The sequence below is a fragment of the Onychomys torridus genome, chromosome 4, assembly GCF_903995425.1.
Source record: "Onychomys torridus chromosome 4, mOncTor1.1, whole genome shotgun sequence".
Taxonomy (NCBI): domain Eukaryota; kingdom Metazoa; phylum Chordata; class Mammalia; order Rodentia; family Cricetidae; genus Onychomys; species Onychomys torridus.
Genome location: NC_050446.1, coordinates 128816765 through 128960943, shown reverse-complemented (window position 1 = coordinate 128960943; position 144179 = coordinate 128816765). Strand labels below are relative to the sequence as shown.

General features: G+C 45.1%; 1 protein-coding gene and 1 pseudogene across 1 annotated transcript; one reads left to right on the top strand and one right to left on the bottom strand.

Moving 5' to 3' along the window:
* Window positions 1-39124: 39124 nt before the first annotated feature.
* Window positions 39125-55288, bottom strand: LOC118581940 (annotated as a pseudogene).
* Window positions 55289-59431: 4143 nt separating this feature from the next.
* Window positions 59432-126835, top strand: Bcas1 (brain enriched myelin associated protein 1). The gene is made up of 12 exons (XM_036184332.1): window positions 59432-59517; window positions 61339-61352; window positions 63033-63607; window positions 79994-80149; window positions 80789-80833; window positions 83547-83681; window positions 89209-89418; window positions 98232-98273; window positions 103063-103230; window positions 115056-115121; window positions 119337-119618; window positions 125831-126835. Exons 1-12 carry the CDS (start codon window positions 59432-59434, stop codon window positions 125903-125905), a joined length of 1854 nt encoding a protein of 617 aa, XP_036040225.1. The 3' UTR covers window positions 125906-126835.
* Window positions 126836-144179: the final 17344 nt, after the last annotated feature.

Below are 144179 nucleotides of genomic sequence, written 5' to 3'. Positions count from 1 at the left end.
GCCGTGCAAAAGTATGCTTCAGTTAGGAAGAGGAGAGGATGAGCCCGCTGCCTCACTGAACAGCTAGAAGCAAAATATCTAGAGTGCTGAAGAGGTGGCTCAGTGGTAAAGTGTGCACTGTTATTCCAGAGGACCCAAATGCAGTTCCCAGCACCCAGGTGGGGCATCTCACAACTGCCTACAACTCCAGCTCCAGTGATGCCTCTGCCCCCCCAACCCCAAGCAGCCACACTCAGGTGTCCATACCTAAAAACAAGAAAACAACCTTTAAAAGTATACAAAGACATTAGAAGTGCAAGGTCAGTACAGTGGATCAGCTAGTAACAGCACTAGGCACACAAGTGTGAAGCCCCAAGTTCAAGCACTAGGACTCCCATAAAACAGCTGGGTGCACTGGGGCAGACTTGGAATCCCAGCACTCCTAGGGTGAGGTGGGAGGCAGAGACCAGAGACTAGGCTGGAAGCTCATAGCCTCAGCTAGCTTGGAGTGCAGCTGGGCACTGGCAGCCCTGACTCCACAAGGTGGAAGCCAAGAGCTGACTCCGATCTCAACACACTTGCCTATGTAAGCCTATGTTTTCTATCTCACACATAGAGAACAGCAGAGAACATAATAAAAATTTGAAACAGAATAGCATCGGCAGTACTCAATTATGGACCTAAATTTCATATGTGAGATGATGTGTCACTCCTGTCTCCACCTAGAGTGCTAGAGGGACAGGTATGCACCATCACACCTAGTTTCTGCCGTGTTGGGGATGAAACCAGAGTCCCATGCATGCCAGGCAAGCATTTGACAACAGAGCTCCAGCCCCAGCCCATTCATTTTAATACAATGAATTTCCCCATTCTCAACAGTTTGGTAAGTTTCAAATGCCTTGTTCTATGTAAACAAAATATACATGCCTTGTAAATGTGCCTTAATTTGCAGCATGTGTTCACTAAATGGGGTGTGTGGGTTGTCATCTAGGGAAACAACTTTATGTTAAATGGATTATCAGCCCTTGAAACTGGGAGTTGACAAGTCCACAGACTTGGAGTCAGACTGGGCATCATGCTCTGTTTTAAAGATGCTAAAATAAACAAACAAACAAACAAACGAATGAATGAATGAATAAACAAATAAACAAACAAATAAATAAATATCAAGACATAAAGTAAACTAGACATGAAAAGCGGAATGGACACCCCCCCACACACACACACACACACAGTCTGCATTGTATTCCCGGTACAGAGGGAGACTACAGTGGTCTCAGCACTCAAGAGCTGGAAGAGTGCTGCAGGATTAAAGATTTAACAGGCTGTACTTTTTCAAATCTATTTTCAGGTTCTGCTGAGCCACAAACCTCTGCACCCTCTGAACCTGGACTCTGAACATCCTCCATCTAGTTTACTATAAAAAGAAAGTGCTTTAATAAAAAAAAAATAGTGCTGAATGAAAGTTTAAAATGTTCTCTGGTTCTTCACAGCTCCTGCACTCCTGGCTCAAGCAGCACATGCTGGTGAACAGCCAGCAGGAAACAGAAGTGAAGCATTATCTTTATTCTAGGCCTGAATGGCGGTGAAGGAAGTGTGCACAGGCTGAGAAAGCACCTGACAAGGAGGGGAGGGGAGGGGGAGGGAGGGGAGAGGGAGAAGGGGGAGGAAGGGAAGAAGAAGGGAGAGGAGGGAAGGGGAGGAGAGGGGAGGAAGGGAAGTGTGTGGGCCTGTTTTGGAACTGAGCAAGGTACTAGAAGGTTCTTCAGCAGGCGTCACTAACAGAGGTTCCCAGCCACATGTGGACCTCAGAAGTCCTTGGCTTGGTTCACATGATATGTATTACATTTCCAAATTCATCAACAAGTCTTAAAAACTCAGGAATTTCATCTTTGAATTTGAGTTTTACATTTGTGTTGGGAGCTTTATCTTCCTTTGTAGGCGTGAGCCCACTTCCTGCTCTCTACTGGGTAACAAAAGCTTCCTTCGGCAAGTCATGCCCAGTTTCAGGGGGTCCATGTCCTCCCCTGGCCCATATTCTCCAACTTCTTTACCTGACCCTTTGTACACTGGGGATGCCAGCAAATGCTACAGGCCACGAGAAGCCTGAGTTTTTGTTTTGTTTTGTTCCTTTGTACTGTCCTCACCATCTTATTTACCTCAGAAATGAAGAAAAAAATCAAAAAAGAAGTTGAGAATAATCTCTGCTCCTCTGTGGAGCTCTGAAACTCTAGAAGAAAGCCCCTCACAGTCTCAGAAGACATCACTGTATGACACGGTAAGACAGTTCAGAAGTTCCTCCATCTTGTATTCTTGATGAGGCCATTTTAGGTTTAACTAGAATTTGATCTCCTTGATGGAGAATTCTGTAGAAAATTACATAGCTCTAATCTAGGAAGCCAAGGTCAAGATGTCTCAGCTAATTTATCTTAGCTGCTATTAAATTGCTTGCTTGAACAAAATCTCCTCTTGTAGCTGCCTAGTGACATACCAGGCCGTGGATTTTGCCTTTAAAAACTCCTTACCCTAAACATTGGGTGCTACACTTGGGTCCCAAATACCTATATGTAGTCCCTAGTCCCACCCAGTTGAAGTAAAGACTTTCAATTGGCTATTAACTATGCCTGATAGGCTAGAGAAGGTAGAGATCAGAGTGCCGATCTGGAGTTTAGTGTGTTTAAGCGGTTCTCTGGGGTACTAGAATTTGCAAGTCTCAACTCTGTCTCTAAATATATAATCCCACTACTAGGAAGACTTAAGCCAGTGTGGAGGTAGATTACAAACTCAAGTTTTGCCTGAGCTCCAGAGTTCAAGGTCAGCCTAAGCAACTTGGTGGGATCGAGTCTCACAGCAGAAGGAAAGGCAGGACTGAGGATACCGTCCCATGGTAGAGCACTGCCAAGTGCGTGTGAAATGCTACATTCAATTTCCAGTGTCAATTAATTCATTATATTCTCCAGCGCGCTGTGGAAGTCAGTATAGAACACTTGCCTTGCATGTACAAGGACCGGATGAAAGAATGGGGGAGGCAGGACCGTAGCTCCCATGGGGCAGGTCCAAGCTCCATGAGCTGCCCCAGGTCCCTCCCTATGGCTTATCTGTGCGTGGGTCCCACTCTTCTCAGCTTAGAAACACTGGCATCTGACCTGCAAGTTTCTGCTTGACTCTGAAAATCCATTCATTTTTTTTTTCCTCACTCATCCAAGATAATTAGGATTTGTTATATCTGGCTTCAAACTAGGACTGAACTTTAGTCTCAGGACGGTAGCTAAAGGCAGCAGCTTCCAAGCAGAGCCCTCCAGAGTGTGGGGGAAGTGGCGAGGGGGGGGCTCTGCCAATGATTGCCTGCTGAACCACATCACCTTCTTGGTTCATCCGGGAGTCACTGGGTTCACGTATTGCAAAACCAGACCTGAGATGCTGCCTTGCATCCTTCTTGGGCAAGCAAAGAACATAAACAGCTTTGTGAGACCCAGGGGTGCAGGGGGTGGGGTGGGAGGGAGGGAGGGTGAAAGAGAGAGAGAGAGAGAGAGAGAGAGAGACCCACCCACTAGAACATTCTTGGTGACTACTGGGTTTCATTGGTACCAGGACAGCCAAGAGGTTGAGAGTTATCTTTCCTTACTATTTTAGGATTTTTCTAAAAACTTCAGAATAGAAAAACACAAGAGACTACAGGATTAATAAGTACATAAATTCGGTTTCTATGCTCAAGGTATGTTCGGAAGCAGAACAGGAGAGGACACTTGGGGTAGGGGGACACTGTTAAATTATGAGATAACACACGTTCTTTTTGTTTGTTTTTTGTTTTGTTTTGTTTGTTTGTTTGTTTTAAAACAGGGTTTCTCTGTGTAGCTTTGGTGCCTGTCCTGAATCTCTGTAGCCCAGGTTGGCCTCAAACTCACAGAGATCTGCCAGGCTCTACCTCCCAAGTGCTGGGCTTAAAGGTGGCGCCACCACCGCCTAGGGAGACATATGTTCTCAGAGCTGGTTCCTGAGGTCAGCAGGATGTGCAGCAGAGAAGATGGACATGAAGCAGGAGAGATGGAGAGTAACCCTAAACTTCCGAGATGCACCAAAGCTCTGTCTCCTCCCCATCTCTCAGCGACGCCCATGCATGTGACCTACATGAGAGATGTGCTTCTCTCCATGAAGTTTAAACAGCTACCAGCACAGGACAGGATTCGAATGAGAAAATGCACTGATGCACATGGACAGCAGGAGCTGGACCAGAGTTGCTGCCCCATACCACGGAAAGAAGCCTGCAGGAGCTGGGAAAGTCTAGCCAGTGCTGGCCTCCAGAGGGCTTCACACCTGCTCTTTCTCGTCCCTGTCTGGGTTGTGCAGACTTCCTCTGTGGACTACTCCAGTCAGGAAATAGAGAAGAGAGTTAATTTGGAGGAACACAGTGCCATTGTAGCCAAATTAGCCCAGGGCAAATTTCCCATCAATGAGAGGGATTTCTGCTCTTGAACATGAAGACATCTGAAGGGATGCATTATTGCATTCTCCCATCCAACCAGACATTTATTCATTCACTCCACAAACACAGAGTGACCCTGGTTGAGCACTTGGGAAACACTGGGAACCAAAACAGACTCACAAGGCCCAGGAACTTCCTGGATCTTGATCTCCCTGCTTCTTTCCCACCTACCTCATTGATTTCTCTACAAAGTGTGGTGATACTTTAAAATGTGGATTATGCCAAGCATGGTGGTACACACCTTTCAGTAGTCCAGGACTTGGGAAGCACATGCAGGCAGATGTTTGGAAGTTTGAAACATTGTGTGAGCGTGGACACACACACACACACACACACACACACACACACACACACACACACACACCTAATTGTCTTAAAACGTAACTTACGGTCCCTAGCATAAATGCACATGAGGTACACCTCTGAGGTATAGGGCCGGGCTTCTGCATCTGAGTGGACTTGCCAGAGAGAGGGATTGTTGGGCACACTGAAGCTTAATGACCTTTGCCCTCTGTGCACTGTGCCTATAGGCAATGATGGAACTCACTTAAAGAGCTGTTGTGAGTGGGATGGGTGGTACATGTCCAAAATCTCAGCACTCAGAAGGCTACACTAGAGGAAGAAAGAGCTCCAGGCCAGCCTGGGCTACACAAGGGAGACCCTGTCTTGAGGCAAATAAGCAAATCTATCAAGAGCATAGATCCTTCCTTCCATAAGCATTCTCATTACAGTAAAATAAATATTTGAAATTAAAATAACAAATAGAATGAATTATTCACAACAAATTCATCAGAGGGAATAATAGCTTTGAGGCACTCTTGGCTTTCTTGCAGTGGTAAGGGACACCCCAAACGCCCATCTACAATGAGTCTTTGCCTGCTTTGTACCATGTGTAAACACTTCACAAACCACTGAGCCTGAAGTTTATGCAATCCTCTACCCAAAGCTATCTATCTGTCTTAGGATGATTCATGCACATGTCGAGTCATCACATGGGATTTGCTCCTGTTGATACCACTCCATGAACTCAATGCCCTGTGTCCTCCTCTGCTGAAGTCACACTTTAACTGGGAAGTCACAGGCCTCCCTGGCCTCTCTGACCCCTCTCAGTAGGTCAGTGATCTCTGCACACACTTCACTTCCTCCAAACCAGAACCAGCTGTTGACTCATTCGTTGAAGAAGGCTGCAGAATGCCGTTGAGTGGCCAGTGATGGGCAGTGGGGAATGCTGTGCGCATGGTCCCTGAGCTCTGCTCCCAGATGCTCCTGTGGGCTCTGCATGTGTGAGCTGTTTAGCAAAAGTGCTCCCAAACACACAGGGCCACATGGGAGCTGATGTGGTAACTCATGCTGCCCACTCCATGCCCTCACTCTCAACCCAGAAAGTAAGTCTTGCTGCCCCAAACTGGAATCTGAAAAATCAAAACATTTTGTGAAAGGCTTAGAACTGTGCCCAGAATGCTCCACAAGGTACAAAATGGTGTGAAGCAGTAAAGAAAGACGAGTAGGTGTAGTGTGTAGTGGACATCTAGATAGGTGTAGGATAGTAAAGTAGATTACACTAAATTAATTTAGCAAAATATCAGCCTTAGATAATTTGCAGTGATATGGATTCTTATATATTGATACAAATGAAAACTGTTTTTATATTCCTATTTAAGATAATTTATATATTGATACAAATTCAAAACTATAATCATCATATTGTACACATGTTCCTACTCCTATTTGAAATATCCCGAATATTGACACAAATGTAAAATTATATTCACCATACTCTATATATGCTCTACCTCTGTTTAGGATATTTTGTATATTGATATACATTAAGGATACTGTTATTATATTGCACTATACATTTCTACCTCCATTTAAGATATTTTGTGTATTGTCAAAATTTTGAGTTCATTGTCTTCATACTGTAAATCTGTTTACAGACTGTTTACCTTGTTAATGTGAAACCTTAGTCCTTAGGTATATTTATTTAGGTATATAAGACTTACAGATTAATAGTCATCCATGCTTGTCATTCTACAGTTATGTTAGCTATATTTTCTAGATTTACAGGAACATATGTCAGATGGATAGGTAATCTTCAAACACTTCATAGACCTAGAGATTATGACATTTAAATCTTTTGATAACTTAGAATTCTGTTGACATGAGACATGATTGCTCCTGGCAGCACCAATTTACTCCTGAAAGAATGTTGGGCTCCTAAGACACTGTTTGGATGTTTGTCTTCTTGGCACAAAATGGCCTGCTGGGCAAAGAACTGTCCTTGCCTTGACTACTGACATATGATGTTGTCCTTTCCAGATGAGCAGGACACAAGAAAAAGCGACTACTGAACCTTGCCAAGACAGGGTAAGATGATCTTCCAAAATTCTCGCTTCTGAAGATGGTCTGTCAAATATTCTAGGCCTGTAGCCAAAATGGATGCCCCAACAGCGCTGAGAACTTTAGATGAATGTCCAAGTTGCCAGCTGTCTCTGTCTAGTCTCACAATTTTTCAGAAATTGCTTGCTTGTATCACCTGTTTTCTCAGGTATTATTATGTTCCTTCTCAGGCCTTCGATGGGGTTGAAAACTAGATAGTTACAGTTATCCTCTCATATCTTAGCTAAGAACATTTCAGATGCTAAAGTTAGATTTTTTTAGACTAGGGCAGCTACTGAAGTAATCTCTGTAACACGCCATTTATCTGTGTTCTGGACATCTCTGGATTTTAGCATGTGTCTCTTGTTTGACGTTCTTGCTGGTTGTAATTCTATCTTTGTTTAGGTTATTACTTTTCTCCTCCCCTGAACAATACTTGATTGTATATAGTTCCTATCATATACAGTTTTATACTAGGTTAGAACCTTCTTATTTAGACAAAAGGGGGAGATGTAGTGGATGACCCTGAAGTACAGCCCTAGAGACATAGCAGGTAACTGCCCTACCTGCTATGAACTTGAAGTACATGCCCCTGGGGTGTGGCCTCTCGACTACCCTTTCGACCTGAGAGGCAAGTACTCTGTTCTCTTCTTTCCCTCATGGGCTTCGTTGTGGGAATGACAGATGGCTGGAACTGTGTGAGACTGTGCCCCAGCGTTCCAGAACCTACAACAATTCTGTTCTGTACAGTGAGTTTTTCTCCCCTAATAAATTCCTTGGCCCTTTAAGCAGACTCTGTGGATTTCTTGCTTTAGCATGCCTTTACTTCCCGCAGCAAACAGACCTAAGCAGGAGGATTCCTGCATGTCCAAGGCCTGTCTGAGACGTACAGAGAGACCCTGTCTCAAAAAATCCAAACAAAACAAGGGTCTGGAGACATGACACATAGGTTTAGAGAATTTGTAGGCAATCATGAAGACCAGAGTTCAGATCTCGGCATTCACTGACAAGCCTGGTGTCGCCTGCACATCTGAAACTTCAGGTCTGAGGGGGACAGAGGCAGGAGGATCACTCAGACTCTGTCCCAGACACTCAGTGGAGGGTGACAGAACTGGACCTCCTCTTCTGGTGCCTATTTGCACATGCACATATAAATCTGTTTTTCTAATTATTTATTTTATGTGCATTGGTGTTTTGCCTGTGTATGTGTCTATGTGAGGGTGTTGGATCCCCTGGAACTGGAGTTACAGACAGTTGTGAGCTGCCATGTGGATGGTGGGAATTGAACCTGGGATCTCTGGAAGAACAGCCAATGCTCTTAACTGTTGAGCCATCTCTCTAACTACAAAATAAATCTTCTTTGAGCACACCCTGATCCCAGACTGTGGTATTCAGCCTTCAGAACCTTTTTCACACTACCTAATCAAGTCAGCGAGCTCAGGACAGGAGCAGTACCTGGCATTGCCGGTGGGCTTCAGTCAGCATATCTTCCTTTGGTTTTTAATCCGTCATCTTGCTTTGACAATGTTACCTTGCTGTTAGGTCCCTGAGATTCACTTGATTTTAATTGGAACACAATATCGACTGCATGATGATCTACACTTACTTAACCATTATCTTGTTGCTGGATGTTCTGCTGGTTCCTGAGGTTTCTATCTCATATTGTCTTGTCAAAATATTCCTGACCATACCCCTCATGTACGCCTGTGAGTACCCTGTCAGGTCATTAGAGAACTGCAGGTTGTAGGCACACAGGGCATTTGTAAGAGCTCACCAGATAGCTCTCCATCTGTGTCACAGCATTTGATGTCCCCAACACTATTCTCGGAGAGTTTGCATCTCAGTATCTACAGTGTGGCTCAGTTGCTACAGTGCTTTCTTAGCATGCTTAAAGGCCTGGGTTCCCTCCCCTGTACCACATAAACTGGGCATGGCTTGGACATACCTGGAATCCCAGCACAAGGAAGATAAAAGCAGAAAGATCAGCAGTTCAAAGGCATCTTATGTTAACAGGGAAGTTTGAGGTCAGCATGTGCTACATGAGACACTGTCTCAATAAATAGAAAGAGTTCTGGTCTTACATCTGGGTGTTTCTCTATCATGATGGTGTGTCCTGGGGTGTGCTGCAGAAATCCACTTGACAAAAACATCTCTGACACCATATCTGGCCTGCATGCTCGATCCTTGATAAGCAGATTTGCTTCTCATCTTGTGTGCTTGCTCGCCCTCCCTGCCTGTACCCTCCACCTGACTTTGCACTCAGTGCCCTGACACCTGGCATTTCCCCCACAGCACACAGGCACTGACAAGGGAACTTTCTAGCACTGTCAATCTATACTAGTCACAGGCTGGGACACTCTCTACACTCAGTGACCACAATGACCTGGAGAAAGCAATTGCCCCAAAACCTCAGTGACCCTGCCTCCTGGGGATGCTCGCTCTCCCCACTGAGGCACACCCATGACTGATAAACCCTAGCTGAGTCTTGGCAGTGTGCCTGCCCAGGGAACACACACTTGCTGCAGGTCAAAGGTCAAGTGCTACTTCTTCAGAGTCACCTACCAGAATATACAATGACATCTGCTGACCCTGGTCTGTTGATTACACCCAAGAGATGAAGACCATCCTGTATTTCTGGCCCCATCTGTCCTCAATTCAGCTGAAGTTCTTTATGGATGTGACACCTTTGGCTGTTCATCTCATCGTTTGTACAGTCCCTAAGCTCTGTGGTGGGGCTTTGCTTCTTCTTCAGTGAGAAGGAAATCGCTGACACCAAGGGGATGGGGATGATATTTAGTGAGTGGGCCTGAGATCAAATATGCAGTGAATTAAACACAAGAGAAATGAAGAGGCTGCAGCCAAGTCTCAGTCCGTGTGTCTCTTGAGGATGAAGATGCTCCTTTACAGTTAGGTATCTGTAGGAGACCAGCTCTAACCTATTGGAGGGTTCTTGAGGGGAGGAGTGAGGAATGAAGAAGTATTAGATGGAAATATAGACGGAGATGATGAGAAAGACAGAGAGACACAGGACAGTTTCGGGAGGCCTTGGGTCAATAACCAGTAACGTGGAGATTTATTCTAATGGGCTTTTTATACACTACCAAGGGGACAGACAAAGACTTCCCCCTTTTAAGATCAAAGCACAACATACAGCCAAGTGTAGACCCTTCAAAAACCTGGCAACCATGCCACTGGCCAAATTATGCAGCCCTGCTGGGTAAAGCAAGCTCAGACTTTCTGATCTTGAGTAAGGCCTTTCTAGGGAGCCTCTGTGAGCCCTCACAGGTATCCCTGAAGCTGCAGCTGTGGACCACATGATATTAAGAGAAAGATGGAAGGCACTTTTCCCAATTGCCCCAATTGCCATGGTGCACTATCTATGAGTATGTTTTCCCTTGTGATAATATATACCTTGTGGTTTCCCACAACAGTGCTGTATACCTTTCAATGAATCATGGAGAGAACTACCCAAGAAGTGCTATTTGATCCATCATGATTTGGGAGCCAGAAAGTCTCACTTTAGCCCCCATCCCATTATGTGTCACCCACCTCATAATTATTCATTGAAATTCCTTAAAATCCAGATTGAAAATACCCAGTATTCTTCCCCTTGTCTCTTCTCTCTCTCTCTCTCTCTCTCTCTCTCTCTCTCTCTCTCTCTCTCTCTCTCTCCCACTCTCTGTCTCCCTCTTTCTCTCCTCACACTCTCTGTAGTTGGCTGTTCTTTACTCTCACTCTATGCTCCTTGGGCGCATGCCACCCAAATAAGCACATGGAGTTTTATTATTACTTATGAATGCCAACCCTTAGCTTGGCTTGTTTCTAGCCATCTTTTCTTAACTTAAATATTCCCATCTACCTTTTGCCTCTGGGCATTCACCTTTCTCTATTCTGTATTCCTTTCTTTACTTCTTACTCCATAAGTGGCTAGATGGCTGGCCCCTGGGGTTCTCTCTTCTTCTCCTTTCCTTTCTCCTCCCTCTCTTCTCTTCTTTGTATTTATTCTCTCTGCCTTATAGGCCCAACTATGCATCCCCTATCTAGCTATTGGTCATCCAGCTCTTTATTAGGCTATCCAGGGGTTTAGGCAGGCAAAGTAACACAGCTTCACAGAGTTGAACAAATGCAACATAAAAGAATGCAACACGTCTTTGCATTATAAAAAATATTTCACAGGATAAACAATTGCAACACATCTTAAAATAATATTCCACAGTCTCTCACTGTGTGTGTCTGTCAGTCTGTCTGTCTTTCTCTATCCCTTTGTTTTGCCAAGTAAACTTCTTGTTAAACTGTCCATGTCTCTAGGCAAATCCTTTCCTTCCATAAGACAAGGACGGAGGTGAGAAAACCTTCACTAGATAAAATTTCACATGGATAAGGGAATTTTCTGCTCTTGCAATGGACAAGGTTTGTTTCCCAGCACCACAAGGCATCTCACAACTGTCTGAAACTCAAGTTCCAGGGGATCTAATGCCATCTTGTGGCTTCCACAGACACCAGAAACACAGTGCACAGACATTATCCAAGCAAAACACACATATCCGTAAAGTGATAAATGAACTGTGTATATTCGTATGTTTCTACATGCAGGTTTTTCCACAGGTTCTCCCCTCACTCTAGTCACAGGGCTTACTTTTCAGCTCCACTCTTTCTCCTTCGGAATTCTGCTCCCTTGTTTCTCTACCTTTAAGGGAAACTCCCCAAACCTTCAGCCTCCACCCTCTCTTGTTATGACTCCAGCCTCCTCTGTCATTTCCCTGTGTGCTCTCTCTTCCTGAGTCATTGGTTTGGTCTTTTGCATGGTCTTTCCTTGTCTGTTTCTCTGAGCTCTAAGTTCAGCTCCACTTGGTCTCTCCCTGACATCACAGCATAAGAGCCTAAGAGTGGCTGTCAATCCCATTCACACGCTCGCTCACTCGGCAGCGCAGGTTTGGACTAGGGATGGAGCTCTGCTTGTAAACTACTTGGCTACCATGCATGAAAGCCTGGGTTTGGTCTCAGGTACTGCATGAAACCAGGCTTGGTGGCTATATTTTGTAATTTCAGGACTTGGAAGGTAGAGACAGGGGGATCAGAAAATCATTCCACATGAGACAGGCTGAAGTCAGCATGGTCTACATGAGACCCTGTCTCAATAAATAGAAAGAGTTCTGGTCTTACATCTGGGTGTTTCTCCATCATGATGGTATGTCCTGGGGTATGCTGCAGAAACCCATGACTCAATTTCCTCAACTGACAAAGACATCTCTGACACCATGTCTGGCCTGCGTGCTCGATCCTTGATAAGCAGATTTGCTTCTCATCTTGTATACTTGCTCGCCCTCCCTGCCTGTACCCTCCACCTGACTTTGCACTCAGTGCCCTGACACCTGGCATTTCCCCCACAGCACACAGGCACTGACAAGGGAACTTTCTAGCACTATCAATCTATACTAGTCACAGGCTGGGACACTCTCCACACTCAGTGACCACAATGACCTGGAGAAAGCAATTGCCCCAAAACCTCAGTGACCCTGCCTCGTGGGGATGCTCGCTCTCCCCACTGAGGCACACCCATGACTGATAAACCCTAGCTGAGTCTTGGCAGTGCTCCTGCTCAGGGAACAAACACTGTTGCTGCAGGTCAAAGGTCAAGTGCTACTTCTTCAGAGTCACCTACCAGAATACACAATGACATCTCCTCACCTTGGTCTGTTGATGGCACCCAAGAGATAAAGACCACCCTGTATGACTGGTCCCATCTGTCCTATATTCACTCAGTTGAAGGTCTGCATGGATGTGACACCTTTGGCTGTTCATCGTTTGTACAGTCCCTAAGCTCTGTGGTGGGGCTTTGCTTCTTCTTCAGTGAGAAGGACATGGGTGGGGTAACATCAGGGAGGATGATATTTAGTGAGTGGGCCTGAGACTATGCAATGAGTTAAACATAAGAGAAACAAAAAAGAGGCTGCAGCCAAGTCTCAGGCCATGTGTCTCCTGAGGATGAGGACGCTCCTTTACAGTTAAGTATCCCTGAAGCTGCAGTTCTGTGGACCCCAACTATACAGAAAGTTGCAGCTGGGCAGTAGCAGAACATGCCTTTAATCCCAGCAACTAGGAGGCAGAGAAAGGCAGGTCTCTGTGAGTCTGAGGGCCACCTGGGAGTTCTAGTATATACACAGAGAAACCCTGTATCAAAAAAACAATAAAACAAAATAAGATAAAGAATTAAATGGGGGGCATTTTCCTAATTTCTATGACCCACAAGCTATGACTTTCTTTCTCAGCATTATTCATCATTCACCTTATAGTTCCCACTCACCCTACATATAGGCTTGGAAAGGAATCATGGAAAGAAATACCCTACAGGTATGTGGTGGTGCAGAGGCGGGGGGGGGGGGGGTTGCACCGTCATGGTTTAGGAAGGAAAAGGGGTTACCTCATGCCCATGAATATAGCACCTGCCTTATAAATAGCCATTAGAACTTCTTTTTAAATCTGCAATGAAGTACCCAGTCCCAGTGGGCTGCCATACCTTTTAGGGGGGTAGTCTCTCTCTCTCTCTCTCTCTCTCTCTCTCTCTCTCTCTCTCTCTCTCTCTCTCTTCCTCCCTCTCTGTTTTGCTAAATAAACTTCATGTTAAACTGTGTCCCTTGGCTGAATGCCTTCCTTCCAAAAGGTAAGAACTGAGGTGTAAAATCCTTCGCTGGTAACAATTACCAGTGGGTCTTTGTTCTAAGATGTATTACACATGGTTGATCCTCATATGGTCTCAGACAGCTCAAGTACCATATTCATTTTGCTCAGAGAACTCAGGAAATGGATCCAAGAGGACCTAGCTAATAAATGATGATGCGGAGATGTCAGGAGAGCCAGCTGTGGGTCGAAGTCTTACTAATGACCACTGTAAAGGGACCACCACAGTGCAAGCCATGGACTCATGACCCATGTGTGTTTGTACATGTTATGTGTGCAGGTTGTTGTATAGCAGCTCCCTCCAAACTGAAACACGTCATCCCTGCCTGAAGAAGATAGTTGAAGACTCAGGAATTGAGCAAGTCCTGAGAGCTTTGGTCCTAGGAAGGCCCTTAGCATAGTACAAAATCTGTCATTTCAAAATATCTTGAACTTGAACATTTTCCCACAGGCTCACCACCCCCACCTCCCCACACACACAGTAACATACTGTGTGGTCACAATTCTTCCTTTGAAACTTGTCTTAGTTACTTTTCAATTACTGAGAAAAAAATATCATGGTCCAGGCAACTTATAGAAGAAAGTTTATTAGGGGTATACAGTTTCAGAGGGTGAGTCCATAATCATCACAATAGGGAGCATGGCTGTAGGCAGACAGGCATGGAACTGGAGTAATAGCTGAGAGCCATCTTGAGACAACAACCATGAGGCAGAGATAGAGAAAGCTAACTGGGAATGGCATGGGCTTTTGAAAGCTCAATGCCAACCCCCAGTGACACACCCTTCTAGCAAGACCACACACCTCCTAATCCTTCCCAAACAGTTCCACCAACTGGAACTAAATATTCAAACATAAGAACCTATAGGGGCCATTCTCATTCAAATAACCCCAGATAGTTTCTTAAGCACCTCCCATTCCTGGGAGAAAGAAAGTTAAAGATCTGTGATACAAGGTGATAGAAGAGAGGAGAGAGGAGGGCAGGGGAGGGGAGGAAATGTTCAGTGACTTGAGGATAGGCCAGGTATGCAGAGGTCATTTTGGCTCAGTAAGGTTCACTTCCCCATACAGAGCAGGTGGACTCAGTGGCAGAAGCAAGTTGAAAGTCCTGACAGACCACTGACAGTGGATGATGGTAGGAGACCTTCTCGCTGACCCCCATCACCTTCACCTTGGATCTTCTTTTCCTCAACAAGCTCCATGGACTGCTTTGCTCTTCCTGATTCCTGGCCACACAAACTCATTCCAGTTCCTTGTGGTCCATGCTACCTTTGCCTGGAAGCTGCCTTCTGTGTATGGTTCACTTGAACTTCTAGGTAGATGTCATAAATCAAAATGGTTTTTCCAGACCAGGCCATCAAGCTCCACAGCTATCTCTTCTTTTGCTGAAAGGCCTGAGGCTCAGTTTCTCAGTCCTTGTCCTTCCTGCTAGCAAGGGCTGACAGTTTGAGAAGTCTGTGAGATGAAGTGTGACATACATAGTCCTCCCAATAGATCTCACTGCTTTCACCTGCACTAGACTATACCCCTTCTCAAGATAAATGGCAGAAGATGAGGGGAGTCTAGTGTCACATCAAACCCTCCTCTCTTTTTCATTCCTACCAAGTTCAAGGTTGAGATGGCCTCTCAGAGAGAACTTGAACAGACAGGGAGGCCAGAAATAGCTTTGTAGGCAGAATTTGTCATTGGGACCACCAGCTCCCCAATAATCACACAGAGACTTAATATTAATTGTAAATGATCAGCTGATAGCTTAGGCTTGTTACTAACTAACCCATATTTGTTATCCATACTCTCCCATATGGTAGTACCTTTTTTCAGCAGGGCATGATCATCTTGCTTCTTTTCATGCATCTCTTGGCAACTCTCACTCCACCCTCCTTCTTACCTATGCTCTCTTTTTGTCTGCAAGTCCTGCTTAACCTCTACCTGCCCAGCTATTGGCCAGTTAGCTCCTTATTAACCAATTAGAGTAATAAATATTCACAATGTACAAAAAGATTACTCCACAGCATGGCTTTGATTTGGGGAGTCTGTCTTGGGGTCAGCACTGTGCAGCTCTGTGCAGATGCACACCTCAGTTCTAATTAGTAATTATGAGTGTTAGAGAGAGGTGTCACTGGAGACCCAGAGAGAAGAAGGGAAGCCAAGGATCTCAGTGCTTCCAATCAGGGAAGAGAGAAGCTGAGTTTTACCTCACACCTGACACCTCTCTGGAGAAGAGGATGCTGGCACAGGGGGAGGGGCTGAGAGCTGATCTGAGAGCAAGTGGGTGGGTAGATAGATGGTGACAAGCCATATGCTGGGCAAGGGTCTAGGTCTAGAACATACACACATCTACACCTCGTGGGCTGATCCACTTCTCCTTTATCTCAGGTGAAGTTAAACTAAAGCCCGTTGAGCCCAGCAATCTGCCCAGGGCTTGGGATGAGGTCCTCTTTTTATATTATTACTATCATTATTATGATAACATATATTAATATAATGATAAGGGCCTCCAGCAGCCCCTTATCAGCCTTTCCTATCTTGAAGCGCTGGGATTGATTACAGTCACTCACTGTCACAGGCAGCCTTCTGCGTGGGTTCTGGGGACCGGAAGTTCAGTGTTCACACTGACAGTGAGAGCACTTTGTGGACTGAGACGTGTCTTCACCGCTATGAGCTTTGGTTTGTCAGAAGCCCCCACAAACTTGGGAGGCACAAGACGTTCTGATCAGCTCGCAACTCACTACAGGACATGGCTAACCCTCACTACCTACCTTCTATCCACCCCAGAAGCACCCCCATCCCTATACTCACATCCCTATACCCACAGCATCCATGCCTGTAAGCTGCCCAAAGTCCACATCCTTGTGCAGACAGAATGGAAACTTGTTAATACATCTGAGCATCAAGAAAGTAGACTTCTCCTTTGAGTTCAGACCAGGAGTTAGCTATTATCCTGCTTTTCATAACAATGATAACAAGACACAGGCTTGCTCATCATGGACACTAGCAACCATTTAACAGAACATTCAACTCCCAGAAACTAAAACTATTGGGATGTTTATTGTTATCTTAAGTGTGAAGTTAGGGTTTGTACCTCCAAGCAGGGGAGGCTAAAGATGCTGGACACTGACGTCTTAGAACCAGAGCAGTAATCAAGATGTTTCCTTCGACTCTTTATGTCACATTAACTGACAAGTACAGCATCTGTTTATTACAGAGGCTCACAGTTGAGAAGGATTTGTTATTCATTAACCCCAGGGCAGGACTCCCCAGCCCCGACCATCTAAAATTGTTATCTAACTGCACCACCTGCTGGCAATGTCAGAAAGTACATGTGGCATCTGGTTCCTGTTTGAGAACGGCTGAGGCAAGGTCGGGGAACCTGCTCTAAACCTTCATGCTCTTCAACCTTAGGGGGAAAAAGCAAAAGTAGCTGTTGAAAGTACCTACTAAATCATTTCTGTATGTAATTAGCTCTAAAAGATGTTTTAATCTGCAAACATTTTCTGTCCCATTTCTTTGCAAAGCTCCAAACTATAACGTTGCACCAAACCTAAAAATCAGGCAGCAACATTCACTCTGATTTTTCACCTGAATGAGGAGTCAATTCTGGGAAATGATTATTTTCTTCCATGTCAAGGGACAAACTGACCGTGACCTCACCATGCTGCTCCTTAAAGAGTGGACACTCCTCCTGAGGATGATTGATCCATCATTCATGAAGGGTAGTCATCTGCTCCAAGAATATATTGTTCATGTAGAGAAACTATTTAGAATTCATAATTTCTTCCATCTATTCAAGGGAGGGATTCCAATTTGGAATTCAAGGGAAGGATTCCAATATGAATATATTCTTTGGGCTTTTAATGCCATGGATATGAAGAGGCAAGCCTTAGTTTCAAGGCAGACCCCAGGCTGCTTAAATAATTATACACAAACAGAAAGCAGGGGTTATTAAGGCCAGCTCAAGTTCAAGCCACAAACCTCCTCAATGGGGCATTGTTCCCTCCTCCTGGGAAGGTGAAATAAACACATAAGGAGTCCAGATCATATCTAGAAATGGCACTTCCTGTGTTTCTCTCTGGCTGGTTACAGCATGGGCTTTTGTACTCATGGACTGCCTGAGGAAGGGAGACCCTGTCCTGCAACTGAAGGCACATGATGGTTGCTTTCGTAACACACCCAGTGTCCTGTTTGTGCATGTCATCTACCCTTGGCTAACACCAGCCCCCAGCAGATTAACTCGCCTGCTTTGCAATCTCATCCCGGAACTAAAACAAAGAAGGAAGAACTGATAAGGCCCTTCTTCCGGAGAGCCTCAGCCTTGGACACACAGAGAAAGCTCCAGCAGACTTTAAGTAACATGAAGTATGGCTGCCCAGACTTAGATACAGACTCTTGATACCTGGGAAGATGGCTACACACAGCAAGCATTGTGAACCACTGACTCAAAGGCACCTCTATCTCCCACGAAAAGCATCATGTTGTCTTTGGGATATTCAGAAACCTCTCTTTGGGGCCTTGAGATGTGAAACCTTATCCAGGGAAGGGTAAACTCTGGACACAGAGAACCTGGATGCTTTGGTGAGAGAATGTTCTTAATTTAGAATTCTTACATTAAAACCAACACATGCCGTCACTGAGGTAAAGATCTTGTGGCAGCAGACACTTGATTCTCAGGCAGAACCCTCCTTGTTTCCCCAGGCAGCGATGTGTCTGCTGTAGGAGATGATGGAGTTTGCTTCAAGTCAGCTCTAGCATGTAGTGGCATGGTGAGGTATTCCAACTGCCAGGGAGCTGTCTGCAGGTAAACAATTAATTCCATTGGCTCAGACAAGACCTGAGCAAGAAAGAAATGTGGTTAGAGTTTCTAAGAATAGTTCCCGGCTCACATCCAGATGGGCCACCGGGGGGACCCTTCTTTGGCATCCTTCCTCTTCCAGTGTTGGTGTGACCACTGGGTCAGTGGCCACCACAGGGTGGAGCAAAAGCCTGTGCTCAGAACATGAGTCCATGGAGAGACGGGGAGATATTCTTCCTTTGATGATGTGAACAAGCCACTGCATCACCCTGGGCTGCTAATCTGTGGACTTCTTAAGGAATAAATAAATGGGTTTACAGTTTGAACTACTGTTCTGGCATTCTGCTACTTGAAGCCAAAGGATTCCCTAAAAATGTGTAGATTTGCTGAAGAAGAGAAATAAGTGATTAAGAAAGAAATGAACAAAACTCAAGGTGCCATCTATATTGATTTACAAATATATTTTTGTGAAGATTTATTTTTCATTTTTTATTTATGTGCGCCTGTGTATGTGAGTGCAGTTGCACATGGTGGCCAGCAGAGGACATCAGATCCACTGGAGTTGCAGGCCTTTGTGAGCCACCAATGTTGGTATGGGGCCACTGAACTGGGGTCCTCTGGAAGAGCAGCAAATTCTCCTAACCACTGAACTACCTCTCCAGCCCCCCCCTAAAAACATCTTATACTTTCTGTCTCTGATGGTTTGCTTATTCAATCATGGCCCTAAACAAGCTTAGCCCCCAAACCAACTCTTTCTAATTTGAAGGGTTTGGATAGTGCTCAAAGGGGTGTGACTGAGGAATGTGTCAAAATTTCCAAAGAATGCACAGGCTTTGAATGCAGCAAAGGCTTCTGGGGAATGTGGGAACTAAGATGCATGTGATGTGTTCCAAGTGTTCCCAGTGCTGTCTAGGAGAGAGACCCGCCTCAAATACAGATGAGCAAATGAGGAAATTGCCAAGAGACTAGAGAGGAGGGACACTGGATCAATGTTCTCCCAGTTGCCTCTGGGAAACTGGGCACAGAGCAGACTAAGAAGCCAAGGGTGTGTCCCACCATTGGAAATACTAAAGAGCCAATGGGCAAATTGTCCCACCTGCCCCTGAGGCACAAATGAGGAAGAGGAATACATCTTAGGATGAAAGGGAAGGGATGTGGAAGTTCCAGAAGACTGTAGCAAAAGTGGGCCTTCTCTACCTGGTTTTCACAATCACCCTCAAAATGGAGCTTCTCCTGTCCGCGAAAACCCCAGATAAGGATGTTCAAGGCCTGGCTACATGTACCAATAACTCCAACAGGGATGCAGGGCATTATGTATGATTGACAGCTGTAGAGCATAGACAGAATCTCTAGAACTTTACAGTTTTCCACATCTTTTAGTGTCGCAGTGAATCTGACAGCATCTTTTATGGTTTAGTTTGATTTTAGATAGGGTCTCAATACGTAGCTCAGGCTGGCCTTGAATCCACAGTCCTTTTTCCTCTGTCTCCCAAGTGTTGGTGTTACAGACAAACATTTTCATACTTAACTTAGGAGTGAGTGTGTGTGTGTGTGTACATGTGTGTGTGTGTGTACATGTGTGTGTGGGCACATGCATGCCACAGCACATCTGTAGAGGTCAGAGGACAGTCAAGGATGCTGGTCCTCATTTCCACCTTTTTTGAGACAGAGTTTCTTCTTTTCTGCTGTGCCCATGAGCTTCCAGGGATTCTCATGCCTCTATTTCCCATCTTGCTGGCATCACAGACGGGTGCTACCAAGCCAGCCTTACAGGAGTTCTAGGAAACTGAACCCAGGTCCTCATGCTCAGGTGGCAAGGAAGATAGCTCCCCAGCCCTCTGCAATTACATTTTAATAGTTGGCCACTGTTGGCTGGACAAGACTGTTGATTGACCATGGATGGGTAGCAGGACTGGCATCTTCGGGGCCATCCTACCCAGGCAGCTCATTGGTCTCAGTCCTCTGGCTCTAGTTAATTTGTCTATCTGGATTCTTTCTACCTTCTCCCAGCTCCCACCTTCTGTGGCCAGCCCAGGTGAGCTGTGTCCACACCTAATGAAGAGCTTCTGCACCCTTGAGCTCCTAGCTGCTCTGGCTGAGGTAGATACCGAGCAGAAGCTAGAGACAGGGTGTGAGAGCAGAGACCTCAGGTTGATATAGCCTTCAACACAAAAGTTACTGCTCTTGTGCTGGGCAGAGTAGCTCACTCTATGGTTCCAGAACTCAGGAGGCTGAAGAACTGAGATTTCAAGTCAAACTCAGGCTACATGGTGAGATGCAGTCCAGCTGGTGCTACAGTGTAAAACCAGGTTTCAAAAACAAAGTCACTGTTTTTAAAGTAACCAGCTGTTACTACCTCTCTCCTTCTCAGGACATCACTGCTCTCCATGGACTCGCATGCTGTCCTGTCCTGCTATCCACACACCTTGTAATGAATCTCTCTGCAGATAGCCCTTGCTTGGATCATCTGCATATTAGCACATGTAACCCATTTCCTTTTGACCCTTACCATGGATGGTCCCAAGGATCTCTTGGCTAACTTGCAGTTATGAATCATAGGACGAACAGAGTGGGCAGGGCGAACCTGCTGCTGAAATGCATTCCTTTTGGTGGTAGGTGTCAGGAATCCAAAGCCACCCCCTTCAGGAAACAAACTATTGCTATTGTTTGCAAAACTCCTTACCACACATGTACCCAAACAGCTGTTTCCACGGGCCAGGCGGTCTAGAAAGTTTGCACAGTGTAGCTCAGACAAGACAAACACATGTTTCCCAAGAAGTAGGCAGCCAAAATGGGTTACTGTGGAGGGCTGGCAGAGCCAAGAATGGTCAGATTCTGCTCATTAAAAATCCTTGTTTGGATGCTAGGGGATGGGAGGGGATGTTGAAAATGTGCCATGCCGGATCCTATGAGTGGTCAAAAGTGAAGTGAGAAAAGACTTGCAGACACTGATAAAGTCCCTACTATGGATCATGTCCTGCTCCCCTTGGCCTTGCTTTAGGAAGCCCTTCAGACTGACTATTGAAGTACCCATTCTATAGATAAGAAATCTGTAGTCAGTGGGGTTAAAATGACTCACAGTCCATTACCTAGCCAGCAAGTGAGAGAACTAGCATCCAGCCTCAGATCAGAGGCTCCAAGCCTGCTTGGGGATGGGAAAAGGGAGGACCCAGAGAAATCAAGGCCAAACCAACCAGGAGACTCCCTTGATGCTAGCTAGTTGTCCTAGCACAAGAAGGGGTTATGCAGATTGCTGGGGGAGATAGTCCACTCACGATCTTAGTCAGAGCTAGACCACACATGCTGTAATGCTGACCTGACAGATGAGATGTGACCCCTGGTGAGAGCCGTGAGAGCCGTGGGGCAACTGACCACTTGCTGACTGGATTTGATGTCTACTCCACAGGAGGGATTATCATGCCTAATACTGACCAAAAGCCTATGGCTCAGGAAGTCATAAGCCTAGAACAGAACCTGCTAATGTTGCCTTGCTAAAGATCATGCTGCCAAATTGCCCTCTAAATATTTATGCTTATACCCATAGCCCTGGGATATTCTCAACCTTGGTCAGAGAGAGGACAACAGTCAGGGTAGAGATTCCTAACTGTCAAAGTGCTGAGCAAGAAACTGAGTGTTCAGCTCCACAGGGGATGTGTTGATCGACTCCAGCATCACCCAAGGCTCAGGAAACTTCTGGGGGGTGGGTAAAAGCTAGAAGATGGGGAGGGGTGCTGTGCAATCAGTTGTCCCGACACAACAAGGCTACTACACTTGTGTGCTTCCAACAGCTGCACACCATCAAGCCAGCCAGAATCCTGGCATGGCATGGGTAGATAATCAGGACCCACTCCTTACCAGGGAGCCACTGAAAAATGATCAGTGCTGAGCTGGTAGAGGATCATTATAGCTTTAAAGATGTGGCTGCTGGTTGGATTCGCATGCACAAATGGGAAGATATATATATACACATGTATGTATGTATATATATATAATGCCATGAAGTGAAGAACATGTTGTAGAAGATGTGGGGTAAGTTAGGGAGATGAGAGGTAAAAATGATCATATTCTGTTGTATACAAGTAGGAAAGTCTCAAAAATAATAAGAGGAATCTAAACCACTGTCTTCGTCCCTTTACATCTGTGTCACCATGGGCAGGTCCTGAGGCAGCATCCCACACTGGTCAGATGAAGCAGATACCACCTTTACCTTGGGTGCATCACCAGCATTAACTGAATGCCCTTTCCCATCACTTAATGGACATTCAAAATTTTTCAGCAATCAAGGAATTGCTGGATGCATGGGCTCCCTTTTCTCTTTCATATTTGATTACATAATTCTTTTTTTAAGATTTATTTTTATTTCATGGGTATGAGTGTTTGCCTACATGTATGTATTTTCACCATGTGGGTATAGTGCCCATGGTAGTCAGAAGAGGGCATTGGATCCCCTAAAACTGGAATTACCAATGGCTGTGAGCCCCCATGTGGTTGCTGGGAGCCAAATCCAGGCCCTCTGCAAGAGCAATAAGTGCTCTTAACTGCTGAGACATCTCTCCAGCCCCTGGTTATATAACTTTATATTTTTTGCCCCCTCAACTGGAGCAGAAGTTGAAGAACTGTGAACAAAACAGTGTCCAGGAGCAGGGCACAGGTTACATCTCCACTTCAAACAACTCTGGAAGGGGTGAGCCATGGTGATCCCTTATTCTTTATTTAGTGTGTGGTATATGTGCGTAAGTGTGCTCATGTGGCTTTGGATTCATGTGGTTCTCTCTCTCTCTCTCTCTCTCTCTCTCTCTCTCTCTCTCTCTCTCTCTGTGTGTGTGTGTGTGTGTGTGTGTGTGTGTGTGTGTGTGTGTGAATGTCTACCTTATTTTTTGAGGCACTGTCTCTCATTGAACATGGAGCCCACAGACTTGACTAGACTGACTGGCAGTGAGTTTCAAGAATCCACCTGTCATTGCATCCTTCCCTCATTGTCAAGAGTTACAGGCATGCAGCATCACATGCTGGCTTTTTATTTGGATGCCGGGGATTCAAACCCAGGTCCTCATGTTTATGCAGCAAACACTTTATAGACTGAACCATCTTCTCAGTCCTGTGCCCCTGCCCCTTAGCAGAGAGCAAATGGAGTGTCACAGATGTTATTAACACTCCCAAGGATACACAAGCAGGAGGAAGCAGAAAGGATGTCCCATGTCTGTCTCGTTCCCACAGTCACTCCTAACCACTGCCCTGTGCTTAGTTCCTGTTCTGTTGTTGTTGTTTGGTGTGTGTGTGTGTGTGTGTGTGTGTGTGTGTGTGTGTGTGTGTGTGTGTTTTACAAACATTTCTATCCTTTTTGCTTTATGAAAAAATCCCCACTGTTCTGGACACTTCAAATATTAATTCCAAACACTTCATAAAAATTCCCAATGTTGTGACAGCTAGCATTGCCCAAATATACAAATGGAATATCCAGGGCCAGAGATGTTAAGTAATATCCCAGAGTTGCACAGCCTTTCCAATCCAAGCCCAGCTTTACTTGGATTGACATCAGGGTCACAGCATTTTAAGACAGACAGGACTGAACTGCCTGCTGGGAACCATGTGACTTCTTCAGGAGACAAGATCTGAGAATGGCATGAGCAAGCTCTCCTGTGGCAAGGCCTGGGAGAATTTAACCGATTTTTGGCAACTGCCGACACCATTGCTGATAGGAACAAAGTCTGTCACCACGCTGTTACACTGTGAGTTTACAAAAACCGAATAACTAGGTACTGGCTCTCAGCCATCAGCCACACTGTAAATATATATATATATATGAGGGTCAATAATGACCTTCTTGGCGACATCAAGAAGATTCGTAAAGAAAACCCTGCCCTGGTCTAACCTCAGACTTATGCTAAAACCTCCACTCCCTTGTGGACAAAATAACTGCAACTCTGAACTGGAGAAGTGAGCTAGAGGAGAGCCTGGCCCCTTGTTCTAGCCTCTGTGGGCTGAACACTAAAGGTTAATTACTCTAAGGGAGATTCTGGCATTTGATACTAGTGCCAGACCAACTTGGCCAATATTGACGCAGACCCAGCCAACATTGGAATGCAAACACAAATGAAAATCCAGCTTCTTGGGCAGGAAGAGGCCAAAAGAGCCTGAACACCCAGGAGGACTGGTCAAGGATTGAGGCAGCCTCTCAGGACCCAATGACGAGGCCTCTGTCTAACACTGGACCACTAGAATAATTTGTGCGCACGCTCAGTGTGTTAGACATGGACTCTCTGTCCTTCCCTCTGTTTGTTTCACCTCACCAATGCCAGCCAGTGTTTTTGAAATTTGACTCTCAGTTTATAAAGTGTTTGCTTCAACCCTAGGCTGGGGTAGAACATCTCTTCTCAGATTCAGACTCCCCCTTGTTAGTCTTTGAACATTCATAGTTTCTACACATGCCTCTCTAGACAGTGTTTCTTTGTGAGCCAGACAGAAACTAATCTTCATCTCTTTCTCTCCTTTGAAAGCTTAGCCCTCAGTGTTTGTCACATAGTAAGTGCTAAATAAATGCTGGAGGAGATGGGTGCATGTATGGGCGCATGTATGGGCGCATGTATGGGTGCATGGGTGGATGGGTTGCTGAGTAGTAGAATGAGGAGATGAATAGATGATATCTGAATATTATGGGTAGGTGAGTAGATAATGATTGGTTGAATGCATGGTCTAATGCAGTAGTTTTCAACTTTCCTAATGCTGTGACCCCCAACCATAAAAATTTTTTTGTTACTTCATAACTGTTATTTGTTATTGTTACAAATCATAATGTAAATATCTGATATATGACCCCCAAAGGGGCCATGACTCACAGGTTGAGAACCACTGCTATAATGTTTTGATGGATGCTTCTATGAGACAATTGATGAACTGACAAGAGCTTCCTTATTCTAGAATTTGAAGAACCCCATGCTCCTCCAACTGTAATTGGTCCATATAATTCTAAAAATCCATCACTGGAGAAAAAGCTTATCCTCAATTCAGAACGCGTGTTTGTTAGGAAACTTTTCTGTCCTGCCATTCAGCTCTGCTCCCAAATAACTGCACAGAGACGTATTATTAATTATAAATGCTCAACCAACAGCTTAGGCTTGTTGCTAGCTAGCCCCTACATCTTAAATTAACCCATATTTCTTATCTATACCATGTGGAGCATGTCACATTCATCTCCTGCTTCCTCTGCATCTGGCTGGTGACTCCCATGACTCTGCCCTTCTTCTTCTCAGCATTGTCTCAGTTTGGCTCTCCTGGCTAACCTCTTCCTGCCTAGCTATTGGCCATTTAGCCCTTTATTAAGCCAACAGAAGGTACCTTGTCAAAGATAGATCTTCAGTGTGCAAAGAGATTGTTCCACAGCACAAGTTGTCTTGTTTCAGGAGTCTTGCTGAAGTTCAATATGGTCTTGTTTCCCATTAACCAGATTTCTCCTCGATAAAAATACAGTCAAGTGCAGAACCCACCTGTGATTCAATCTAAGCATGTCAACCCACACCTCTTTTGAAGGAGTGTTCTATACTAAATCCTGAGAGGGGACTTACAGAAGTCCCATCTGTTTCTTATATTATGGAAGTTCAGGTCTACAGACAAGATCAGAGTGACTGTGGTAATTGGTCTGAAGTAGTGTCACATCTTAGTTTGAATTTTAGCTCTGGCAGGTACTAGCTGAGGAAACATAGTTTCTTCATTTCTCTGAGCCATGACTTTTTATTTAAAATGGGAAAATATTTTAAAATAGTAATATAGAGGCTAGACAGATTCTTCAGCGGTCAAGAGCTCTGGCTACTCTTCCAGAGGACCTGAGTTCCAGAACCCATATGGTGGTCCATAATCATCTGTAACTCCAGGTCCAAGGAATCTGACACCCAAATCTGGTCTCCTAGGGAACTGCATATATATATAAAGGTAAAAACTCATATACTCAAAAACTCACATAAAATAAAATGAATAAATCTTAATTTTTTAAATAGTATAATTACTGCAAAGAATTGTATTTAGGGGCAAAAAAATAAAGTGGTGTAATAACTGATCAAGCAGTAAAACCTGGATATGGTAGCTGGTAGGTATAATAATCAAATAGTCACTAAAATGTTTTCAATCCAGTTAACAATGATGACTAGCAACAAGCCAGCATTCCACAAACCCTGAGGTACAGGCCAATAGCAGTGAAGAGGGTTATATCGAAAGTTCATTTTAAATGACACTGAGGCACCCAGGAGAAAGACAGGAAGCTATTCTCCTTGCTCTTTCCTTTCAGTTACCAACTGATGCTTCTAGTTGCACCAAAGTCAAAGCCTTGGTCTGATGCCAGGACTTCTTCAGGCTCTCTCCAGGGAGCTCCTCCTAGGTGTGGATCACAGGCAGGTGTCTTAGCCAGACTTGTCCTGGTGATAAAGACCTTGGAGGAAAGGGAGGATGGATCTGTGTTGACTCACTGTGTCAGCAGGCTTTATTTCATCATGGTGGACAGAACACGGAGGTTAACAAAATCATGGCAGCCAGGAAGGAGAAAGAGTCTGTGTTCCCCCTTTCTTTACCCTTTATGCCATCTGGAGATCCTCAGCATATAGATGGCACTGCTCAAATGATTGGGGCAAGCCATCCCCCTATGATGGTTAACTTTCACTGTCAACTAGACTTAGAATCACCATGGAGGCACACTTCCAAGTGTGTCTTTGTGGGTGTTTCTAGAAAGGCTTAGCAGAAGATGAAAGAGCAACCCTGCCTCAGTTAGACTTTCTATTGCTGTGAAGAGACACAAGATCACGGCAACCATGTTATAAAGAAAACATTTAATTGGGGGAGGGGGACTCACAGTTTCAGAGGTTCAGTCCATTATCATCATGTCAAGAAGCATGCATGTGGACAGACGTGGTGCTGTAGGAGTAGCTGAGAGTCCTACATCTTACAGGTAACAGGAAATCAACTGAGACACTGGGAGGTATCCTGAGTCCTCAAAGCCCACCCCTACAGTGATGCACTTCCTCCAACAAGGCCATACCCATCCCAACAAAGCCATACTTCCTAATAGTGCCATGCCCTATGAGATTATGGGGGCCAATTACATTGAAACTACCACACAAACCTTGCATGTGCACAACATCACCCCATGGGCTAGGATCAGATCAGAAAAAAAGGAGAAGGCAAGCTGAGAACCCATTGTCATCCCCTCTGCTTCTATGCTCTTCCTAAGCTCCTGGCTGCCTCATGCTCCTGCCAGCGGAACCTCCCACCACGGCAGGCGGACTGCACCCTCAAACCGTGCACCAAATGAACTCTTTCTTCCTTCAGTTGCTTTTTGTCGGGTGTTTGGTCAGGGAAAGGAATAAATTAACTAGCACATCTCTCAGTGAATCCTGGCTGGAGATGTCCTCAGATGCATGCAGAGCCACACTTCCTCAGCTCCTGGCTGGATCTCAGTCCAGTCAGACTGACAGTCATATGAATCATCAATGTAGGCAACAAAATATAACTAGAATACAAGACCTTTTCAAACCTCTGTTGTATCTTTAGCTTTTAGAATTATTTTTTATTTATGAAAGACAATATTCACTTTCTACTTGTGGCAGTCACCAATTTCTAGGGTGTGCACATGCCGTGGTACATGTGTGGAGGTCAGAGAACAACTTGCAGGAGTCGGTTCTCTTTCCACTATGTGTGTCCTGGTGCTTGAACTCAGGTTATCAGTCTTGGAGGCAAAGAACCTTTACCTCCTGAGCCATCTCACTGGCCCTGATTTCTTCTTTAAATTCACTAGATAAATTATGAGTAACTTTACAGGAAATGTGTAATGACAAAGGAGGCGAGGGACAGAACAGAGACCGTGTGTGGCTAATTCAAGTGTGGAGGACAACAGTAAGAGGAAAGAAGCATAAATGCAGTTGCATCGTCAACATTTGCACACACCTGTGACAGCCCTACATTTCCTTAGTTTCTGCTTCGATGGCATGAGTAGTCTTTTATTGCTCCTCAAAATGACATCTCATGTTCTCAGCTATAGCTCTGGAGAGACAAAGATGACCCTGAGATAGCAGAGAAGTGAACTCATTTTCTCAAGGGAAAGATCCATGACACAAAAAGTTCAGCTTGAAACTCTGTCCAAAGCGCTCTAGGGAGGTGGATGGATATATTGCCTGCTCAAATGAGCATAGGAGTCAGAAAGGTAAGTGCCCAGGAGATGTTCCATCAGTAAAATGCTTGTACAAATCTGAGGCCCTAAGAGCCCAACAACTCAGGGAGACAAAGCAAATAAACACCCGGGTGTGGAGACAAAGTACTTCCAATACCAGCTGTGGGAGGCAGAGAAAGTTAAGTCCCTGGGGCTCACTCACCGCCTAAGCTCACCTAGTCAGCAAGCTGCAGCCCAGTGAGAGACTGTCTCAAAGACCAAGTGGACAGCATCCTGAGGGTGACCTCTGGCCTCCACGCACATGTGCACATATGTGCACAGCACCCACACATATAGACATGCACATATTCAGACAGAGCAATCAGGAAGGTGACATGGGGCCTGTGATCAATACCTCCACACAGATTCTCTGGCTCAAAAGACCTGGTTACCTCAGCTCATCCTAAAGTTCATGTGGTAATATATTGTGTTCCCCAATATATTGTGCACCTCAATAAAGCTTATCTGAGGATCAGAGGAAAATGTCAGCCACTATATTAAACATAGAAGTCAGGCAATGGTAGCACACACCTTTAATCCCAGCATTAGGGAGGCAGAGATACATCTGGATCTCTGTGAGTTCAAGGCCACACTGGCAAACAGAGCCAGGCGTGGTGACACACACCTTTAATCCCAGCATTAACCATAACTGTCTGGAGGTCTGTACAGACAGACAGGAAGTGACAGAGCTGGGTAGGAAGAGGAAGTGATGTAGCTGGGCGGAGAGGGGACATGAGATTGCAGGGAAAGAAAGGCATATAGGCATGGGTATACAGGAAGTAGTCTCTTTGGAGACTGAGGTGTCTGTAAGGTGAGGTTGGCTGTGGCTTTTCCCATTCCTCTGATCTCTCAGGTTTTTATCCCAATATCTGGCTCTGGGCTTTTTATTAATAAGACAATTTAGCAATTTGTGTTATAAGTTCATTTTAAAATAATCAGACTATCTAAGCATTGGATGGAAAAAAAATCATGCTTGCTGTTCTAAACACTAATAGTCTTTGTATCTTTACTTCATGTACTATAAATATTCTAACTGTGCAGTTATTGTGTTAGATTGAATATGAAATATTTATGTGAAATACACAAAGCTTCTCCTTTACAAACACTCTTTTGCATTTTCATGGAGATGTGGGGTTTTCTGATGGCTTTTCAAACTTTCGAAAGAAACATGACATAAGAAATAGCTTTATTGCTTGTGAATTTACCTCAAGAGAAGTGATAGTATGAAAATGAAGCTAAGTAGCAGCAGCTGCTGGGAACAAGCCAGAACGGGGGGGGGGGGGGACCCAGAAATACTACAAAGTGGTGTTCCTTAAAAAGGCCGCCGGTTCTCGGTTCTGCTCACACAGTTTGTGAGGATATGACCAGCCCCTCCTGTTTTGTAACGAGAAGTTGGGATTCTAAGTTTTCCTGTAAGTTCCTCTCTTCACTGAATGAGGACAACTGATCCTCACTTTGCACAACGGCTCTTCACTCAGGACACATCAGGAAAGCAACAAGCACTAGAGGTGAGGAAAACTGGCTGTCACGAGTCAGCTGCTTTGGACAAAGGACAAAGACAATGTCCATTCAAAACGTTTTCAAGTTCACAGCCACCAAGGAAATAAGAGTTTCAGCAGGAATCCTAATGATCCACATGTACCCATTGATCTGCTTCCAGGTTCTTGGTTTTACAAGCAGCTCTGTATGGGCCCGGAGTCCATGAAAGAACAGGGAGGCCGTGAAGTGTGCCTGGCATGCCTTGCTTGCCTCGGCACTGATCCTTCTAGTTTCCGAGGGTCCTGTGGCCAAACAGGATGACAACAGAGAACCGAGTTTTTAAAAAAACAATTGATCATGCCAGCCAGTGGTGGTGCACGCCTTTAATCCCAGCACTCGGGAGGCAGAGCCAGGCCGATTTCTGTGGGTTAGAGGCCAGCCTGGTCTACAGAGAGAAATCCAGGACAGGCACCAAAACTATACAGAGAAACCCCTGTCTCAAAAAAATAAAAAAATTAAAATAAATAAATAAATAAATAAATAAATAAATAAATAGATCTTATCCTAGAGGTTAGCTTCAGAACACGAACAGGACAGTCAAGGGCATTCTTAGGAAGGAAGATGGCATGGTGCCCACTGGGAAGGGGATCCTCATCAGGTCAGTCAAGTAGGTACAAACAAGGCTTAGAGAGATCGAACAAATGTTTTGCTGGCTCAGTTTCCCCTTTGGAAATGGATGGGCTAAAAGATCACAGCTGAGACAGGGACAATGTGTTTAGATACAAACCCAGTGGGGACCCTCAACTCAGCACTGGGAATCTTGTCATAGGAAGCAGAGGTCCTGGAGAATGGAAGGGTGTGGTGATATATTGTGTACCCTAATAAAGCTTGCCTGAGGATCAGAGGACAGCCAGCCACTAGATTAGATATAGAGGCCAGACAGTGGTACCACACACCATTAATCCTAGCACTTTCTGGATCTGTCTAGATCTCTGTGAGTTCAAGACCACACTGGAAACAGAGCCAGGCAGTGATGGCACACACCTTTAATCCCAGTAAGTAATGGTGGGACAGAGAAAGGTATATAAGGCGTGAGGAACCAGGAACTAAGGCAGTTCAGCTGAGGACTTTTCGGGTGAGGACTCAGAGGCTTTCAGTCTGAGGATTCATGGAAACAGGATTGGCTGAGGAGTTGGTGAGGTGAGGTTGGCTGTGGCTTGCTCTGCTTCTCTGATCTTTCAGCTTTCATCCCAATATCTGGCTCTAGGGTTTTTTTTTTATCATTATTATTAAAAGACCATCTAAGATTCAAACAACAGAAGAGGGAACAGAAATCCCAGTTAGGCTAGGAGCCCAGAAAGGAAGGAGTAGAGCAAAGAGCCAAGAAAAGAGGAGGGGGCATGAAAACCCCAGCATTAAGACAGACCAAGTCTGGGGGGCCATGTGTTGTGGAATGTTACTTTAACTAGGCAAAGGTGTATTACATTTGTTTATGCTGCATTTGTTTAATAATGTAAAGATGTGTTGCTTTGCCTGCCTAAGGCACCAGATTGGTCTAATAAAAAGCTAAATGGCCACTAGCTAGACAGTAGAGAGATAGGCAGGGCTGGTGGGCAGAGAGAGTAAGTAGGAGGAGGAATCTAGGCTAGAGAGGAGAGAAGAGAGAAGGGCCAGGCAGCCAGGCAGCCACCAGCCAGCCAGACACAGAGTAGGACATACAGAATGAAAGAAAAGTAAAAAGCCCCAAGGCAAAACATAGATGAAGAGAAACAGGCTAAATTAAGTTATCAGAGCTAGTGGGACAAGCACAGGATAAGGCTGAGCATTCATAAGTGATAAGTCTCCCTGTCATGATTCGGGAGCTGGTTGCTGGCCTCAAAGAAAGCCGGGTACAGCAGCCATGAGAACCCCGACAGGATATAAGGTGGGTGAGAGAGAAAGGAAGCAGGGATGACAGGTGGAGGTGGGTGTGACCCTCACGGCTCTGACTGGGTAGCCTGTAAATAGCAGAGTTAAAGACAGAACAGCTGGCAGAGGAGGGCGTGCCCCACGAGCTGAGGTTTTATTTTAGGTATATCTGTAACTCCTTTGTGTCCTTTTCAACTTAATGGCTTTTTATACCTACTTGTGTTTGTAGAATCTTCAAATCAATTATATCTTAAAACTTAATGATATTTTACACACATAAAACATGTGTACTGTAGACCCATTATCTGACATGTATAAACATAGATGGAGCAGAGCAGTCACCTTCAAATATATCCAAAAGAGAACTATGTCTTTAAGCCAGTTATGTAGTTTAAAATTCTATCATCCTACACATGTTTATATTTATGTACATACACACACCACACCACACCCAAAAGAGATCAGAATATCCTGTGCACTCACTTTACATCAAGGCCCTAAGTCTTATTTAGTTGTTGTTGTTGTTGTTGTTTTTAACATAAGATTGTTCCAGCTTGCTTCCTGTTACTGTGATAAGCACCAAGACTAAAAGCAACTTGAGGAAGAGAGGATTTATTTCATGGTACAACTTGTAGTCCCTCATTGAGAGAAGCCAGGGCAGGAACTCAAGGCAGTAATAGAAAGCAGAAACCACGAAGGAATGCTGCTTACTGGATTGCTCCTCCTAACTTGTTCGCCCTGCTTTCTTATATAGCCTAGCACTACCTGCTTAAGGGATGGCACCACCCACAGTGGGCTGTGCCCTCTGATATCAGTTAGCAATGAAGAAAAGGTCTCATAGACATGGCCCCAGGCCAGTCTGGTGGAGGCAATTCTTCACCTGAGGTTCCCTTTACCCAGGTGACTCCAGGCATGTATCAAGTTGACAGCTAAAGCTAAACTAGGACAAAAACATGGAGATCACAGGCGACAGATTAAATAAAACCCTTAGGGAACATACTAGCCAGAACATGACAACACACTGAATCACATGTAACTATTATATTTAACCATTGAGATGAGAGGGGTCAAGGACTGAATAAATGTTTCTGAATTTCCTTTATGAAGTTTTAAAATAAGTTTGTTCTGTTTTGGTTTAGCAGGGCAGAGGAATTCTGCTGCCTAAGCCCCTTCACATCCCCCTCACCCTGCTCCACCTTTTAGAAGAACACCTTATCATTTGTCCACTGCTGAGCGAGGGTAGGGCTGGGGTGAGGGGGTTGAGTCTCAGTTACTTGGTTCCCCAGGATGGGGAGGGGAAGAGAAAAGGGTGGGACAGGGGGAATTTTTGCAGACTAGAGAAGCAGTTTGCAAGCTTGTGAACTAAACATAGACTAATTTCTTAAAAACTTGTAGTTCAAGTTATGATTCAGGTGGGGTTAGGACCTAAGGAACTGGGACTTTGTGTTTTCTCTTATGGGGAGTGAGACCTAGTTTTATGTTAGCTACAAGTCAGCAATGGGGGTGGGGTGGAAGGGTAGAGATAGATTTACCATCCTAGAGGGGCTGAGTTAGTGTAGATGGAGGCAGGCATTGTGGGAGAAATCACAGCTAGCTATGTCCAGGGCCCTGGAGGCAGATCTGGACAGCACACTCACATGAAGGGGACCAGCCTCTTGGCAAATGTCAACCTCTGGTCCAGGGGAGTGAGAAGCAGACAGATGTGGGGAGATATGACAGAGAGGATCTTGCAGGGGATCATGTGGGGGTCTGAACTTGCTGGACAGAACTACCTGATTGGAGCAGGGACCTTGTCCTGCAGGGCTGTGGTCAGGAAGGAAATAGCCTGAGGCAGTTGTTAACAAGCCAGCAAAAGGAAAGACATTTTTCTGGAGTAGAATTTTAGCAACAAGATTTGGAAAGTGGCACAAAATTGGCAGAGAAGGGGGCAGTTTTATAGTGAGAGAAAGGGAACATGGCAAGTTAGGAGGAGGGGCCAACTGGGGAGTGAAGACCAGGAACCTGGAAGATGGTGCAGGGAGAGCAGAAAGAAGGGTGATGGGGGTGGAGAGAGACAGACAGACAGAAAGAGAGCAGGGGGAGGCTTTGAAAGCATGGAACCCCTGCCTGTCTTCCACTGCATTGGAGAGAGTCCTTGGAGACTTAATGAATTTGGAAGTTAGATGGACCACCCTCTGGAATTACTGAGGGGGTACTTTGGGCATGCCCAGACAGTAGAACAGGAGAAGTTGTGGCTTGAAAGTGTCCCTTTTACAAGATTGGTGGCCCATGGCTACTCAGCAGAGTAAGGAGGAGGATTCAGCAGAAATCAGGTCACTGAATCCTCCTCCTCACTCTGCTGAGACTTTGTCCCAAAACAAACCCAAAGCAGTGTTTCGGAATAAGGACTATGTGTGATGTTGATATGGAACGGGACAATTGTCAAAAAGAATCTTCTCAAGACGGACTCTTTTGTTTTTGTTTCACATGCCTTTGCATAATTCTCTTCCCGTTTGTTTTTCTGAGTCATAATGGGGTTTGAATCCAGGGCTTGCCAGATTCTCTCTGAGCTACACCCTGGGCCACTGCTCCATGTATGCTTTATAATGAAAATTTATTTCTTCTAGAATCATGGGAAAAATCAATTTAAAAACTTCGTTCTCTGGAGTTGCATTGGTCGCCTTCCTCATTGAGACAGAAAACCCAACAGAGACGATGTAATAGATGTAGGAGGTTTGAGACCTGGTGTTGTTTTGGAAGTGTTAACGCATCCCACTGGGGAAGACTTGAGCGAGGTTAGGGGAGGGACGAGCATTTGCTGAGCTTCCCACATCATGATGGTACACAGGAACCTGAGGACACCTGACCGAACCAGGAGTGTCTATTACCTTCAAGGGCCAACCTCTAGTGACTCACCTCCTTCAGCAGGACCCTACTTTCCAAACATTCTATGCCTCCACCTCCAAAGTATCACTGCTGGAGACAGCGTTCAGAACATGACCTGTGGGAACAGCTCCAATCCATTCCCTGACACCGTCATATACAATCGAGGACAGACAGGACTTTTTGTTTCTATTTTTTAATTTATTAATTGTATTTATGTATGAGTGTTCTGCATGTATACCTGCATGCCTAAGGAGGGCATTAGATCCTATAATAGGTGGTTGGGAGCCACCAAGTGGGAATTGAACTCAGGTCCTCTGGAAGAGCAGCCAGTGCTATTAACCATTGAGCCATCTCTCCAGCCCCAGGACTTTTTGTTTCATTCGGATGAGATCTAGCAATGTTTGTCATGTTGGAAATCAGAACTAACAAGTTTTAAATATTCATAAGTTCATTAAAAGTATAATAAGCCCATTAGATGCTAATGGAAATATTTGTATAAAATACAACTTTTTTTCCAATAATCTTCCAGCAAAATTACTTGTTTTGCACCAAAATTTTAAAAAAGTGGAAAACAGCAGTATGATTTCAGATTTTTTAAAGTTCTTGGGAATCTGCCCTGCTGGAAGACACAGGCGTCTCCTCCCACCTCAGCCTGTGCCACTTTGGTTAAGATGAAAAACACACACGTTGGTTCCACAAGTGTGCAGCTGAGAGACAGACTCTAACAATTGTTTCCAGACAACTATGAGCACTACTCCAAACCTGAAGAGTGAGCATGTCCATTTATTCTGTTTTAGTTTAGAAAACAAGGGGCTGGTTAAACAGCCTGCAGTTGCGAGTGTGTCCTGCTGTCAGAGGACCACAGTTCAGTTCCCAGCACCCATGCCAGGCAGCTCACCATGGCCACTAAGTCCAGCTCCAGGGATCCCATGCCCTCATCCAGCCACTGTGGCCACTTTCACATATGTGGCATACAATAACACAGGCACTCACACACAACTATAAAATATTTTTTTACTTTCTTTTTTTCTCTACTCATTCATTCCAGTAGTCATTGTTTCCTGGATGGAGGTACTTCTTTTTTTAGTATAATATTTTTATTGATTCTTTGAGAATTCCAAAAATAAAATAAACCTTTTTAAAAAGAAAAAAACTATTTATGGAAAAATGGAAACTTATAAATTGCTCTTAAAAACACCTGGTGCTATAAAAAGGTAAAACATTTCCAAATATAACAAAATTTTATTTTATTTTGACTACAATCTTTTGGGGAGTTCCTTTTTATTTTTGCATGTGTGTATATGCCTATGTGTGTGTGGTGCATGTGTAGTATATGCATGTACGTGTCGGGTGGTTCATACCGGTGTATGCACATATGGAAGCTGGAAGATGATGTCAGGAATCCCGCTCTATCACTAGTGGGTGCCTGGGGCTCGCTGGCAGCCTAGCCTACTTGGTAAGCTCAGGCTAATCAAAGGCCCTGTCTCAAAAACAAACAACAACAAAACACAACAAAATAATGCTGAGTAACACCTGAGGAGCTGCATCAAGGTTGTCCTTTGGCCTACACACACACACACACACACACACACACACACACACACAGGGGGGGATGCTGACATTGGCTCAGTGAGCACAGGCAAAGGTCTGTATGGAAGAGGACAGCATGTATGCAGGGTTGTCACAGACTGGCTTGAAGAATGGTGTCAGGATAAGCTGGATTTCCAGTGAGCCTTCTGCAACCAGCTCCATCCAGATTCTGGAGACAGGAGCTGACAACTATGTGGGTCAGTCAATATTTGAAGAGGTGGAGATCCTAGGGAGAGAAGATTAGGAGGTGAATCATGTCAGGGGTGTGTTATGAGTATCTCCAGTCTGTATGCAGAGCAGCTCTGCTCAGTGTCCGGCTTGTCCTGCAGGGAGGCAGAGTCTTCACCAGGAAGTCTTCGTGCAGGAGGCTCACTGCTGTCTCCACCCAGGGCGTTCTGCTCTGCTTCAGGTCCTGTGGTCACCATCTGGAAATCCCTTTTTCCCATATGTATGTGTAGGTAGTGAATATGCATGTATATTTGAGTATTCACATGTAGATGGATATGCATACATAGGTGAGTGTACACATGTGTGTGTGCATGCATGTGGAGGTCTGTGCTGGCTAGTTTTATGTCAACTTGTCACAAGCTAGAGTTATCTGAGAGGAGGGAGCCTCAATTGAGAAATGTCTCCATAAGATTAGGTGGTAGACAAGCCTGCAGGGCATTTTCTTAATCCGTGATTGATGGGGAGGGCCCAACCCATTCTGGTGGTCTCTGGGCTGGTGGTCCTGGGTTCTATAAGAAAGCAGGCTGAGCAAGCCATGGGGTGCAAACCAGTAAGCAGCTCCCCTCCATGGCCTCTGCATCAGCTCCTGCCTCCAGGTTCTGCCCTGTTTGCGTTCCTGCCCTGACTTCCCTCAGTAATGGACTATGGTGTGGAAGTGTAAGCCAAATAAACCCTTTTCTTCCTGACTTTCTTTGGTCATGGTGTTTCATCACAGCAGCAATGACCCTTGAGAAAAGATCCAAGGCTGAACTGGGCATTTTTCTTGGTCACTCTCCACTTTATACATTGAGGCATGGTTTCTCATTTGAACCTAGAATTCACTGTTTCAGGCTGATCTGACTCCCAGCTTGCTCTAGGGACTCCTTGCCTCTGCCTCCTACACACTCAGATTGCAGGTGAGCCACCATACCCACCTGGCTTTTACATCCTCACCTTTGCATAGCTGAACCCCCTTCCTAACCCCCTTGAAATTCTTCTTACTTTTAAACCATTTATTTTATTTTTAATTATGTATATGTGTTTTTGTCTGTGTAGTATGTGCACCTGAGGATGAAGAGGGGATCAGATCCCCTGGAGCTGGAATTATGGGCAATATTGAGCCTCCTAACATGGGTGATGGAAACTGAACTTGGATCCTTTGTAAGAGTCCCACATGCTCTTAACCACTGAGCTATCTCATCAGACACCCCCTTGATATTCTTAATAGTGTAATCTGTGAGCTGAGGTTGTGTAAGCAAAGGTGATGGTGTGTAAAGGATGTACACAAGGTGTATGCACAGTGGCTGCTCTTACCACCCTTTCACACCTACCACTCAGGGTGCCACCATCCACATGGGGGCGGGGGTGCTGAGCAAGCCTGGCAGTAAAAGGGCATCTACAACCAGCGTGTGTAATCTGAGTGTTATTAGCCTGCTTGCTATGCAAGTCTGTATGATGCCACACACAGAAGGGGGTGGGGGCACACGTTCTAAGAACCACAAATATGGGCTGGAGAGATAATTCAATTGGTAAAGCAAATTCCCCAGAGTCCGTGCGAAAAATCCAGGCACGGTGCTCCCCCAATTAGAAATTGAGAGTGTACTTCAGTCCTGTATGACGTTTCTGCTGCTTTCTGACTCTGACTCCATGCTCTCAACTGCTGCAGCTATTCTTGGCCAGCAAGACTCATGTTCTGTGAGTCCAGCATTTACATTGTTAGGACTCTGTGTCCAGTAACAATAAGCCCAGGAGGGTGGGGAAGCCCCACCCACCAGGCCTAAATTTATAGCCTGATGCTCTGCAAATAGTCACAATGAGGACCTGGATGAGTGCGTTATTGACAGAAGCCGCAGTAATTACTGGTTTGCATTTCTCTGGAATGTTTTCCCTGGAGTGTCCTTAGCACATTTTCCTTTTGCATCGGCTGTCAGGAAGCTCAGTTATGACTGTGAAGACTTCTCAGCAAGTCTATAAAGAACATGCACATACTGTTTCATCCCTCCCCATCCTTTTGTGTCTTCATTGGCTTGATTTCATGCTCACTCTCATGTATGTTCCATACATCCTCACGAGACTCTTTAACTTGTTACATGCTGTAGCATCTTGGCTTAAGAACGTACCTCCATTGGTAGAGCAGCTTGCCTGGTGTGCACGAAGCCCTGAATTCCATCTCCTGAGTCACATAGCTTGGATGTGGAGGTGCATGTGCACACCTGGAATCCCAGCACTGAGGAGGCGGAGGCAGGAGGATCAAATGATGTCCTTAAACTGCATAGTAAGATCAAGGCCAGCTTAGGCGACATGAGACCCTGTCTCAAACAAGCAAACAAATTCCTGTCCTGAACTTCTGACCAGCAATGTCACATGCTTTTGTCACAATAAACCACTCTAAGTGTTTTGTTTTGTTTTTTTCCTCTGAGACAGGGTTTCTCTGTTTAGCTTTGTGCCTTTCCTGGATCTTGCGCTGTAGATCAGGGTTAGGTTAGGCTCTGCCTCCCAAGTGCTGGGATTAAAGGCATGTGCCTTCACCGCCTGGTGCTTTTTTTTTTTTTTTTCTTTTAATGACAGTAAGATCCAAGGTTAGTTTTTGTAGCCACTAGCCCTTCTGCCTCTGGCACATTCGAACTTCTGGCCCTTGGAGTGAACATAGGGTTTGGTATTGCTGTGTGGAGTTCCTGGGGCCTTGCCAAAATGCCGGTACACCTCTCGGCCCTTCTGAGGTCCAGACAGGAGCATAGTGCCTGCCTCAGCCCTTGGAAGACTCCAGGGCCAACTGGTCGAAGGTGAGGATCTTACCCCCAGCCTTGAGGATGCGACTTTGGGCGAGGCTGCGGTGCACACTTCTTCAGTTTGGGCACTTCGAGAATCCACACATCATCTGTGACTGTCCCTACAACCACAGCTGTCTTGTTCTCTTGGCCAGGAAGCTTCATCTTTCCCATCATCTGGGATAGGGACAGAGGTGGCCAGTTAATGCAACTCATAAATAATCTTTCTAGCACAACCTGATTGAAGGTCGAGTTGGTTCGTCTGGCCAGAAACCTGCACAGCTTGACTAGCAGCTGCAGGGAGATGTCTTGGCTCTCGGACTCCTTGTGCTGAGCCTTTTGGTCCTCGTTATGTTGAATGTCAACACCCAGGATGGCACCTCCTGCTCGGCCAGGTCCAGAAAGCAGTCTAAGTGGTTTTTGATGCTCAGAACTTTTACAGGACTAGGCACTGGGGGCGGGTTGAGGGGGAGGTGCATCATCTTCTAGCTAGGTGGTCAGGTTATGGTGGAGATGGCATCCTGGAACCAACACAGATAAAAGACAACATAGAGCTGCAGACCCTCCCAGAACATCTTCTCCTGGCTTTGACTGTGATGCACAATTGTCACAGAAAGTTGTTGCCTCCCAGGTCCACCTGCACAGCCCCACATGGTAAAGGACACTGCATGAGATGCTCACAACGCCCAGGAGGCATGAATGTAAGAGAATTCAGGCGCTCTGTTTTTTACTGGGAGGAAAGGCAGGGAAATGCAGGAAGAGACGCTTCCACGGGGCAGGCAGGCAGGGGAGGGAGGACTCCTCCCAGCGTGTTTGCCCTGCTCTGTGTATTCAGCCAGCAGACCAGGACAAGGAAGCAAAGGGCCAGGGCCAGGCTCTGCACTTGTCTGGTACGGGGCAGCAACAGCTGGAGACGCAGGACCCTGAGCAGAAACAACTGCTACAAACAGCAGGGACCCAAGATACTCCCACCAGCGGCAGCTCCTCAGGTAACCACCTCCAGCCTTGAAGCTTTGCTGGGGTGTCCATTGCTTGTGGTGGGGGTGAGATGAGATAGAGGCTGGGGACCCAAGGGTTGAATCTGCTCCCTGCTCCTATCTCCCACTCATTTGCTCTGTGGTCTTGGTTTGTGAGAGCTTTGGTTTTATGGCCTGTGAAATGGACTTAGAGACTGTGCTTCCTAAAAGCTTCAGTAGCCATGTGGCCTGTTTCAGTATGGAGCAACATAAGTCACTCAGGTCTGTGTGGACCCTGCAGGGTCATCGAAGATTGGGGACCAGTGTCAAGGCAAGAATCTCACAGCCAAGCAGACTTCAAATCTGAGGCTAGGAACATTCTCTAAGGACCTGTGAAGACAGGCAAAAGGGACTTGTTAAATGTTGTCTGGGAATCTGGCTCTACCTATGATCATGGTGACATTCGTAGTGATATCCAGTGAGGCAGATGCTGAATTCAAATCCCTGGGAATTTATATCACCCTCTGAACCACTCTCCTGCCTGCCTGGAAGAGCCATGATGTTCAGAGGGTGGTCTCAACCCAACCATAGACTAGCCAGGTACCCTGGGAGCAAGTTCCTTCAATCTTGTGGGACTCAGTTTCCTCATCTATAAAATGGGCATCACCACACCTCTCAACTCAGGACAAATACACACAAATGCCCATACACTGAGCTAACGTCAGCCACTGGTCTACTCTTGGTGTCAGCATCAGGTCCAATTCCCAGTGGAGAGAAGAAGACTGTGGAGAGAGGTGGGAACGGGTCTGAAGCCAAGGAGGTGGATCCAAGTGGCAGCCAGAAGGAGGGAAACTGCATTACAAAGGACATCAGAAGATGTCACTCAGCCGCCAAGAGCAGCTAAAGCCAGGGGCAGTGGTGCTCAGGAGGGAGGCAGAGGCAGGAGGATCACCACAAGTTTTGGACCAGCCTGATCTACATGGCTAGTTCTAGACCAACCAGTAGAATATAGTGAAAGCATCTTATAAGTAAGTAAGTAAGTAAGTAAACAAATAAATAAATAAGTAAATAAGTAAATAAATAAATAAGGGCTGGAGATGTGGCTCAGCAGTTCAGAGTACTTGTTGCTCTTGCAGAGAACCTGGGTTCCGTTGGCAGTACTCATCTGACACCTCACAATCATCTCTATGATATGACACCCTCTTCTGGCCTCTGTGAGCACACACACACACACACACACACACACACAGACACACAGACACACACACACACACACACACACACACACACACACACATACATACATGCACATACAGGCCAACACTCATGCCCAAAAAAGTCCAAATAGATCAATTACACTTGAAGACAAAATTCACAAAGTGAAAATTTATGTGAAGGCATCCTTGACTCACAGAAATCTCAACTCAGTAAAAATATGATCTGTGACAGCATTAATGATTTCTTCAAAATTGTGCTAAAGGTGTTAGGGATGTAGCTCAGTGGTAGGAAACTTGTCTAGCAAACACGAGGCCCTGTGTTCCATCCTTAACACTACAGAAAAAACAAACAGGAAGAAGGCTCATACCTGTGGCCTAACACTTGGGAGGCTGAGGCAGGCAGAGTGCAGTGAGCTGAGTCACATAGTGTATTCCAGCCCGCACTGTAGCCTGAGACTCTTTCTCAGAAAGGAAAAGAAAATTGTTAACCCTGGTTCTTCCTGATGCCACCTCACTGGCTTACCCTGGTTCCAACCCCGCTGTGATCTAAGCAGGCCGCCCTCGGCCCTAGGGCGCGTATTTGCTTCCCTAACCAGAGGAGGTGTGTATACTGCAGTGGCTGCAATGGAGTGGAGTGGAAGGAAGAACCACGCTCTGAACCACAGAAAATTCTTTTTTACTTTATTTTTATGAAAGAATTTGAAACCTCCAGAAGCATATCTGGTTTGGTTTGAGTGTTTTGACAGTCTCATGAAGCCCAGGCTGGTTCCAAACTCAGAATCCTCCAGCCATTGAGTTTACAGGCATGCACCACGGAGCCAGGCTTCCTGGTTGTGTGTTCTCTTTAAGGAGGAGGGTGTGTATTCTAGGAAGCAGTGGGTGTGCCAAGGCCGATCCTGGCAGGATTGTGTCTAGAGAGATGTACAGGGGAGAGGGACAGACAGCTCTTAAGAGGGCCACCTCCCTCCCTCTCACTCCGCTCCTGCTGGTGTCCTGCACAGTGCCTGGCAGGGGCTTCTATACTTCAACCCAACCCTGTGCAGTCAAGTGGCTGAACTCTGCTGAGTTCTCACAGACCTGGGTTCGAAACCCGTCTATGCCTCTCTGTAGCTTTCTTCTTCCTTCTCCATTTACCCAACAAGCAGGAAGTGAGGTCCAGAAGAATGCAGGAAGAACAGACCAAGGGCCACCTTCTTGGTGATCACATGCTTATGCGGAGGGACTGCAGAACCAAGCCTTGGTCTTTTCTACAGAACAGGGAATGAGAGTTTTCGGAAGGAGAACACACACCTGGAATGGGGGGCCAGGCTGTGTGAGGCGAGCAGACACCTGCAGTAAACTGCAGGGAGGTACTCCCCTCTTCACCCACGTTGTGGCCGCCTGGGCTCTAAGAAGGACATCTGCATGCATGGGCACCCACAGAAGCTAGTGCTAGCCCTGCGCAGTACACCAAATGCTTCCCATGGCACCATCCCATTCTTCATTTAAGGACGTTCAGTTTAGTCCTGAGAACAAGAAGAATCAAATCTGGGCCTGGTGTACAGGCCTGTTCTCTCAGCTGCTCTGGGATATTTAATGCAGCGGGGTTGTCTGTCTGGGTTACAGAATAATCCCAAGGGTAACCTAGGCAATCTAGTGAGATTCTCTCTCTAAAAATAAACTAGGAGCTAGGATGTAGCTCAGTGGTAGAGAGCTTGGCTAACATGCTTGAGGCCTTGGGTTCAAATTCCCAGTAATGAGAGGAGAGAGAGATGGGGAGGGGAGAGAGAGAGAGAGAGAGAGAGAGAGAGAGCCAGTAAGCTGCTGACCTTCTAGAACCAGTCACTCCATATGCAAAGCAACGGTGTGTCACAGAAGTGGTACTAGTGTCACCAAACGTTCCTAGACACCCAGCAACAATGCAGGGCTGGGGGGAGGAGCTCAGAGAGGGAGGATTTCCATACAGCCCCCATACAGGAAGCAACCTGCACCACTTTGCATGGTCCCCTAAGGGTGGCCACCGAACCCCAGCACTGTGGCAGGCACCTGAGAAGGTATATCTAGATGGTGGGGCTGAACACAGTGGGTCTACTCTCATGATTCACCAGCAATACTGACCTTGCTTTGGGGGCTGGGAGAGAGCCTGGCATTTGCTGCCCAATGTGCCAGCCTGGCCATGTTGGTAGCACTCGGTGGAGTGGCGGTGGCTTGGGGTTGTCTGCGTTCCACTGCACTGATCAAAGGTGATTTCTTGTTTGCTGGGTGACTAATTCTGTCACCATTCCACCCTCCCAGGCCCTCTCCTTGCACCCGAGAGTCATTTAGCTGCCCGCTGGGAGGAAGTTCTCAGAAATATTCTTTTGCTATGGCAGACTTGAATGGTGTGTACATTTATCCCCATCCCAGGAGCAGGGATCACTGCTAACCCACAGCTGAAATGAGGGGGAAAGCCCTGGCTGTCAAATGAGAGGTGTTCCTTAGCAGCACTCAGAGTGGCCGTTCGCATGAATCAGAACCCACAGCGGCTGAGCTCAAGGCATCATGACGAGAAATAGATATTCATGACAATTAGCATGCACCAAAAATGTCTGTGACATGGGTAATAACTGACATTTTTTTATTTATGTACCTGAGTCCTGTGGAAGTCAAGTCCTGCATTGAGCCTTTATGATCGTGTGTGTTTGTGTGTGTGTGTGTGTGTGTGTGTGTGTGTGTGTGTGTGTGTGTAGACCAGAGGCCAATCTCAAGGGTCACTTTTTAGATCCTCTGCATCTTATTTTGTTTTCCTGTATACCATGTGTGCCTGGTGCCCACAGAGGCTAGAAAAGGGTGTCTTATCCCTTGGGACTGGAATTACAGACAGCTGTGAGCCACCATGTGGGTGCTAGGAATTGAACCAAGGTCCTCTGGGAGAGTTTTTTGAGACAGGGTCTCTCACTGGTCTTGAGCTCACAAAGCTGGCTAGACAGGCTGATTGGTGAGCACAGGTATATGGCTTTCTCTCCTTCCTCAGTGCTGGGATATATGTCCAGGTATATGCCTTTCTCTCCATCCTCAGTGCTGGGATATATGTCCAGGCATATGCCTTTCTCTCCATTCTCAGTGCTGGGATATATGTCCAGGTATATGCCTTTCTCTCCTTCCTCAGTGCTGGGATATATGTCCAGGTATAAGCCTTTCTCTCCACACTCAGTGCTGGGATATATGTCCAGGTATATGCCTTTCTCTCCATCCTCAGTGCTGGGATATATGTCCAGGTATATGCCTTTCTCTCCATTCTCAGTGCTGGGATATATGTCCAGGTATAAGCCTTTCTCTCCACACTCAGTGCTGGGATATATGTCCAGGTATATGCCTTTCTCTCCATCCTCAGTGCTGGGATATATGTCCAGGTATATGCCTTTCTCTCCATTCTCAGTGCTGGGATTAGGGGTGCATACCACTGCAGCTGGCTACTTGTGGAAACACTGGAGGTTGATCTCAGGCCTCATGCCTGTGTGGCGAGCATTTTACCTCCAGAGCTAGCTATCCCCCAAACCCTTTAGTCTGCTCAGGCTGCAAAAACAAAAATACCCCAGACAAGAGTAAGGAGCCTTAATGAGAGATACTTATCTTTTCACGGGTCACATGGTTGGGAGCCAAACAGATTCCTCGGTGGAGTCTCATCACTAGGCAACTCTGAGGGACACTGACCCAAACTAGCAAGGACAGTAACAAAGGTGATCAGGTTTGCAGCTACCTTTTGGGTGGCACCATCATGTGCCAGGCCCTGTGTGTAGCACCTTGAATATATTCACTTAATTCTCACAGTTATTGCTTGCGATGGAGCCTAATGTCCTTAATTAATTCCATTTTAAATTTGCATAAATGTATTGGTTTCAGTATGACATCATCAAACAATTGGGTTTTTTGTTGTTAATTCTCCTGCCTTCTCTTCTCCCCGCCCCCCAGTCCTGTTACCCCTCAAATGCTTCTACTCCAGTAGTTCCCTGTCTACTTCTATGCTATAGGCAAGAACTTCCTGAACTAGGCTCCAGGAGCACAGGAAACAGCCCCAGGAATGACCAAATAAGACTACATGAAGTTTAAAAGTCACTACTAACCAAGGCAGCCATCATCAGAGCACACAGACAGCCTGTACGGAATAGAACAAAAAACCTTTACCAGCTCTACCCAGACAGATGGTTAAGATCCACAATATATAAAAATCTGCACCAGGTGGTGGTGGCTCACACCTTTAATCCCAGCACTCAGGAGGCAGACACAGGCAGATCTCTATGAGTTTGAGGCCAGCCTGGGCTACAGAGTGAGTTCCAGGAAAGGCTCTAAGGCTACACAGTGAAACCCTGTCTTGAAAAAAAAAAAAATGCATAAATTAAACACCAAAAAAAAAAAAAAGACTCACACATAAAAATACTGACAATCTATAAATGAGCTAGTAAGACAAATAGAATGTTTTCAAGAGAAGAAATATGAATATGCATTTTAAAAAGTGTTTAGAGATGGAGAAGTTACTCAGCAGTTAAGAGAACCTGCTGCTTCTTATAGAAGACCTGGGTTTGGTTCCCAGTTCCCACATGGCAACTCACAACTGTCTATAACTTCAGTCCCAGGGGATTCAACAACCTCTTCTGCTCTCCTTGGACACCAGGCATACACAGGATGCACATGTGAACAAAACACTCACACACATAGAAAAGAGAGGAAGAAAAGAAAGCATTTCATAGCCTGAGCCATCCAGGCATATCCCAATTAAAAGCATTTCATTATTCTCAACATGTGGATGAGGATACTGGGGCTCAGGGAGGCTTAGGAACTGGTCCAGAGTCAAGATTTTCAGTGTGTGGTGAGCAGGAGCAGAGTGTAAACTCTAGAACCCACTTCGCAATCCCATGTTCCGCTGCATTCACCTAGAGCTATCTGCAGCTTCAGTGTGACCTCTCCGGACCCGCCAGGCACACCTGTCATTCTTGCTTTGTTAGTCACATCATTTTTGGGCCCTGGAAGCCTTGCCACCCTCCTGCCAACTGTTAGTAGATGTTTGTTTCCAACCATCGAAATGATGTCTTCAACCTACGGTTCCTTTGACTCCAGCCCCTAAGGCTCAAGGAATTTGTTTCTGATATGCTTATATCTGCCAGTAGGTGGCAGTAAACCTTTTGCTTTGGTTTGATTTCAATGCTGCCATTTAAAACAGTTGATGGACAGGTTAGAACAGCTTTAGATGGGGACATTGATTGCTGGAGAAAGCAGTGTTGTCTGATTCCAGGTGATCTCAGCAAAACACAGGTCCTGCATTTCCCACTGTTGACTCCCCGTGGTCCTGAAGTTGCAGAAGACTATTCAGAGGATGCAATGAAAGGGTCAGGGAACCTCGGCTCTATGAGATGAAAAAGGCATGTCACATGACTGTGGGTATCACACATCTCCCAGCCCAAGATATTTCATGACCTTAAATGTGTATTGAAAGTAGTTGCCAAAGGGCTGGGGAGATGGCTCAGTAGGCCAGGGGTTGCACACAGCATGAGGACTTGAGTTCAGATTCCCGCACCCAAGCCAAAAGCCCTGTTGGAGAGCACATGCCTACCATCTTGGTACTGGGCAGTAGCCACAGGAAGACTGTTGGCCGGTCCAGCTGGTCTGGGAAGTTCCAAGTTCAGTGAAAGACTCTGTCTCAAAAATAAAGTGAAGACAATTGAGAAAGTTACCCAGATGTGGACCTCTGACCTACACACATGCACACACACAAACAGGTATACATTCACGAGCCCCAAAAAGCAGCCACTAAACAAGATCTAACTTGGATTGAACAATCAGAGCTTGTAAGTTTTCAGACCCCATTGTTGAGATGTCAAAGATCAGTGTTGACACTTGTAAAAAGCTAAATTTGGAGTGTGGGTGGAGCCATTACCTGTGTCCTGTGTATAAATGTATTCTTGTGTGTGCATATGTATATTTATGTATGACCTTTCCCAAGACATTCAGTCTACATGCCTCAGTTTCCTCATCTGCACATTCAGGACAATACTCTCCAGGTCCTGCTGATATGTTACAAGGAGTCAGTGAGTGTTCCTCGGAGCAAAGCTCCTAGACAGTGTCTCCACCAGGAAAGCCTCCAGCAATGCTGCTCTTGCTAGCCTTTCCTCATGACTGTGCTTGTCTCAGCTCTAACCTGCCCTGTCAGCGATGACAATGCTCTGGAGACTCTAGCTTCCTCTCTTGGCTCTTCCAAGGCACCTGGATTCGATTCCCAGCACCCACATGGTGGCTCATTGTAACTGAAAGTTTTCCTGTGCCCACCCATCTCCTACGTCCTTACAGTCCCGCAGCTGCTCAGACCCAAATGACCACACATTTATATTACTTAAAACTGCTCAGCCATTAGCTCAGGCCTACCACTGACTAGCTCTTACATTTAAACTCAGCCCATTTCTGTTCATCTATGTGGTGCCATGTGTTCTGTGACTTTACCTGTGTGCCATAACATGCTGTCCCATGGATGGTGGGCTGGCGTCTCCTGACTCAGCCTTCCTCTTCCCAGAATTCTCCTTGTCTGTTTATCCCGCCTATACTTCCTGCCTGGCTACTGGCCAATCAGCTTTTTATTTATCCACCAAACAGAGCAACACATTCACAGCATACCGAACATCCCACAGCAGCTCACAACTCTGTGACTCCCATTCCAGAGGATCCTAAGCCCTCTTCTGTCCCCAGAGGGCACTGCATGCACATGGCACACAGACACTGTGCAGGCAAAACATCCATACACATAAAATAAAAATTAGTACATCTTTTTCATATATATGTTAATGATACCCAAGAAATTGGGGGTTTTTTTTCTCCAAGAATTTCATTGTGGAGAAAAGGGCTGAAGCCTGGTTTCAGATATCAGCCAGCTCAGGGAACCTGTCTCTATCTTAGCTTCACACGCAGGTGCTAAAACTTAGGTTTGTGTTTTGATTTCTTTCTCCTTTTTCTCTATTGCAGTAACAATGGGCAACCAAATGAGTGTCCCACTAAGAACGGAAGTCCAGGAGAAGGAACCGGAAGCAAACTCTTACAAGGTAACATACGCTTAATCACTGGCACACTGACACCAGAAAGTAGAGTCTAGAGGGCTCTGCTCTGCCTACGAGGGCTCACGGAAGAAATGGAGTTTGGGGGCCACTGCTCTCACTGTTGGTCACTAGTAGCTGAAGTCTTAAAGTCTACCAAGGAGCTGGTGAAAAATGCAGGTTCTATTTGTATGTATATTGGGGGCGGGGATGCTCAGTACACCCAAATTCTGATCCAGCACCCACAGAAAAGGTTGGGTATGGCAGCACACAGACACAAGTATCCTGATGTGACCACTGACCTCCACATGCACACACATGGGCATATTATGAGTACACCTCCATCACAAAATGCAGACCCTGAGACTCCATGTAAGACGAGCAATTGGAAGAAATGGTGATCTATGCAGCCTGTGTCTTCAACGACTTCCACGGGTGATGGCCAGGGAGCTGATTTAGTAGCTAGCTACTCCAGGTTGGTTTCCAAATGCAGACTTGTTTTTCAGTGTTCCCGCTGGGGACACCAGACAGTATCTAGAGATATTTTAGATAGTCAACTAAGAAAGGGGACGTTTCTGACATCTAGTGCATAGAGGCCACAATTGCCACCCACTGTCCTACAGTTCACAGGACAAACACACACACACACACACACACACACACACACACACACACACACACACACACACAGCCAAGAATTCCCTAGCCCAAATACCCATAGTGCTGAGGTTGGCAACCCTGGGGGTATTTCAGTGGTTCAAGACTGATCTCTGGGAACCATCTGAAATTACAGTGTCTGACTTTCTCCATAGAATAGTTTAACCTGAAATTATGTGGAAATCAGAGTGGACGGCAGTGCTTTCAAAGATCGTTGATAAAGGTGCATACAGCACTGGTGGAGAGTTAACAGTTAGGGCTCTCTCCTAAAAGTGCCTGGCAAGCGCTGAGGCCAAGGGGCTAGGGAGTTAGATCTGTGGGTAACGTGTTTGCAAGGCAAACACAAGGACTTGAGTTCCATTCCTTAAGCCCACATTAGAAAGAAAGGAAGGAAGGAAGGAAGGAAGGAAGGAAGGAAGGAAGGAAGGAAGGAAGGAAGGAAGGAAGGAAGGAAAAGCCAGAGTTGTATATAGCAATTCTGAAGAGGTGGAAACAGGCAGATCCCTGGGACTTGTACATTACTTGGTGAGCTCCAAGCCACCATCTCAAAACAGGAGGATGTGATTAGAGGAACATCCTCTGAAGTTGTCCTATCCACAAGCATGCACATACATACACACATAAACACACACACAGGGAACTTCCTATATTTGACAGGTGTGTTCACTAAAGGCATGGCTAATGGTTGCATCTGTGTGGCCAAACGGGTGAATTTAGCCTGGCAGGCCACTGAATCGCCATGATAAGACTCTTGCTTGGTTCCTAGTTAGTGCACCTTTGTGCCTCGGCATCCCATGTGTGTTGTGGGACTTGCCTTCCTGTGTGAGGCTGGTGACAGGGAGCATAAACCCAGGAGTGTTCTTATGATGACAGGAATCCGGCCAGAGTGAGTCATGTTGCTACTCCAAGGCTGGATGGAGAGCTGGCAGTTTCTACAAACACAGCTTTTAAGAATGATGTTGGAAAATGCTCCTGCAGCCTTGAGGCTCTCCCATGAGTGTTCCCCCAAGACCTGACCACCAAAACCATCTGTTCTGTTGCAGGTGATATCAGACAATGGGTGTGTTCAGAATGGGAGCCCAGTGATGGTGTCCACTCACGTGGTTCAGCACTATGATGAAGGTCAGTGCTGTGGGTGAAGACTGCTCTGCCAGAGTGTGATGTCATCTCTGTTCCTATTTACAGTGAACAGAACAGGGGTGGACCACAAATTTTCCTTGAAAGCTCATATATTTATTCCCCAGGGTGGCAGAAACCCTGGGCCCATGCTGGTGCTAACACGTGGGAAGCTGCCTGCCCTATGCTGGTAGAGCCAGAACCTAGTGGTCATCAGTTTGTTCTCCTCTGAGTTCTGGAGAGGACCTAATTCAGGCCATTCTGACTCAATGATGGCTTGTTTCTCCCTGGCTTCACAGCATCTCTAAATACACATGGCAGGCTGAGCATGGCTTTATAGCAGATAAGAACAAGCAATAGGGTGGGAATCCCAAAGGTCTGGCTTTGGAGGTCAACATACCTGACTTAGACCCCTACTTGGCAGCCCATTGGCTATGGTACATGGCACAGCAAGGTGTGACTCTATTGCAGTTAGTGGCCATGTCATGACTGATCCAGCCTCACCTCCCTGCTGCATGCAGGGGTTCCTTCCCTGTGTGATTTTGAAGAACTGGAAGAAATGAAACCTCAGACATCCCAGAGATCATAGAGTTGCAAGAGATGAAACTACAGCCCTTCCACATACTTCCAGGCTGACCTAATCAATAATCATTATAGGAAGATGAGTTATTCTTGGGCTAGAGAGATGGTTAAGTGGTTAAGACACCTGCTATTCTTCCATAGGATATGGGTTCCGTGTCTAGCATTCACATGGTGATTCATAACCATCTATAATGCTAGTTCTAAGAATCTGATGCCTTCTTCTGGCCTCCATGGGCTCCTGTATGTCTGTAGTATACATACCCACACAGGCACACACATTTTTTTGTTGTTGTTGTTGTTGTTGTTTTTGTTTTTTTGAGACAGGGTTTCTCTGTGTAGTGTTGGTGCCTGTCCTGGATCTCACTCTGTAGCCCAGGCTGGCCTCGAACTCATAGAGATCCACCTGCCTCTGCCTCCTGAGTGCTGGGATTAAAGGTATGTGCTACCACCACCCGGCCAGCACACACACATTAAAGAAAATAAAAGGTATTGTACTTTTCACTTCCTAAATTGTTGGCTACAGAAATGCCACAGCCCCACTGATTTTCAACAGTCCTTCTCATCTGGTAAGGCAGGAGGGAGTTGGCCCCCCACTTTACCTTTCCACTAAGCAGGAAGGAAGAGATGGCACTAAACCCAGAGATCCCAGGAAGAAATGTCAAAAGGGCTTTTAGCCTTGGTGGAAGATAATTGTTCTCTGGGTTTTCTTTTGTTTTCTTTTGTTTTTGCAAAAGCCACTGCACACATCCCCTCTGGGACTGTAAGGCAAGGATTCCCATAAAGCCACACTGTCTGAGCAGAGATAACGCTGCTGCTGTTTAATTAACATTTTGTTCCTTAATCACAAAAATGTGCTTTAAAAAGACACATCTGTTCTCCAGGGAGGCGCCTGAGTCACCTTCACACTGAAACAGACTTGAAGTTTGAGGCAGAAGCCAAAGGAGGCAGGGAGTGAGCACTGAGGACAGTGAAGGAGTTGGGTGGGTGGGGAGGATGCTCTGGACTCACAGGACCCCATAGTCCATGTTGTCATATTGTAGAGACATTGACTCATATGCGTATGCGGCTTGTGTCTGGGTTCATGGGGAAAGAGTAAGGGCTTTTATCCCCTCACCTAGGACCAGTTTTGGGAACTTTGAGGTCCACAGCATCCTCATTGAGAGTGAATGCATTGGGATGCAGTGTATATCTGCAAGGTGTGTAATTATGGAGCCACAGCGCATTGCAAGTGAGAGCCAGTGATGTGCAAATCAGTGTTCATCCTCTCCCAGATGGAGTCACTCTGGAACCTGTGAGTGACCAAAAGAAGGCTTTTTGAGTGGGTGAGACAGAGAGGTGGTCCTGATCTATTTGTGGAGGTCTAATGTCATCCAAAGGGTCATAAAGAAAGAAGCAAGGGGGACAGAACCGGAAAAGAGGTGACATTGGGAGCAGATGTTAAAGGGGGGAGGGAAGAGGGAAGGAAGGAGAGAGACACAGAGAGAGAAGGAGAGAGAGAGGCTGAAAGATGGGTGCTGATAGACTTGACTGTGGACCATATGCTAAGTAGCACACAGCCTCAGAACAGGTGTGGGCGTTTCTAGAAGCTGACCCACTTTTAACATGTGACCTTCTGAGCTATAAGATGCCTGTGTTGTATTAAGGACAAACTCTGTAGTCATTTGGTGCACAATGCATGCAAGCATTGTAGTCTAACTAACTTGACTTGGGGGGTGGTGTCAGCTCTGCCGCTTACGAGCATATAATTGGAACTGTCCAAGATTCACCTGGAAGATGGGAGTATGCCATTCTCTCTGGCCATGACGAGCGTGTAAGGATGGCAGCTGTGAAGGATGAACTGGAGGAAGTGGAGGAGGAAGGGCCAACTACAGGCAAAATAGGCTGCAGTGCCATCCTGTGTCACTGGCTATCCCGATGAGTCAATCTTTTTAAAAAACTTTATTTAATTTTATTTTATGTGCATTGGTATGAGGGTGTCAGATCCCCTAGAAATGGAGTTAGAGACCATTGTGAGCTGCCATGTGGGTGCTGGGAATTGAACCCAGGTCCTCTGGAAGGGCAGCCAGTGCTCTTTAGCCACTGAGCCATCCTCCAGCCCAGATGAATCAATCTTACCTGACCAGATTCTCCCTCTTGGGCATTTATTACTAAAACTTCTCAGCTCTTTGGGGAAAATAAAAGTGCACCATTTCTCTCTTTCCTTGATTCTGTTCTAGTGAATTTATCTTCTTTAAAAGAAAAAAGTGTCTACCCTCACAGCTGACGGATAGCAGAACCTGACATGTGACTGATCTACCAGAGCATATCATTTCTCAGGAGCTGATACCTGCCTCTGTCACACACAGATAAGACATTTCTTAGAATTAATATCTTCCTTTTCATCCCTCGTTAATTGTTCTAAAAGAAGGAACTGCCTAATTTTGCATCTTTAAAATACATGTGTGTATCTATGTGCATGCACATATATGGAATCAGTTTAGTGAAGGGAAAATTTCCTACTCAAGTGAAAAAGGTTTCGGCTGATAAGACAATGAGTGAGAATTTGCCTGTTTTGATCTTGAGGAATTCTCCCAGACAATGCCCCAAATCATAGCTGCCTGACAGCAGAAGAAATTATGGGGCCTGGGCAGAAGCTAATACGTGTATTCTCCAAGCAGCTGCTGTTTCCAACTGCTCGGTTGGCATTGCTTGTGGTGGTTTTATTATTGTTGCTCATTCTGACCTTGAAGTCATAATCCCCCATGTTGTCCTACAGTAGCTGGGGTGACAGGTCTCAACACAGTGCCAGGCTGTTACTATACTTTTTAAAACGCTTGTATGAGTTGAATAAAAGTCTAATAGGGGATTGGGGCTCAGTCAGTAAAGTACTGGGGTCCTGAGTTTTGATTCCCAGAATCCAAGTTTATTTATTTTATTTTTTTGGTTTTTCAAAACAAGGTTTCTCTGTGTAGCTTTGAGCCTTTCCTGGATCTTGCTCTGTAGACCAGGCTGGCCTCAAACTCACAAAGATCCACCTGCCTCTGCCTCCTGAGTGCTGGGATTAAAAGCGTGCACCACCACCACCTGGCCCAAGTTCATTTTTATTTTTTGTTTATTTGTTTATTTTTTAAGGCTGGCCTGGTGTCATATGCTTATAATCCCAGTACTGAGGAGGTGGAGAGACATAGATCCCTGGGACTCACTGGCCAGCTAGTCTGGCCTGCTTGACAAGGGAGAGCCTGTCTCAAAACTGCAAGATAGGTAATGTCAGAGAAATGATCCCCAAGGCTGTCCTGTAGTTTGCATGCACGTGCACACCTGTAGTTGTGCACCACCTTGCATACACCTGGATATACACAAGCATACACATACACATAAGATTAATCAATTAATTTAAACTTTAGAAGCCCCTGAAAGCAAAGGGCTCTTTGCCATCTATTATAACATGCAATGTACTCAAGGTCTAGACCAGCACAGTTTTCTCCAGCCTTCTGGGAGATTCTGATGCCATGGAATGTAAGGATGGCTAAGGGTCAGTTTGAGGCTGTGTGAGGTATGGAAGTTGCAAAGAGCTAGAAATGCCTGTCTCCACAGCTCTATGTGTGGCTCCTGGTAGGAAGCCAGTAAGAGATTTGAGGTACTCCAGCCATAGCCTGAAGTTGGAGTTTTCTACTAGACTCCCCTAACGCAAGACACCTGCAATAGTGTTCTAACCAAACACTCTGCACAGCAGACCCCAGGGTTGGCCAACCTCTGTTATTATGTCTGCCTCACTACTTCATACTTCTCAAAAGGTAGCTTTTGAAAAATTCATAACCATCATCCTAATCATGACCATTATCATCACTATGGTCATCAACCAGCATCACCATTACTAGCAGCTGTCAGCATCATCATCAACCATCATTATCATAATCATCACCATCTTTACCAGACAACATCACCACCATTATCACCGTCATCACAATAGTCATCGCCATTATCAAATATTTCTTTCATCTGCTTTGAATCCTGTATCTCTTCCCAATTTCCCTCTTTTTCTTTCATTTTCTCTTTCTTATATTACTTGTACATTTACTTTGTTTTTACTTTTTCTTCTTTTCATGTGTATGCAACATACATGTTTGCATGTACGTTGGTATGTGTGCGCGTGTGCATGCACATGGAGGCTCAGGGTTGATGTCAGTAATCATCCTCCATTTCCCTTGCACATTATTCTTCACAGCAGGCTCTCAGTCCAGCCCTGACCTCACCAGTATGGCTGGTGTTGTTAACCAGCTTGCTCTGGAACCGCCTAGTCTCTACCATCCAAGGCTGGGATTGAATGACAGGCAGGCCGCCCTGCTCACGCAGCCTTTATGTGGGTTCTTGGGGTCCGCATCAAGCCCTCTTGCTTGCAGTTGAGCACTTTGAATTCTGAGCCCTCTCGGTACATTTTAGTAGTATAAGGCAAGTGCATCTAGTTTACAGACACAGTAAACATTTTGAACAATGTGCGGAGCAAGATCAAGGTTGTGAGGGAAGATAATGTCTCCAATATAATTTCATGGATTCTTGGACCCCATCTCAAATACCCTCCTTCAAAGTGTCTGGATATTTCCAAGTCACAGACTGTTTTCAGAGTTCACCTAGGTTGTAGCGTGCATCTGTATTGCCTCCTTCTCCTTGAAAGCAAACACCATTCCATTGCACCAAGACCACATTTTCTTGGCTCACTCCTAAGTGAACAGACATTTTGGTTGCGGCTGTTTAAACTCCAATGCTTATAAATAACATGTCCCTGAGCATTTGTGAGCTCATTTTTTATTAGATCTGTATTTTGGTTCTCTTGGCCATGTCTATCTCGGAACAGAACTGTGGGTCATATGCTGGCTCAATGTCCACCTCTCTGAAAACTTCCTTAACTGTTTTCTAAAGCAACTGCCCATTTCGCATCCCCACCAGTGATGCAGGGAGGTTTCAGTTATTCAGCGTCGTCACCAACACTGGCTACTGTCTACCTTTTTTGTTACAGCCATCCCAGTGGGTGTGGAGTAGAGCTGTGCTGTGATCATGACTGCATTCCCACAGTGACAATAAAACTAAGCATCTTCCCATGTGCCCAATGACCATTTGCATATCTATATTTGGAACGTGATGCCATCCTAACCTGACACCTTTTCTGCCTCCTGCCCCCCTGGGTCCCTTGCCTATTACCATCTCTTCTATAATTTACACAGAATCCCAAACTAGCAATAGTTAGCCTTTGGCAGTCTCCTGTGTATGGAGAGCTTGATTTCTTATTCCACCTCCATCTCCAGAGCCCACCCTAATAGCTGTACACACAAGGAAAGCAAGGTGCCACTTTCTTTGGCAAGCTACTGAACATTTTAAATTTTAAACATTTTAAAACCTGCTTACCATAGTACCTGATCAGCTTCTCTCAATGGTGAGAGGGACATTCCCAGATCACATGCTGCTCTGAATCTCCAGATGGTTTTTGGAAAACAATCTTTTACCATCTTTTTTTTTTAATTGCTTATTCATTGAATTGGGGGCAGCAACTCCACATTTGCTCTCCAGTCTACAGAAGAAAGAAAAACCGCTGGTTTAGGATGGTTAAACATAGACGTTGACCCTGGAATTGTTTGCAGGAGAGATGAAAGAAACAATATGGAATCTACCAGAATGTTCATGGATTAGGCAATGGTCATGATTAGAATGATGGCTTACATATCTTTTGCAGTATCTATATTAAGAAATATTATACAATGTCCAGAAAAGAGAGAGAAGGCAGATTTGAATATTTTGGCTATGAGGGACAACATTTTTATATAAAAATCAAAAATATTTCTAATATGGAACTGGAGAGATAACTCAGTTGTAAAGTGTTTGCCTTGCAAGCAAGAGGACCCAGGTTTGATAACCAAAAGTCTTTATTTAAAAAAAAAATGGGTATGGCAGTATATTACTTTAATCCTAGCACTCAAGAGACAGAGGCAGGTATATATCTCTGTGAGTTCAAGGCCAGCCTGGTCTACACAGCCAGTTCCAGGCTAGCCAGGGCTAAACAGTGAGACCCTGCCTTAAAGAACAAACTCAAACATGGTGGAGACAGAAACAGCAGGTCCCTAGGGTTCACTGCCCAGCCAACCTTACTTAGAAAATTCAGGCCAGTTAGAGACTCTGTCAAAACAAAAAACAACAACAACAACCCAAAACAACAAAAAAGAAGGTGGATGTCACTTGGGTAGCAGTACCTGAAACTGTCTTCTGACCTTCCTACCCATTCACAGTGGCAAACGCAACCACCATATACAAACACGCAGAATTCCTAAGGAGCCCCATCAGGTGCAGATGTTGGTTGCAAAAGGGTGGGAGGCAGAGAAGAGGGAAAAAGACTAAGAGAGTCGTCAATTTTGGTAGTACAGACATGTCAGATGCATATTATCACCTGAGTTAAGAAGAAAAAAACAAAACCCCATAAGACCAGTTCAAACATCTGCTCTGTTTGCTCCTGTTGGAACAGCTGGCTTTGCATTTGAAGTAGCCCTGCATATTCTACATTTTTGCAAAGCATATGAACAGTAGGAAGATGGTGAGGAAAGACAAGAGTGGAAAGGGTCACACCATTGCCTCAGTTTTGCCCTTGGGAACTGATCATCAGTCACTCTTGAAAATGTGCTCTGGGCAGCACAGGGTTAATAGTGCATTCAGATCCATGACATCACTCAATGTCCAGGCAAATCAAGCTGATAATCAAGACACCATTCCCAGTCCAAAAGCCCCCTCTGTTATTTGTGCTAGGATTTCCTGCCAAGGACTGATTTTCCTGGCTCTTCAGAACTGAGATGAAAAGCCTGAAATGTGATCGTTCAGTGAAATTTCCAAATCTACAGTCTTCCTCCATGCCATAAGCATCTGTCCCACGAAGCCTGACTCCGGCACTTCAGAACCACAAATGCATCTGCCCAGGACTGCAAGCCACAGCTGTTTGAAGTGTCATTTGACCCTTGCAACATGACCTCAGAGGGTCATTTTTGCATAATCTCTGAGGTCTTCATCGGTTTCTGTCCCCAAGGGCTTCCCATAGCCCTTTGATATTTAAATAGAGTTTTCTTTTGAAGAACTCAATGAGTCCTTCCCTCCCTCTGCAATGAACTGCTTTGCCCCGGTGTCTGAATCTGGATCCTGACACAATAGCTGTGTGTCTCACCCACGTATTTTACCCATGTTAACTCCCATAATTCTGCAAACTCCCACAGATCTGCAGGATTTGTAACAGCCCCCTTCGTGATTACTGAGCCTTCTATATCCTCTTTGTGACTTACTCTATTAGATCAGGATATCAATGTGTAAGGCAGAGTTGTGTAGAAAGTCGTGTTGGAGGAGCTGGAGAGATGGTAGAGTGCTTGCCATGTGAACATGAGGATCTGTTTGAATCCCCAGCACCTACATTATAAAAAACAAACAACAACAAAAAGCCCAGCAGCAGCACACCTGTAATTCCAGTGTTGAGAAAGGAGGACCTCTGGGACTTAGGGAGCAAACAGTCCAGCCAAATCAGTGTGCTCCAGGTTCAGTGAGAGACCCCATCTCAAAAAGTAAGGAAAAGAGGGAGAGTGACTGAAGAAGTCAGCTGAAGTTGACCTCTGATCTCCATAAGCATGAGTACACACATATGCATGTACCCCCATACACATGTGCGCTTGTACACACACACCCCACACACACATAGACAAAAATGAGGGTTTATGTGGAGAACAAGCATTGTGAACCAATAGAACAGGCATTCCGAAATGGATGCTTTATTGGGATAGCAAACATGAGCAGTCTCGGCTTTCCCTTTGACAAGTTCTGTGAGAACTGGGACAAGAAATCTCAGAAAAAGAGGAGCCTGTTGGCCCAGCAGCTGTTACAGCGTGGTTATTCTGCTGTAACCATCAACATCTTCCCCTGAGTGTGTGCAAGGCTTCACCCAGGGGCTCTGCTCTTAGACTTACCCATGTCATGTGACTTAGCCCTACTGCCAGGCTCTTAAAGACAGCTGTAATTAGACATCCGAAGACTCTGTTCACTAGGGGCTGATGTAAAGTGGAGAGAAAACAAGGAGACAAGGAGTTCCAGTAGTTCTCTCTTTTCATGGGGGACACACTCCAGGACCCCCGACCAGGGGTTCCCTAAAACACTTGATAGTACTGAACTTGGGACACACGCCATTGTTTTTCATCCATGTATGCCTGTGATGATGTTTTCAGCCCGGCAAGACAGCATAGCAGGTCAAAGTGCTTGCCACCAAGCTGATGACCTGAGTTCCATGCCTGGAACCCACACAGCGGAAGGAGAGTCCTCTGATCTCCACACATGTGTCATGGCACTTGCCCCCCACCTGGGCATCCATAATAAATAAGTAGGAGAGTCAATAAAAAGTATTCCCCCCAAACCAACAGGTATGTACAGACACACAGAAATGCAAAACACTGTTTAAAAAGAAAAGAAAAGCAGCAAGACTTCTACAAAAGCCAGAACTCCTGACGCCCATGCTCAAGATACTGACTCAGGTAAAATGCCAGGAAGATTTCAAAAGCTTCCTTTGAGCATGACTGATGACCTGAAAGAGCATGCGAAGAAGCTGCTGACTTCAATTCAGGACCAGGAGAGGGAAGTCAACTACACAGAGGGACGGTTAGCAAAATGGATGAGAAAATCAGCAATATGAGTGGAAAATCAGCAACATAGGAAAACATCAACAAAGTAATTGAGATTTTAAAATATTAAATAGAAATGTTGAGAGCAAAAATTTGATGGATCATATTTAAAAAAAATAATCCTCACACGCAGTGGAAATAATCCTCAATAGATTCCACCAAGCAGAAGAAAGAAATGCAGAGAAGGAGAATAAGGTTAGTGATCACCTTAAGTGTAAATAGCCCCTATCCACAAAGAGACGGGCTGGATTCCAAAGCTAGAACCAACTGTGTGTTGTCTCCAAGTAAGACACTGCGCAGTCGGACAGTGGTGGTGCACGCCTTTAACCCCAGCACTCGGGAGCAGAGGCAGGTGGATCTCTGTAAATTCCAGGACAGCCTGGTCTACAGAGAGAGTTCCAGGACAGCCAGGGCTATAAAGAGAAACCCTGTCTCAAAACCAAACCAAAACAAAACAAAACAACCCCCCCCCCAAAAAAAAAACAAGAGAGAAAATAAAAGAGAAAGGAAGACATGCTGGTAAAGACCCCCACAGACTGAGAGGGTGAAAACCTGTACAGCAAATGGGAACCAGACAATCTAGATAATCTGGTGTCTGCTAAAGTTGACTCTGAACCAAACAGAAGAGGTTTTAAAAGACCACTACATATTAATAAAGAAACGAATCAGTTCACCAAAAAGATATAAATATACATGCACCAATTTTATAAAACAAATACTACTGATCATAAGAGGTTGGACACCTACGCTGGACTTGGGGAGGGTGGGGTCACTGGACCCTGAAGATGGACTTGGGGAGGGTGGGGTCACTGGACCTCTTCATTTGTTCTTTCCAGTGTGACTATGTCGACTACATCTCCTCTCTCTGCTCTTGATATTTGTTATCTTCCAGTCAGCCTACTGGGGATGAGTGGCCAAGTCCAGCTTCTCAGGACTTCCAGAGCCCAGGCTCTGCCCTAACACTCTGCTAACAGTATGAACTACCCAGCTGATGAGGGATGTCTTTCTTTGTGCTCTGAATATGTTTTATTACCATTGATTAATAAAGAAGTTGCTTTGGTCTATAACAAGATAGAGCGAGGCGGTTAATCCAAACTGAATACGGGGACAAAGAAGAAAGAATCGGGAAGAGATGCCAGCCAGCTGTCAGAGGAACGAGATGCATTAGAACACAAGTAAAGGCACGAGACACTTGGCAAAACATAGATTGGGTTAAGTTGCAAGAGCTAGTTAGTAATAAGCCTGAGCAATAGGCCAAACAGTTTGTAGTTATATTAAGCCTCTGAATGCTGATTTTGTAAGTGACTGCGGTACCGTGGGACCACAGGACTGGAAAGACAGAGAAAAGCCTCTATCTATACCCAGTCGGGCTTCAGCTGTCATGAAGCGAACCTACTCAGAACTCTCTGAGTTCTGACAAGTCACCTAGTGGCTTTACCTGATCCTGTTTCTTCCTGCTGTTGGCTCATACATGGGTTGCATGGTATTTGGTATTGAGACTTTTCAAAGCAAAATACTAGCACATTTTCCCCCATGGAGAGTGTTGTCTTGTGCCCCTCCCCCCTCTGTTTATAACTCCTTTGGTTCCCAGGCAGAAGGAGAAGCAGGGAAATCAGTCCATGCTCTCAGGGGTTTGCAAAAGCCTCATCTTGCTTTCAGTCCCAGTCTCTCCCTTTTTGTCACGTTTCCTCTCCCTCTGGTATGGACCAGACCCACAATCCATGACAGGTTACAAGCCTCCCACACTCACGTGGTCCCTGCTCTGCTTGCTCTCCCACTCTTTCCCTCTCTCCTGCAGTGCATCTGCCCCCAGTATGAGTTCTGGGGCACAGGAGAGCATTGAAGGAGAGCCAGCCTGCTTAGCTAATGCACTGACTGCGGACTTCTGATGAAGCCTCCCTGGTTCCGTCGCTGGCCTCATCTTATGTCACCTCTCTGTCTTCTGTGTTACTAAGAGGTCACTGAGGCACACAGGCCTCTCCTGGGTTTCTGACTCTAAATACTGTGAGACACTAGAGTTTGCTGGAGTGACTGTGAGTGAATGCAGGCACATGTGGACGTGTGTTTATCAGCCATGTTAACATGGAATGGAAATACCACAAAGACTCTCCGGTCCTCTCCCACCTTTATCCCTGCTCCTTGACTCCTAGCAAACAGATACTGAGACGTATCTGTCTAAGTATATACTAAACACAACACAGTGTTGGCAAGGATGGAGAGAAGTCTTCGACATTATCATAGTATCTGTCAGTCATTAAGTACAGCAGCCCAGACCCTGGGTGAGCTTCCCCCAAGCATCACATACTAGGGAGCTCACTCCCAAACACACATATACACACATGAAATATAATCAAATAAAACAAATGAGCGTGTGTATAGCTCCCTAGTTTGGTTGGGAAGCTGCCACCTACACACACGGAATGCATGAGCTGGCCGCATCTCTAGTGCCTGCCATCCAGCCTTGCTGAACACACCTGCTCTTCAAGGCTGCAGTGTCAGCTTCCTGAGTATTATTGTTTTAGCCTAGGTATTGCCAGAGGCAATGCTAATAGTCATCTTACATTAAGACAGAAAGAACATGAACTCAGGAGTGGGACTGGAGGGAGGGTGGCTTCAGCTCTGGTGCCAGTGGTCTCCCTCACCAGTGGTGACAATAGCTAAGTTTCCTGACGTGTATTGAGCAGTTGGTGTATCTCAGCTACTTTTCTGTGTACTTTAAACATATTAACTAGTGTTATTTCCTAAGAAAATGGTGAGGGCAGGTCTACTGTTTCTTCATTTTTACCAAAGAGTAAAGCCAGAGAAAAATTAAATGACTTGGATTCAAAAAAATGTTTTGTTTATTTGTTTGTTTTTGAGACAGAGCCTCACTGTATGCTCTGACTGGCCTGGAACTCACAGAAATCTGCCTGCGTCTGCCTCCATAATGCTGGGATTAAAAGTGTGCACCACCACTCCCTGCCAGAGGTGGTCCTTGAATACCCTGGGGGACATTAATAAAATATGTTTGATTACCACAGCTTTGGGGTATAAGGGCATTCAAGAGGCTGGGGCCGATGGAGCTGCTGTACATAATAGTCAGGACAGGATCCCATAATAAAGAAAGGCTCAAACTCAGATGTCTAGAGTGTGGAGGGGTTGAAGGACCTCCCAGCTTGGAGCCCAAGCTCTAACCTATTGTGATTTCCTATTGGAAAATCTTAACTTCATGCTTCTCTGGGTTTCAGTGAGATAAAAGATGACATTAGACATTGAGCCTCACATACATGGTGCTCCGCAGGTAGTGACTTCCCAGTCTTCCCTTTTCTGCCTCATCAGCCTCAGGGGTCTCCCAGGAAGAACAGGGTCAGGGGATGTCTACTGGGCTAACCCAGTAGGGAACAAGGCCGCCTGTCTGCAGAGGAGACTTTGTGTATCAGAACTTGGAGTCCATTATTCACCCTTGAATTTCCTGGCGTGTTGAATGACCACTGTTTATGTTTGTGTTTACAGTCGATTTGGGAATAAGCATCTCCAAGGATAATGTGGCTACTTCTTCCCCCAAGACAATGGAGGCCCAAGCTGTGGCCGATGCCAGCGGAAAGAATCTTGGGAAAGACGCCAAGCCCGAGGCACCAGCTGCTAGATCGCGTTTTTTCTTGACACTCTCTCGGCCTGTACCAGGACGTCCTGGGGACCAAGGCTCGGATTCATGGGCTGCATCAGGCAGGCTTGATGTCAGCCCAGGCATAGCGCCTGCGAACAAAGACCCAAGTGAGCACGGGGCACTTCCGGTGGCAGCTGCACCCGGGCCGGCTGCAGATAAAACGCCAGAGTGCATTGAGGCCAAGCAGCAGGCTCTCCCTGCCACCTGTCCGCCTGCACCTTCACCACCTGAGTCCCAGGCAGAAGGCCCCTCCAAGCCGAAAGACTTCAGCTTTTTCGACAGATTATTTAAACTAGACAGGGCAAGAGAAAGCACACCAGTTGACAGCCAGCCTGAAGAAGCCCAAGGGTTGAGAGACCAAGACCAGGTCACCGAGGCTCCTGCTTTGCCAGGGAATCCTCATGGTGTCCCTGCTGTGGAGGTAAGTGTATTCCTCTCCAATGGGTGCTTCTGTTGGGGACACTGACCACTACACATGTCACCCTGCAGTCACCCAAAGTCCTAGACAAGGCAGCCTCTTTATGTTTGTGCAGAAACATCCACCGAGCAAACTTTCTGCAACTCTGTTTTACGTAAAGAGAGGTGGTAGGTGATGTAGAGGTGAAGCTAGCCTCCTTATCCATGGCTGGGGTACAGGGCCCATGTTTATGAGCCCAAATGGAAAGGCAGGAGGGGAAGGAAAATGACCTCTAACAAGCTTAAGTACCAGGCCAGGGACATAGTCTGTGAGTACTTACCTAGCATACTTGAATTCCTGGATTTGATCCCCATGGCCGAATACAACAGGCATGGAGGCTCAGGCTTTCAATCCCAGCACTTGGGAGGTGGAAGCAGGAAAATCTGAAATTCAAGGTCATCCTTGGCTACTTAAAGCCAGCCTGAGACACATAAGACCATGTCTCAAAAGAAAAAAGGAAAAAAAAAAAAAAAACCAAAGAATTAATTATATCATAACTGTTAGACTCCAGACAAAATTTCTGGATAGTTGAAATTGGGAAAAGACAATAAGACTAATGTATTGAAGCCTCCTGGTATCAATATTTTCACTACACCCATAAATTTGGACTCAGGGTTGATTGAAATGTTCTTTCACGTGTCTACTTCCAAACTGTACTAGTTTGGCAAACAGCCCAATGAGCAGGGGGTAGGTGCGGGGGGGTCAGCGAAGAGCCCTAAGCTGCTCCTCTGAGGGCTATGACCTGGTCACCGCTATTCATGATGATTGTGGGCAACTGTTTACACACATCGCCTGGGTAGAGAAACTCTGGCTGGGTTTGCATCATTGCCCATGGACTCCAAGAGCCGATCAGAGGTGGTGACTTTTAAACAGTCATAGGTCTTTAAGATGCAGCGATCCAAAGCCTGAGTCCATCTCCTGAGTCATTGAAGAGGCTCTGCCCATCTTTGCACGGTTGCCTAGTGACTCAGCCAAATGCTCCTTAATTAAGCAAATCAAGCCAGCATCCGCCAGCCACAAACCCCAGGGCACACTCTGTCCACTCTTCCTCTCAAAGAACTCAGTGGCAAACAGTTTTGAAGTGGTGCTTTGCAAACTCTATTGGACTGGGATGAGGACACCCTCAGAGAAGGCAGCTGGATTTCATTGCAGTGGGTTCCCAGGTGAGGCTGGCTTCAAGATGCCATCTGTGTTAGAAAGACAGCAAGTATGAATGCAGTCCAGTCCAGGGTGATGTCTGGAGTTGAGATCATCTTTCAGAGTAACCCCATCCCCAATTATAAAAAAAATATATATATTTTTTATTTTATAATTTAATTTAATTTTACATATCAGCCATGGGTTCCCCTGTCCTCCCCCCTCCCGTCTCTGCCTCCCCCGCCCAGCCCACTCCCCATTCCCATCTCCTCCAGGGCAAACACTCCCCTGGGGTTTCAGCTCAACCTGGTAGATTCAGTCTAGGCAGGTCCAGTACCCTCCTCCCAGGCTGAGCAAAGTGTCCCACATAAGCCCCAGGTTCCAAACAGCCAGCTCATGCACTAAGGACAGGGCTGGGTCCTACAGCCTGGGTGCCTCCCAAACAGTTCAAGCTGATCAACTGCCTTACTTATCCAGAGGGCCTGATCCAGTTGGGGGCTCCTCAGCTTTTGGTTCATAGATTATGTGTTTCCATTAGTTTGGCTATTTGTCCCTGTGCTTTTTCCAATCTTGGTCTCAACAATTCTTGCTCATAAAATCCCTCCTCTTTCTTGCCAATTGGACTCCTGGAGCTCCACCTGGGACTGGCTGTGGATCTCTGCATCCACTTCCCTCAGTCACTGGATGAGAGTTCTTGCATGACAGTTAGGGTGTTCGGCTATAAATATGTTTTATTTCCTGGATAAAAGACCTCTCTCACTTACATTTGCCAAGGAAATGTATGTGCTTAATTGTGTTATACTTCAAATTTCCATATTTTTTTGGTTGGTACTATCATTGAAATTTGAAATATTAAGTGTCCATCAAGCACATGTAAAACAGTTTATTTATTTATTTATTTATTTATTTATTTATTTATTTAATGTAGTATGAGATAACCATTTCTCCCTCAGCCTGGATATTTGAATGTGTTTATGTGCAAGGTTTTTTAAAAAATTGAACAGCGAAAAACCGTAGCCTTCTGATTTGTACAGGTTTCTCATTTGGCCCCTGGGGCCTACTTCTGTGTTTAGGGGAAAACCAATTGTTTTTTAAGTATAGTGAGAAAATACAGCTCTCAGAAAATAACATGAATAAAACGTCCCAATCAATAGACTTCTTGGAGCTAGAACCACCACAGTGCAAAGTTGAGCACTGGATGTATCGATTCGGAATTCTTAGGGTAAATTATGCATTGGGTTCTGCCACGTCAGCTACCCCTCCCTGTCTCCCATCCCCCACAGTTCTGTGCCTCCACCCCCCACTGTCACTTCATGCTGGCTTTGGAATTCCAGCCATAGACCTGCCGAGCTGTGAATTAGGACAGAGATAACTGGCCCCCATCTCATCCTGGGGGTGGGGTGGGGGGTGTAAACACACAAATCTGTGTTTTCAGAATGACAATCTTATTTGTGCGCCTCATAAAACTACATTCAGACCATAGCATAGTTAAAAACAAGGCAAGAATTCATGGACAAATGGAGCATTTACCACAGAGGCCAAAGAAAAGATAAATTATAGACCTGAAAGTCTGACTGAGCTGTGATTCACACAGACCAACTGGTTGGCAGGGATGCGACTTTTTCCCCCTCTCTCTCCCCAACTGAACTGGGGTTCTAAGATAAACATTTAATAGATTTCATCGCACGTGCACAAAATGATCCTATAATGGAAATCTGGCCTTACTGGTTATAAAAGAAAACACTGCGTTTCTGTTACCCCATGGTCCTTCCAGGGGCATCTTTGTGGTAGGGGGTGGGTGCCAGGATGAGTGATGGGTGCCAGGGACGGTTCCTTAAGATTTAAAAATGCTTCTTTTTGCTTATAAATGTATTCAGGTTTTGCACTGACTGTTTAAACACAAATCTTGTACAAGAGAAGGACGGTTGGCTCTCAGTCCTAGCTTCTCATCTAATAAGTTTCTTTGCTGCCCCCCCCCAACTAAGCTTTTTATGACATTTATTTGCTTATTCTGTGAATGCACATGCACATAGGTCAGAAGACAAACTGTGGCAATTGATTTTTCTCTTTCTATCATGTGGGTCCCTGAGTTCAATCCCTGGTCTTCAGGTCTGGCAGCAAGCTCCTTTACTTGCTGAGCCATCTCGCCAACCCTCGCAGATTTTCTTAAGGGATGCCAAAACTGAAGCCTCGGGTCACTCAGGCCACACATCTGAAGAGCCAGCTTGCTGTTTTTGCTTCCTGCTCTCCTGTCTCCTGGCAGTTCACTCAGAGATGCTCACCGGGTGAAAAGATTAACTGTAAAAAACGAGAAAATGAACCGGATGTGATGCTACATGTCTGTAATCCCAGTGCTTGAGAGGCAGAGGCAGGAGAATCAGATGTTCAAGCTTATCCTCTGCTACATCATGAGCAGGAAGCCAGCCTTGACTGCACGAGATCTGTCTCAAACAAAACAAAACGAAACAAACAGCAACAAACAAAACAACAAATGAACAATCAGTTCCAGAGTGTCAAAACTATGGATACATTGGGATAGGAAATCGAGAGGAGAGTGAGATTTAAATGGATGGGAGGACAATTTGGAAAGCATTATTTAAGAAGACAAGGAAAAGTGAGTGTGTGTGTGTGTGTGTGTGTGTGTGTGTGTGTGTGTGTTTTCTTTCTTTGCACAACACCAAGCAGTACTTAGAAATCTACTGCCATATTTCAGCAGCACTAAAAGCACTTCTCTCTAATAATTGTGAATGCAATTATCAGTCTAGAGAAATGCATGTGACAGAGACACCTCCAGTGATCCCTCATCGCCTACTCCCCTGTCAGCATGGACGTCCACTCCTTGCCAGCAGCAAATTCATATCCCATTTCAGGCCCTGGGTAAGAGTGAGCTCATGCCTGTGTTCCTATGCGCAACCCACAGTAACAGTAATTACTGATGCTAAAAACGAAAGTCGGAAGCTGGGGATGTAGCTCAGCTGGTGAAGTGTTTACCTACTGTGTCTGAGAGCCTGGGTTCCAGTCCCAGCACGGCACAAACTAGGCATGGTGGCACAAGCCTTCAACCCCAGCATCAGGAAGATGGAAGGCAGGAGGATTAGGAATTCATAGTCATCCTCAGCTGTATAGTGAGTTTGAGTCCAGCCTGGGCTACACCAGACTTTGTCTCTAAACAAAAACACAAGCAAGAACATCCCATGGAGCTAAAAATCTCTGTTCACCTTCTTGAGATGATGGGAATCAAGCTGATAAACTCCTAGTCTTCTGGTCAAGGAGAAGAGACAGAGAGCCAGAGGAGGGAAGGAAGGAAGGAAGGCAAGAAGGGAGGGAGGGAGGAAGTGAGGAAGAAGGAAGGAAGGAAGGAAGGAAGGAAGGAAAGGAGACTCTTGCCTACAGGAAGCAAGGGGGAACCAATGGCCTTTTAAAATATTCTTTCTACCCTCTGTCCCAGTCACAAACAACCAGCATAGTTAATGTAAGAATCGCATTCCCTGGTGAGCCTATGGCTTCTTTGAGTGATGTAAATCCAGTGTCTGGAGCCCTTGAGAGACTTCTCTGGGGAGACACAGACAAGCTTATGCACACTAAGGTTTTCCTGCAGAGGAGCAAAGGCAGGTGGCCATTTTCAGTGTGGAACCTCTACAATGCTTCAGTTACTCGGTTCAGTTAGAAAAAGCAAATAAAATTGACAGAATTGCTTCTTTCTTCCCCCAAAGAGGATGAAAGTGGGTAAGTAAGAATTCTTAGCTCTCTCTCAAAGAACATGGCAGAGGACAGTAGAAACATATATATGTTTATCTTTCTATTTTACATGAATGGGTATTTTGCCTGCTTCCATGTTTGTGTATCATATGCATGCAGTGTCCTCAGAGGCCAGACGAGGGCGTCAAAACCCCTGGAGCTGGAGCTACTGATGAGACATTTGTGAGCTACTATGTGGGTGTTACACCCTCCCTAAGAGCAGTCAGTGCTCCTAAAGGCTGAGCCATCTCTCAGCCCTTCGATTCTTATATTTTCGGGTTTATTTTATTTCCATTCAAAGACTGATCATTTCCCAATTAACTCCATGGATCTCTATGTGGCTTGTATCACCATTCAATCCTGGATGGTGATAAGGCAAATTTAAAATATTTTTTCAAGCGCACTCACCTTTCAAATGACCCACTTTACAGTTAAATATTTGTTGAGACATTTAGCAACATTTTATCCACAAGATTATTTATTTGCTTTTTATCTGTTGCAGTGTGGGATGGGACCCAGGGCTTTGTGCATGCTAGAAAAACACTCTACCAATTAAGTGCTCAATCCCCAGCACAAGGATTTTTTTTTTTTAATTCTAGGGTCCTTTGCAAGAGAAAAGTTCAGATTTGGGAAAGACCCACTATATCCTAACTCTTCCCCAGCCTTCTCATGCACCAGCTCTTCCACAGAGAAAAAGAGAATGAAAAATCTTGAAATTATTAATAGTGATTTCTTGTCCATAATGGCTCAATGAATATAGTTTTCCAACTTGTTCATTTCTCTATATTTTCTATTATTTTTAGGTTGTTTGTTTTTAATTTGGGGAGGAGGATTAAGACAGGGATTTGTAATACAGCATAAATTGGCCCCAAGCTCAAAGCAATCCTCCTTCATCAGCCTCTCAAGTGCTGGGATTACAGGCATGGGTTGCCAAACCTGGTTTGTCTGTTTCACAAAATGAACCATGCAGTGAATCCCCAAAGAAAAAACACAAAACGAAACCAACACATCCATTGTTTCCTCAGTTCATCCAGTAAGTGGCGCTATGGGGCTGGAACATCCCAATCACTTTGGCCATCTGGATTCCTCCCTCCCTGGTCACATTGGTGCCCAGAGATGATTTTTCTCTCTCTTCAGTTCCCAAACTCAGCGATCCAGATCTTCTGTGGCAATTCCTCTCTCTGAAACAACGCTGGCTTTTCAAAGAGACCCGTCTCCAGCGCTGTCTGACAGTGGCAGCATTTGGTGCCCTTTCCTGATGGGCATTTCCTAGGTTGCTTTGATTGCATTCTTTCCCAGGCTCGCCCTGGGCTTAAAACATGAGAATGCATTTTTATTAGGCAGTGTGAATCGGAGTAGGAATCGTGAGGGAAATAAAAGCAACTTTTCTCTACATTGATAATACATTTTTTATTTTCCTCAGTAACTGTGAACTTTGTGGTTTAAAAAAAAAGCATATATTGTGCTTGGAATAATCACAATTTGCTAATGAAGCCACACGAAATGCTTTTAGTATCTTCTTCCCAGTTACTAACTTACTTCCTTTTTAGGCAAATTAGCGTCTAGTTGAACCTCTGAGAATGAACCAACCATCTTTCTCCTCCTGAATCTAATGACTCCATGTAGGTACCTCTGTTCTAAGAAGAAGGAAAGTGAGTGAGAGACACGGTTGCCTGACAGATAACACCCTCAGTGCTGTGCTGTCATGGCATCCCAGGGGAGAGGAAAACCGGATCCTTCGCTTTCCTTTGATCCCAGGAAGCACCCGGCTCCAATTCCTAAGGGATGGAAACCATGGACAGGAGCCAAGGACCCTCCTGCACTTCCCTCTTCCTTCCTCCAGAGCTCTGTGCTTTCAGCCCTGGTTCTTGGGGTAAAGGTTTACAATGAAGTCAACTCTAGCCAAGCTTTGAGCCGCTGTGGTCCTGTTCCCAAGACCCGGCTGTGGAGGAAGCGAGGTGGGGCATCACATCCCTGCTTCGTCCCTGAAACCCTAGTTGACAGTTAAAACCACCCAACACAGTAATGCGCTCTCCTGGCTTAAAACAAGAAATTACAATCCATACATGTGTCTATCATGTCACTGACTAAATAACATTTGTATTTTAATGTATCTTTCTATCATTTCTTTGGACAGAAATAAAATCTGTATTCTTAGTTTCTTCCCTCTTCCAGAAATGGTAATATGGTGTACCCACTATCTGTTCCATGCTTTTTAATCAGTTAATATTTTTCTGTACATCAAGGGCTTCCTCATGCTGAAGAAGCATCTACTGAACAGACATACCAGGATGTACTTAGCCATGTCCCATTCACGGTCTTGGCCTGTCTCCCAGCTTCTCTGTCAGTCTTCTGATAGCAAACACCTTTTCCCTCTGTCATTTATTTAGCCTGTGTGCTGTTAGGTTTAGAACAAACTCTTAGAAATGAAATTGTGGGCTGGGAGGTGGTGGCGCACGCCTTTAATCCCTGCACTCCAGAGGCAGAGGCAGGCAGATCTTTGTGAGTTCAAGGCCAGCCTGGTCTACCAAGCAAGATCCAGGAAAGTCACAAAGCTACACAGAGAAACCCTGTCTTGAAAAACCAAAAAAAGAAAAAAGTAAAAGAAATTGCTAAGCATTTTTTTTTTTTAATATTTGGTAAGAACTTAACAAAAATTGCCAGGTATTTACCAAAAATCTCCCATGCTTGCCCTCTATCCAGACTGAATTAGTTTATAGTCTATCGGCAAAGTCTGGGCACCTGTTAGCTTTTACAAACATTTGGATTCTTTACTTTCCGCTCATTCTCTTCATGACTTCTAGGTTTCACGTCACAGACACAAAAAACTTTAAGTCTAGAATTGCAGGATTTCCCTCGTGTGTTCTTCTAGTGACTTTACCCATTTGGATTATTCCCCTGAGCTGGGGTGGGGCCATGACACCAAATCAAATGGCACCCCGCCACCTCACCCCCCCCCCCGCCACCCCCCCTACCCCCGCCACCTCACCCCCACCCCCACCCCCACCCCCACCCCGTTGCCTGTTGTTTGTCCCTACACTTCTCATCAAGATGTCTTCTTCACCTCATGGGTTTGCAGTGTCATCCGTGTCTGGACTAGAGTCCAGACATCTTTAGGTAAAATAGCTTGCATGGCGTTTTGAAACATGGGACCACATCAGCAGTGAAGAATGACAGGGCGCCGTAGATTTAGGACCAAATCTATTGCTGAGAAGATATTTGAGCAAACCTGGAGTCCCCACTCCAGATGAACGATCCAATTTAAGGCAGTATGGTCCTACAAGCCTTTCACTCTGGAATTACATAGGACAGGGTTCAATCCCACCTCTGCTCTTTGATCATAGGCAAGTATTTATTCTTTTCATACAGCAATTTCTTCATCTGCAAAACTGGAATTGTAAGTAGAGCATCCTTCTATCCTCACGAGAACTAGTGTGGCATGGTTACTACTAGAATGAGAGGGGCCATTGCTCCTCCCCTTTACACATTCCTCAGTAAAATCTGTGGCTGCAGAATATCCATCATATGGCTGTAGTCTAATTTCACATGTTAATACCACATGCTAATTCATTTGATTTTCCAGTACTCATCAACACCACATACTAATTCATTTGCTTTTCCTGGACTCATCAGATTCTGCAGGGGTTCTTAGTCATGCCGCTCACACAATCCCACAAGCTTCTTTCTCTTCTGACTCTTGAAGCAATTTCCAAGGCAGTGGAAGGATTATACAGGGAAATTCTCTAACCTAGTACCAGCCACAGTGGCATCTTATAAGTTGACAGTGGAGTGTCACAGTCAGGTGTTGGCATTGATGTAGACACAGAGGATATTTCCATCTCCACAAATCTACATCCATACCACCTCTTCCTTCAACTCCCAAGACAACAGGCTAGACTGGAGCTATTATGTAGCTCAGGTTGACTTCAAATTGCAAACCTCTTGCCTCTGTTGGGTTGGGATTGCTGGCCTGGGCCTCAGGTCCCTCCATTCCTCACTCCTAGCAATCACTAATTAATGTGTCCTCCATTTTTGTTGATTCCCATCTCAAGGCTGTTATATAAGCAGAGTCACATGCTTTGAGTATTTTTTTGACAAACATTTTCCCTCAATGGACTTTACTATGGATTGATCCAGACCATTGCCTGTGTCAATAGATACTGCCTTTTCCTTCCTGTTCCATTGCTGAGGAATACTCCATGCTGTGGATCTATCAGCTTGTTTAACTATTTTTAAAAATTGTTTAATCATTGAATCTTCTCCCAGTTTGGAGTGGTTGTTAATAAAGAGATGATGGACATAAACATATGGGGGTTTGTGGACGAAGGATTTGTTTCTCTAGAAGAAATGATCAGGAGTATAGCTGGCACCACGCTCAAGCTTGGTCAGAGAAGCAGAGATTCACAACTGACCAAGGAGCTGAGAGTGACAGTCTTAACCCTGATGCGTCATTAATATCCCTACCACCCCAGGCCACGGAGGACACCGAAGAAGGGGAACAGAGAATGTAAGAGCTGGGGATGGGAGGGGAGCTGTGGAATGCTGTGTTCTGGACATGGCATAACTGCCACCCTCACAAACTTACTGAAGCTGTGGTTGCCTGCAGCAGACCCTCAGGACATCAAGCCGACTCGATCAGTGAACATCCCAGCAGGCACTACACGGATTACAAAAAGAAAGAGAGGGCGTGAAGATGGAAGGGACAAGTACTGGGGGGTCTGGGTGAGCGAGGGCCTTGGGCTGGATCTATTCCAACTACATTGTCTGGATGTATGAAATTGTCAAAGAATAAATAAAAGATAATATTTTAAAATTACACTCACTTATGTGCATGTGTGTGCTTACACATGTATGTGGAGGTCAGAGGACAACTTGTGGGATCGTTTCTCTCCTACCATGTGGATCTCAGGGATTGAATTTAAGTCTTTGGGCTTAGCAGCAGATGCTTTTACCTGCTGAAGCATCTCTGTTTGTTTGATTCATATTTTTATTCTACGTGTATGAGTGTTTTGCTTTACAGACCAGAAGAGGATATCAAATCACCTGGAACTGGAGTTAAAGATGGTTGCGACCCATCATGTGGGTGCTGGGAATTAAATCCAGGTCTTCTGGAAAAGCAGCCAGAGCTCTTAAGTACATTGAGTTCCTCACATATTCTAGGTATTTCATAGGACAAAATTGTGATAGTGTTTGTGGCAGTTTGAATAAGAATGCTCCCCATATATGCATGTATTTGAAACAGGGAATGGAACTGTTTGAAAGGATTATAAAGATTAGGAGATGTGACCTTGTTGGAGGAAGTGTGTCATGGGGGCAGGTGCTATGGAATATTACTTTAACTATGTAAAGATGTGTTACATTTGTTTATGCTGCATTTGTTTAACTATGTAAAAATGTGTTACATTTGTTTTACTTTGCCTAAGGCACCTGATTGGACTAATAAAAAACTGAATGGCCAATAACTAGGCAGTAGAAGATAAGCAGGGTTGTGGGCAGAGAGAGTAAGTAGGTGGAGAAGTAATCTAGGCTGGAGAAGAGAGAAGAGAGAGAGAACCAGGGAGAAAAAGAGCGAGATGCCTGGGGCCAGACAGACAGACAGACCCAAAGGAAGCAGTGGAAGTAGGATGGAAGGAAGGAAGGAAGGAAGGAAGGAAGGAAGGAAGGAAGGAAGGAGAGAGAAAAAGTCCCAAGGCAAAATGTAGATGAAGAGAAACAGGTTAATTTGAGTTATAAGAGCTAGTGGGACAATCCTAAGCTAAGGCCGAGCATTCGTAATTGATAAGTCTCCATGTCATGATTTGGGAGCCAGTTAGTGGCCCCCCAAAAATGCTGGCTACAGGTGGGCTTTGAGGTTTCAAAAGCCCAGGCTAGGCCCAGTCAGCCTCTCTCCTGCTGCCTATGGATCAGGATATAGAACTCTCAGCTACTTCTCCAGCACTGGTTTATCTGCATGCTGTCATGCTTCCCACCATGATGATAATGGACTGACCTCAGAAATGGTAAGCAAGCCCCAGTGAAATGCTTTCTTTTGTAAGAGTTGACTTGGTCATGTGTCTCTGCACAGCAATAGAACCCCTAGCTAAGGCAGTGTTGTTAACGTAACCAAAGTCAGAACCCCTTGGGAGATAAGCCTCTGGGCATGCCTGTTTGGAATTGCCTTCATTATGTTAGGTGAGGTGGGAAGACCTGCCCAGTGTGGGTGACACCATCCCCTAGGCAGGTGAGCCAGGCGAGCCCCAGTGTGTACGCATTCATTACTTTCTTCTTCTGACTTCATATCTAATGGAAGCAGCTGCTTCAGACTCCTAGTACCTTGACTGTCCTGCCATGGTAGACTGTGACCAGGAACTGTCTGCTGAAAGAAGCCCTGTCTGTCTCCCTTAAGTTGCTCTAGTTAGAGTGTTTTTATCACAGCTACAGGAAAAGATACTAAAGTGAGCTCCTTTAATTTTTAGTGAAGCGTAAGGTATAGGCTGTGATTTTGGAAACTAGCCAGCACACTCGTTAATACAATGAATGATGCCGGTCTTACTTGGATCAAATTTGTTCATTCATCCATTCTTTTTGAGCATCTGCGATGGGCACAAGTCCAGGTGTAAGTGATGGACACTGGAGAAAAAGAACAAAGCCTCCCATTCTAGGGGGAAAAGAGACACAAAGAAGTGAGTGGGTGATACTTTTAATACAATGAGGGATTTCTCCTTCTCCTTGCTCTTGCTTGATGCCTAGGCTAGAAATTTCTCTGTCCTGTGTATCGCAGGGTATGCTTGGCAGTATTCCCGGTGTCTGCCTACCAGATGTCAGTTGGACCCTCATGAAAATCAAAACGATCTCAGAAATCATGACTCCAAGTCCCCGGTAGGAGGAGGGAGGCCTGGTGTTAGAGGGAAATGCCCTAGAAAAATAAGGCAATTGGAACAGGGTGTGCTGGATGAGTTGTGGCAGTTGAAAGCAGGGTGGTAGGGAAAGAGTTACCTGAAAATGTAACAGTTGGTGAAGACTTGAAGGAAGGAAGATGAAATATCCCTGGCTCATGTGCAACAACCTGGGACGGGGACCTGCCTGACATGTTCCAGGAATTTCAAAAAGACTGCTAAGGCTGCAATCGAGAAACTTAAGGGAAAAATATCAAAACACAAAAGGACAGAAGAGAACTGAGAACAGAACGCAAGAGGGGTGTTTTGTGTCAGCACAAGGAGACACAAAACAGTGCTATTGATAACACTTGGTCCCTGTGTGGCCTCAATCATGAAGAGGCCTCTTGGGCCTCAGTTTCCTCCCCTGTAAAATGGTTTTGACCATTTCTGTGAGACTGAGGTGTTGGGTTTGTGAAAGTCCTGATAACTGGGAGACTGTCTACAGAATAAAGTAGTTAAGCTACAGGAGGTTGTTGGAGGGTTTCAGAATTGAGTTTATGTTTATGGACATGCTTTGTGAAGCTATTGGTTACTCAGCCTGGGTTTTGTTTACATGATGTTGAATTTTACTGCTCATACAACATCAGTTGAGCTAAGTTGATAGTGGTGATCATTATGTCCGTAAGGTCAAAGATGGTTGAGTCTTGACATCTGTGTGACTTTGGGCCAGTGACCTCATCTCCCGTGTCATTGTCTGAACAATTACAAATTGTAACATCTGTTGCAGAAGATTATCAGAGAGACTAAACAGCAATGTATTTGTTTGTATACAGTGGTTTGTATATTGTAAACCCAGAATGTTTGACAACATGTGTTGTCTTGGTTTTATTTCCTGTTGGTGTGATAAAACACCCTGAACAAAGCAACTTAAAGGAGAAAGGGTTTGTTTTGCTCACAAAGCCAGGTTACAGCCCATCACTGTAGAGATGTGAAGTCAGCAGCAACTCAAAGTATCTGGTCTATTATAGCCATGGTTAAGGGAAAGAAGTAGTGAAGTAAATTAGCATTAATTAAACACCCATGCACACTAGTGCCCAGCTTGCACTCTCCCCTTTAAAACAATCAAGGATTCCATGCCTAGGGACTGGTGCCACCCACAGTGGGTAGGCCTTCCACTAACAAGATAACCCACACAGATGTGACCACAGGCCAAGCTAATCTAGACAATTCTCATTTGACACTTCCTTCCCATGTGACTCTAGATTATGTCCAGTTGGCAATTAAAACTAACCTTGAGGGGCTGGAGAAACAGCTCAGTGTTTAAGAGCACTTGTTTTTTTCCAGAAAATAAGGGTTCAGTTCCCATCTCCCACATGATTGCTCACAGCTGTTTACAACTCCAGCCACAGGGGATCTGAAATGCTCTTCTGACTTCCCTGGACATCAGGCATGTAGTAAACATGTATACATGGAGGTGGAACACTCATACACATAAACAGATCTTTTTAAAAACAATTTTAAAAACCATCATATTATTTCTATAATGAATAATGATGTATTATGACTAGTATTTTTTTCTGAGTTATAATAGCTCATAACAATCAGAAATCACTCCATTCTTCTAACTAAAATGCTTTTCTGGTTTAAGACATTCAGACCACATCAGTTTGTCCTGGGTTTCCAGGAACTACCAAAATAAGAGGGCCAAAGTCTGCTCTAGGAGCAAGGTTATTGTATTTCCCCTCCACTATTAGAGGAAGTGATCAAAATAGGTAGAAACACAGAGTCTCCTGTGGGCTCCTGGAAGCTTGCACCCTGGGCAGTGTGAGCAGAAGGGCTCCTTCCATCCCTCTTGTCCTTCCATCCGGTATCAACAGCAGTGGGGGAGGGGAGAACAGCTGGGGTGTTCACAATGACCTCCAGTCCTTAGGATGAAGGAAAAGGCTATACACGGTGTGTGTGTGTGTGTGTGTGTGTGTGTGTGTGTGTGTGTGTGTGTGTAAGGAATGGTGACGAAGGAAGATGATGCCTAGGCCAGGAAAGTGTGGTGTCAGACTGACTAATCCTATCCTGCTGCTGCGTATGATGCTTCCGGCTGTCGGTCCCTGTCCACACCCTCTTCCCCTGCCCATCCTGGGCACGTTAGAGGCATTGCCTGCTTTACCGACATACTAGGCAGATACACAGAGCTGCCTGCATCATCAGAACTGCAAGGAGCCTAGTGTAACCTCCACTGTCTGGCAGGAATATCAGTTTATAAAATTTGCTTAACTCTTGACCTATAAATCTCACTCTGACAATTTGCCAAGGGAAATGGAGCAACATGTGAGGGCTTAAAAATACAAGTGTGGGCTGAGGAGACGGCTCAGAGGCTGGCAGTGCTTTCCATGGGAGCCTAACGACAGCTCCATGTAAAAGCTGAATTTTATAATCTCACATTCTATAAGAAGTAAGAGAAGTGCTCAGGATTCCTGGGCCAGCTAGCCTCATGTATGCAGCCACAGTAACAAGAAAGGCTCTGCCTCAAAGGCAAGGTGGGATGTGAGGACCAACTCCTGAGAGTTGTCCTCTGACCTCCACATGCACACCAAGGCACATGCACAAACACACTCACGCCTAAAACCGCACCCCACACACACTCAGAAGTAAAACTGTGAGTTGCTTATAATATACAAAATATAAAACCACAAACATGATAATTACCCATAACTAAGGATACTGGATGATAAATAAGTACATTGGAAAAACAGAATAAATATTATGGGAGGTACACCAAATGGCAGGGTCTAGCTGCTTGGTGATGGGGAGCCAGCTCTGTCCTCTACTTATGCAAGAAAAGCAAGTTAAGACAGATATCCTCATCTCACTTATATAAAGTTTTCAGAAAAGATTTATTTATTTATATGTGTATATATGATGTTGTGTGAGTTTATGTATATTACATGCATACAGAACATGGCACTATTAGGAGGTGTAGCCTTATAATAGGTGTGGTCTTGTTGGAGGAAGTATGTCACTGTGGAGGTGGGCTTTAAGGTCTCATATATGTTCAAGATACCACCTAGTGTCTCAGACCACTTCCTGTTGCCTGCACAAGATGTAGAACTCTCAGCTACGTCTCCAGCACCCTATCTACCTGCATGCTACCATGTCCCACCATGATGATAATGGACTGAACCTCTGAACTGTAAGCCAGGCTCCACAACCAAGTGTTTTCCTTTGTTAGAGTTGCTGTGGTCATGGTGTCTCTTCACAGCCATAGAAACCCTAACTAAGACACTTCCCTTGATATATAAGAAACAGTATGGGGCAAAAAAAAAAAAAAAAAATACAGCCTCTGTCATTGTGGAGATGCTGGTCTGTGGGACTGTACGGACAAGGGCTGAGATGGAGGAAGTTAATGAAGATATTGGGTCATTAAAGGTAGAAAGGGCAGAAATGTGGGAGGAGAGCTTGAGCTGGAGTTTTAGGGATGGGCCCTTGGAAAAGGCAACACTTAAGACTGGGAGGGTGAGGGCTGGAGAGATGGCTAAGACCTTAACAGCTCATACTGCTCTTGGAGCAGACCCCAGTTAGGTTGCTAGCAGTCCATATCAGGAAGTTCACAGCCACCTGTAACTCCAGCTCCAGATGATCTGACACCCTCCTCTGACTTCCATGGGCGTCTGCACTCACACACACACACACACACACACACACACACACACACACACACATACACACATACCTAATTTTTAAAACACCCTAAAAGAAGATGTGGAGGGTGAACGAAAATTACCTGCTGGCACCCAGAGGGGCAAAAGATTCTAGAGCCACCGCGGAATAGGACAGCATTTGTAGTGTGGTATGTTTGAGAAACTCAAAGAAATCAAGTCAGAAAGAACGGAGAGGAATCAGAGAGAGCCACACCAAGAATGACACTGACATGTCAGAGTTTGGGCCTGACTCCAAAGCCAGCAGAGGCCCAGGAGGCTGGTAAGACGTGACGCATAGGTCTGTGGAGTGAGTGGGGCTGCCAGGACTCAAGGAAACAGGACAAGAGTTGTGTCTGTCATGGAGTGGAGTAATAACAGTGTCCTGTCTCGGGGTCAGGGTGAAAACGGAACAAGGAAAGAAATCAGTTCCCAAGTCCCATCCCAGGTACCAGCAAACTCCCAGACCCCAAAGCAGAGTAGTTATTGGAAAATGACTCGTTGTTGTTATTGTTGTTGATATGATTTGGCTCTGGGGATTGTGGGAAATCCCACAGGGCCACTCTAGCCTAACATACAGATTATCAGACCGAGAGACCATAAGGATGGAGAACCTTGGCTTCTCTGACACCCTCCTTGCAGATTAGAGAAAGGGGGTTTTGTTTAAGATGTAATGTGCACTGCTCAGTTTGTTACCCTCTGGCCCCAAACAATATCCCTCCTACCAAGTGCGATGAATGTGTTAGCGAGAGGGGGAAGGGAAGAGAGAGGACTCTCATAAACTCCCGATTGTCCTGCCTGGCCGTGGGCAGAAGAGCTATGGCTGGAATTAGGGGATAAGGAAGAGAGGGGTGTGGAATATGAGGGAGATTCTGAGAGTCCACATCCAAGGGGCTGCAACTGTGAAAACTCTATTCTGTTCCCAGGACATAGTCAACAGTGAGGGGCGAGGACAAGAAGTTGACACTCTGAGTTATTCTGTCCCTGGGGATCCAGAGGTGCTGGGGACCAAGAAGGAGGACCCCCAGGAGGTAGATACCACAGAGAGTAGTAACTCCATCATGAGCTTCTTCAAGACCCTCGTAAGTAGTGTTCTCTGTTTTTCTTCCTTAATGTCATTGTCCCAGCGTCTAATTCTAAGAATCAAGGATACTTGAATGTCATGGTATCAGTATTATCATCAAGGCCATGTAAATGTTCCTTCTAAAGAAACTGTGTTCCTATGTCCTTTGGTGACAAAGCTTTAAAGCCAGAAGGCATAATAACAGTACTGGGGGGGGGGGGGCTGTGGGTTTTGAGCTGTGGTGTGATGGAATCCATTAGTACCTGGTCCCAAGTGTGTTTGGGCTGTACACCAATATCAGTCTAACTTCAACAGGTAAAATGAAAAAAAAAAAAAAACAAAAAACCAACAACAACAACAAGATGTGCCACAGATATTGTTTTGACTAGTGACATAGAATTGAGGGGACACCTAATGGAGGTGGTTTTTTTTTAATGTGATCCAACTCTTGGTGGATGTGTAAGATCTAGTACATTTCAGAATAAAATATTGATTTTGTAAACTGTTTATTACCTAGAGGTGCTCTTGTGTCTCTTTGGTGCTTTGTATGTCTCAGTTTTTGGTGTGATGAACTAGAATGCCCTGAAGACGGTCTTTCTGAAACACAAGCCGCCCTCTAGAGCTGATGTTTAACCCTTGCATTTTTCTCGCTTTTCAGGTTTCCCCTAGCAAAGCTGAAACAAAAAAGGATCCAGAAGACACGGTAAGTATCCTGAAGTACATATATGTCTGGGTTTATGCAAAGAATCGGGTTCGATTTGTGTATGTGTCTTGGATGATAATACATATCATGAATATTATATGTCACATATGCAATATATGAACCTATTTAGAAATTTAATAGTGCTATTAGATTGTCCTTAAAGTATTTGGTTTAGGTTAAGATTGTGGTTTTGTTTGGTTGGATTATGCAGTGCTTGGCATTAGATCCAGGGTCTCTTGCCTGGTTGACAAACCCTCTACCCACTTAGCTATAATCCCCTGGCCTGGTTAATGGTACTTTAATAAACATTTTAGTAGGACACTTGACAGGTAATATACTTGCTCTGGCTAAAAAATGTCACAATGCCCAGTTGCCAAATATACCATTGATACAAATTACTAATAACTACATCACCATCATCTTTTTTCAATGGGCTCAGAAAAGAAAATGAGAGAATTCAGGTTTTCTGTTTGTTTGGTTTGTTGTTGTTGTTGTTGTTGTTGTTGTTGTTGTTGTTTAAGACTCTCTGAAGTGAGAGGCAGAAGCTGTAGCTCTGGGGGTGTTAATGTGTTTTCCATTTTCATGTAATTTGAAAAGTAGCTCTCCACTGCAAAGCAGTGTTGAACTAAAATAGTTGCCATGGTACACCTGCCCAGTGAAAGACTAGGTAGAGTGTGGGCGCTGATAAGCCTGGAGGTTTACAGGCTAGAAGTGTAGACCATCCCTTCAGACTTGGCCTGAAATAACCACCTTCTTTCTTATGGATGCTTTTCCTTCCATGTGATTGGACTGATGGCCTGTAATGGAACACATGGTTTAAATTTCATGGAGACTATGAAACAGTTTAAGCTGGAGAGAGATAAGTGTCCACTGGAAGTGCTTTGGTGGGGATGGGGAATTAATAGATGCCTTAGCCAGCCCATTCATCTGCTGTTTAGGTTTGAAGGAATTAAGTTGTAGCAGAGGTAGGGAGGGGTACCCTTTATCTCGTCCCAGAGAGCTTGTGTTTGAGCTCCAGGTCATTGATTTGGTGGCCATATGATCCTAACTTAAAGTCTCCACATCTATAAAGCTGGCCCAGAGTTGAGGGAAGGGGCTACAATGCCTTGCAAACTGTGGAGCCCTGTTTGAATGTCATCAACCCTATTCCATAATCACACAGTGGACTGATCAATTCCTCTAGACTTTTCTTCTCCCATTGAAAAACAGATTCCTGAACAATACTCATTTGCTGCAAGGCAACTAAGGTCAAATTCAGTGAATGGTTGGGTCAAGATGTTTGTTTCTGTGTTTTTCAATTCTTGGAGCCCCATACTCAGCACACTAGGCTGTCAACAGTAGAGGATGTGGGTGGTGTTGGGTTGCTTCCCAAGTGGCCGGATTCACTGTTTCTATTTAGCTGGTCCATGTACCAAGACCCATCCACAATGCAGACAGTTATGGTTCCCCACTGGGCATACCTTGTTGATAAAATCTCATTGTCCCATCCAGCAGGCTGATAAGTCCCTACTGGGAACCAGTATTTTAGATGAGGGATTATGAATACACACTGTCTGGGATGCCCAGGAAATGGCCTCTCTTGTTCTATATTTGTCTTTGGGGCATCTTTTTCTTCTGAAGTTCCCAAAGTGCTTCCAAAAAGACTCCATCTCTGTCACACTTGAACCTGAGTTTAATATATATATATATATATATATATATATATATATATATATATAGCCTTTATTTTTATATATTTATTTTATGTATATGGGTGTTTTGTCAACATGTATTTAAATGCACCACATGCAGGCAGTACCACATGCACGCAGTACTCATGGAGGTCAGAAGAGGCCATCTGATCCCCTGGAACAGGAGTTATAGGAGGTCATCTGCTGCCTAGTGGGTGCTGGGAACTGAACCTGGGTCCTCTAGAAGAGTGGCCAGTGCTCTTACTGTTGAGCCATCTCTCCAGCCCTCTGGGTGATTGCTAATGCACTACATACTCCATGAAAAAACCTCACAGCATTTGTAACTTGAGTCAACAGTTTGTAGTGATTATAGCTGAGTTATTTTGATTCCTATCTCCTCCCATTTTGGCTCAGTGAATTGGTTCACACTAGAAACTTCCTTTGCCTGGGAAACCTGCTCGTGTAGAAGTCACTCAAATGTTGTGGGTGATATTATTTCCATGAAGGGTCAAAGGAAATTGGTTTGAGGATAGGAGTCATGTGGTGGTAACATTCAGCCAAGAAAACAAAATCAAGACACAAACATCTCTTGTCAATGGGTGGTTTATTGGTTTCCTTTCCCAGGTGACAGCGGCAGTTACATATTTAAAGCTGTTAGTCAAGACTAGTGTTATCTCTTAGGATTTGGTTATGTTTCATTTGATGTTTTAAGTCACAGTTTAAATGGCCTGTCACTGTCTTAAGCAAATAGGGATGAGGAGAGCTATTTTGGTTGGATTGGGGATGGGGTTCTGAGATGTGTTGATTCAGGTCATTTGCATGAGTGACCCTGTTAAAAGCCAATGTATGCCTGAAACTGTGAATATACTGTCTAGTGCCTCATTTTTGAGAACTTTTAAAAGTATTCCCATGGTGCTTTGTGGTTGGGAGATGTAAGTGACAGACTAGTAATTAATTGTCATAGTGTCTGAATATACTTTGAAACAGAAAAGTAAGTGGGTTTGTTTAAAAGCAAATTTCTAAGCTGTGCCTGCTGTTGTCAGAAGGCAACCAAGGCAGACAATGTCTGCGATGGACATGCTGGCCAGAAGATGTTGGAGACTCAGGCTAAGAGCAAGAAGAAACGCCTGGACAGCCCCAGGATAGGACTCACCTTTAGAAAGTTCTTTAGGCATAAGGTCTGTATCTCCTCATGCTAGGAGGAAAAAGGACCCTGCTCTTCACCTAATGCCTAGGATCCAGTGCCTAACAACTCTGAGCCAGGGAATCCCAAGTCTTGGGTGGCTATGATCACTGAGAGAGAATTTGAAGATGCTGAGGCCTGAACTTCATGCATTTAAGTCCCCAAAGCTATAAACATCTCAGATTGATTCCTTCCAAGTGTGGACCAGGGTTCTGAAATTCTTACCTAGTGTTTCCCAAACGTCAGTTGTTGGCATACACCTTCACCACTTTACTTGAATATGCTATTGTTTGATTTTTTATACTAAAATTGGGACTATTCCTATTTAAATGTGCCTTTCAAAAATGCTTTCATATTCCATCACATGTGGAAACCAGAATCACTTTTCTTAACAGAAAAATGATCATTAATGTGGCTAATTAAATGTTCTTGCTCATTTCTGTAGAGCTTAGAATTCAGTTTCCTCCAGGTTTTTCTTAGGAAGAAATTGGCTGGTAAAGCAGACTGCTAAAGGCATCCTGGCAGCAGACCCAGCTTTTCCACAGAACATTATTAAATGACTCAAGAGTTAGAAAAGAAAAAGTATGCTGTTTGAGTTTTGCTTCTTATCCTGAATGTAAAGTTGTGGTATGCCACCCACTCCTTGGGAAATTCTCTTCTAACCTCAAGATAACAACAGTATTAACTTGCTGTCATCTGCCTCCCCTGTCCCCTCTGGTGACTGAGTTTACACTGAGCCCACCTAGATGCCAACAGGAGAAAACAGTGGATGAGGGCAGAGCTGATCACAGTGGTGGACATGAGCTCGGCTTTGGAGACAGACTCTTCGTGCATGAAGGAAGGCACAGCACACATCTGAAACCACCAGTTCCAAGGACCTCGGAGTTGGGCCCAATGCTTGGAGGGTCTTTTTGAACTATTAACCGTTGTCCACCAAATTTAGTGGGCCTGTTTTAAACACGAAAATCTTCCCAGCTCCATTTTATAGTCCTAGGATTGTATAGGCAAATGACAGTTTTCATAGCACACTCACATAGCAGAATCTGTATTTGCACATGCAAATAATGTGAGGTCACCTCCAATTTCTAAGAAGGCTTATTTTGTTCTGTAAAGAGAGAACTATAGATATTGCAGGAAGAAAGAAAGGAACACTACAAAGTGGTCTTGCGGTCTGCAAAGGCTCAGTGGTAAGAGCACTTGCAGCTCTCTCAGAGGATCTGAGTTCAGTTCCCAGCACTCACATGGGATAGCTCACAGCTGCCTGTAGCTCCAGCTCCAGGGGATCCAACACTGTCTTCTGGTCTTTGTGGGCACTGCACTCACCTGTGCATGTACACTTGCACACACACACATACATTTTTTTAAATAATTTTTTTTGAAAAGTGGTATAGGCAGGTGGATATAGTGCATGCTTATAATCCCAGAACCTAGGAAACTGAGGCAGGAGGATCACCCTAAGTTTGAAAACAGCCTGGGCTGTTTATCAAGTTCCAGGATAGGCAAGGGTACACAACAAGACCTTGTCTCAAAAAAGACCAATAAATACATAAATAGTAAGTGTATGGCCACTTGGGTACATGGGACACAGTTTAGTAATAGCTAATGAGACATATCATAGACCTTTACACAGAGGAATCAGGTTTAACTTCCACTTTGGGAATTACGTGAGGAGGGGGTCACTGTAAAAATGGGTGACTCCCTCCACACCACATCTACCCTTAATTATGGTATCCATTTTATATTATGTCACAAAATTTCACATCTGTAGTATCTCATCCCACCATGAATGGCCACCCAAGGTCCACGACATTTCTAGGGCTTTCATATACCAGTGGCTCTTATCCTAGCAGTGAGGCACATTTGGGAGAAGGATGGGATCTGAACTCTTAAAATATTACAGGAAGTCCCTCTTCTGGACTTCTGTCACTCAGACACAGGAACTTCAAGGTTGTGCCTTGATTGACATCAGTGTGCTTTTCATGCAAATGTCAATTAAAATAGGAGGACAATCCCAAATGTTTCCAATTCTCATTTATACACTTTGCTACGTATAGGTCATCCGCTTTTACCTCTATGTTGAGAACTTTCTTTCTATCTTAGTTAGGGTTTTTATTGCTGTGAAGAGACACCATGGCCATCAAAATTCTTATAAAGGAAAGACATTTAATTGGGGTGGCTTACATTTCCAAAAGTTTAGTCCATTATTGTGGTGGGGAGCCTGGTAGCATGCAGGCAGATATGGTGCTGGCTATATCTTGATCAGAAAACAACAGGAAGTGGACTGAGACACTGAGTGTGGCTTGAGCATATATGAGACCTCAAGGCCCACCCCCCCAGTGACACACTTCCTCCAACAAGGCCACACCCCCTCCAACAAAGCCACACCTCCTAATAGTGCCACTCCCTGTGAGCTTATGGGAGTCAATCACATTCAAACCACAACACTGTCTTCTCTTCTTTTGATTATTCTGTTGTCCTTAGAGGGGGAAAAATCAAGGTCATTAAAACAATAAACCAGATCTTGTCTGTGTCTTGTGTCTCAGCTGTAGAAGACATCCATCTTCTCAGCTTCACCAAGAGGCTGTCCTCTAGGTCAGAAAGGGAAATCCTAACAGATTCAAAGTGAAGCCAAGTCTGGAAGTGCATATTGATCATCCCCAACATTTGCTTAAACATACCCGAGGCCAGGCATTGCTTGAAAAGGTTTGGCCAGTGCCTGTCCTCTCAGTGGGGAAGCTGCAGTTTTAATTAGAGGCCAGCCCATGGGACTCTTGTGCTTTCCATACACCCATTGTTTGGTGTTCTTGTTCTGATGTTTGTACCTTATTGAGACCTCCTGTGTCCCACATCCAGAAATAAAATCAAGGGGATGACTTATTTATTAAGAAGACAGTCCCCAGAGCCGTTAGACCCCCACAGGTAGGGTCATCAGGTGGAATATAGCATGTGCAGTGAAATTCAGGCTTCAGATACACGAGAAATAATTTTATGTTGTCTTCCAATCCATTCTTTATATAGTAATTTAAAATTATTAAGAAAAGGAAGTAATTTTAGTATAAATTTAAATATATTGCATGCAATATTTGGAACATACTTATGCTAGAAAAATTATTATTTTCTGATTTGAAATTCAGACTTACTGGGACATTCCTTTTTCTCAAGTCACATATATGTGTGCGTGTCTGTGTGGGTGTGTGCACATATGAGTGCTGGTACCTGAGGAGAACAGCAAGAGGGTACCAGGTCCCCTGGAGCTGGAGTTCCAGGTGGCTTTCAGCTTCCTCGTGTGGACACTAGGAACCAAACTCAGAGCCTTTGCAAGAGCTGGATGCTCCCTAACCACTGAACCAACCTTCCTACATTGTCATCTTCGGTTGCAATCTGGTGACCCTCGAGAGCACACGCCTCTGCATCGGGCTGGAATCTTAACTGTCTCCTACAGACTCTAGAGAAAGGATAGCACATTAGCCAATGGTGGCAGGGTACCATGTGGGGCCCTCTTTGGAGTAAGAGGGTGAGGTGGCAGGGAAGGAAAGTGTAAATGAAACTTTTCTGGGGTCCTGTCCCAGGAATCAACTGAGTGGGTGGAAAGCAGAGATGGCAGGATCTGGTCCTCCCTCCTCTCTCCCTCTTTCTCCACCCCCTCTCAGTTTAGGGGTTGACAGATCACAAGCCCAGCTTCCTTATCTGAAATGTGAACATTGGAAAGATGGCTTTCAAGACTCTGGTCACCTACAGTGTCGTGTGCACACCTATAATCCCAGGACTCTAGAAGCTGGGGCAGAGGAAGAACCAGGCAGAGCTACTCCCAAAGACCTTTTAAAACAAATCAACAAACAAAAACATTTTGAAATTCTCAGTATACTTTTTAAAAATATTTTGGTCTAAATCGCATTTTTTATTGTCAGGTATTTTTTTCCCTTTTGATTAGAAATCATCGTCTGGGAATTTAAAGGGATTGTGTTGTTAGGTCCAGGGAACAAAAGTTATAAAATGAAGATGCTTAAGAGAATGAAGTCAGGTTAGAAGAGCCTGATGTTAAAACCTGAATGTCAGTGTTCACTCATGGCTGGATGTATTTGGGCTTCATGAGTCTTCATCCAGCGACTCAGGAAAGCAGAGCCTAGGAATGAGCAGCAATTCACTGGAGAAGAAAAGGGTGTGTGGAAGCAGGTGGCCTGGGGCACAGCTGTGTTCCCAGCACTTGGGCGAGGGGGAAGGGGGCGGTAGAATCAGGATGGTCAGAAATTCAAGGTCATCCTTGGCTGCATAGGGAGCTGAGGCCAGCCTGGGCTACATGAGGCCCTTTGGGGGTGAGGAAAGAGAAGAAAAAGTAGAGAGGAAAGAAAAGAGAAAAGAAAGGACTGTGAGGGCAGAGAGGGAGTAAGAAACATCAGATACCTTGGAAGTGGACTTCAGCCCAGCCTGTAGGGGAGTGCGAAGGGTTAGGACAGAGGTACAGGAAGGAGGAGAGCAGAGGAGCAGGAACCTTCTGAAGAGCTTGTGTGTGGACTATGGAGGCTCATAAAGTGTAGGAGCGGGGTCTGTGGTCCTTCGTCAGCTGACAGCCTCCTCTGCCTTCTCCGTGGACTGGATCTCCAAAGTGGGATGTGGGAGAAGAATTTCAGAGTTCTTATGACCATCAAATTTATCTCCACCTTTCCTTAATTTCCAATTTGGCTTGGTAAAGTAGTAGTGTTTATAAAATAAACACAAACCATCATGCATGATTGTGTGCATATTTAGAATATTTCCCATGGATGGGAGCCCGGTCAAAACTATTTGGAGACAAAAAAAAAAAAAAAAAAAGAAAAGAAAAACAAACAAAAAAAAACCTTTCTTTACTTCCTTTCTTCCTTTTTACATTGATTGATTGGTTGTGTGTGCGTGCGTGCGTGCGTGTGTGCGTGTGTGTGTGTGTGGGTGGGTGTGTGTGTGTATGTACACATGCGCATGTACATACATATGTATAGAAACATGCAAACCACAACACACATGTACAGGTCAGAGAACAACTGGCAGGAGTCAGTTCTCTCTTCCACTATGTGGATTCAAGGGATTGAACTCAGGTCATCAGGCTTGAAGGCAAATTCCTTTACCCATTGAGCCAAGAGCCCGCCCAGAACTCCACTTTCTAATAGCATACCACGTCTCCCCAAAACCTACTCCCACTAAATTACTTACATAAGCATCATTACTAACAAATCTCCCCCTTATTCTTTCCCAAAAGGGAAATATCTGGGGAAATATATATATAATATATATTATAACAAATATGTATAATATATTAATAAATATATATGGTATATTAATAAATATATTATATATAATATATATAAACACAAAGCTATATTCACAGTGGAAATTTGCATAAAACAGGAAATTAGAAAGAAAAAAAAAAAAACTAACACCATGCATGGCCCCAGCCTGTGCTTATTTTAACAAAGAATCTTTTTTTACTTTTGAAACTGTGAGATTATTTTGAGTTTTTCACTTTTCTTTTTACAAACAAAACTTTTTAGGAGACTGAAAACTCACCTAGTACTTCAGCCAATCTCAAGTCAGATAAAGCCAACTTCACACCCCAGGAGCCTCAAGGGGTGACCAAGAGTTCGAAAGGCTGCAGCCCACCAAGTCATGTGCCTCCTGCAGCAGCCAGCGACCCAAGAGAAGGCAGCAAGGAGAAGTTGGGGCCCACCGCACTGCCTCTGGGAAAGCTGTTTTGGAAGAAGGTGAGTCTGGTCTTGAGGAGTTCTCAGGTCTGGGGTGATGGACGTTGGTGATTCTGGGACGTTATGGACCTCCTCCGTCATTTATCTTGCCATTGTCCTGCTGTTCACAGGTGCTCTGTAGGGGAGAAAAGGCTGTGAACACGTATGAACAAAGAATGACTAGGGTTAGTGACCAAGGGCTGTTGTGTGTCCACTATCTTGTCCCTCTGCAATGGTCGGTAGGCCGGGCTTCCTCAGCACACACCCTTCCAGGGCAGAGGACCCCCTCTTTGTCTTTACCTCTCCCTGTCCAGATGCAGCCCTGGTGAGCCGATTCTTAATGCCCATCTTAGAAAATACGATGTCCACCAGACCACCAGCAGGGGAGCATGATCTGTAGCACAACCAAGCTGGCAGCACACACAGAAATGGTGGCCGGGCTGCGGAGGTCCGAGAGTGGGGCTTTACCCATCGATGCAGAGCACACCCCACTGTAACACGTGTTCAGAACTCTGACCTGGTTTAAATTTCTCTAAAAGATAAATGAGAAGCTGGGGTGGATTCATACAGCTGGATGCCCCTGAGTCAGGAGTGTCCTCAAACCCCCTGCCACTTGGCACACCACACAAACAGCGGCAAATGCCTGTCAGTTTCACTCCCTTGGCGAGAATCCAGCTGGACCTCTGAGCCACTTTCTGGTTTATTTCTTGTTGTACAGAAAGTTTTTCTTGTAGATTTTTCCCAGGACACTGATTCCTCTCATTCATGAACACATTGGAACACATCAACTAATACTATTTTAATTCCATTTCTGCCTACATACTAATTTAGAAGTATTTTGCTTGCAGTATAACATAGGAAACAATTTCCAAATGATTTATGTGCACATATTGGTGGCATAGGAGATGACTTCAGTAACCCATATTTGAATATTCACATTTAAAGAATGATTGTATATTCATATATGTATGAGACTTACATGTATTATGTATATATTTATCCTCTATATAGGTATATAACATATATACAAGTACATATAATAGTTATACATTTATTCAGCCAGGATTGGTGATACATGCCTTTATTCCCACCATTCATGAGGCAGAGGCAGGAGGATCTCTGTGAGTTTGAGGGCATACTGGTCTATATAGCAAGATCCAGGACAGCCAGGACTAAATAGAGTAGCCTGGCCGGGAAGAAAAAAAAAAAAAAAAAAAAAAAAAACCACCAAAACCCAGAATTGTACAGATCTTCAAAGCATATTAACATATTAAACTTTAGATCAACATAGATTTTTACAGGCTACAGATGGCTCAGTGGTTCAGAGCAAGTCCTGATCTTCAGGAGAACCCAGGTTCAGTTCCAGTGCCCATGTTGTTGGTTTTTTTGTTTGCTTGTTTTTGTTTTTTAAGACAGGATTTCTCGTATAGCTTTGCGCCTTTCCTGGATCTTGCTCTGTAGACTGGCCTCAAACTGACAAAGATCCACCTACCTCTGCCTCCCAAGTACTGGGATTAAAGGTGTGTGCCACCACCGCCCGGCCACAAATAAACCTTTCTTGCAAGCAGATTTATTGCTCACGTGCACTGAGTTTAGAAAGGAATCCAGTGAAAAGAGACCGTGTTACATAAAAAGTGGTCCCAGTGTGAAGGCAAATTTGGATTCTCCAAGAAGCACACACCAAACAGAAGTCTGAGTGATTTATGGGGGAAATCCCTGGGAATGGCAAAGCAGTGGAGGCTGGAAGTCAGTGCTGAGGCCACAGTGAGAGGTTGTTGTTGGGTGTGTGAGAGAGAGAGAGGTGGGGAAGAAGAGCTTGGCTTGCAGCTGGTGCTGGCAGAAGCTGAGGGAATGCCACAGCATAGCTTGCTCATGGTCAGAGTCCCACACTGGACAGGAAAACAGGACCTAGGACCCCTCCGTGCTCTGTCAGTGACAGAGTCGTCAGGGAAAGGACAATAGAGTGCTGAGGGTGTGACACACCTCCAAGTCATCTCATGCGAGCCATCTGGGCTGTTTGTCTCCCTGACAGATTTTTCCATCTTCATGTGGGATCTAGGTAAGGAAGTTCCGATAAAGACTAGACGCTCCCAGAAAACTAGAGATGAGGTGAAATGTCCAGGATCTGTGGAAAAAGTCGAACATCTGTGATGTCCTGTGACATTTGTGAGCTCAGACCAGCCATCACATGACCAAAGTGGGCCCTGTCCTATCTTAAAGAAAAAAAAATCTCTTCTAAGAGTTGGACACATTCTTTTAAACAAGAGAGCCCTTGTAGATGGAGCTTTCATGGATAAGTTATGAGCTGTGGAGCTCTTTATATGGCTTTTTATGTGTTTATTAGATCTGTAAGAATTCTGTGCAATGTGTTTGATCATATTCACCCCTCCTAGATTCACCCCCTCCCCTCCCCTCCCAGCTCTATGCCCACCCCCCTTTTTAACTTCTTCACCCATCAAGTCCAATTTGTGTGACCCATTTATTCTTGCATATGTGGCCTCCCACTGGAATGTGGCCGACTTACCAAGGGCTACTCTTGTAAAGAAAACTGAGCTTGCTCTCCCAGCAGCTGTCAGTTACCTGGCTAGGGGTGGGACTTCCTCTCCACCACTCCTGTCCATGCTGGAATTTGGCCTGGCTTGTAGCTCCTTGTGCTTAGCAACATACAGATCTTCAATGGGATCCTGCCAATTTTTTTTAATTGCAGTGTTTAGTGTTGTTAAGGGGGCCAGACTATTCTTTAGATTAACCAATTAAGAGCTAAGTGCTACTAGAGGAGACTGGGGTGATTCTGTTTCTGAGGTTTGAATGATTCTCTCATACCAGACGTTCCCTGGTAATCAAAAAGAGATTGAGAAATGGAAAAACACTCACATGTTATTAAAATTATTAATAAAAAAGTAACTTTAGTATAGGTTAAGTATGTTTCATGCAATATTTGGGATATATTTATGCTGGTAAAATCATTATTTGTTGATCTGAAATTCAAATTTAATGGGGCATTAAATCACTAGGATGCTCCCTTCAGGAAGCCTCTGGGTTTGGTCTCAGTCCTGTTTATTCCGCTTCAGTCGGAACAGCTCGAGCCTCCTCTCCTTCAAAACACTGCAGGCTCCTCATTTGCTCCTCTCCTTCAAAACAGTGCAGGCTCCTCATTTGCTCCCAATGAGCCTTTCCCAGTCACTCCGTCCAGGTTTCCTTCTTGCCTCTGCGGTGCCCTCGCAGAACACATCCCCAGGCTGGGTAATCAAGCCCTCTCTGCCCTTCTTCATGTGTTCTCCAACACACCTGCTCCTTGGCTGTAGAAGGCACCAAACTGCGGTCTGGTCCTCCCTGTCTCTCAGCCAGAGACTTCTCCGAAGGATAGAGAAGAGGAGCAGGGGGCTGCCTAACGCTCTCCTTTGCTGCTGTGTACTGAGCTGAGAAACCAGGCTGGGGCAAAATCCAATGAAACACAAGGTCTAGACTGGGTTCATCATGGGCAATGCCATGCTTTCAGAGAAGAGTGGAGACACGCCCCCACCCTCCATAGAAGGACAGGCTTCTGCACAGCAGCAAAGGTGAAGCCAGTGCTTAGAAGTGACAGATGACTTGGGACAAGGGGAAGTGCTTAAAGCTGAGGGGCAGCCCCAGGGTGTGGGTCGTTAGCCCAATTTTGATCTCCATGGGTAGCAGTTCTGTTTATTTTGAGCTCTGTGTCGGCATCTGATGTATTTGAACAGCAGCAGAATGCAAACCACCCCACATGGCTGCTCCCTTCGGGGAAGCCTCTGGAATCCGGTCTCAGCCTTGCTATTTTATTTATCAGGAAAAGGAGTAAATGACGCAAAAGCACTCATCAAGCTCTCCAGCTGGGTGAGTTCATTAATGCAGTCTGAACAACAGATAGTAAAACCCTCAAGAAACTGGCACAACAAGCTGAGGTTGATATGACCCAGAACTCCGTTTTACAAAAGTCAGTGTGCCCCTTGACTACAGAGAGCGAGCCATTAAGATTTTAACTGAGCCTCGTGGCACACCCTGCCTGCCCCATTCCGACCTTGGAGCTGGTATCATTGAAGCAGTGTTTACAATGTCTCTTTGTTGCTGAAGATTCTAGGGTCAGAGCCTAGATCTTGGTAACTCTTAAAAACTAGGCTCATCCACTCATCCTCAATCTGCCAACAGTGAAAATGGGGTGAGTGTTTAATGTGGCCACGTTTGGAAGAACAAATAAAAAGGTCCACTGACCTCCAGCTCTGTCTTTGGGTCCCTAACGTGAGGTTTATGGTTAAATAAAGAGCAAAAGGTGTGCATAGCTAAGCTGTCTTGGTCAAGATGTGGTCCTGTCTATCACTGACTCCTGGCTGTTAAATGCTTTACATATGCGAATGAACTGCATCAATCACCTTGAACTGAAAGGAGTCTATGTCCTGCCCCCCCTTGACCTGTCTGTGTGGCTCTAGGAAGCTAAGATAGGTGATTATAAATTCTTCTGGGCTTCCATATATCTCTAGGATCAACCCAAACCATAGAACTGTCACCAGAGTCATTGAGAGTCATCAGGCCATTCACTCTACCTGTCCCAACTCTTGGACCCCAGCATAGTCCATCTGCCACTTGCAATGTCACAGGGAGAAAACTGCCTACCTGGAGTGGCTCTCTAGGGCCAGAATCTAAGGTCACTTCTTGGGCTCCTTGGGGCATCGTTTAATATGTTTTCTCCTCAGCACCCACAAAGTCTCTTCTTTCTGAAGAACACAGGCAATTTAAGGGCAGCTGAGCTGGTCTGACTCGATCTACCAGCCACCAGCAGCCACTCCTGCAGCCTGACTCCAGAGGCAGCAGACTCCTGGAGTCCTTACTTCCTCCTGCGACTACTCTTTCCGCTTTTTCTCCTTGACCTCCGTCTTTCTGCTCTGCTTCCTACACACCAGCTTCTCCAAGAGTCTACAAACAACTGTACCTAACTACAGACACTGTTCTACTTGTTTCTCCCACCTGTGTTCACCTTCCAGGCTCCCCCCAAACTAGGAGCCTTCCTGGGCTTAGCCAGAGGAACCCTGGCAGCAGTACCCCAGGCACCAGCATCAGTGAGTCTCATCTCTGCTTCAGCCACATTTCCCCAACACATGCTTTCTTTTATAGATTCCTTGAAACAATCTTATGCTTGACACACAATGTTGGGGTACATGAACTTGAACCCAGAGGAGGCATGTTATGTAAGCAGAGTTGTACAACAGAACACTAATCCTGAGCCTGTCCCTGCAGTCACAGTGTCCAGGACTTGGGTGCTGAGCTGATGTTCTCTTCCACCAGATGTGAAAGCGTGGCTGGAACTGGCCTCTTGGCCTTTCTTTATGTTAGCTCAATGTTTCAGTAGCTGCTGGTTGGGACGCTGCACCTGCAGACAAGTTTGTAAACATCTACAAAGTTCAGAAAGATTTGATGGTTCTTTCATACAGTCCTAGAAACACTTAACATTACATGATACATAGCTACTCCCCTTTTGTGTTCTAATCTAACCCTTCGGCTGACACTAAGAGGAGATCTCTTCTTGGTAATAGGAATTATTATTTACGGTGCCACCACTTTAGCATACAAAACAAAACAAATATACAAAAAGAGAAACCATACATACAGGGGATTGAACCTAGGCAAGCAAGTACTCTACCACTGAACTATATCCCCTCTACCCCACTCACACACATTTTTTTTTCTTTTTAGTTTGAGACAGGGTCTTGACTAAGTCGCTGTTGACATGAAAAGTACAGCTCACACCTCAAAGGGAGTAAGAATTTACTCTGAAGTTAACTATTGGTGACCATGACCCAGGAACACAGATTTGGGTTATCTGAAACACCAAGTCCCAACAGTCACAGTTTCATGAAGTTTTTATCTTAACAGAACACAGCTATAAATCAGCAAGGTTCTGAAATACATCAGTAGAAACATCAGCTTCCAGCAGAGCTGAGTGTGGGCCCCAGATGCCGTCTTGAGATGTTCTTGGCTTTGAGGTTAATGGAAGACTGGAGTCAGTTTGCATAGACCACAACAGCCGGCTAGATATTAGCAGATATTACATTTAGAACTTAAGAGCATTATTCCCTTCATCTGCTTTTATTTGTGGTTCTGTTGACACAGCAAAGGCTCTGATAGCATACTGTCTGATCTAAGCAAAACTCCGGTCAATGTAGAGAAAAATAGAAAGTAGATTCAAGTAGTATAGGACAGTCTTGAACTGGAAGATGCTATAAAATTGTTCAAGTGTGAGGGATACTCATGAGCTCTCAGAATAAGGACTGTTCAGGCTAATCAGATGATTCAGTGAGTGCTTATTGACAAGACTGATGACCTGGGTTTGGTCCCTGGGACCCACATGATGGATGGAAAGAACTTCTACAAGTTGGTCTCTGACCTCCATATACATACTGTACCACACAGAGAGAGACACATACAAATAAACCACTTTAAAAAGTATGCGTATAGGAGGGGGCGGAAAATGTCTGGATAGTATGACTTTCACAGTGTAACATAGCAATCACGAACCCACCAGGTAACTAATCTTACCTTTCTGGTCCACCTCCCAAGTGCTGGGATTTTTAGAGGCATGTGCTGCCATGCCGGGCTCATGTGATGCTGGGGATGGAACTCAGGTCTGTGCATGCTAGCCAAGCATGCTATTAACTGAGCTACACTCCACACCCACACCCCCCAACAGGCAGAGGATCTGGAAATCTAAAGCCACAGTGAAAATCAAGGGAACATGGTGTTCAGAGTGAACTCCTCCTGACCCTCTCAGCCACCCACACCAAGCTGACAGTGTCTTCTAGAACACAACTGACAAGATAGGAACCTTACAGACACAAACATCCAGATAGAACCAGCCTCATGACAGCGAGCTGGGATGGGAAAGAGGCTTGAAACCTCGAGAGCTCTGCTTTTAGATAGTGTGTGCTTGGTGGTAGAGGGTGGGGGTAAGGTTTCCTCAACCTAATGTAAACAGTATCTTGACTCCTGAAGCTACTGTAGGTTGGACTTGAGGAAGTTTGGTATCACTTGAGTCTTTAACTCCATTTAACATTACCTGTGTGTAATATTAAATAGCTTCCCACTGGCCTAGAGAGAGGAGTCGGCTCGTCTTAGTTACTTTTCTATCGTTGTGATAAAACACTATGATCAAGAGCAATTTCTGGATGGAAGAGTTTATTTCTGCTTACAACTCTCAGGCCACACTCCATCATCGATGGAAGTCAGGGCAGGAACTCAAAAAAGGGCAGAACCTGCAGGCAGGAGCTGATGCAGAGGCCATGGAGGGGTGCTGCTCACTGGCTTGCTCCCCATGGCTTGCTCAGCCTGCTTTCTTATACAACCCAGAAACTCCTGCCCAGGGATGGCAACACCCACAGAGGGCTGGGCCCTCCCACACTGATCACTAATCAAGACAATACCCCACAGATTTGCCTAGAGGCCAAGGTTATGGAGGAGTTTGCTCAGTCAAAATCCCCTCCTTCCAGATATGTCTAGGTTTCTGTCAAGTTGACGAACTCCAGTCAGCACACACTCCAAGACAGCAGCATCCATTGTAAATGGTTTTGACTATGGCATCATTTCCTCGTCAACAGAAACTTTCAGAAATGTTGGGGTTCCTCTGTGCCCAGGATGTCCTTGATATGGAAATAAGACGGGCAGAAACAAACAGTCTAAGCCGGTGATCTAAGCTAGGCAGCTTGCAAGTTCACCGTCACCAGATGGGGATGTGACCTTCAGATCAGTACCCTCCATTCTATTTGTTTCACGTGACTTGGCTCTCGGTGTCATTTCTTACACTGTAAATGGTGGTCATGTACTTGTTGCTTGAGACATATATTAAGGGAGATAAGGCATGGCAGGCACCTGAGAGTTGCGTGTGTAAATATCCCTTCTTTTCTTCCCCTCCCTGTTACTAAGTGGGACTAAAAATGGGTATAGGGAAATGATTTTAACCTGGAATTGAAGAAAAAGACACAGAAGGTCTGTGAGTATCCTGGTATCAGCTGCAAAGTATGGGAAATTCTCAAGGCAGTCTGTATCTACAAAAGCCCCACACACCAAGGTTTAAGAACCATGGAAGGAAAGCTATCAAGATGACTTCCAGAGTCATAGCCAACTGACAGAATGTAGCACTGACCTTTGGAAGAATCAGGATGCCCCCTCTCCTGTTTGGGGAAGGACTCTAGATGCCATGTGACTCCAGGGTGTGTGAAACCCTAGGCCCTGGCCTTCCATGGACTAATCCACTCAGGTTGAACTTGAGCAGGACAGAGTTGCCCAAGACCAAGGGCTAGTGTAGTGCACGTGGTAGTGCACACTTGGAATAATAGTCCTGGGACAGTAGAGGCAGGAGAATCAGAAACTTAAAGCCATCTTTGACTATAGAGTAAATTCAAAGCTAGCATGAAATGCATGATATTCAGCAATAATAATAATTATTGTTATATATTATTATATAGTTATTATGATTGTTCTGTTTTTATTGGCTACCAGAAAATGTGAAGCAAATATGTTCTTTACCACAGCCACAACTCTGCAGCTAGTGTTTTCTGTGACAATCATTCCTGTTTCATGCATACCCTACCTGTGACACTGTGTTTATTTTTGCTCATTGCATCTTGAAATACACAACTCGTATCATCTTGCTATACTATCTGCCTTTGTGGAAGCCTCCTTCAAATTCTTGCTCAAACAAGGTCTACATTAATAATTCAGTATGTGAGAACTACCCTATTGGACTGGTAGACCAGATGACCCTTTGCTTTCAGGTGACTTACTTTGGTAATACCTTGACTTTTGCTTTTGTTTTTATCTTCCTCTAGTCAGTTAAAGAGGATTCACTTTCCACAGGTGCAGAGGAGAATGTAAGTGACTCCATGCCATCTCAAATCATTTTAAATCACTGTTATCTTTGGTGTGTCGGGCCATTGGGTGTTCAGCTTGGGGATCCCTTGTTTTGCATGTCCTGTGTTTTGCATCCACTGTAGACTCTTTCATCCCTTCCCATGATCAGGGGCCAAGGTGCGAGAGACCAACATTGGATCAATTCTTTATCATTCCCATTGAATCTACACAAAAGTAGATCCAAAATCAGAGCATCCCTTTTCTAGCTTGTCATCCTTCAGGGGCTGAACGAGTCTACTCCACGTAGTAATGGCTTTGCACATCCTTAAGGGATGGGGTTGCATCTTCTGCTTCATTCTGCCTTGACTGCTCCTTCACCTTCGTTTCCATGGTTATCCAGATTCTCACTAACTTTGGGTGGTACTCAGGTCCAGCCATTTGTATCAGGCATGAGAATGTCTTATGGCAATAATCCAGACTGTTGTCTCCACTAGAGAGCTGATCCCAGGGGTCTGATATACTGATGGCCAGATAATTCTGGCGTTTAATCTTCTAGAGATAGTCAAAAATTTTAAGACAGCTCACTCGTGTCCAAAGGAATGGTGTTGTATGAGATCTCTCTCTCTCTCTCCTTTTCTCTCTCTCATACACACACACACACACACACACACACACACACACACACACTCACACACACACACACACACACACACATGCATGCACATACACAATGTGTCTTTTGAAAATCTCATCCTGAGATATTACTAAATGGGGCCTTGGCAGCTCCAGGCCGAAGACAGCAGCTCTCAATGCTGAAAGTGGTGCAGACTGGACATTTTTATGATTGGGTAAGTGAATGTATAGCTTCTTAAAACAACAAAAGGACATGATCACTTTGCCAAGGGAAAATGTACTTGTCTCCTCTGGAGTCTCTTATTCACTTACCATAAACAGTGTATATGCTTTAATTTTTATTTCGTTACGGTAGCCAAATGGATATTAGAAATCCAAACATTTCCCCTAAAATGTTAGTCATGATAGGGGTGAACACTGGAATGGCTGTGTGTGATTCCTTTTATATATATCCTGTATTCATCAGCTCTATTCACTTCCCACGGTGTTGAATCGCATAAGGACATCTTCATACAAGTATATGGTGTGCTTTGAGTGCTGTTCCCACGTTCCTGTCTCTCCTCTTCTTCCCATCCCATGTCCAGTGAGTTCCCACTGTTCCTCTAGAAGTGTTATTATTCTTATTAGGAGAAGTCTCAACAATCTGTTGGTCCTGTTCCTTCATACATTCTTCCGTCCATTCATTCACTCCTTTCATTCTATCCTTTCCTCTTTTATTTCTTGAGTCAAAGTTAATAGCTCAGCAAAGGCCTCTTCTCTTGATTCTAGAAAGTTCTTGTGAACTTCCCTGGTATTTTCTAAGAAGCCAGAATCTTCTCTCCTCTCAACCTAAAAAGCACGAGTCTGCTCAGAGACTGAGTTCTCTGAAGAGAAACATTTGGGGAAAACCAGTGTTTCCATTCATCCTAGGATCCCTGTATTCCTCACAGCCCAAGTATCAAAATCTGGAGTTGACCTGAAACAACCAAGCACATTTCACTTTCTACCATATGCTTAAATCAGGAATATGGTGGAATTAATAGATATATTCCTAGTATCAAAAAGTAACACAAAAGGAAAGCAAGGCATTTTTAATGAAATGAAGAAACATTTTATACATTGCTTTCCCCGCCTTGCTTAGCCCTTTACCTTGCATTTCCAGTTTTAAGGCTCCACATTTACCGTCTAGCTTCCTACTGCTTGGAGGGAATGAAGATAAACAGCTGTGACCTAGGCACCGTTATCTCCAGGTCACATTTCTCCCTGAACCTCAGTTTACTTATCTGTCATATGGGGTACCGATGGAACCAGTCTGTGGCTCTGGAGAGAATGAAATGAGATGGGAATTTAGACATCAATAAACTACAGTTCACAGACCACATCTGGTCCACCACCTAGTTTTAGCTTGACCCACAAGTTAAAAGTGGTTTTCTATATTTTTAAATGGCTGGAAAAAAAAAAAAAAAAAGAAAATATTATCATGACATATGGAAATCACATGAATTCAAATGTCAGTACTGGCAAAGTTTTATAAGAACTCAGCCACATATCCCTTTACGCATTGTCTCTGGATGTTTTTCCTGGTGGACCAAGACAGGAATACCTCCTGCAGGGACAGCTGGCTGCCCCAGTAGCAACTGCCGGTGAGTGGCAGGTGACATAGTGCATGCTGGACCTACCTGCCATCAGTGTCTAGTTCCCAGGGAAATGATGCTTCCCTGCTGGCTAGACATCCAGGTGGAGTGAGGAGTGTGTAAAACAGAGTTCATTTCTTCCTCCCTGGAGAAGCACCAGCATTAATCACAGCAGTGTCCAGGACTCTCTGACCCTCGCTGGAGGATGGCTAGAAGCTACTAACCTTGTTCCAAGAGCTGGTGACCAGTACTTCTGGGGAATGTGGTTGAACCACCTCATTTTGTCTAATTTCTCTCCCCACACCTTTCCAAAAGCAGCCTGTCGGCCCATGTACAGCCCACTGTGATCCCTGAGCTAAAGGTAGGGTGACATCAACATCAGGTTCTCATGAAAATAAAATAGAGCCTTGAAGACCATGAAAGTTTAGAACTTCTTCTAAAATTGGATTCTAATCCTATAAAAAGTAAAATCTGGGCCAGCAAAATGGCTCAGCAGGTAAAGGCACTTGCTACTAAGCCTGACAGTGTGAGTTTAATCCCTGAGATCCATGTGGTGGAAGGAGAGAACTGACTCCTGAGAGTGTCTGCTGTGCACACACACACACACACACACACACACACACACACACGTAAGTAAACATTTACGAGGCTGAAAAATAGTTGGGCATATTGATGTTCAGCTTTAATCCCAGCATTCAGGAAGCAGAGGCATGTGGACCTCTGTGAGTTCAAGACCAGCCTGGTCTACATAGAGAGTTCCAGGACAGGCAGGGCTATTTAGAGAGACCCTGACCCAAAACAGAAAAAAAAAAAGTTGGAAAAAAATCTGTCTTGACTATAGCAGTTATGGGATAGCCAGGTATAACACAAAAATGTTTTGGCCTTGGTTGGTTAAATTATTATAACTAATGAAACTAATCTTCCCTTGCTAGCAATGTATAAAATCAAAGCAACAGGTACTTCTTAGTAAGGGACCTGCCAGTTTCACATGAAGACAACAAAAACCCACCTGGGTGCAAAAGAGAACAGCATCATTGGCTGCCGTCGCAGGAAGTGCTAGGGCGAGCCTCGCCGGGGCTCCTGACGCATCCAATAGGTCATGGTTTGCCTCACATCCACTCACATGCTATCATCATGGTACAACTCCCATCAGAGCCACAGACGGTCTCATTAGGAGTGATTTTTTTCCCTCTAGGCTCTTGTACACAAAGGTTCGAAATGCTTCAAAGATGGAATAATTCGGAATCCAGGGTCAGGAGGTCAAAGTCTGCCCTTACCTACTCAAGAGCCATCTCCGACTCTTCTACCCACTGTATGGCAACAGCTCTTTCATGACCACGAGCTAGCAAATGTAAGGATGAAATCCCATAGACCACGGACAGCAAAGCCAAAGGCTGGAAAGGGTCCCAGTTCCTAGAGGATGGCAGAGCCTCAAACAGATGTGAGAACATCTTGCTGTCAGGCCTTTGGCTTTGCTTGCCAGCAGGAAACCCTATCCTCCTCAAAATGGTGGCTGCCCTCTAGTAGTACATAAGCCAAGTTAGTCAATTGTTCATAATCCTCACTTGTAAAATGGGGATAACATTACCTTTGTAGGTATGTTCCAAGGCCATATATAAGAAGTACCTTGTACCACAGACATAAAAAGAGGTAATAACTGATCTAACCATCTCTAAATGGACCTGTAAACTGTTGGATGCTCCAGGTCATTGTGGTCATGGAGTAAATAGGTTTAATGTTAACACCAGTAAGAACCGGTAAGAACCAGCAGCAGTAGCTGAGTGTTTGTGTTACCTGGCCCAGGCTGAAGAACTGGACATATGTCGCCTGATTACTCCTGCTCTGCCTTAGCCACTGTCCTGTTGCTATGATAAAACACCATGACCAAGGCGACTTATAAAAGAACGAGTTTGATGAGGGTCGGATTATCACTCCAGTGGGTTAGTGCATGACCATCGTGATGAAAAGCAGGCAGGAAGGCATGGTGGTAGGGCAGTAGCCAAGAGCTCACATCTGATCCATAAGCTAGAGACAGAGAGAGAGCTAACTAGAATTGAGTGCCTCAAAGTACGCTCCCCACCACCACCAGTAACACACCCCCTTCAACAGGGCTGTACGTCCTAGTCCTTCCCAAACAGTTCCACCAACTTAGGGTCTCTCTCATTCAAACCACCACAGGATCTCTACACAGGCTGAGTGAAATTGTTCTAGGGCAGACCAAAGAGAGACTTGCTAGGAAGGTGGGAGGGACTCCTCCTGTCTATGCCTCGCACCTTCATGGGAAAGGAATCTGCCAGCTCCACTCCTATCTGTCTGTCTGCCTGTCCATCTGTCTGTCCAGTGATCAGCAATCATCTGTCTGTGAGCTCATTAAGTACATCCTGAATACTGCCTCTTGAAGATTGCCTACATAGAAACTAGTCACGGGTCCAAACCCTCAGCTCCTCTGCAGACGGGAGAACCAAGACTCCTTCATAAACGTGTTTTGGGGGAATGTTCAGGTAGTGGGGGTTGTTTTGTTTTGTTTTGTTTTGTTTTCTTATTACCTGACAAAACAATCCAGGTGGTGTGTGAGCCACCGGTAGAAACTGTAAGGTTTGAGGAAGTAGAGCCTGCCTTACAAACTGTGGATCTCAGCGAAGAAGAGGCCCAGCCTGAACCCACAGATGTAAAAGTTAAAGAAGAAAACAAACCCCGGAGGACCCCTCTGATGGCGTTTCTCAGACAAATGGTAAGCCACCTTCTGTCCGTCCATCTGTCCATCCGTCCATCTGCCGGTACAAAGCAGACATGCAGCTCATCTGCTGACAGGAAGGGTGTGAGCTGCAACTGTGGTGAGGCGTGGGCGCTGCTATGGGTGGGCTTAGTGAGTAGATTCCCTCTCACTCTTCTCATTGGTCCTCTGGCCTGCTTCTTACTGTTCTTTAACTTCTGCTAGCTCCCTTCTTAGTAAATTAAGAGGCTTTCAGTTGTCAGTGATGACAACAGTATCCACTCAGAAGTTAATTTCATTGCTGGTTTTGCATTGTGTGTTTGATGTTTGCTTCAGTTGTTGGTAAATGACACTGCTTTCTCATTATGATGATGAAGTGAATATTCCTTTTATTCAAATGAATTGTTTGCATAAAGAACATAAGACTATGCAAAGATGGGGCTGGAGTGATGACTTGGTGGTTTAGAGCACATGCTGCTCTTGTGGAGGATCAGGGTTCTGTTCCCAGTGCCCATATCAAATGGCTTACAACCATCTGTAACTCCAGTTCCAAGAGATCCAGTGCCCTCTTCTGGCCTCTTAGGGTATTGCACACATAAGGTGCACATACAAACAAAAGCAAGCGCACACATGTACACATTTTAAAAATAATTTTTAAGAATATGTAAATATGCAAAGCTACACAGAGAAACCCTGTCTTGAAAAACCAAAAAAAAAAAAAGTAAATAAACTGAGGTTGGGGATTTAGCTCAGTGGTAGAGCACTTGCCTAGCAAGTGCAAGGCCCTGGGTTCGGTCCTCAGCTCTAGGGGGAAAATATGTAAATAAATTGAAACAGGCCTTTAAAAAACAACATAAGACATTTCCTGGATTAAATACTGAATAATATAACTTATAGCAGCCAGGCATAGAGGTTTACTCCTGTAATCCTAGCACTCAAGAGGCTGGAGTGGATTCCAAGTTCAAAGCCAAACTGTGCTACACTGTGTGTGAAACTCAGTCTGCAAAGCAAAAAAGGCCAAAGCTATAGATTGAAGTCCAGAAGTTCTGAAGATAATATTCAAATGCAATAATGGTTGGATACACATATGGCTGCATAGTTTGGTTGGCAAGGTTGCCATACTCTTAATCTGTGTGGAACAGAAAGAATGTGGGCAGAGACCTTTGTGACTATGAGAAAACTAAAGTCAGCTGGGTAAGCAGCAGCCCGAGAGAAAGGTCATCGGTTTAATTCTCTTTTAATGAACAACAAGACCTTCACCTTCAAGTGCCTCTATTTTCATATCTGGAAGTCTAATCCATTTGGAAAAAAACTCCCCAGTTTCAGGAGCCTCTTAACAAGATTGCAGATAGACTAAAAGCCAGCCAAACCCTTGCAGGGGGGAATGAGATTTGGAAGGTATCGGCTGGGGCCAAGCTCTCTTCCTGTTGGCTCCTGGTATGGAACGTGTAGAAGTGATGGGCAGGCTGAGGTTGAGCCCCATCCTCTCATTGGGGGTCAAGATTTGAGACTTTCAGGCCAATAAGATGGCTCAACAGGTAAGGGTACCAGCTATCGAGCTTGGCAACCTGAGTTTGATCTCACAAGCCCCCACACAGTGGAAGGAGAGAACAGGACTGTGGCGAGTTATCCTCTAGCCTCTATATGTGTACTGTGGCATTTGTGCACATGTGCATGAGATCATCCATGAGTGTGCATATGACATAAAACCAGTGTGATTTAAAAAAAGAGAAAAGAAAAGATTTGAGATCTTTGGGCCAAGGAGAAGGCTCTGCAGATAAAAAGTATTCCTGCTCAAGCCGGATGACCTGGCTCCAGCCCCAGAACGAGTGTGAAATGCTGGTACACTAGCATGCATCTGTCATCCTAGCCCTCCTGTGGGGCCACGGGAAGTGGAGGCAGAATGTGTTAAGATTCACAGGCCAGTTGGCTAGGTGGCCCCAGCAGCAGAGGCAGCACAGTAGATGGCAAGAACTGACTCCCAAAAGTTTTTCTCTGGTCCCACATGTGCCATTGCATGAGACAGCCTGCTGCTGCTACACATGTGTGTGTGTGTGTGTGTGTATGTGCGTGCCCACAAGCCTACGTGCCTATACACACAAAGTAAATAAACAATAATTTAAAAAAAAAACTGAGATGTTTACACTTGTTTTTACATGACACCAGTAAACATATTTGGCCCATTTCTGGTGACTGATCTAAATGATAAATGGGATTCCCAAATTCTTCATCATGATATGAAAAGGGACCAGCTTTCTTGTTTCTGTGTGTGGGGAAACACAGAAGAATCAGCAAATAGAATTAGCACCTCTTCCAAATCACCAGTGTGGCTAACTTCATTGCAAAGGGGACAAGGAATTCCAAGCTAAACATAGAAATGAAACCAGAATCCATCTCCAGCAAAGCCTTGAGCTGGGAGAGGTTCAGACCATGTGTCTTTATCCCTCCATGCTGTCTCCTAGACACTGTCTTCTTGCAGTAAGAACAGGTCATCCGAATGGTGGTAAAAACTGGAGGCAGGGGAGGCCTTTGGAGCTGGCTCTCCAAGGATGGGAGGGCCAGGACTCACCCTCCCCAGTGACCCTTAGCGACCCCTGTGTTCATTGCTCTCATCATCTGCAAACTTGAACTCTTCCCGTGGCCCCACAGGAGGGCTAGGATGACAGATGCATGCCAGTTTAAACCCAGTGTAAAGCTTCAGTGTTCACACCACCACCCACAAATCTCCCAACATCCTATCATCTTTCTGTTTTGTTTTCCTTAAAGCATGCTGTCAGCATTGTGATCGATGCTGGTTTTCTAGCCTTAACAACATTCCCCATGACTCCCTGACGTCATTCATGCCAACTCCGGCTCACTCTGGTCACATCCCTGTCCCTGTGGGTACACAGCCCTGAGACAGTCCCACCTTGCTGTTTTCATAGCTTCCTCTACTTGTAGTGAAGGGACTTGTCACTTCAGAGCAGCCGTTACTCTGTCGATAATGATGATTGAGTCCAACTTTTCCATGTTAATCATTCGCTGGCCAACAACAAATCACCGCGAGTGTACAGTGACAGGTTGGCATTGGGCAGAAAACAGCATCAGGAGTTCCATCCCCTCAGGGAATGAATCCCAGAGAAGCGGGGAAAGACCCAATTTTAACTCTGCTCACACTCAGTGAGAAGGCTCCAGTATCTCCACACAGTCTTGACCCCTTCTTTTGCCTACATTAAGGATATACATGCACTCAAAAAAATGTTTTACATTCATTTAGTTTGTATGCCGGGGTGATACATGCATGTGCGGCCAGGAGGCAGCTTGCAGAAGTCAGTTTTCTTCTTTAGCCCTGTGGTCATAGGACTCATACTCAGGTTGTCAAACTGGGTGGCAGGCACCTTTCCCCACTGAGCCATGCCCAGGACTTTACACTCACTTTTATGTGTGTGTATCAATGTCCCTGCTGGGGAGACCCCTGAAAAGTGGACCCCGTGATTACTTCTAGGAAACTTTTTTTTTTTTTTTTTGTAGTATATTCATGGCCTCTGAATTGACTTAAAATCTTTGGATTTCTACTGGTGATCAAGGCCCAGAGCCTGCCCCAAGGGATTGAAAATAGACAAGGCGTGTAACCTACCACTAAGGGTTAGGGCAATCTTTTAAAGCCAAATAACCAAATACTTCAAGCACATTTTTACATAATTAAGAACTTATAATTTTATTTACAATAATTGATTTAATGGAAAACCCAATAGCAAAATCTCTTGTTTGTATCCAACTTCAGTGGACAGAGAGTTGACTGCCCAGCCTCTGTCTCATGTCTCTTCCTTTCTGTTGATGCATTTCTTGTTTTGTGGTAAAGGAGTTCTTTGTTGAATACTTTTTTTGTTTTCAAAGAAATGCACTGAACTATTCATTTCATTGCTCTTTTTTAACCTTATTTCTTTGGCTTCTTGAGACAAGCTTTTACTATAATGCTTGAAATTCACCATGTGGCCCAAACTGGCCTCAAACTCATGGCAATCCTCCTGTCTCAGCTTACCAAGTACTGTGATTACAGATGTGCACCTCCGTGCGCCACTTGGCCTAGTTCATTTCTTAAGAAATCATTTTCTTCCCAGAAATCAACCTCTCACAAATTGGAAGATCTTCATTTCTAGTGTAACTCTATTTCAGGTAAAAGAAAGTAGAGTAATATAAATCCTAACATAATATTTGACAGAGATAGTTGGACTAAACCACCAAAGTCCCACAGGCTCCTACAGGACTCCAAAATAATTGCAAGGTACATCTAAGACATCAGCCCATCAGAAGGGAGAAACAGATTCTTATACATACTAATCAGCTGATGTCAAGAAAGTGACTGAAATGTAGTATATTTTTATAGTGAGAATAGGCAGAGGGCTGTGTTCATGTACCTAATCACCAGGTAGGCAGATTCAAAACCAGAAATGTGGGAGACACAATTCTGGAGATTTCCGATTTCTGGAAAGCCCACTTCTTCTTCATGCTAGTTTGAGCTACATTATTCCATTTACTCCTCCTTGGGAGCCTTTCTCTGGCCCACTGGTTTTATAAGAAAATCTTGATTGGTGTGACATCCCCAGGCTGAGAAAAAGACTTGGAGGTTTAATAGCAGACCAGCTAAAGGCCCAAATGAGGAAACAGCCAAGAAACCTAGTTTTCTGTTAATCACATTCAATCTAATAGGCTAATCAAATCAAAAATTAGTATTATCAGGGGAAAGGAAGATGGTTTGAAAAGGGAATTATAAAACAAAATACAGAAGTCTTTAGGCCAAAGTTCTGGATCTCAAATTCCCCTTTGAGTATTAAAACATTAATAATGAGGTGGTGAAGATATGGCTCAGTGGTTCTGAATACTTAAGACATCAGGTTGGTTCCCAGCACGAATGTCAGGCAGCTCACATCCCAGGGTGAAGCCTTTTTCTGGCTTCTGCAGTTACCTACACACACACACACACACACACACACACACACACACACACACACACACACACACACACACACACACACACACACACACACACACACACCACACATCACACACACCACACACCACACACACACACACATCACACATACACACACACACACACACACACACACACAAATAAATAAGTAAAAATAGAATAAATATTTTAAAAAGTCAAACCAGGCCCAGCTGTAATAAGTGTTCTTCCTTCTTCCAAGTGATCATCAGAAGAGCCTGGTCTGAACAATTCACCCAAACCCTGGAGCAGACTTGGAGTCCCAAGTCAAGTGTTCCCTTTTATTCCATTTCTGTTGTTTCTGAAGCTGCCCTTTGACCCGGGTGATATTGCTGCTTCCTGTGTGGCCGTTGGTTTCTGGAGTTTGTGGAGGTAGTATGGGGCTGAGCCCTCGCTAGCGCTTCTCTTATTAAGGTTTTCTCTGTAAACATTGTATGTTGGGCTACTGGTCTTTAAATTACAAGGCAAAAGAGGAGAATTAATGCTTAGCTTATGTTAAGCTTGGGTATAGGGTTCTTGAGTATATTTGCACTTACAGTGAAAGTTACTTTGGCTAGATCACTTATATGACTAACACAGTCCTACTTCAAATGAACACCTCAGTGAAGCAGAAAACTGGGATGTATTACCTCTGTGGACCTGGACATTTAATGAAGATCCATTTTCTTGGATCCAAGTTAGTATAGTTGAGTTAGGAAATATTATTGCTAATACTCTCACACTGTGTTAAACTTTTACCTCCAAACTGAGAGTGGTGACCCACTTCTGTAATCCCAGCATTCACATCAGATCCAGGAGGCAGGAGGATCAGAAGTTCAAGGTCACCCTTGGGTACATACTAAGTTTGAGGCCAACCTGGGCTACATGAGACCCTGTATCTCCCCCACCCAAAGATAAATAATCAGCCTACTTCTTCTTTAGTTTGGAGGTAGTGTTTTGTTTGTTTGTTTGTTTGTTTGTTTGTTTTTGAGGTAAGGAATCTCCATGTAGCCCTGGTTGTCTTGGACTATACATCTCACTATGTAGATCAGGCTGATCTTGAACTCACAGAGATCCACTATGATGGCTAGTCTTGGTTGTCAACTTGACTACATCTTGAATGAACTATAATCCAGAAATGGAGGGCACACCTGTGAGAGATTATTTTTTGCTTGGGTGCATCCACTTCTAGCCCAGACCTTTGCTGTAGGAAGATGCACAGCTTTGATCTTGACCTTGAGGCAGGAGGATACAACTTTAATCTGGGCCACACCTTCTGCTGGAAGTCTATACAAGGGCATGGAAGAAGGAAGCTTTGCTCTTTGCCTGCTAACAAGTCCATTCCTTCAATGGCTTTAGAGCCTACTTCTTTGGGATCCCAGTGTATACTGAAGACCCACTGAGAAATCCAGCCTAGTGGACTAAGAAACTACTAGATTCTTGAATTTTCTGTTCCCAACCAGTCATTGTTGGATTAGCTGAACTGCAGCCAGTAAGTCATTCCAATAAATTCGTGTGTGTGTGTGTGTGTGTGTGTGTGTGTGTGTGTGTGTGTATACATATATATAGTAAGAGATTCATTCTATAAATTCTGTTACCCTAGAGATCCTTGACTAAGGCATCCACCATGCATGCCCTTGCCTCCCCAGTGCTGGGATTAAAGGCTTGAGCCACCACACCCATCCTACTTCTTTTAACTGTCAGTTTTGGTTGAAGGGTCAAAAATCCATGTGCGTTCCTTTCCAAACAATGTGAACTGACCACCAAATGTTTCTGCTCAAATGTTGGCCATGTTAGAAACAACTCCGATATTCCTCAGGGTATCAAGCTATCAACATGCATGGCACCTTGCAAGCAATAAAAACTAGGATCAGGGCTAGAGATATGGCTCAGCCGTTGAAGGCTGGGCTCACAACCAAACTAGGACCATTAACATGCAAGGCTCAGACACCAGGACTAGATTCTGTCTCTAATCTGCAGGCTGGAGTCCTGAGACGCCTCACCTTTGAGTCTCATGAATAAAACCATGGGGGAAACAAGGTACCTGCCAGGGAGTAGGAAAATCTCAGAAATTGCTTCCCAGCCTCTAAACTTTTCTACATGACACTAAATCATTTCTGAAAGAATTTTAGTATCCTCAGACCGTAACTTTGTTATTTTTGACAACTGGAAGAATAAAGCCTTCGTGGTCACAGTTGTTTGGATGGCAGAGCCCAACATGGGTTATCTGGGTTGTCACTGAAAGAGGGCTCTGCCTAGTTAAGTTCTGAGGGAGGGCAGGTGGGAGGTGCTGGTATTCATGAGAGGCATGATTAAGGAACTTAATGACATCTTTGTCTGATGCCAGAAGTCAGTTAGTTTGCCATACACACAGCTTCTTGGGCTTCAAAACAAACAGAAAAAGGCCATCGGAAGGCTTGAGAGACACGCTCCCATTTTTCCTTAAGAAGGGTGGGAATGGCAATGATCTTCTGAGGTCCTGGAGGTCTGCTCTCACACTGCCAACACAGCTTGGTACTGAGCTGACCCAATTCTCCTCCAAGACTATCTAAGAGACGGAGGGAAAAAAAGCATGCCCAACCCAGCCCTTGAACTGGAAAAGCATCTATGAAACACATCTTAAAATAAGAAAAGTCCAGTTCAATAGCCCGGTCTTAGAATACAAAAGAACTTCATTGTCAAGAAGTTGTGGAAGGATCATTGTTTTCGTTCTTGTTGTTTTGGGTTTTTTGTTTTGTTTTTGTTTTTTTTTTAAAAAGCTATGTTGTTCATGCGTGTTATATTGATTACCTTTCTATTGCTGTGATTAAAAAAACCAAACAAACAAACAAACCATGGCCAAAGCAACTTAGAGCAGAAGCTTGATGGTGGTTGGACCCAGAAGCTGAGAGTTCATGTCTTGAACGGAAAGGAGGAACTCTTTAAACTCTCCAAGGCTGTGTCCACTGACACACTTCCTTCAACAGCCCACACTTCCACAGCCTCCCCAAACTGTGTCACCCACTCGGGACCAAGTGCTCAAAGGCCAGAGCCTACAGAGAACATTCTCGCTCAACGCACCACACATGTGTTTGTATTTTACAACTCAACATTTCCCTGGGAGGGGATAGGTGGCTCATTTGGTAAACTGTTTGATTTCCAAGTATGAGGATCTAAATTTCACCCCCAGGCCAGGTCTGATAGCACATGTGTGTAATCCCAGCACCAAGGAAGTGGAAACAGGTAGCTCTCTGGGGTTCGCTGGTCGGCCAGCCTAGCTATATTGATGAGTTCCAGGTTCAGTGAGACTGTTTCAAAAATAACAGGTGGGTGCTTCCAGGGGAACATCACTCAGTGTTGACCTGTGGCTTCCACATGCACACTGCCACACAATAACACCTCCCCACTCACCCACACAGACAAACATACATAGTCCCCCCCCACCCCAGGGGCTAACTGAGGTAGACAGAAACCATCCATATTCTGAAGGCCACTCTGGAGTGCCAGTCAGTAGAAGGGGGCCCAGTGAGATCCCAAAGTGTCAGAATGTTAGCAGATGGTAAGGAGGGCTGCCAGCAATCACCAAAGGAGTCAATTCCCTTTCTGCAATGCTCTCTGGCAAGGCTGAGCCTCTTAGAACAGCACAGGAGACCGAAAGGAAGGAAGAGCCACTCTCCATGCCCTGGACCTAAATTCTGCCGAGAACACACTGATCCTTGGTGTATCCCACAACAAGTTCTCTGAGAGGAATGCATGGAAGCCGGAACAGTGGCTGTCTCAGTCACAGTTCTGCTGCTGTGAGGAGACACCACAGCCAAGGCAACTCTCATAAAGGGAGCACTGAATGGGGGTGCTGGCTTACAGTTTTAGAACACCAGTCTATAATCATCCTGGTGGGAGCATGGTGGCACACAGGCAGGCATGGTGTTGGAAAAGTAGCTGAGAGCTACATTCTGATCCAGGCAGCAGGGAGAGACAGAGAGAAAGAGACACTGGGCCTAGCACTGGGTTTTGACACCTCAAAGCACATCTCCAGTGACACCCTTCCTCCAACTAGGCCACACCCCCAAATCCTTCTGTTCTTCTCAAACAGGTCCACTCCCTAGGGCCTAAGCATTCAAATAGGAACCTATAGGAGCCTCTCATTCAAACCACCACAGTGGTGTGTGCCAGTAAATCCCAGTTACTCAGAGGCTGGAGCAGAAAGATGACAAGCTCAAGTCCTGCCTGGGCAATGTAGCAGATGCTGCCTCAAAAAACAAAGAAAAGGGAAGTTCATAGAGCTTGGTAGCACCCCATCCTCCATTCCTAGACAATCAAGAAATACACATCAAGGGTGTACCTGTACTTGGGATGCTCTGGAGATGTGGTTTTAGGAATTTAGGGATCCCCACACTCTCCTCAAACTATTGATGGTGCTAGTCAGTGTTTCTGTTGTTTGAAGAGCAACACCAAGGAATATTTAAGAAGCTCAGGGTCCACCTTGATAATGGGCATGTCCCCCAAACATCAGCGGTTCAGGTTCATCTGTCTCTAGCTTCTCCAAGCCCACATTATTTTGCTTAATCTAATTTCCATTTATCTAATTCAAATATTCCAATTTCAAGTAAATGTTCAACCATCGCTAGTTGACTGTGTGGCACCTGCTCTTCCTTGGGGAGGTAGAAAGCAGAGGTGACTTAGAGTCTGGAGCCTGGACTCACTGCCCGCTGTCACAGCGTGCATCTCCAACCAGCTAGGTCCACAACCCAGCATCGTATCTCTGAGCTTTCATTTTGTTTGCTCTTAAAATGAGAAAAATAATGTTTCCCCCCATTAAGGTTCTGCTGTGGTGAATAAAGCATGCACATTTTTCTCTTTAGACAGTGCCTGCTCTCAGTTAGCTCACCACTCAACGTGGGCCGTGTGCTCTTCTCCGACACCTTGAGCATCACATCTCCGACACTGAAGTGGATCACACTAATCAGTCAAAATGCATTTGAGTGCCAGTACAGTTTTCTTTCATGCATGTATGCTATGTGTGCTTATATGCATGTTTGCCTGTATATGGGTACACATGTGTGGGGGTGTGCATGACATGTGTGTGTGTGTGCCTGAGGCTGGTGTTGGGAGTCTTCCTCATGTTAAGGCAGAGTCTCTTGGTTGAACCAGGTCCTATCAGATATGACTAACCTAGCTAGCCCTATCCTCCAGGAATCCTGCTTCTTCCTCCCGTGCCCTGGGATTATAATGGTCACCATGCCCACCCAGCTTGCCAAGGTCTGAACTCTGTGCTCACACCCGCTGCTTTCACAGAAGGTGTGGAGCCTGCTCTAAGGTTCTTAGGATTAACTGTTCTTGCCTGTGCCCTTGGGTGCATGCTGTCTGCTTAAGAGAACAGCCCAGTTGATAACAGTTAGGGTGAGTATCTCCTCTTCACCCCACACTGCTTCCGCCCCACTTCTTGCACAGCTGGAAGAGATGGTGCAAATAACTAGCTATTCCAAGATTCGACCAGAGTTGGTGTTGTGGATGAGACCCGAGCGCTCATCATCACACCCAGTGGGTATTTGATGGCGTCAAGCACTGGGCATTACTGTGTGCACAGCTAAAGCTACGGAGCTCAGATTAAGTCTGAGTATGACTGTGGCCAGTTCAGGCATTAATGTGCTCAGAATCCCCTGAGGAGCTTGTTAAACACAGGTGACTGAGCCCTAGCCCCCAGAGTTTGATTCAGCAGATCTACAGCTAAGCAGGTGTGGAGAATTTATCACCCTAACAAGTTCTCAGGTGATTCTGGTGCCTCTGTGCCTGTGGCCACACATTTGGAAATACTAGTTCATTCAGCTCACCTGGTTAAAAGAATCAAAGATACAGAGTCAGCTAGATGCAGCCCTGTCAAGGAAACCACAAGCTCTAGGGGGCGCTAAAGGATGGAGCATGGAATGCTCACTAACCCTCAACACGCCATGGGATGAAAATAACAGCCCCAGGCGGTACCAATGGAATGCCAGATGTTCATTCTTTCACATTTAATCACCTCCTTCCAACACTTCGTTCTTCTCCTTCCCTTCCTCAAAAAGGATCTCATTTAGCCCAGGCTGTCTTGTGGTCCTGTTGCCTCAGCCCTTAAGTGGAGGGATTACATGCATTTTCCTGGGGAGACAGGAACAGATGTCTATTCACCCCAGCTAGGGGGCCAGTGACTGAGCAAAGTACCAACTCCACCGAGGTCTCCCATGGTAAACCAATGAGTTTATTGGGTTTTCTTTCAGAGCATGAGTGAGGGGTGACTTGTAGGAGCCTGGGTGACCCCAAAACAGCTACTGCACTGAGAGGTCTCACCCCAGCATGGATAATGACTTCCTTATAGCTAGCTAGATGGAGCCACACCCTTCTCCCCCAATTAGCCTTCCACATACTGTATGCCCTAGTACTTCCTGAGACCACAAACAGCTGGGGGGGGGCGGGGTAGGAAAAAGTGCCTAGAATCTCAGGTGAAGGCCTAATGATTCCCCCCTTTCTGTGAGGGACAGTCAACAGACCTGATTTGGAGGGTCTCTTGTAGCAGTTACAGTTGCTCCATGGCAGTGGCTGTTATGCCCAGAAGACCATGTTCTGCACCCAGGTGTGCCCACCAGAGCTAGCCTCAACACTGGCATTTTCCTCATGATCTAGTCATCCGGAATGACATAACCCTAGGGGCTTGGGACTTTGACAGCTCCTTTGGAAGCTAGCCCTTGAGTTCCGTCGGACTCCATGTCTCTATGAGCGGCCCCTTCCTGGTTGCTCTTCTAGGGTCTTGAACCTAATTTCAAGAATCAATGACGGGGTCATCAGTTTGGGGAGTGCATGCATCTGTCCATTGTTGCTGTGTTGTGGTCACTGAAAGGACACTGTCTGTTTGTTATTGTAGTCAGTGAAAGGGGATGGAGGGATCACCCACTCAGAAGAAAGTAATAGGAAAGACTCCAGTTGCCAAGTAAGTGACCTTGAACTCAGTCTGGTGGTGGGTTTAGCTGATGCCTTCTTGCTTCTCTCCAGGCTTATTTTCAATGCAGTTCTCAGTCATTTATGCAACATTTCCTGATTAAGCGCCCATTGTATACCCAACACTGTTGGGCTCTGCAGACTTGGTATGAACTAGTCTTCAGCTATGTCCAACCTCCTCCTCTCTCAGCCTTCAAGTTTTAACAGAAATGTCACCTCCTCAGAGATTCTATGCCCTTCGGTCATCACTGCCATCCTGTTTGTTCCCTTCATGATATTGTAATGATTCTCCTGTGTGTCTCTCCTGTCTCACCCATGTCTGGAACACTGTAGAGCAAGCAGGCATTTCCATTTTTCTATCACTGTGTGTGGTGTCTGGCACACAGTAGGAATTATCCTGAAACAGATGGATGATGCTCACTGCCTTAGCTGCTGCTTTATTCTTAACAGAATATTTTATATCTGTATGGGATCTTTCTTTTAAAAATGGGATCATTGGGCTGGGGATGTAGCTCGCTTAGTAGAAAGCTTTCCTGACATACACAAAGCCCCGATGCCATCTCAGCACTGCATGAGACCAGGCATGGTAGTACATGCCTCAATCCCAGCACTTGAGAGCCAGAGGGAAGAAAAGTAGGTGTTCAACATCGTCTAAAGACCCTCTAGCTTGTAATCTGGCACTTTTTAAAATTTAAATAAATACCTCTATAAAAATATCAAATACTGGGGCTGGAGAGATGGCTCAACAGTTAAGAGCACTGGCTGCTCTTCCAGAGGACCTGGGTTCAATTCCCAGCACCCACGTGGCAGTTCAAAAAAGTGTCTAAACTGTAGTTCCAGTGGATCCAACACCCTCACACAGACATACATGCAGGCAAAATATCAAAGCACATAAAAATTTTTAAAAATTTAAAAATATATCAAATACTTTTCTAGTAATTTTAATAATACAAAGAAGTGCTTAAAAACCTGGATTTTAGACTCAACGGGCCAAGGTCTTTTTGTTTTCTGTTTTTTGTGGAGTTTTTGCTGTAGGTGTTTTGGCAGATTACTAATCTCCCAGTGCCTCAGTTTCCGCACCTAGGTGGATGTAGGGGAAGAAGTCGTTATAGGGCGACCAACCTGGATGACTAGGTACCAGGAAAGGACTGAGGACATTTCCGGCCTGGAAGGCTCAATGAATTGTTTTATATCAGCATAGGCTGCCATGACAAAACACCATATGCTGAGTGGCTTAAACCACAGACTTTCCCCTCATTTCTGTTGCTGGAAAGGCTAAAATCAAAGTATTGTAAAGGTTCTTTCCCTTGCTTGCAAATGGCTGCCTTCTGCCTTGCAGGGGACATGGGAGAGAGGAGGAGCCAGGGGAGAAGAGTGCCCCCTAGTGTCTCTTCCTATAATACGCTAAACCTTCGGAATCAGAGCCCCTCAGTATGGCCTCATTTCACATTGAATTATTACTTTACTCCAAATGCAACCACAAAAGGGAATCATTTTCAGCGTGTGAATTGGGGTGGCATGACCCAGCCAAATGTAGGTGCTATTTGTCATTATTATTAAACTGTTGCTAAGGAATGGCCATCCGATACTCATATCACATGAATCTACAGCATAATTCAGAAGACAGTCTAGAGTTGCTATTTCTATTAATAATTAGAAAGCTTATATATATATATGGGCAGAAGGAACAAGGAAAAGCTCAGTTCCCAGGTGGAATTTTTCCCGAGAAGGGAGGGGGAGTCCCCACGGCTGGGCAGCGTGAGTGGTGGGCCACTAGTGTGTCACCCTGTGTCATTTCCCGGTGGCCCATCTGTACAGTGCACTCAGAGCCTCACAGTTTCTTAAAAAGAGGAACTGCAAGCAAGGTTACAAGGGTGACCAGCTCTTCTGCTAGCCCGTCGGCTAGGGACTTTCCTGAACATCAAGCTGTCAGTTCTGTGCCTTGGAACTACCTCCCTCTAAGAAAACCCAAGATGATCGCTACCCAGCATTTGGCATTCCACATGGGCCAGATGTGGCCATTTGACCCTCAGGTGGCATGACACAGATGAGGACATGGAGAGACTCTCGATGCCTAGTCACACAGCAAGGGCATGATAGAACTGAACTCAAGCCAGGTCTCTGACTCCACTGTAAGGATTTCAGCCACTGCTAGATGCTGACATCTTCCACACAATTTGTGGAAACTCAGGGGTTTGCACAGCATTGCAGCTTCCCAGTCTTCCCAAGGAGCATCCTGGCAGAAGTCCCCTTCACCTGGAGGATACAGTTGCTCAGGGCTTCCTATGCTACTCAGTGATTCACCTCCATGTCTTATCACTTGCTACAGCTTTGGCTGCTGGGAAATGGCAGGATTAGATACATGTAGCTGCAGAATAATTTGAACGATGTTTGCTACCTCCAAGGACATCTACTTCCCAGAGAGCTGCAGTTTCCATGAGCTCAGACTCAGAGCAGCCTGTCCACTTGGCTTCTGGCTTCTTTCGCAGAGCTGTGCTGGGTTCACTAATGCAAAACACCAGCTTTTATTCTTGTTCAAGACAACAGCTCTGCTGTGGGACTTCCTGCCTGGGTATATGACAGGACTTCATGAACCACAGTTTGTAGACCTGAATTAAGGGGTCAAATGTGGCCCATGGGGTAGTAGTTATACTTCTATTGTTTGGTGTAACTTTCAAAGCTGATATGGATTGCATTTCACAAGAGTTCACTGCCAAGGTCTCAGAAGCCTCATATGGGAGCATGGGACCACCAGCACTTGGGAGGCAGAGGCAAGAGGATCACAAGTTTGAGGCCCATGCTGGCCATGTAAAGACATGATGTCTCTCCGCTAGGATCTGAGCAGCCACTAGCCAATGGTGCTAGTGACATTGGATGGTGCCCATGACATTGGGTTCATCAAATTTCTCTTGCTATTCCCATTTGCCTCCCCTGCACCAAAGCCAGAGTTGCTGAGACCTGTGTCTGTCTAACACAGGAGAGCTTGCTTGGGACCCTGTTCATTCACCACTGGGGAGAAAGATTTCTCTGGGGTTGTTTGGTCTCCCTCTTTTCTGATTTTCTGTGTCTGTACTGGTAGTCAGTTGAGGTCAAAGATATGATGAGAAAAAGATTTCAACTTCCTGACAGATTTATTTATTTTTTGTCTCTGCGTAGCTACCGTTTTCCCAGAATCTTCTAGGACTGGGATTTTTACAGCCTCTACATTGTAGGTACAGTGTAGGGTGTCTCATTTTGGTATTGAAAGATGCCCATTCAAAACTAAAAATAACCATCTGGGTTTTTTTTTTAAACTACCATTTCATGAAATAAAGGGACAGTTTCACATAAAAATATAAGGCATATGTAATTATGAATTTCAAAATGTGCACTCTCAAGAAATAAGTCACTTGGGCTAATTATGGCACACCCTCTCAACACTGCCCTGTTCATGAAAGGTTTTCAGGAATGCTGGACCCACGGTCACATATGCTGACACCTGTACTGATTTCATCCGCATGTTCTTGGCTCTGCTTTTTCTCTGTGTTGACTTCCTATCAGGGGATATTTTTCTCTTGAAACAGACTCTCAAAGGCCCAGGCTTGTGTTTTCATAGCTTTGAATGCAATGGAGTAAAGCCAGACCTCTTGATTATTCTAGCAAAGCTCTAATATCAGACCAGCCTGTCTGTCTTCGCTATCCTGAACCAATCAGAGCTAGCTTCACCTATCCTGAACCAATCAGAGCTAGCTTCACCTATCCTGAACCAGTCAGAGCTGTCTCTAGCTTATCCTGAACCAGTCAGAGCTGTACAGGTTCTATCACATACACTGTTGTGACTGGCCAGGCTTAGGCCACACACTCTTCTCCTGGGGGTAGAATTAGTTTGCCTAGATTGCATGGGATAGCTGTTATTACTACCCCAGTTTACAGGTGGGGAAATTGAGGCTCTGGGGAGTTAAGTGGCTCAGCCAAAGTCATTTAAGTAGTTTGACAAAGAGAAAGAGTCCTTACAGGGAATGCATAAATGAATAATGGATTATTACAAAAATAAATACATAAATAAATGCCCCCTGCTATGCACGACCTTGATGATTTATTTTTTTCCTCACATTTTACCCAAACTCATTTCCAACATCCAAACATCTCTGTTTAACACATTTACCCTTCTGCTATTAAGAAGCGTCTTTCAGACACTAAACAGGGGCTTTGTTTGGAATTCCTGTAGACGTCAAACTCCACAGAGAAGACGCCCTCGCCCCCGGAGCCAGAGCCAGAGCCCGCACCAACAGCCCAGAAAAGCAAGGAGACCTCGAAGGAGAAGAAGTCGGTGGACAAGAAGTCTGTGGCTGAGACCAACAAGCAGAAGGGCAGCAAACAGGAAGCCAGAGAACCGGCGCAGTGTGCGCAGCAGCCTGTGGTGGAGGTAAACTCAGCTCAGAGTGGGGACAAGCCCGTAAAGAGGTCCGAGAAGCGGCGACAGTCCCTCGGGGGCTTCCTGAAGGGGCTGGTAAGTGGATGGGGTCGTCTTTCTTGGTTCTTAGCTAAGGGATGAGGGAGCCAAAGCGGGGGGTGGGGGGGGGGGGGTGGGGGGGGTGGGGGTGGGGGGGTGGGGGGGGGTGGGGTGGGGGGTTGAGGTTAGGAGCAGGAAGCATGAGGATGCCTGGTGGTAGGGACAGGGAGATCTAAATGGCATTGGGACGGTAGGAGAGAATGAGACCAAAGGCCCATGCTCCTAAGCCACTCCGCCCAGCTTGTCAGCAATTCTGCTCTGGCTACCCTAGATGTGTATCCTTGGCTGAGCCATTCAACCCCTCAGTGCCTCAGTTTCCCCCATTGTAAAATTTAGGTCAAGCTACAATTTGCTTTTTTTCCCCCTTCAGTTTTTCAAGACAGGGGTTCTCTGTGTAGTTTTGGCGCCTATCCCAGTTCTCACTCTGAAGACCAGGCTGGCCTCAAACTCACAGAGATCTGCCTAGCTCTGCCTCCCAAGTGCTGGGATTAAAGGCATGCGCCACCACCATCCGGCCCTCCATTTGCTTTCTATTGCTGTGATAAATACCACAACCAAAAGCAACTTTCGGAGGAAAAGGTTTATTTCAGCTTACAGTTTACAGTCCATCATGGAAGGAAATTGGGGCAGGAACCTGAAGGCGGAACTGAAGCAGAGACAATGGAGGAATGCTACTTAATGACTTGCTCCCCATGGCTGACTCAGCCTGCTTTCTTATACAACCTAGGACTCCCTGCCCAGGGGAGCGCATTGCCCGCAGTGACCTCGGCCCTCCCACTGAAGTCATCAATCAATAAAATGCCCCCATAAACTTGCCTACTGCCCAATCTAATTCAATTGATGTTCCCTCTTCCCTAAAGTCAACATATTTAATGTGGAGTATCTGAAGAAGGGACCATTTGTAGACTGGGCAGAGCTCTGAACCAGAAGAGGGTCCTTGAGCCCAGCTCAGCCCTACCAGCCACCAGTTTATAGGCTGGACAAAGTAATCACTGATTGGCTACAAGAAGCATCAGAGTAGTGCAGGTTACCATTTAACTGATTTAAGTACGCTATGCTATGTTGCCTGCTTGTGATTGGCCAAAGCTAGACAGTTTGTGATTAACTGAAAGTCCAGCTATTTGCTATACCAAGTACTCTCTTCTGTTAGGGTCTGGTGTGTTTAGCCACTCAGTCACACTGTACTCTGAGCCAGCCTCAGGCTGATGGCCGCCTGCATCTTTAATCTGCCAGGGATAATGCTTGCTTGAGTCACTTCTTCACCAAAGGAGTGGCTGAAACAGCTGGGAACAGAATTCCTTTTGCGGCTGCAGTTTCAGGCAGAGTGGCCGAGACAGTCAGATTTGTTCCCAAAGACCCATGTAAATACCAAGAGGGTATGGCCACAATCCTGTAATCCCAGCACTTAGGGAGGCAGAGACAGGGGATCCCTGGAGGAAGATGGCTATAGACTAAGTCAGTCAGTGTGTTCTTGGTCCAAGAGAGAGAGTCTGCCTCAGTATATAAGGTGGAGAGCAATTGAGGAAAAGCCTGGCATCAGCCTGTGGCCTTCACATGTGCACCATATACATGTGAGCACACATGCACACGATTAAAAACTATACTGTGTTATATTTCCTACACTCTACTATGTAGCAGATAGTATGTATATATTATGTAATATATACTATCCTATGTTATGTATAGTATATCACACTATTCTGTAGTAAGAGTTTTCCTGCCTGGCCCACAGTCAGGACAAATCTCTCTCACCCGCCAGGCCCATAGACACTCAGAACCAACCAAGTAAACACACAGAAACTTACATTGTTTAGAAACTACGGCCGTGGCAGTCTTCTTGTTATCTAGTTCTTCTATCTTAAATGAACCCATTTCTGTTAGTCTATACTTTGCCACATGGCTTGTGGCTTACCAGTGTCTTTACATCTTCCTTGTCATGGTGGTAGCTGGCAGGGTCTCTTTGCTCCAGCCTTCCACCTCCCAGTATTCTCTTCTCTCTTGTCCCGCCTGTACTTCCTGCCTGGCCACAGGCCAATCAGAATTTTATTTACACAGAGCAATATCCACAGCACTTCCCCTTTTCTTTTCTTTTTAAGGAAGGTTTTAACTTTTACATAGTAAAATTACATATAACAAAACAATTATCAAGCAAGAATTACAGTTACAATATTAAAGAAGGTATCCTATCTATCTTATATTTGTGAGTCCAAGGTTTTATATCTAACTTATCTTTTATCATAACTGAGAAAATTATAACTATCTAGTCTTCAACCATATCAAAGACCTCAGAAGGATATAATATTACCTGAGAATTGGAAGAAGGATGCAAGCAACTTTCAGGAGTCTTGTAGGGTAGACAGAGACAGCTGGCAGCCTGGACAGTCACCTAATGGTCCTTTGTAAAGTTGGGGCATTTGTCTTCAGCCCACAGGGCTAGAGTCTCTTGGTCACTTTTTTCAGTGTCCTGTAGAATGTCTGGCAGTTTCCTCTGCGAAGCAGGAACCTGAAGGACCATTTTGTCAAGCAAAGTTCAGTGGTCACCTTTCTATGGGTCCTGCATGTCCAGTTGATCAAGCAGTCCAGGCAAGGACAGTTTCTTGCCCAAATGGCTATTTTTGCCAAGGTGAAGATAAATTCCATATGATGTATCTTCAATGCCCATCCTCCTCTCTGAAGTAAATTGGTGTTGCCAGGAGCAGACATGTCTCACTGTCCAGAAAGTCTAAATTTTAAAAGTATTTTAAATGCCATATTCTGTAGATCTTTGAAGTATTTGAAGATTACCTATCTATCTGAAATATCTCTATGTATATCTAGAAGACTTAACTAACATGGCTATGAGTATGATTATCATAGATGACTAATTATTAATCTATTTTTAATTATCCATTTCAATTTAAAATGAGCTATACAAACATAATACCTTAAACACTAGTAGAAATATACACATAGTATAACAAAATTAACTTTAACTTTGTATCAATAGACTAAAATCTATACTAATGTAAAACATTTTAAACAAGTTGTTGCTCTTTAGAAGTAAGTTCCTTAATTTACCCTTTCATCCTATTATATCTATATCATATCCCCTTTTCTTCTTTAGAAAGAGATTGCATTTATAATCAACCTGCTTTATAAATAAAAATATTGGTTTTTTTCTGTCCCACACCAGAGGGCTCTTCTGATTTGGTATACAAAAATCTCGTAAACTTTTCTTTTAGCAATATGTCTGGGTTTAGAGAAGGAATGATCCAATTCCATCTCCAAAGCCAGCTTGATAATTTTGGGAAATTGGGCATAGTTTCTCTTACTACTTCCTACTGGGTGCTGTATCTTATGGGGACACAAAGAAAATTTTAGGATTATGGAGTAGTCCGTGAGGGTAAACCTCTGAGCCAGTTGCCTTGAAACCATTCTAGATATTGGATCATCTGGGCCATTGTATCATCAGAGACCTTTCAGGTGGTCTTGGCTGATCAAACCTGATGTATCTTAATCTGGAACAAATCCATAGCCTCTGGCTTTCTGTGGAAACAAAAGCCGAGACTCTTTTCCAAAGCAACATATCCTTATATCCAAATTCTGAAGTCGTTACCTTTAAAATTTACATATTTGTTTAACTCAACAGCTTTTATGATCAAACCTTTTTCTGCAGTTAAAAATCCCAAAGACAAGACAAACCAGATTCTCTGTGTAATATCCATCTTTGTAAGACTGAAATGCCGCTGTGGCTGCTGGCCCCGCCCAACTCAGCTTCTCAACTTGGTGGTGGTACAGTTTACCATCAGCTCTGGGTCTGGAGCCATATGTCAGAAGCAGTTCTATCAAAGCAGTGCATAGCCCAGAAACCTTTTTTTTTTAACTAGCAAAGGCTAAATCCACCACGCAGCAGAGTAAAGTGTAGATTCGTAGATTCCTCATTCCCGCCACACTGCAGGTCAGGCACACATGCCAGGAACCCTCTATAGTAGCTCAAACCGGCAGGCTGCCACTAACTTGAGAGAGACAGCTAGGAAGTTGTTTTTAGCTCTGTTTTAGAATCTTTTTTCTCAGGTTTTAGGTGGAAACTCTTGCCAACATGTTGGGTGCCACTATTCCCTTTATATAACTTACTACTATAGTACTAAACTGTGCTCTATACACCTTTATATACTCTGTGCATGGTCCAATTTTGTAAGTTTTACTTTATACTGAAGAAAGAGCCACCAGTAACTGCCTCCAATCCATGTGATATGTATAAATCTCAACTCATGTGTGACAGGAAAGAAACTGTGTTCAAAGGCTAGGGATTCTCTTACTTGTTAGTATGAAATCCTGGAAAATAGGCATAATGGTGCAAGCCTATAATCCTAACTTTCAGGAGGATTGCTGTGAGACCAGGGCCAACTTGGACTAAATAGTGAATTCTAGTGTAGATGAATAGCCAAATGGTCTTATTAAATTAAAACAAAAACAAAAAACACAGAGCCAGATATAGGAGTGAAAACCTGAGAGATCAGGGAAATAGGAAAAGCCCCAAGCTAACCTCACCTCACCAACACCTCAGTCTCCAAAGAGCCCTACTTCCTGTATATCCACACCTATATGCCTTTCTGTTCTGCTTCCTCATTTGCTCTCTCAGCCCAGCTACATCACTTCCTCTTCCTGCCCAGCTCTGTCACTTCCTGATTGTCTGTACAGACCTCTAGACCTATGGTTAGTGCTGGGATTCACCACCTCCCAGCTTGTATCACCATGCCTGGCTCTGTTCCCAGTGTGGCCTTGAACTCACAGAGATCCAGACAGATCTCTGCCTCCTGAGTGATAGGGTTAAAGGCTTGTGCTACCATTGCCTGACCTCTATGTTTACTATAGTGGCTGGCTTTTTCCTCGGATCCTCAGATAAATTTTACTGGGGGACACAGTATATTGGGGGCACAATACATCACCACATTATAGGACAGCCAATATTTAGGAGATGGGCAGAGACAAGGGTGGTATATAGCAGGAAACTTAAAAGTTCTTATTAATGAAATCAAACCTGAGGCCAGTTATTGGGGTGATTGCTGGAAGATCAGAGAAGCAGAACAAGCCACAGCTGTCTCACCTTGCTAGTTCCTCAGGTGATCCTGTTTCCTCAGGCTGGAAGCTTCTGAGTCCTCCTCTACATGAATCCCAGCTGAACTGTGTTGCTCCAAAGCCTGAATGCTTAACCAACCAAATGCTTAACTAACTACATGCTTTACTCCTTTAGTTCCTGGTCCTCACGCCTTATATACCTTTCTCTTTCTGCCCCCACTCCCTGGGATTAAAGGTTGGGTTTCTGGGATTAAAGGCGTGGGTCACCAAGTTTAGCTGTTTCTAAAATGGCCTTGAACTCAGAGATCAGGCTAGCTCTGCCTCCCAAGTGCTGGGTGGGATTAAAGGTGTGCACCATCACTGCCCAACTTCTGTTATGGCTTACTCTTCCCATTTTCTAGCCACCATTTTTGGCTTTGTTCTAGTGGCTGTCTGCTCTCCGATCCCAGATATGTTTATTTTGGGGAACACACAATATTTCAGGGAACACAATACCCACCACAGTGGTATGTATTTTGATTTAGGTGTGTGCTAACATGACCATTTGTACTAATCAGAGCTCATGGAACTGTACGCAGGAAGGACTGGTTTGACTGTAACTCTTGAAAGTACAGTAGTACAGTCATAACAGCACCCGCCACACCAGGACAGCCGTAAGGTGTGCCCTCCATGTGCCAGGAACTTGGGTGGCCCTGAGGATGCAGCAGACAGAATCCAGAGAGGAGGAGGAAGCCAGATTAAAGATAGTAAGATCACTCCAGATAGTGATGAGGAATAAATCAGAGCTCCATTTTGTGAGACAGTGAAAGAATGAGTTGCTTGACCATGACTAGAGAAGAGTGTCTAGAATGAGCTAGAACAGGAAGTTCCCCACCCCAGGACTATTCTAAGGGTGTCACAGTGTGAGCCCACTTTATCTTGGAAACAACCCTCTGAGATGTTTAAATATTCTCATCGTAAAGGCAAAGACATCAAAACGTAATGTGTCTAAGATTTCACAAAATAGACAGCAATATCACTAGATGCTGAAGCTGGACATCGACCCATGAATAGGGTATATTTACACAGCACATTACCTAGCTCGGGATAAGTATGTGGTAAGTTCTCCTTGCTGCTGTTGGCTTTATATGGACTGCTTTGTTTTTCTCCAGGGACCAAAGCGGATGTTGGATGCTCAAGTGCAGACGGACCCCGTAACTATTGGACCAGTTGGAAAATCTAAGTAAACAAATCACTCAGGTCCTCCTCCACTCCATCTCCCGTCCAGACTCACTCTGTGTATATATTTGTCTTTCTCCTGGCCAGCCAATGAAATTCTGCCTACAACTTCGACCTGAATTGTTGTAGATTGAGGTGTATTATTTAGGTCTCTGGTTCAGTCTTTCCTGGCAATATAACTGTAAAAATGGGTTAGCAGGTTAACTACTTAATCCAGAAGAGCTGGTGAGTGCCAGACGTGGGATGGAGGAGGTAGATGAATGCATTTGTGTTAAGTTATGAAAAGATGGCAGTATCCAGTAAGTTGCAGAGGAAAAATGCAAAAAAAAAAAAAAGAAAAGAAAAAAAAGAATATTTTGCTTTGTAGCAGATGTTGACTCATACCCTAAGCCTGAACAGGGAAGGGAAGATCTATTTGTTTCAGTTCACACTTGGAGGAAGGAGGACTCTGGGTAGGCCCTGTGGGCATCTGCCCCCTTCCTGGAATGGAATGTGTGGGGTATATAAAGAGGAATGGGTAAGAGTCAGTTTTCAAATAGGACCCTTGAAAGTTATCGGGGAAGGGAGTGATTGACTGGAGAGGGATTGCAATGATTTGGGGGAACAATTATTTCTGAGGTGTAGGGACAAGGGCCTGGATTACCAACTTTAAAAGAAAAACCAAGGGTGAAATGAAATTAAGTTGCAGGTTTAGTTTTGTGACACAAGGGGTGCCAAGACCTCCACTTTCCCCTTTGCATCTGGTACCCGAACAAAGATTTGTGTCTGTAATGTTTCATTATTAATGTTTCTCAGATGCCTGAGGAGTTTGCTTCATGTTCTCTCTGACGCTTATCTCATGCCTGTCTGTAATTTCCTAATGTGTTCAGGATGTTCTCTGATTAAAAAAACAAAACCTTCCCCTAACCCAGTTAATAAAAATTGACAGATTATTCAAATACTTGAGGTGGTTTTTTTTTTTTTTTTTAATTCTCTTCTTGTATAGAGAACTAAATTGGATCATGAGTCCATTAAGGTATAATGCAAAGTAGGGTATGATTGACTGATGGTCGTGTATATTGTACCTCTTTTTCTGATTTAATAAAAAAGTATATTGAATTTTAGAAGACTTTATTATTCTAAACTTAAAAGTAGTTCTCTGATGCTCTCTACAAGAGAGCTGAGTCATCCCAAGCAGGTGAAAACAGTGTCCATTACACATGCCCACATACATGTTCAGATAGCCCTTCACACATACCTTTGTGTACATGAACATTCATTCTTGAAAACTGATATATATGAGGCTGGAGAGATGGCTCAGTGATTAAGAGCACTGGCTGCTCTTCCATAGGTCCTGAGTTCAATTCCCAGAAACCATATGGTGGCTTACAACCATCTATAGTGGGATCTGATGCCCTCTTCTGGCATAAATTCGTACACACCGCAGATAGAGCACTCATACATAAAATAAATCTTTTTTAAAAAATTGATATATGCAGGAATAGATTGGTGCACACATGTGACTGAACTTAAAGTTGCAGCCTCTGCCCCAGCAAACCAGGTTCAGCCACCAGTCCTCCATAAGCCTTTAATTAAATAGCCAGATTAATAGTGAAAACCAGAAAAGGGAGATGTACTCCATGTGGCCACACTGGGAAGAGGGACAGAGAAAGTGAGCCTCTTCCACCCCTACAGCCCTTCTTCAGGGTCCTGACAAGTGGATAAGGTTTAACTAGAAGACAGGACTACACAGCCAAGCAGTCCAGCCCTGGCCACCATTATCTCAGCTCCAAGTCTGCCCCACAAGCTGTAAAACTTTCTCCAGTGAACAAACACCTCCTCTGGATCTCCGGGGCTTCAGCCTTTTACTTTTCCATCTGGAGACTCCTGGGGAAATTTTGTTTCAGTAGTCTAGTAGTCAAAGATGATCACACAGGTGTCCCTTTAGAATATATTCATTCCTGCCAGCCAGGCAGGTATTACACACACACACACACACACACACACACACACACATATCCACACAAGGAGACACAGATCCACACCCACCTTCACACTAGTTCACACAAGCCCACTGCACATCAGAACTCTCACAGGGGTCAGAAACAAACATAGACTATCCTGTCCTGTCCTGGGCTGAGAGCATAGGGACCATACCCAAAGCAGACTAGGAAACTGGTAGATGTGTCCGAAGAAGGGCCATGTCTGTAAACCCTCAGATGTGGAAGGAATGATAGTAGTGTGGCCTGCAGGCTGCTGACAGACTGACTGGACCAGAAGCAGTTTCCTGTAAGCTAAATTTGCTTCCTGGGTCCTCCCGACCTGAGTTAGAAATCACTGTCTGTTCCTCCACCGGTTGGGGGTGGGGGCAGGGGTTACTAAAAACACCTTGGGAAAGCTGGAAGAGGGGGTGGGGGGAAGTGGCCACACGACCCAGTCCCTCCAGGTTGCCCCCAGTGAAACCAGCCAGCTGTCCGCTCCTTTGTCAGCAAAGCCCCGGGGAGTTGCCTGCTGTGACCTTCGTCCAGCCTCTGGGCTAGAGCAGCCCACAGAGGAAGGTGACGGTCTCTTGGCCAGTTTCACCTTACAGGGTACCAGCGCTTTGGGTTCAGAGGAGGAATGTTTCCAGGCAGGATAGGGAGGTTCAGAAGCGGTGAAGAGTGACTCAGGCCACCCGGCAACAGCGTCCTCCCACTTCCTGGAAACCAAACCCAGGTCGGGGTGGGGGAGGGGCTCCTTGTGGAGAAGCTCCCAGAAGCCCCTCGCTGGCTGTTATTCCTGGTCCCTCCCTTCCCCTAGGCCAAAGAAGAGGGAACTCTTAAATGAACTTGTGGTTTTGCTTTTGTTTTTTATGAAGGTCAGGAAATTTAAGCCACAAACTCAAGCAATGATTTACTTCAAGGACCCTAAACCCAGCTGTAGTTTAAGGAGGAAGTTTTGTGTTTCGTGTGAAAGCTGTGTGTTCTCCGTTGTAATCCATTTCTGATGAATTAACAGCAGCTCACTGCCACACCATGCCACTGTAGTGTGAGAAAGAGCAGGCCCTCTGCAAATGTGCACAGAAAGACTATAGGACTCAGGGTAAGAAGTTACAAACGACCCCAGGGAGCCAAACCAGCTCTGGCAGGTAGAATGGGAAGCAAATCTGACAGGCAGCAAAGCAGTCCAGACTGCTCTCCCCAGAGAAAACAAAATGAAGAAGTTGGGGAGGAGAGGGGACAAAGTGCTGCGTTTGTCACGATGAGTCATTTAATGATTTACTGATTTATTTGTAGGTGCACAGGGAAGTGTCTCCTCTCCCTTGCCAAGAAGACGTGGCTTTTCCAAGAATGGAGCTAGTGAGATGAAATGTCCACCACTGTGCGTGCAAGTGCAAGTGTACACACACACACACACACACACACACACACACACACACACACATGCGTGCACACCCTCAATGATGCCTTCCAGTTCCTGCTGACAGAAACTTTTTGATCGATATCCATAAAAGAATTCATTCAAACGAGCAGCTGTTCCCAGCAGCCCGAGGCCACCTTTGGATTCATCCTCGTGAGGAAAGAGCCACAGACCTAAGGAGCTGCCAAAAATAGGGAGTAAAAGAAAGCCAGAGGGGGTACTGGTTTTGTTTGTAGCTCTTTGCTCTTTAAACAGTGTTCTGTGTGTGTGTCCCTCCGTGTGTGTGTCTCTCTCTCTGACTCTGTCTCTCTCTGCCTCTCTCTGTCTCTCTCTTCCCCTTACCCCCTACCCCCAAACACCATGCAAACAGTACAGATACTCTGAGCAGTGGGAATCTCATTAAATTTACAAAGTCCAGAATGGGCCCCTCTGGCTCCTCCTCAAAGATGCAGAAGAAGCCTGAGCCTCTTGGTCCAGGACCTGCAGGTGTGGTCTCTGTCCCATAGCTCCAAGCTAGTTCTGGGCCTGAAGCAATAAAGCCAGAGCTCCAGTGCAGCATGCAGTGCAGGACTGGCCCAGCACAAATGAGGCCTTGTGTTCCATTCCCAGCCTTGTGGGAGTGGAGGGGGCATTGGTGTGGTCATTACCACAAACGGAAGAAAAAATCCTTCCCAGCCTGCCTGTGAGGAAGGAAAGGGCACCAGTCACCCACTTTCCCACGGTGCAAACCCCGAGATTAGGGATGGGCTCTGGCAGTGCTCACTTTAACCAACCACCCTCTCCATGTCCTCTTCACAGCCATTTAAGTAAGCACAGTGAATGGAGTCGGGTCCTTCTCTGGTCAGGACTGTGTTGGCGCTGTTCAAAACAGAGTAACACCGTCCCCTGAAAATCCCTGCCCACTAGCAAGAAAGACCAAAACGGCAGTAAACAACTTCCAAACGTTGATTATTGGGGTCTTTGGGCCAGGGCTAGGGGTTGCTTCTCGGGAAGTTGGAAGTTTTGGGCCTCTGCAGCGCCACCCATAAAGCTACCCCTGGCTCCACTGCACCCTGCAACCTCTAATTTGCCCGGCAGAAGTGAACCACGTGATTTAACAAAAACAAGATTAGCGGCCCCTGCTGCCAGACAGGATCTCACACATGGCCTTCCTAAAGTACTATCTAACTTAACATCTGTGTGTCGTACCCCCCCACCCCGGCACCCCGCCCCTACACACATACACTTAATTTAACTGCTTCTTTGCATTTTCTTAGGAGCCGATGAGCAGGAACCTGTATGGGTTTGTTTCAGATTTCCAAATGGGTGCTTCCTGACAAAATGGCCCCAGCTGCACATCTGGCAATGGTTGCCTTTGAAGGGAGCTCTTGGGAGACACTGTTATTCAAACGCCTTTTACCTAATCCGAACGCATGGGTGCGCTCCAGGACCTCAGTTCTGCAAACTGAACAAGGCGCTTTCTTCTGTTGCCTCCCCAGGAAATTGGACCTAAGAAAGGAACATTAAGAATCTGTTGATTAACTTCTAGAATACAGTCGGGTTTCATTGGGAGAACTTGAAGAATTAAGACAAACTGGCCACTTACTATCTATGAGTCCCCACAACTCTACGAACCAAGATGAGCTAGGTAGGTTTTCTGTTCCTTTATGCCACCCTGCAGAACGCTTAAGGAAGAATGCGGAACTGCCAAACTTTCAAGCAACCTTGCAGCTTCTATCACGCTCCATAGCCTGACCTTACCTCTCACACTGACTCCCCTTCCCCTATTAGATATTAGAGATCAAATGAATTCCCATCTCTACTTCCTCCAGCAATAAAGGGGTAGCAACAGTGAGGATTACAGGGGTCACAGCTATCAGTGCAGTAGCTAACACACTATCAGTACTCAGTAAACAACAGCCATTGCAGCATAGGAAGCCCCCTACTCATATTAGCTACTATTACTAGCAATACTGATACTTATCATTGCACACATGGCGTTATGCGACAGCCTTCGCTCTGGTTCTTGGAGACTTCAGGCTGATAATGAAATACACCCTTACATGTAACAGGTGTGCCACAGCCTGGCTCTGGTCCCAAGAGGCTTTGCTCTGCCTTGTTCTGTGGGTTAACTTTAGACTAAAACTAGTCGCAGGTGATAAGTGCCACTGTAGGCAAGGGGATTATGGGATTATTATAATTAGTTTCACCTGAGTGTTTGAGTGAACTCGAGAAGGCAGCTACGATGACTGTGGTAGTTAACAGTGATCCCCAAACCAACTGCTTCTACAAAGTCTCTTTTAGCCATAGGGCCTGTGTGACCTATGGCTAAGTTTAGCTCCCAAAGCATAGTCACTGGGCTGTGGGTTTCTCTGGATCAGGACATTTTTGTGTTTTGTGGACACTGGCAGATACTCAGTAAATGTCACTTGAACCACTAGATGGATGGACAGATATTCCACAATTACTAGCCCTGGGAACAGGTCACCATATGCTCGGAGTGAGCTCTGTTTAGCTCCAAATGCCAGGTGGCCAGCTCAGTGGCTCTCAATGGATGGTCCTGGACCAGCAGCCGCAGCATTGGTTGAAGGCTTGATGGGGCTGTAGAGTCCTCATACTCTAATCCAGACGCTCTGACCCAAAATTCCCAGAGTGGGTCCCAGGCACCTGTGTCCTTATGTAGCCTTCAGGCAGTTCCAATGTAGAAGAAAATGTGAAAACCCCTGAGAGAGACCATATTCTGGCGTGCCCACTGAGTATGGGGTCCAAAGATTGGCCCTGAAGGTGCAAATTACAGAAGCCGGTAATGACCTTCACTAGAAGCTGGGTACTACTGTGCAGCAAGCAAATGGCCTTGTTTCCTCCCCATTTTACAGATGGAAAAACCATCTGAGCCTACAGAGAGCAAGAGCGCTGTTGTCCAAAGCTGAAACCCAAGCTAAACTATTATTTGTATGTTTTAGAGACAGGGTCTCATGTGTACTGGGTGGGCCTTGAACTGATTATGTAGCCAAGGGTGAGTTGAAACTTCTGCTGTTCCAAACTCCGCCTTCTGGTGTTGGAATTTCAGGTGTGTGTCACTGCGCCTAGTTTATGTGGTGGCTCTGAGGATCAAACGTGGGGCCTTGTGCATGGCAGGAAAACCCTCTACCAACTGAGCTACCACACCGGCCCTGCGAAGGGCCTCTCTTAAAGGCCAGTGGGAGACACAGGAAGGGAAAGGATGGTGACGATTGTCTGAGGATGTGACAGTGTGGGACTGAGAGAAAGCACTGTGACAAGGCCACTTGGATGGAGGGTGGCCTTTTGCAGAGGGGACAGTTGAGCTAATTCAGGAAGAATGAAGAAGGCTTGGCCAAGGGTTCCCAGAGGAACAGGAAGTGCCTGAGTGTGGACTTGTGAACTAAGTAGTTCAATACAGCTGGCTGGCTGGCGGGATAGCCTGCCTTGGAGGGGTCCGGGGGCAGCACAGAACGGATCTTCCAGAAGATGTAGGAGTCTGCTATAAAAATGTGAAACTGTCTATAAGCTGGGAGTACAGTTTCTGTGGCAGACAATGTGCTTAACACGAGCAGGACTCTGTTCCCCAACATTCATGCTTCTCTCTCTCTCTCTCTCTCTCTCTCTCTCTCTCTCTCTCTCTCTCCATCTCCCTTTCCCTCTCTCCTGCCCTCCTTCCCCTCTCTCAATAGGCAGCCATAGAAGAGATGAGTCGCAGGGGTAACATAATCAAATTGGCATTTTGGCTTCAAGTAGGGCCTAATGTTCAGACAATATTTGCCATATGCCTAACTATCCATCCGATATTAATTAAAAGTGCATCATTTCTTTTTAAGCTTAGGCAGTAACTATAAGAAATATCCACTTAGGGCCTGGAGAGATGGCTCAGTGGTTAAGAACACGTACTGTTCTCTCGAAGGACATGAGTCTGGTTCCCAACACCCACATGGGGTGGATCACAACTGCCTGTAACTACAGCTCTGGGGATCGGATGCCCCTTCCTGTCCTCTGGGACACTGTACTCATACACATACAAACACACATATACACATAATTAAAAATAAAATCTTTTTTATGTAAAAAATATCTACTTAGATAAAACCCACCAGTGGATTTAACTGTTAAAAAGACACCCACAGAAACATTCATTTATAAGTATCAGTGTTGACTGGACTCGGACCCAGCCATCCACCAGGGTGATCCATAGCTACAGTTCAAGGCTCAGAGAGCTTGAACAAGTTGGAGTCCTTCATTTGTTCTGTTGAGTCTGCACAGTAATGGTTCAGAGGTTGAGAGCAGACCAATGAGAAACCATCTAGGGCATGCTGCGAGCTCAGTGGCCAGGTTACCAGTGCACAGCAAGAGGTATTGATTGCAGATGGTATCTGGACAGGGGACAGCATGGGTGTTCTCTTGTGTGAAGGCCTTCGGTCTCTGGGATGCCTTGTCTCATCCTGTCCCCTCTCTGGCCCATTAAAGGGGAGGGAAGCTCCTGGATCACATCCCATTCTGAAATATATCTTTTTCTGGGGAGAAGAAATCAATCTGCCTTTGACTTTCCTTGGTTGCAACAATATGAGAAGGTTTCCATGGCAACAGATTCTGTAGCTGCCCAGCCCCATTTCTTCGGCCCACCTCAGAGTTCCCAGGAAGTACTAATGGCTTCTCACCTCAGAAGTTCCTCATTCTCTGCTCCTCTTCTTGGATGCTGTCAGAGCTTGGTCAACCTACCTTCAGAGTGTTCTGGAAATCTGAAAGTTTGTCGCCAGAGCCAGCTCTCCCCAGTGAAAGAGGGGAGATGGCATATAAACCTCATGTCTCTCTGGGGACAACTTTGAGGTGTCCTCTCCACATCCCTGCAGGGTCTTTAGTGGGCACTCACAGTAGTAAGTGGCATGCTCATGGCTGCACATTGCCCCCATCACTTCCCAAATAAACCGCTAGTGTCTTACCTTCCTGTGGCAGGGGCCGTGTCTATTTTAGGCATCTCAGGAAGGCTGAGAGAGACCATGCCAATAGTTTGGTGGTGAAAACTGGTTATGAGCAGTGGTTTTAACGTTCTGGAGGGTTGAGAGAAGGCTAGCCTACAGCAGAGAGGTCCAGAGAATGAAACTAGAGACAGACAGATGGAGGAGATGTCAGTATGGTAGGAGAGAGTGTGAGAGCCTGTGAGAAACAACTTTGTCAGGAGGTGGCTGAGGACAGCTGGAGGCAGGGTGCCTCAGAAAGTATGGCCTTCCTGTGGCTGGAAGGGATGGTAAAGATACACACCCATCAGTGACACCCTCACCCCCCAACCCAGCTGAACAGACCCAGAACAGCAATGGAATCAGGAGAGGCAGTTCAAACAGGAGGTTGGAAAGAGGGTCTGAGAGACACCACAGCATAATCAGAGCCCTGGTGGTAGCTGGAGTGAAGGTCCCAGCCCTTACGTGGGTCTCGGTAAATGAAGATATATGGAATGGTCACGATGGCATGCCTACTGTTTTATCTTCAGAACAAACAAAGTTTGTGTTGGCATTATACCCGGGCAAGCCAGGTCAGCATGCCACAGAGACGCCTGGGCACTCATGCTTGTTGCTACATTATTCACAACAGCCAAGCCACAGAAGCAGCGTAGATGCCCCTCGACAGGTGAATGGATAAAAAGGATGTGCTGTATGTACATAATATTACTCGTCTGTAAAGAAAAATGGAATTATGACATTTTCCAAAAAATGGCTGGGAGTGGAGATCATTGTATTAAGTATGTGTGACTTGGGAAGACAAACTATGGGGTATGGGGAGGGATCTAAATGAAATGGGGGGGCATGAAAGCCAGAGGAGGGCTGTCATGGGGAAGCGTGAGATATATAGAGCAGGGAGAAAGGGTAGCAGAAAGGGCATAAAAAAGTCAGGATGAACCCATTATTTTGTACACTAACTTAAAGTTAATTTTAAAGATTCTTAAACCCTTAAAAAACAAAATAAACACTTAAAAAAAAAAAAAAAAAGAACAGAGTGGTGGTTGGCGCACAGGCCCCGAGTCCGCAGAGCCTCAGCTGGATGGAGTTCGGCTCCTCATCAGGCCACTGGCAGCCCTGCTGGGGTGGGAGGACAGCCCAGTGGAGAAAGCACTGGCTGCTCAAGCCTTAAGGACCAGGACTGCAGTTCGATGCCCAGCACGCACATACAAATCTAGATGTGGGGGCACCTGCCTATAAACCCAGAGCTGGGCGGGCAGCGGCACAGCCCTGGGGCTTGCTGGCCAGCCAGTCTAGCCAAACAGAGGAACTTCAGGCTCAGTGAGAGGCCTTGCCTCAGTTGAGACTGAGACTCAATGCCCACCTCCGGCCTCCACAGGCAAGTGTGCACCCAAATTCACACACACACACTAACCAGCTAAGAAGTGTCTCTTCTTTTTACTGCTTGCCTAAGATCTGCCTCCAGACTTTTCTTCAAAGTCTCACAAAACATCTCCTTTCCAGAGGTTAAGCCAGAACTAGAACTCTAGAGTCACCCACTGCATGTCCAACTTCACATACCCCATCCACTCACCCAGCCCATCTAGGTATCTTTGCTGGTCAGTCCTCACAAGTATGCAACGATTCTGAGGTTACAAAAACAGGAAATCAGGCCCTCAGCCCAGTGAGGACTAAAAACCTCATGTGCAAAATCCTTCCATGGGACAGGCTTCTTCAGTTCCCATAAATTTGGGCCTTGAAAACCCAGGTCCCATGGCCAAGGTCTTGGGATGGTTAAATGGCTTTGCAAACACAGAGCCTCTTGAACCAAACAGGAGGCTGGATGAGAAAGAGCAGGGCCAGAGGCAGCATGGTTTAAGTCAACCACAAGCCAGGACATCTAGAGTGTGGGGAAGTTTTTTTTAATCTCTCTGCAGTGGAGGAGCTTTGCATGGCAGTTCTGGGAAACTTGCCTATGAAACCAGCACCCTAGGCCTTTTTCTTCAGACCCAGGGGAGAATTTTCAGTCCCTTCATGAAGTGTCTCCTTAGCAAGCGGGAGAAAGATCACCATTTTCCAAGTGTGCTGTTCAAGAGAATGTCATCCATCCTGTCACTTACCTGGACCCCCTCTTGCTGCTAACCTGGGGTCCATCTTTTCAGTTTGTTCTAAGATGGGACATGGCTATGCAGCCCTACTGCTCTCGGTTTCAAAATTATATATATATATATATATATATATATATATATACACATCAGCTCCCAAGTGCCAGAATTAGAGTTAGTGTGCACCAAGCTAGACTCTGAGGGTCTCTCCTCCTAAGTAAAGCCCCTCCTCCACCCCACACCCAAACCTTCTTCTCTCCGTCCTCCAGTCTCCAATATTACCTAGGGGAAACCAAAGTCAGTTGATAGGTAAAATTCCTTCCCCTTCTGAATACAACTACAAATATAAAAAAATAAAAATAAAACCACCTAAAATGTTGTTGGAAGCATCGGAGGACCCAGTAATAAGGACAAGGGAAAACACCCAGACTGGCCATGCACTTTCAGCAATGGGAGCTGGAGAGTAATACCCAGGGAAGATAGTGAGACTCTGTCTCAAAACAAAACAAAAACAAAAAACAAGAAAAGAAAGGAGAAAGGCGAAGGGAGAGGGGAGGAAGGTTGAAAAATCCTGCACCAATAAAATATGCTTGTCAGAATTGAAGACAAATATGCTTCCAGAAAAACAAAAACAAAATTAATATACTACCAACAAGGGTGCATTTGTGTGTCTGTATATATGTGTGTGCATTCATGTATGTATGTATGTGTGGTGTGTGTATGTTTGTGTGTGTGTGTGTGTGTGTGTGTGTGTGTGTGTGTGTGTGAGTGTAAGTTCTCTGAGAGGAAGAAATGATCTTGGAGAGATGACAATCAATGCAGGAAAGATGAAGAGCAACAGGATTAAAGCATTACTAACTTTAAATGAGTACCATCTGGGTTAAAGATAATACTGTCTCACAGACATCAAAAGGTATGTAGTTTTAAAGCATGGCATCCATAGCATGCATACATGGTAGGAAAGATGAGGAAGGAATGGAAGGTGTTCTCCCATTGCATGATCTAGGAAAAATAGTAAGTGTGCTAATTTTATCAAGTTCTGATGAGCAGGGACGGTGACCACAATCCAGGAGGCAATAAGAAAGACAAGTGGATGTAGCAATAGCAAGATAAAAGGTGACACTGAATGATCTAAAAACATGTAGAAAAATATAGTAAAGATCTCGCTAACTTAAAAAGTGAGGAAAGAGCCAATAGGGAACTGAGCTGGGTACAGCAGCCTTCGCTTGCAATCCGAACACTTGGGAGGCTAAATCGGAAGGCTCTAGAATTGGAGGCCAGCTTGGGGTACATAGGGAGCCTTTGTATCCAAAGGGAGGTATTGTCGAGACTTGGACTCATAAAACTAATTAAAAACAGCTAGTAATACATTAGCATTGTGTTTCTAATGTATTAATAATTACACTGGGTGTAAACAAACCCAGTCAAAGCTTTCATCCCAGGAGCTGGTGAGATGTCTCAGCAGCTGAGAGGACATGTTAGTGCTGCAGAGGACCTGGGTTCTGTTCCCAGGGCACAGCCTGTGGCTCATGACTGCCTGTGACTTCAGCTCCAAAGGGATCTGACACCACTGGCTTCTTCAGACACCGGCACTCACGTGTGTACACACACACACACACACACACATTTATAAATAAAAAGAAGTGAGGTGGTAGTGGTGCACGCCTTTAATGCTAGGGCACTTGAGTGGCAGAGGCAGGAGGATCTCTGTGAGTCTGAGGCCAGCCTGGTCTACAGAGTGCTTTCCATGACAGCCAGGGCTGTTACACAGAGACACCTATCTCAAAAAATCAATTAATCAATTGACGAGATTTCATACTAACCAGGAAAAAGAGACAGCAGCTATATTCTAGGAGGCTTCTGAATACAAACATTCAGAAAGGGTAAAAACTGAAGATGAAACTATTCCTGGCAGCTGTGCAGTGGGGTTGACAAGTGTCAGTAAGGTATGCTAATGAGGTGAAGGCTGGATGATTTAAGAGTCTGAGGCCACTGGGCAGTGGTGGCGCTCGCCTTTAACCTCAGCACTCGGGAGGCAGAGGCAGGCGGATCTCTGTGAGTTCGAGGCCAGCCTGGTCTACAAAGCGAGTTCCAGGAAAGGCTCCAAAGCTACACAGAGAAACCCTGTCCTGGCGGGGGGGGGGGGGGGGGGGGGGGTCTGAGGCCAGAGGGGTGGAGAGATGGCTCAGCAATTAAGAATACTGGCTGCTCTTCCAGAGGACTCGGGTTCAATTCCTAGAAGCCCATGGCAGCTCACAACTGTCTGTGATCTGGCACTCTTGCCCAGACACACATGTAGGCAAAAATGTCAATGCACATTAAAAAAACAAAGAGGCTGAGACCAGCTCAAACCTGCTAAATGACTCTGCTAGTTAAGGAACTTGCTACCAAGCCTGATGACCTGAACTTGATTCCCGGGACACACATGCTGGAAAGAGAAAAACAGTTTCTGCAAATTGTCCTCTGATGTTCACATGAGTGGTAAGGTACATATGGACACTCCCCACACACACATACAAACAGAATATAATAAGTATTTTTTAATGTGGAAACATATCATATGAACACATCAACCTAAAGAAGGCTGCCTTAGCTCTTCCAGTATCAAATGAAGTAGATTTTAAGAAAAGAAGCAATACAAATAAAAAAGATATTTTATAATAGCAAAAAATATTCATCATGCTCTTTGAAAGACCAATCAATTCTATCTATCTATATGTACCTAGAAACATAGCCTCAACATGCAAGAAGCAGAACTGCCAAATCTAAAAGGCAAAATCCAGAAATCCACACACAGTGGCAGGCTCTTCAACACTGTCTGTAACTGAGAACAAGACAAAAGCCAAAAAGAATGAAGAACTTTGATCAACTCCGTGCACACTTAACCTCAACAAACTTCAAAGAATGAACCCAAACTCAGCATATTTCCTGACCACGGTGGAATTAGCTAGGAACCAACAGCAGAAGAGAATGTGTCTAAGTTGTTGGGAGTGGAATAAAATGATTCTGAAAACTCACAGCTTTAAAACCAAATTCCAATGGAAAACAGAAACCATTTCATGGGTGCAGGATGTGGCTCATTGGATAACACATTTGATTTGCAAACCCCAGAGCCCATGAAAAGCTTATGTGTGTCTGTGATCCCAATATTCCTACAGTGAGATGGGAGACAGAGATGGGGCTGCACCAGAGTCATGTTAACTGAGGAAAATCGGCAGGTCAATCATCATGGAGGGGACATAAGGAGACAAGTCTTGGGAATGTTGAAAGGTTCTAGTGCGTTCGCATCCAAGTCAGGTTAACTGTAGGTCTGAGTGCTGCAGGCCTGTCTGATACTTGACAACCTCCCCAGAAGACCTTCCTGAACAATTTTGAAAAGTGTGTAAGCCAGCAAGCTTGGTGTATGCAGCTGCTGTTGTATGAGACCATGTCTCAAACAAGGTGAAGTCAGTGACCAACACCTGAGGTTGTCCTATGACCTCCATACCTAAACCATGGTGCACACACACATTTATTGGAAAGTATGAGAGGATAAAAACCAAGTATAATCAGACTTTTCTTTGGGACACCAGCTCACAGATAATGACTCTGAGATGTATTATTAATTATGAAAGCTTGGCCTTAGCTTAGACTTTTCCCCCAATAGCTCTTATAACTTAAATTAATCTGTTTCTATTAATCTACCATCTGCCATGTGGCTTGGCTGGTTACCTCTCCTCTGTACTGTATGTCTGAGTTCTTTCTAGATTCATCCCAACTTCCTCTGTCTGCCCGGAAGTACTGCCTATTCTCTCCTGCCTAGCTATTGACTATTCAGCTCTTTATCAAACCAATCACAGTAACACATCTTCACACGGTGTAAAAAATATTCTGCAGTAATCAAGGGCCCAAGTATTTGTCATGTAGAATGTAGAAAATAAAAGCAAATGAACTCTACAAAGTAGAAATAGAAGGTACTAACTATAACAGAAGAAGGTAATGAAAAAGAATACAAAAGCAAAGTAGCCACAGAGACACCACACCACCCAGCAGCACGTCTCCTTGCTCATCCACCTTTCGTTCATCCTTACTGCACACACAGACTCTGCTATATAGGAAGCCTTGTTCTGGTTTCATAGGGAGAACAGCAAACATGTGACTTCAAAGATCATGTAAGCGACTAAAGAAAGACAGACAGCAGTGAGCAACAGCTCAGTAGTGTCAAGAAATAGGATGTTCCAAATTAAAAGAAAAACACAGAAACAAAAGAAGAAAGAAGAACTACCAGAAACAAGGCAGAGAAGCCAGGCGTGGTGACACTCGGCAACCCCCAAATCTGAAAGGCAGAGGGAAGCGGGCCTGAAGTTTGAGCCCAGACTGAGCTACATAAAAAGACTGTCCCTGGGTGGATGATTAAGTGATAGGTGGATAGATGATAGGTAGGAAGATTAGATAGATGGATAGATAGATAGATAGATAGATAGATAGACAGATAGACAGATAGTAGATAAATAGACAGACAGACAGAAGAAAGGTAATACAAAGTGAAACATGGTCCAATTTAGTTAGCAAGATCAGAGAAGCCTTCTATGAAAGCTGTGTTTGAGGGTTTCAAACACTCAGAAGTCAAGCATGTTGACCTGAAGAGAAGAGATTACAGAAAACAAGCTCAGCAAGCCATGGGGAGCAAGCCAGGAGGCAGCATTCCTGCATTTGCCTCTGCTTCAGCTCCTCCCCTGAGTTCCCATCCTGACTTCCCTCAGTGACAGATAGTTACCTGGATACTACGATGAAACCAAGGCTTCCTTCCCCAGTGGCTTCTGGCCATGGTCTTTATCACAGCAGAAATAAAAGCGGGCAGTGTTGTTTCCAGGCACTACATCTGTAAGAACTTACTACGGGACAATAGACAAACCAATGCACCTGTGTTTACTCAAGAACCACAGAGGGAGGGGCACCTGCTGGATGCTGGTGCTGTTCCAATAACCAGAACTGTGCCAGAGAGCAGGACGGCTAAGTTCCCAATGGCCTCAAGCACACAGAACAGGAAAGGAAGTCATATCTTAGGCTCTCTTTGTCTCACACATATACACAGAGTCAGTCTCTCTCTCTCTCTGTGTCTCTCTGTCTCTCTCTGTCTCTCTCTCTCTCTCTCTCTCTCTCTCTCTCTCTCCCATTTAGGCCAGAGAACAGCTTTGGTTTGGATGAGTCATTCCTCAAGAGCCACTCACCTTTTTTTGTTTGATAAAGGTTTTTCACTAGGACCTGGAATTGTCAATTCAGCTAGGCTGACTGACCAGCCACTGAGTCCCAAGCACCCTAGCCCTGGGATTACAGGTACAAGCTGCCACATCTGATTCTTAAGACCAAACTCATGTCTTCATGTTAAACACTTCACCACCTTAACTGTCTTTCCGGGTCAGAAGTCAGATAGGTCTTCAGGGAGACAAGGAATGGATCAGAATGCAACCATGCCACAGCTCTGCTCAGATCTTCTGGTGGAGGAAACAGAGGGTGGGGTGTCAGAGGCCACTGGAGAACGAGACAAGTCCAGGTGGAAGAGGAGGAACCTGTGCTCTGAATCCAAAAATGACTCACTCACATTGTACACTTAGCATTTTGGAAAAGGAAAGAGAGAGAGAGAGAGAGAGAGAGAGAGAGAGAGAGAGAGAGAGAGAAGAGTCCTGACATAGTCATTAGTATTTACATGTATGAGTCAACCTGGGAGTGAGCCTGTGTCCAACTGAACATGATGCAAGTTTTGAAACTTCATTTCCAGACTAATTCCCAGGGTGCAATAACTTCCTGTTTTCATTTCAGACTTCCCAGTCTCTGCGGCTGCCATCTTCTACTTCAATTTTGAACGATGAGCACACAGAAAAGCTCCATGACAGTCCTGTAAGAAGATGAAGTGGACGGCCTGATTTCTGGCTCCTGTCACAGAGGGGGATTCATTAGGTTATTTTTCAGCTGATTCACTGTTGACCAAGAGTCCAGCTCTGCAGAAGTGGGAAACAACAAAGGCAGAGAATGGTGCCAGGACAGTTCTTGTTTTGTTTTGTTTTATTTTGTTTTGTTTTGTTTTGTTTTGTTTTGTTTTGTTTTCGAGACAAGTTTCTTTGTGCATCCCTGGCTGTCCTGGAACTCACTCTATAGACCAGGCTGGCCTTGAACTCACAGAGGTCTGTCTGCCCCTGCCTCCCAAGTGTTTGAATTAAAGGCTTGTGCCACCACCACCCGGCTATATACATAATTTAAACTAATAAAAATAAAATACTTTAAAGTGTTGTGGTAGTTTGAATGTAATTGGCCCCCATAATCTCACAGGGAGTGGCACTATTAGGAGGTTTGGCCTTGTTGGAGGAAGTGTGCCATTGTGGGGGCAGGATTTGAGGTTTCCTTTTCCCAGGATGGCTCCCCAGTGTCTCAATTGATTTCCTGTTTTCCTGCAAGATGTGGTACTCTCAGCTACTCCTCCAGCACCACGTCTGCCTGCATGCCGACATGCTCCCCACCATAATAATAATGGACTGAACCTCTGAAACTGTAAGCAAGCCACCTCAATTAAATGTTTTCCTTTATAAGAGTTGCTGTGGTCATGGTGTCTCTTCACAGCACTAAAAACCCTTAGTAAGGAGAGTATATTATCTCCTACTCAACATGATTTAAAATTTAGGAAGGCAGGTAGGCTGGTATATTGACTCATCCTCGCAGCTAGGGGGCTGGAACAGGAGGACTGGACCATTCTAGTGCACAAAGTAAGACTCTATCTCAAGAAACCAAAGTTGGGGATTTGGTTCAGCAGCAGAGTACTCGCTCTGTGTATGGCCCAGTACTGCTAAATCAATTACTTCACTTTAAGGGTTTAACAATCTGAAAACATTGATTTTTTAACAACTCTATGTCTGCTCCACAGATGGAGACAGCTAATCACAGCTCCACCAGGGGCCTTCCTGAGTGCTAAACCTAAGCAACCTTTGCCCCTTGTGAGTCTTTGTATGGAGGATGTGTCCATCCCAAGGAGCAAACAGTCTTGTTTTTCCACAAACTTCCTTCCTGCATCAGAAGAGCTGGGTGCACACTGCAAGCGTGAGATGGGTACCGCTGCTCTGTGTGGAAGCATCGCCTTCCAGGAAGAAGGCAAAAATGTCCTTTGGTTGAGCCTCTTTGTCACCCTGTTAAAAGCCAACGACAGAGAGACGTCATCTCGCCCACTGCCATCACAGAAACAAATAACAGCAAATGTTGGGGAGGATGTGGGGAGAGCGGAGCCCTAACGCTCTCTGACGGGAATGTGTAGCCACTGTGGAACAGGATGGAATCCTCCAAAGCTGGAATTACAAGTACCACACAAGCCAGCTGTGCCTGATTGTGCACCACAGAGATGTTTGCACACTCGTGCCTACTGCTGTGAATACCAACAGTTCCCACCAACTCCCGTCAGCCCCAGCTAGCCTGTCTGTGGTCTTATGTTCTTCTTCTGTTATCTTCAACTTCTGCTCCTTTCTCCCTCCTCACCCTCTAACTGCCCTTGCTTCCATGTGTCTGTTCTGAAATGGCCAAACACCACATCTATTGTCCTGGGCCCCGAATCAACTTCCAGTTTCACAAGTAATACAGGAAGTCATTTTCCTAATTAAAATAATGAGCAATTTAAAGATGGGTCCAAAATCCCCCTTTTGATCATTTATTCCCACTCTTAGAACGTCTTCCCCTTGAGGAAAGTCACAGACAGAGTGGGATGGTCCTCCTCTCCTTTTGCGAGCTGGATGTCGCTTGTTTCCTTTGGACGTTTGTCGGTGTCTAGTCATTTGAACTGTTCCCAGGCCTCCACAGCACAGATGAACTGTGGTTTATTTCCCTGAAACTCTATGGAAGAATATTTATTTCTCCTTCAC

What these genes read in the sequence shown, in the direction of transcription:
- Bcas1 (XM_036184332.1), top strand. Translation starts at nt 59,432, where the DNA reads ATGACTGATGACCTGAAAGAGCATGCGAAGAAGCTGCTGACTTCAATT. An exon ending in AAAAGGATCCAGAAGACACG is followed by an intron (nt 80,834 to 83,546) that starts GTAAGTATCCTG and finishes TGCTGTTGTCAG; the next exon opens with AAGGCAACCAAGGCAGACAA. An exon ending in GGGGCTTCCTGAAGGGGCTG is followed by an intron (nt 119,619 to 125,830) that starts GTAAGTGGATGG and finishes GTTTTTCTCCAG; the next exon opens with GGACCAAAGCGGATGTTGGA.